We start from the raw sequence: 143778 nt of genomic DNA, 5'->3' as shown, positions 1-143778 counted from the left end.
AGAATAGAGAACGCACAAATGGGCCCTCAACTCTATGGTCAACTAATATTCGACAAAGCAGGAAAGACTATCCACTGGAAAAAGGACAGTCTTCAATAAATGGTGCTGGGGAAATTGGACAGCCACATGCAGAAGAATGAACTAGACCATTCTCTTATGCCATACACAAAGATAAACTCAAAATGAATGAAAGACAAGAATCCATAAAAATACTAGAGGAGAACACAGGTTAACACCCCTTTTGAACTTGGCCAGAGCAACTTCTTGCAAGATACATCTATGAAGGCAAGGGAAACAAAAGCAAAAATGAACTATTGGGACTTAATCAAGATAAAAAGCTTCTGCATAGCAAAAGATACAGTCAACAAAACTAAAAGACAACCTACAGAATGGGAAAAGATATTTGCAAATGACGTATCAGATAAAGGGCTAGTATCCAAGATCTATAAAGAACTTATTAAACTCAACAGCAAAGAAACAAACAATCCAATCATGAAATGGGCAAAAGACATGATGAGAAATCTCACAGAGGAAGACATGGACATGGCCAACAAGCACATGAGAAAATGCTCTGCATCGCTGGCCATCAGGGAAATACAAATCAAAACCACAATGAGACACCACCTCACACCAGTGAGAATGGGGAAAATGAACAAGACAGGAAACCACAAATGTTGGAGAGGATGTGGAGAAAGGGGAACCCTCTTGCACTGTTGGTGGGAATGTGAACTGGTGCAGCCACTCAGGAAAACTGTGTGGAGGTTCCTCAAAGAGTTAAAAATAGACCTGCCCTAGGACCCAGCAATTGCACTGCTGGGGATTTACCCCAAAGATTCAGATGCAGTGAAAGACCGAGTCACCTGCACCCCAATATTTATAGCAGCAATGTCCATAATAGCCAAACTGTGGGAGGAGCCTCAGTGTCTATCAACAGATGAATGGATAAAGGAGATGTGGTCTATGTATACAATGGAATATTCCTCAGCCATTAGAAACGACAAATACCCACCATTTGCTTTGACGTGGATGGAACTGGAGGGTATTATGCTGAGTGAAGTAAGTCAATCGGAGAAGGACAAACATTATATGGTCTCATTCATTTGGGGAATATAAAAAATAGTGAAAGGGAATAAAGGGGAAAGGAGAGAAAATGAGTGGGAAATATCAGTGAGGGTGACAGAACATGAGAGACTCCTAACTCTGGGAAATGAACAAGGGGTAGTGGAAGGGGAGGCAGGCTGGGGGATGGGGTGACTGGGTGACGGGCCCTGAGAGGGGCGCTTGATGGGATGAGCACTGAGTGTTATAGTATATGTTGGCAAATCGAACTCCAATAAAAAAATATACAAAAAATTTATTATAGCCATTCTTTTAAGTATGAAGTGATATCTCATTGTAATTTTAATTTGTATTTCCTAATGACTGATGATGTTGAGTCTTTTTTCATGTACTTATTGGCCATTTGTATATCTTCTTTAGAGAAATGTCTATTTAGGTCCTTTGCCCATTTTTTAAAAATTGGTTTGTTTGTTGTTGTTGAGTGGAGGAGTTCTTTGTATATGATTAAACTTATATCAGATATGCAATTTGCAAATATTTTCTCCCATTCTGCAGGTTGTCTTTTGTCTTTTGATGGATAAAATCTTTTCATTTTAATCAATCTCAGTTTTTCTTTGTTTTCTTTAATGGCTTGTGCTTTGGTGTCATAACAAGAATCCAATGCCAAATCCAAGGTCAGGAAGATTTGGCCCTATGTTTTCTTCCAAGAACTTTATGGTTTTAGCTCTTATACTTAGGTCACTGATTCATCTTGAATTAATTTTGTGTATGGTGTCAGGTAAGGATCCAACTTTATTCCTTTGCATGTGGAATCCAGTTGTCCCAGCACCATCTGTTAAGGACACTGTTCTATTTCCATTGAATGATCTTGGAGCCTTTGTCAGAAATCAATTGCTCATATATATTTTTTCTGGACTCTTATTTCTATTACATTGATCCCTATGTCTCTCCATATGCCAGTCCTACACTGTTGGATTATTTTTGCCTTGTAGTTTAAGTTTTGGAATTGGGAAATCTGAGTCCTCTTTGTTCCTTTTTGAGATTCCTTGACTATTCAGAGCCCCTAGTAATTGTATATAAATTTGAGGATTGTTTTTTTCCACGTTTTTAAAAAAAAGTTGTTGGAATAGTGGTGGGAGTATGTTGAATTTGTACATCACTGTGGGTCTAGCTCTTGCTTTTTTCCTGGACTATTAAGACCATCAAGAAGTCTTCTCACCTCATTCCGGAGGGACTGACCTTGAAACTTCTTAGGCAGGAGGCTTAGCAACTGCCCAGCGCTCTGTCCATGGGGAGTTTGAAGCAGTTAGCCAGTTGGAACATTCAGTGCCTATCTTTTCTCCCAGTACTGGCTGAGTGCATCATTCAAAACACCAACATATCTCTCTCTCACATTTGTTCCAGTCTAGAGATTACACTTTAGAACCCACTGTCTTAGTGGGTTGATGAATCACCACCCAATTGAGGAACTGAAATTGAACCAGCTGGATGTTTTGAGGCTAATTGGGAAGCACTGAACTAACTCTTAGCTTTCCAGTAACTCTTCCCCTTTTGTGAATGTATTTTAGTACTTTTGTAGTTAAATATATTTTTCAATTCATATATGTATTGGCTAGGAATGCATTCAGTTGCATGTAACAGAAGAGGTAGTTTTCTCATTTAATAAGAAGTCCGAAGGTAGGTGTTTCCTGGCATTAGTTCAGACACTCAAAGATTTCAGGGCTGGCATCTTTGCAGTTCTTTTTGCCTTTCACTTATGATCTTAAGATGGCTTCACCACTCCAAATATCATGCCCACATTCATAGCAGGAAAGGGCGGGAGGGGCATCCCAGAACTTATAGTAAGACAGAAGCTTTCCTAGAAGCTCACAGAACTCTTCCCATTATTAGTTAGAATTGTTTCCCATGGCTACCTGTAGTTGCAAAGGAGCTGGGAATTTAGGGAACAGGATTGTTATGATTGTCAACCAATCCTGATTCATTGCTTGGAGCTGGGCCCATTACTTCCTAAACAAAATTGGGATTCTATGGGATTCTATGGAATAAGAAGAAATAGGATATTAGTGTATACTAGTAGATACATATACATATTATCTTTTTTTTTCCATACACATATTATCTTATGTTTCCTTGACATTTTCTACCTCTTGTGGGCTTGCTCTCATTCCTGATATTCTAAGACTACCAGAAGTCATCTTGTCCTCTTTACTTCCCTATTGGGCCTATATAGTAGTTTGGACACACAGTGAGTACTCAATAAATATGGGGTGATTTCATCAACAGACAAGCCAAAAAGTTGACTTCTTCAGGATAGTATGTGCAGGAGCGTGCTAGAAGGTGGTGCTGCTCTTCTATTGATAGAGTCTGATTAGGTGAGCATAGAGACAGTGGGATATGGCCATCCCATCGGGCCATAGCAACTTTGAGCAGGGTTACAGACTCTGTCTTTAAAGCTTTAGTTCATACTACCCACCGTGTGCTTCCTAACTGTATTCTTTAAATGTTAAAACACTCTCTTTTCTTGCCCTTTAGGAAAAAATGCCATGTTTCAAAAAGCATCTCATCAATGATTCAATCAAAGAAATGTCTTAATGAGAACATAAATAGAAAAAAATTCCCCAACATTGTATTTGGGTAGCTTTCAATAGCTAATTTATATTTCAAAATATGAATATAAATCAAAAGGCTAAATACTGGGAAGTAAAAATATTCCATATTTGACATTAAAGTCGGGGAATTGATCACATTTGCTGAGGGTAGCTTATAAAAAGTGCTAATTTATGGCTAAGTAATTAAACAGGGAGACAGATGGAGAATCAAATGAGTTTTCTCCACATCCAAATTTGCATACTGTTTCTGACGGTGCATACTCTCTTTGCTCTATACGGTGGGCTCCAGTATTGGAAGAACATGAAGAGCTATTTATGTCAGTTTTGTTCAAGCAACCCCAAAGAAAGAAAGGGGAATTATACAGAATCACAGACAGAGATAAAATCGAGAGCTCGGTTAGATATCCTCTCCTGTTCCTTACTCATTCAATCCTTTTGCTTCCATTTCATGATGAAAAGAACAGGCAACTGTGGAATAATGCAATGTTCTGCATTTTCCATTGTGTACTGGAAAATGCACTGGTCCAGGCATTGGAAGATTATTTAATTTCAGTTTTGTCAGTAACCAGCCATGTGACATTGAGCAATTCTCTTGTCTCTGGTTCTTGGTAGCCTCAGTAGACATTGAGTTTAGCGTTGGCTACACTATCTCTCGGCAGTATTGTGAGGTGGAGAAAGCAGGGGCTCTTTTGATCTTGGATCAACCACATAGTAGCTGAGGAATCTTTAACAAATTACTTTAACCACCACTCTGGTCTCTTATCTGACTAGATTATCTCTAAGCAGCCTAGAATGTTGGAGAGAGCAAGGGTTCCTTTGATCTTGGATTAACCACATACTACTTGAGGGATCTTCAACAAATTACTTTAACCACCACTGTGTGCTTCAGTTTGTTATCAGCAAAATGGGATTGTTGGGTGATTTCACGCAAAATCCTTTGAGAGTGCCTGACACGTAATAAGTACCCCTCAAATATTAGGTATTTGGTGTCTCAAAGACTGTCTCCCGCACTAAGATTCTGCAAGCCTATGTCTGTCTGCAGCCTATGTCTGTCTGTTCTCTGAGTCTGTGAAGGAAGGTAACTGCATGATAGCCAAGCCAACCTGCGCCCACCTGTATCAGACTGGCAGTTTCTGGAAATCACTCACAGGGCTAATTTCACTGTCTGAATTTTATTTCCACTGCCCTTGATGGCACAGCACCACCAGAGATAAAGATTGCATTTCCCCCCAGACCCAGGCCAGTGTTCCTACCCACCAGAGCACACCATTCATTCACTAGTACTGTCTCAGACTTGTACTCACAGTGGCCAGGAGAACCTGCCAGAAGGAAACCTTAACTCTCTTCTCCACCTTCCATACCTCTTGCCCAACACCCGGCAGGATCGGATGTCTATGTTCCTGAGATGGCGTGAAGTGCAACTCTCTGATCTAGACGTGGGCTGTCAGACACCTCCCCTCAACTAATACAAACTCCAGCACAGAGGGTGCCAAGGAGTGAAGCAATTAATTCCTTCATCACTGTTTGCAGACAGTGATGATCAGAGTGATCAGGTGCCAGTTGGTTTTCCAATCCATTTCATTTTCATTTTTGTGCTGTAGTCAGTTGTTAGGGATGACAAAAGTCCTGATGTCTTTAAAACAGAGTTCTAAAAGATGTCCTTGGTGGATTTCACTCTCTGGCAACCGGTGTACCTTTACTTTCTTAAAATTATCTTCACTTACCTCTTGATGTCTTACTGAGACAGTCAATCAAGATGCTCTGCCCAAGGGGTGAGAGCCAGATCCCATCCAGGCAACTGGGTTCTCCTCTGACTTTAAATCCTGTGCAAAATGACATAAGAATGGGCACTGGGCATTCTTCATTCGTCTCTCCAGTACTACTCTCCAGCCATCTATCCTGCTCAGCATCTCAGAAAGTTGATCTTCATAGCCTACATCAGTGGACTTCCTTAAGCTCTGGGTTCCATTTGGATTTGGCCAGTGGAAAGCACTGGCAGGAGGTCAGTGGGGAGAAGAGTGAACTTGGTTTTCTTTTTTACCTTCTTCCCTCCTTGCCAGGCACCGTGGTTTGGCTCTTTCTCTCTATAAAGCCCACACCTCCCTGTGGCAGCCCCCCAAAACTAGTCATTTCTTTCCAGTTTAGCACCACCACTGACCCAAAATAAGAATCAGTCCTGATGACCCTTTTAAAAATCAGTATCAAGGTGAGTTGAAAACTGTCTGGAAGCTCTGCAATTATTGTTGCTTTGTTTTTTAAACATCAGAATGAATTTATAACCTCTTACTTTTCTTTATTTTGTAATCAAAGCATTATTGTATTTAAGGTTGTCTATTTCCCCATTTATACCTTAATGTCTTCTAAAAAATTGAGATATAGTTAACATCACAAAATTCACCCTTTTAAAGTATACAGTTCAGTGGATTTGGGCATATTTCCAGAATTGTACAACAATCTCCATGATCTCATTTCAGAACATTTTGTCATCCCAACAAAGAAACCTCATACCATTAAGCAGTTTTTTCCCATTCCTTCCTTCCTCCCAGCCACTGGCAACCATGAATCACTTTCTGTTTCTATCAATTGGCCTATTTTGGACATCTCATGTAAATGGGATCATACAATGCGTGATATTTTGTGACTGGCTTCATTGACGTGGCACAATATTTCTGGTGTTCATCTATGTTGGTAACACATATCAGTATGTCTTTCCTTTTGATGGCCAAATAATATTCCATTGTATGGATATACAGAATTTTGTTTATCCACTCTTTGGTTTATGGATACTTTGCTTGTTTCCACTTTTTGGTTATTATGAATAAATGGTACTACAGGTATTGTGCACTAATTTTTGTCTGAATATCTGTTTTCAGTTCTTTTGGGTCCATACCTAGGAATGGAATGACTAGATCACATGTTAATTCTGTGCTTGGCTTTTTGAGGACTCATTAAACTGTTTTCCAAAATAGTTGCACCATTTTACATTCCCACCAGCAATATATAAGGGTTCCTGTTTCTCCACATCCTCATCAAGCCTTGTTATTGTCTATCTTCTGATTATAGTCATCCCAGTAGGTGTATCTCTGTGGTTTTGATTCGCATTTTTCTAATGACTAATGGCAGTTGAACATCTTTTCGTGTGCTTATTAGTCATCTTTATGTCTATATGTTTCTGTTTTTATTTGGAGAAACATCTATTCAAATCATTTGCCCATATTTTAACTGAGTTTGGGCTTTTTTTATTGTTGAATTGTAAGACCTTTTTATTTTATTTATTTATTTATTTATTTTATTTTTAAAAAGATTTTATTTATTCATTCATGAGAGACAGAGAGAGAGGGGCAGAGACAAGGCAGAGGGAGAAGCAGGCTCCATGCAGGGAGCCCGACGTGGGACTCGAATCCGGGTCTCCAGGATCACGCCCTGGGCCGAAGGCAGGCACCAAACCGCTGAGCCACCCAGGGATCCCAAGAGCCTTTTATATTGTAGGGGCAAACCCCTTATTAGGTATGTGAATTGCAAACATTTTTTTCCCATTCTGTGGATTGTCTTTTCACTTTCTTGGTGATGTTCTTTAAGCACAAAAGCTTTTAATTTTGATGAATTCCAATTTATCTATTTTTTTCCTTGGGTTGCGTGTGCCTTTATTGTCATATCTAAGATACTAAGATACTAAGATCTTCTTATCCACTTTATATTCTAATATTTCCACTCTCTCATGAAATTCTGAGGACCTACATTAGATATTCTGACTTTATCCTCCAAATCTCTTAGCCACCCTTCTATTTGTTTTTCTTTCTGTATTACATTCTGAGCAATTCCTTCATATCTATCTTCTATTTCCTCAAGTCATTTTTCAGCAGTGTATAATCTACTGCTTTTCTATTGAGATTTAATGCCATTGAATATATTTTACATTTTTAGAATTTCTACTTGGTTTCTTTTCAAATCTACTTGTTTTCTTTTATAGCTATGTGTTTGCTTCTTAGGGTTTCATATCTCCTATTTCATTCTTAACCTGTTTTTAGCATATTGTATTGTATTATTTTACAGATTGTTGATTTTTTAAATCTTAAATTTTGGGGGTCTCTAATCATCTTGTTTCTTTTGTCTTATACCTGCGGATTGTATATGTATATGTGTGTGTGTAGAATATATATGTGTAAGTTCATCTTCAGTAAGGCTTCTGTTTTGTGGAAGTCTACAGAGGTTTCCTTGCAGAGAATCTGAGAGAGCATGTTGCATTTTCCTCTGCTGTGTTTTCTTTTTCTAGCCCAGAACCAATTTTTACATTAAATTTCTAGCATTGATGTTTCATGGCCTCTACAATTAGCATAAATTAAAATCTTGGCTACATGAGGCAATGGCTTAAGGTTTTTATTTCTTTTTATTTTTTTACCCAGAGACCAAGAAGAAAACAGATGAGCTTTCTCTCTTAACTACTGACTGTACTGATGAATGAAGTTTTTTCTGGTCCACCCTTTGGCTAAGATTACAGCTATTTGACAATCCAGCTCCACACAGGGCGTTTGGCTCCTCACTCTTCATCTACCCCAGTAGAACACTAAAATCCAAGTCTCTTGGTCATTTGGACCAACAACTACCTTCCATCCTACTACAGTGTCAGTTCCCAGGACAGTTTTCAGCTCTGTCTTCTATGTGGTCCCCTGGGATTTCTACTTCCTCGTGAGCACAACAATAAATTTTTAAAAGACTTTAAAAACCTATGTTTTGAAAAGGCAGTGTATCTAGGATTTTATTGAGGGAGGTTTGTGTTATCTTAGCTTACCATCTTGCCCCTCTCATCATTGTTTTTAAAAACTTTTTGCTAACAGATCACTGTTACTAGAATAATATGAATATTCAGCTCACTATCTATAGCAGGCTGCACTTAATGGAATAGAGACGACAGAGGGAGAGAGAGTAAGGAGAATTTTTATTACATTGAAGGCATAATTTGAGCTGGTTCACTAGGTCTTATTGGCTTTTCAGTTTTCCCAAACATATAGTCTGAACATGGGGGGTTGAATTATTGTTTTAGGACTAATTACTTGATGGGTGAATTATTAGATCTTTTGCCTTCATTCCTCTTCTCTATTTATTAATGTCTCTACTGTTGGCTGGACTATGGAAAAAAATGTCACAGGAAATACTTAACAAAACTATTTAATAACAATTATTTACGTTAAAAAATATTTTATTTTAATTCCAGTGTAGTTGACCTAAAGCATTGTATTACTTTCAGGTCAATCATTAAGATCCCTTTTTAAAAAAGATTTATCTATTTATTTGAGAGTGAGAGAGTTCATGAGCAGGGGGAGGAGCAGAGGGAGATGGAGAAATTCTCAAGCAAGCTTCAACTCTCCGATGAGGGCTTGATCTCATCACCCTGAGATCATGACCTGAGCCGAAATCACAGGTATGCAATCATTAATATCTTGGATGGAAATGTAATTGGAAAGATGGGCTAAAATAGGATCTGAATCTTCACCATCTCTACTCTTATTCTCTCTATATATGAATTTGATAACTGAACCTGAAACCTCCTACAGGACTATATACTATTATTATGGGAATTTTAAACCCTGTTCTATAGAAGTATAGAGTTCTCCAGAGAGTCCTTAAAGAATCCTGCAGGAAATAATCTATCTGTTTATTTATTCAGCAAATATTCACTGAGTGCTGGCCAGATGTCTGGCACTGGATTGAGCATGGTCTTTGGGGAGATAGAACTGCCAAGTTTCTGGCCCTTACTCTTTCAATCAGAGCAGCCCTGATGGTATCTCTTTTATAGTTGGCGTCCTGGGTATGGGACTTCTGCTGTTTAAAGAAAGTTCGAAATCTTCTGTGACGTAGTACACTTATTTAAAAGAAGTTTCTAGGGCACCTGGGTGGCTCAACAGTTGATCCTCTGCCTTCAGCTCAGGGCGTGGTCCCGGGGTCCTGGGATTGAGTTCCGCATTGGGCTCCCTGTGAGGAGCTTGCTTCTCCCTCTGCCTATGTCTCTGCCTCTCTCTTTCTGTCTCTCATGAATAAATAAATACAATATTAAAAAAATAAAATAAGTTTCTATTAAGCAAAATTATTTTGGGACCATGGCCTAATTGTTATAGGTATAAATAAATTGTATATCCAGCACAATGATGAACACGTAGTGGGGGTGTGTGTTATTCAGGATGGCTATCTTCAGCTGCTATAAAAAAGTGATCCCCAACACAAAAGGTTTATTTCTTGTTGATATTATATGTCTATTGCTTGTCTGTGGCTCTGCTTCGCATGTCATCCTATTTTTGGGACTCAAGCTGACAAAGCAGGCTCTATCTGGATCTTTGCTGGCCCATGACAGGGGTGAAAGAACATGGTGGAACTTACATTGGTTTTACAACTTCTACCTGGAAACCACAGATGCCCCTACTATGGGCTTTTCATTGGTTAAAGCAAGTTATGTGGCTTTGCCTGATGTCACTGGCACAAGAAAATATAATCTTCTCATAGGGAGGAGCAGCAAATATTTGAGAGTGATAATGCAAAGCGCCATAGTGCTCAGTAAATATTTAGTGATTAAACAACTCTGTGCAAGAAATAATCATGTACCAATGCATTCCCAAATCCCAGGCATACTAGTCTGTTTCTCTGAGAAGTCCACGGTTGTGTGCTTTTGTGAACTGTGAAAAGAGCTGAAGTTAGGTTAAAACCATCTCAAGATTTTTACGACCACAACACAGTAACAACTACTCTTCAACACTGGGTACCAAAACCATAACATCCATTCCCCCAACCCCACATCCCTTCTGCCTTTTCAAAATGCGTTCTAAATATTAGCAGGAAGAAGGTCTGGAACTTCTGAGGATTAAGAAGAAATTTGCATCAGCAGAAAGTCAGCCTGTAAGCCCCAAGGAGTTGAAAAGCTTAGTTCGAGAGCCAGATTGTATAAAACGGGGCTTAAAAAGTAATCTGGAGCCATCCTATGTAAAACAAATTGTCCGCCAAGAGGAAGCCTCAAAGGGTTGCAAAGTATGAAGGAATGAAATGATTTCCAGACTACCAGGAGGATTTTCTTGATTGAACCAAGACCAATTGATGAAATCATGTTCTCCGTGACTCTATGTCATTTTCCCCTTTTGTGCAAAAGCATGAAGGAGAGTATACTGAAAATTTTGATGTAGCTGGACTACACAGAGGAGACCTGCTTCTCTGTGCAAAGAGATAAAATGAGGAAAAGCTATGGTTGGACTCAGTAGTGCAAGCTGTCTTGAGCAAAAGGAACTTACTACTAGTTCTCAAAGCTGAGAAGTGCAGAGGTGGATTTGGCCTTAGGTGCACAATGATGTGTACTCTTTGTCTCTGTCTCCCCATCTTCCTTGTTTTTGTTTGGCTTTATTCTGCAGGCTGGGTTGCATCCATCCTGGTTTCCCTCACCTGGGCCTTGCTCTTTGCAGAATGCACCTGCCTTGGCTGAGCATTCCAGCATCTCTGGAGCTACGTGCAACAGAATTAGGTCGTAGCCTGCTGGGCAGTGTCTGTCCTTCCTTTGCAGCTGATACGGGCCTCTTTGTGAGCTCCCACCAAAACTCTCTGGCTCTGGCCATTTGCCATTTGCTGTTGGTGGCCAGCTCTCCATTACCTATTTTCCTCCTGTGGGGTGCCAGCATGACTTAGTATCACTCAGCCAACACTGCTCTCTCTGGAGGCATTGTCCTCAGAGGTTTTTGGTAAATGTTTTATTTACTTATTTATTCAGGGAGTGGGGAGAGGGGCAGAGAGAGAGAGAGAGAATGAATCTTAAGCAGACTCCACTCTCAGTGCGAAGCCCAACACAGGGCTCGATCTCACCACCCTGAGATCATGACTTGAGCCAAAACCAGGAGTCAGATGCTTAACCGACTAAGCCATCCAGTGCCCCTGTCCCCCAGATTTTTAATATGCCCACATCATGGCACCTGCCACAGTGTTCCCTTCCACTGGGACATTTTCCCAGGCCATTAACTGGTGAAATCTAACAATTGAGCTGCTACCTCGTGACAGGGCTGTCCTTCTCCCACTTACCAATAGGGATGGCATCCTCTCTGCCCACCAGGTAGCAAGTGAGGGAGTCACAGATTCCCACTTTCCATCTGTATTGTCTGATTCTCTGGGCACCACTGAGGCTAGCCTCAGTCTTCCAAGATGCAGACATTGAAATGGGCTTAAGCATACAAGGATTTTATTAGGGCAAATGCCCAGGAAAAAAATGGAGAGGGAGATCAGGGAAAATTTGAGAGGGCTTATAGACCTTGAGAGAATGGAGAAAAGGTTGGGGCAGAGTGTCCCTGACTGATTTTCAGTTTAAGGAATATTTTGCAAGGATGTCAGGTTGTCCTCGAGCTCATTTGGGAGTCATCTGTCTTCCAGGCAGGAACAGCTATGTGATTTGTGGAGCCTAGTGTGAAATGAATACACAGGACCGGTTGTTAAAGGTTGTTAACAGTGGGACACTAAACCAAGCACTGGACCCTTCTAAGTGTGGGGTTCCAGGGAATGGCATGGATCTGGTGCCCATGAGCCAGCACTGCCCCCCAGGAATTGGCTGCCTTAGTGTCCCCACTGTGCTCAGGCACTGCCTGGGAGCAGCCCTTGGGAAGGATGGTGTTAGCTCCATGTGTGATGGATTTTCAGAGCCCAGCAAGTGTGGCCCTGGGCCAGTCAGGCTCCCCGTAATTGGAAGTCTATGAGGCACATTCTCACAGCTTCTACAAATGTGACCAACTCAATCTTTTTTTTTTTTTTTTGGTGGCTTTTGCTCTTTGCTCTTTGTCTCTAAAGAGTGCTGAGGATGAACATATTATCCTCCATTTCCAGCTAATACTTTAAAAATAGGGCTTTAATCCTGACACAATTTATTTGTATTAGTGGTGTGAAGTGGGGATTTAATTTTTTCCCTTAGGTGATAACCATGTGTCCCATTACCATTTCTTGAATGGCTGGTCTTTCTCTTTCTGATTGAAATACTCGTTGTGTCCAATATTGAATTCCCATTTATACATGGGTGGCAGGAAGTGATAATAGAGTTATTTCGTCTTATTTTAGCTGGGTCCTCAAGAGAGCAGAGCCGCATCTCCCAAACCATGTGGGAATGCCTTGAAGAGTTGGCAGAAGGGTGACTCAAGATAAATTGTGACCCTTAACCTTTCAACAATATAGGGTGTGTAAAGAAGTCAGCTCGCAGCTAGAGGAGGGTTTTCCTAGAGAAGGTTCATGAATTTGGAGTCTCCCTACCCTACAAGGATGATGGGGTGCTTGGCCCTCTAGCTAAGAATAGGGAAAGGGGCTCCCATGGAACCACTCAACTTCCTCTGTATACCCCACAGCTGGAGGGACCCAGCGGGCTGCTGTTTGACTCACGTCAGGACAGCCTCGTGTTCCAGAGTGCTGAGAATGGCTGGCTGCTCTCTGAGGCAAGGGGAGGTGGCTGCCCTGTGTGGTTCTCTCTGCTTCCCCTCCAGGGCTGCCCTTGGCATTCTCCACCCTCCTTGAGGCTTCTCAGAGGGCTCTGACTGGCTCCTTGCCCTCTGAATTCCCACTGGGTTTGGGCATCAGAAGACCCAGCCAGAGTTGAGAGTGGCCAGAGAGAGAAGAGAGGAGCATTTGGCCCTCAACTGCCTCGCTGGTGGGTGCTGGCCTCCGCCTGTGGCCAGGGTGGGATGCACACCCTCCCTCTTCTTGTTCTTTCAAGCCCTGGTGCCAAGAGCTCCCCTGCTTTCCAGAGCCTGGTGGGCTTCCTTCCTTGCTGCTTTGCCTCAACCCTGCCCATACATTTTTAAAAATATTTTATTTATTTATTTGAGAGAGAGAGAGAGAGAGAGAGAGAGAGAGAGAGAGAGAGAAAGCTCAAGCAGGAGGGAAGAGCAGAGGCAGAGGCAGATGAGGAAGCAGACTCTCCACTGAGCAGGGAGCCTGATGTAGGGGCTCGTTCCCAGGATCCCGGGATCATGACCTGAACTGAAGGCAGATGCTTAGCTGACTGAGCCACCCAGTCTTCCCCCTGCCCATGCTTTCATTGACGGTCCTCCCTTTGTGGACTCATCTTCCATCTTCCCCTCCCAGGGTGCCAACTGTTCCTAACAGGAAGCCACCTCGGTGTGATGCACTTGTATATTTTGAAGATGATATTTATTCCCCCCCACACCCAATTCAAATTGTAATTTATGCTTAGTGCATAAAACTTGGAAATAGGAGACCCAGTGCAGAAAAGCAGGAGAGCTTGGCCTGGCTGTTCTTCTTTTCTGTGTTCCACCTTCAGTTCTTGGGTGATCCCATCTTGGCCTGGAGCTGCAAATGCATCTGTGGGCTGACTCCCCCCACCCCCAATTTGCATCCTCTTCCAGTTCTTCCTTTCTGAACTCCGGGTTTGCATGTCCAAAAGCCTATTTGTGTCCTCCCTAATTGAATCTATCAGGAAGTCCCATCAGCCCACCTTCCAGAGTCGATGTTAGATCTGTCCCCCTCTCCCCACTCAGTGGCCATGACACTCAGCTAGAGGGCCTTTATCACTCATCTGCATTGAAATCTTTTTAGGGTCTTCCTGCTTCTGTACTTTTCCAAAAGAGTCAGACTCGCATTTTTTTTAAAATATTTAATTTACTTTATGAGAGACACACAGAGAGAGGCAGAGAAATAGGCAGAGGGTGAAGCAGGCTCCCTGCAAAAAGCCTGATGTGGGATCATGCCCTGAGTCAAAGCAGACGCTCAACCACTGAGCCACTCAGGGGTCCCCCAGGTTTTTTTTAAATCAAAAATCGTCTCTCTCATGGATCCTAGAACAAAGTCGAAACTCCCTACAGTGAGTGGTAAACAGAGCCACAGGTAGAGTTGGCTGGTATGCGTCCTGCTTGCCATGCATGGCCAACGTGGACTAGGGGCTGACATCCAGCCCGATCTCAGTTCTGTGTCCTGCCACAGGGAGACCCTCTGTTCTGGGGACAGGATGTCTTTCTCCAACTTATGCTAGGTGCCCTGGCTGCAATGCCTTAGTGGGCCGGCTTCTGCTCTTTCTCTCTGGCTCGTCTCCCATTGCTCTGCCCCTAGTCTCGGGTGCTCCAGCCACAGGGAGCTCTTCCCTTCTGTGTTTGTGCTCATTCTCACCTCCACGCTGGGGCAATCGTGGGTCTCTTTGCATTAAACGCTCTTTGCATGACTTGCTCGTTCTCAGTCTTCGGGTCTTGGTCCAGATATAACCCCCCTAAAGGTGTGACTGCCCTGGTCAATTCACACCCTTACTTCGTGATTCCACAGATGTTTAATGAATGCCCACTGTGTGCCAGGCACGTGCTGTGTGTGCTGAAACAGTGAATCCAACAAGCAGGAATTGCTGCCCACATGGATGTTACTTGCTTGTGATCAGAGTCAAACAACAGATGTGACAGTTAATTTTGTGTCAACTTGGTTAGGCTGTGGTGCCCAGATTTTTGATCAAACGCCAGTGTAGATGCTGCTGGGATAGTATTTTTCAGATGTGATTGACATCTGTATTTGTAGGCTTTGAGTAACGCAGTAAATTCAGTTGAGTCAGAATTGTGGCAGAACCTTTGTTAATCTTGCAAGAGACTCATTCCACTTTCATTTTCTGGATGGGGAAACTGAGGGCAGGGATGCCTGGGTGGCTCAGTGGTTGAGTATCTGCCTGGTGGGCCTCATCCAATCAGTTGAAGGCCCAAAGGGAAAAGACTGACCTCTGCCATGGGAGAAGGATTTCTGCCTCCAGCCTGACTTAAGACTTGAGACTGGAACACCAAGCCTTCCCTGGGTCTCCAGCCCACGGCAGATACTGGACTTGCCTTTCCACAATCATGTGAGCCAACTCCTTTTTTTTTTTTTTTTAAGATTTATTTATTTATTTGAGAGATAGAGAGAGAGAGAGAGAGAGAGAGAGAGAGAGAACACGAGCAGGGGGCGGGGGTGGAGGAAGAGGGACAGCGAATCCCCAAGCAGACTGAGCACAGAGCCCCACACGGGCTCCATCCGAGGACCTTGAGATCAGGCCTGAGCCAAAATCTGGTGTTGGATGCCCAACCAACTAAGCCACCCAGGTGCCTCTTGTGAGCCAATTCTTTAAAACAAATCTCTCTCTTTCTCATTTTGCACACTCACGTGCATGCACACACCCCCTGTTTGTTTTGTTTCTCTGGAGAATCCTGATGAATATAATAGGCAAGATAAACAAGTAAAATAAATGATAGAGGACACAGATAGTGATAAATGCAAGGGAGGAAATCCATAACCTTCTTTGTTTCCTTCACCCCAAGCATCTGTAACTGGCCCGTGGATCTTTTCTGTCGTCTACCTTGTCGACCAGGGTATCATTCACGGCTACATGCTGTTCTGGTTATCTTTGCTGTGTAACAAAGTAGATTAAACAGCAATCATTTTATTGTGCTCATGCATTCTGTGGGTGAGGAATTTGGAAAGAAACAACGTGGGAATGAGGGTTCTCCCCTCCATCATGTGTTGGCCTCAGCTGACAAGACTCAAGGTGGGAGGCTGAGAGGGCTAGGGCTGCAGGCACCACTTCTCAAGTGACTTCTTCACTCATCTGCCTGGCACCTGGCTGGGCTGGCTGAAGAACGGGTCCAGCTGAGCCTTTGCCAGCAGCACCTACACATGGCCTCTTATGTGACTTGAGGGTCTCCTAGCACGGTAACTGGGAGGGAATGGTTTCTGCTTTTCTTTTCTTTTTTTTAAAAAAGATTTTATCTATTTATTTGAGTGAGAGAACATGAGTGGACGGAGGGGCCAAGGGAGAGGATGAGAAGCAGACTCCCCACTGAGCAGGGAGCCTGATGTGGGGCTTCATCTCAGGATGCTGGGATCACGACCCGAGTGGAAGGCAGATGCTTAACCCACTGAGTCACCCAGGTGCCCCAAGAGGGAACTTTCAAGGGCGGTCTTTGGACAGGGAGCATTCAGAGAGAGCCAGGTGGAAGTGGCTTGGCCTTTTATGACCTAGTTTCAAAATCCACAGCGCATCATCTCTGCTGTACCCCAGCGGTGGAAGCAGCCTTCAGCCCAGATTCAAGACAAGGGGACCCAGATCTCTCAATCAGAAAAGATTTCAAAAATGGATTAAAGAATGTGGGATATACACAGTAGACTTATTCAGCCATAAAAAAGAAATCCTGCCATCTGGGGACAACATGGATGGGATCTTAGCACGATGCTAAGTGAACTAAGTAAGACAAAGAAAGAAAATACCGTATCTCACTTATTATGGAATCAGAAAAAAAAAAAATCCAAACTCACAAAACAGAGAGTAGATTGGTGGTTGCCAGGGGCTTAGGGCTGGGAAAAATGGGTGGTGATGGTCAAAGCGCACAAACTTCCAGTTCTACAAGAATGAATTCTGGGAACCTAACGTGCAGGATGATGACTGGAGTTAACAATACTCTGTACTTGAAAGTTGCTGAAAGAATCCATCTTTTTTTTTTTTTTTTTTTAGAGAGAGATTTTATTTATTTATCCATGAGAGACACAGAGAGAGAGAGAGAGAGAGAGAGAGAGTGAGAGAGGCAGAGACAGAAGCAGGCTCCCTGCTGGGAGCCCAATGTGGGACTTGATCCGACGAACCCCTGGATCATACCCTGAGCCAAAGGCAGAGGCTCAACTGCTGAGCCACCCAGGCGTCCCTAAAGAATCCATCTTAAGTGTTCTCACCACACACACACACACACACACACACACACACACACACACACGGTAACTATGTGAGATGATGGAGGTGTTAACGAACCTTATTGTGGTAATTATTTCACTATTATACATATATCAGGTCATCACATTGTATGCTTCAAATTTGCACAGTGTTATGTGTCCAGTCTATCAACAAAGCTGGAAAAAAGTTTCAGGTGATGTTTTCAGACTGTCTCACGTGCTCCGCACCTAACCTGGCTCCTAGCACATAGAAGATACTCAACAAATGTTTGTTGATTGCACGCACAAAAAAGCCCAAGCCAAACAAGACAAATGTTACTTATTCTACTCCCTAGAGATAATCACTATCAAAATATGATTCCATTATTTTTTCAACACATGGTCTGTACATGCATATATTCTTTTTGCTCGATTGCCCTATAAATACCATTGCTCTATAAATACCATTAACAGTATAATATTTTCCACTTAATGTTATGACTTTCCCACGTCCACAAATTTTCTTCTACACCACAATAGGGCTGTCTAGTTAGTTGCACATTTTTGAAAGTACTGTATTTTATTTATTTGATCTGCTGGCATGAGGCAATTGGATTTTTCCCAGGATTTCGCAATAAGTAAATACTGCAATGAACATATTTGTGTGTATGGCTTTGAACGCTTTTCTAGGAATTCTTTTAGGGATAAATTCCTAGAAGTAAAATTACTAGGTCAAAAGGGATGTATGTTTCCAAGATCTCTGACACATATTCATACAATATGATTTTCTCATTTTTGAGGAATCAGAAGTGAAGATTCAACAAAAGTCATGTTGCATGTTTTGAAATAGATTTATTTTCTTTGAAACAATAAAGCATAAATACATTTTCATCTATTCTAAATGTTTATCTTTATGGCTTTTGGTTTGTTTATAGTTGATATTGCAATAGAATCAGAAGTGCTTCTGAAAAGAAATATCAGGAGGCTTTCTAAAAATATCTCGTCTTTGCAAAAATGTTCAGATTTAAAACAGAGTGTGTCCCGAGCAATTGAATCCCACTGCAGACCAATTCATCTCAGTTCTAAGGAGCAAATAAAATTGCACAGTGAGAGGCGTGACTGTAGCACATTACCCATAACTTGCAAACTTGTTTGAACAAGACTCCAGAGTCTAGATGTACACGAAGAGAAAAATCAAGTTTTTAGTTTCATGACGGTGATATGACACTTCATCCCCTAGAACATGATAGTAGTCCATGAGTTTTAATCTGGTCAGGGATTATCCAGTTTCTTTCATCTGTGCACACTTTTAGTTATATTAATGATGGGTGTTATATTGATTGAGTTTATATATATATATATAAATTATATATAATTTAATTTTTCCAGTCTCTTGGAGAGTAAAGAAGCATGCTATTACATATTATATCATACATCAAATATCATATGACACAGCTGAACTTGCATTTACAACTTATAATCTATGTGTAACCAAGCTCTCCTTAAACTTGTATTTGAAATTCCACATGCTTAAAGTTGGCACATTCTAGGAATCGGTTGGTTTCACGGTATGTAATTTTTAGCTTAGCCAGCATGATGTCTAACTTCTTTAATGTGTCAGGAAGATGGCCTCTAAAACATACATCTATCTTTTTCTATGTCTATCTATCTTCCTTAGAGCAAGTGATGTTAGTGGAAAAAAATACTAAAGGCTCCAAGTTTTTATATCAAAAATAAAATGATTTATAGCAACTTTCTTTTCTCCAAGTTCTAGTGAAACGTAATTGACATATATAACATTGTATTGGTTTAAGGTGTACAACGTAATGATTTGACATATGTATATACTGTGAAATGGCTACTACAATTAGTTTAGTTACTATCTACCGCTTCATATACATATAGTGACTTTTTTTTTTTTTTTGCTAGTGATGTGAATTTTTAAGACCTGCTGTCTTAGTATCTTTCAAATATATGATACAGTACCGTTAACTATAGTGGATGTGGTGTGTTACATCCCCAGGACTAATTTTTCTTCTAGTACTAACTAGAAGTTTGTACTTTTGATCACTTTCAGCCATTTCCTGCCAGCACTCCCTCCCCTGCCTCTAGAAATACCAATCTCTTCTCTGTTTCTATGAGTTTTTTTTTTTTTTTTAGATTTCACATAAGTGAACTCATACAGTATTTTTCTTTCTCTGACTTATTTCACTTAGCATAATGCCCTCAAGTTCCATCTATATTGTCCCAAATGGCAGGATTTCTGTCTTCTTTTTATACTAAATAATATTATATATCATTGTATAATGCATTATATAATACATAATCTCATGTTTTATTCATTCATCTGTTGATGGATACTTGGGTTGTTTCCATGTCTTAGATATTATAAATAAAGCTGCAATGAACATGAGAGTACAGATATCTCTTAAGATAGGGAGGCAAACCATAAGGGACACTGAACTCTATGAAACAAACTGAGGGTTGCTGGAGGGGAGGTTTGTGGGGAGATGGGGTAACTGGGTGATGGGAATTTAGGAGGGCACTTGATGGAATGAGCACTGGGTGTTACATGCAACTGACGAATCACTAAATTCTACTCCTGAAACTAATAATAAATAAATAAATTATTAAAAAAATGGAAGATTCCAAAGAGCTTTTGTTCATATGCATAGTATTGACCAGTATTTACTTATTTGAAATTTAAATTAAGAAATTGGAATTTGTGTTTAACTTACTTAAAAATAATGAATGCAATGGAATTAAAAAAAAAAAAGATAGTCATTTCATTTCCTTCAGATAGAGAGCCACAAGTGGAATTGCTGGATCGTAAGGTAGTTCTAGTTTTGATTTTTCGAGGAGCTTCCATACTGTTGTCCAGAGTGGCTGCACCAGTTTGCACTCCCACCAACAGCACGCAAAATTCCGTTTTCTTCACATCTTTGCCAACATTTGTTATCTCTTATCTTTTTGATGATGACCATTTCTAATAGGTGTGAGGTGATATCTCATTATGGTTTTGATTTGCGTTTCCTGATGAGTGATGCTGAGTATCTTCTCATGTACCTGTTGGCCATCAGTATGTCTTTGGAAAAATGTCCAGTTCCTTTGCCCATTTTCAAGTCAGTCATGTTTTTTTGTTTTATTTTGTTTTGTTTTGTTATTCACTTGTCTGAGTTCTTTACGTATTCTTTTTTAAATAAGATTTTATTTTTTATTCATGAGAGACAGACAGAGAGAGAGAGAGAGAGAGAGAGAGAGAGGCAGAAACATAGGCAAAGCTCCAGAGAAGCAGGCTCCATGCAGGGAGCCTGATGTGGGACTCGATCCCGGGACTCCAGGATCACACTCTGAACTGAAGGCAGACGCTCAACCACTGAGCTACCCAGGCATCCCAAGTTCTTTACATATTCTACATATTAGCCCCCTATCAATTATATTGTTTGCAAATATTCTCTCCCATTCTTTAGGTTGCCTTTTCATTTTGTTAATGGTTTCCTTTGCTGTACAAAAGCTTTGAGGTAGTCCTAATTTATCTATTTTTGCCTTTGTTGCCTTTGCTTTTGATATCAAATCCAAAAAAATCATTGCCAAGACTGTTGTCAAGGAGCTTACTGCCTATCTTTTCTTCCAGGATTTTTGTGGTTTCTTATCTTCAAATCTTTAATCCATTTTGGATTGATATTTGGGTATGGTGTAAGACAATGGTCCAATTGTATTCTTCGTGTGTGGTTATATAGATAACCCAACACCATTTATTGAAGAGACCATCCTTTCCCCATTGGATATTCTTGCCTCCTTTGTCATAAATTAATTGATCATACATATATATGTGGGTTTATGTCTGGGCTCAGTTTTGGTCCACTGATCTAGGAATCTTTTTTCTATACCAATACCATTCTGTTTTGGTTACTATAGCTTTGCAATATACTTTGAAATCAGAGGGTGTGATTCTTCTTGCTTTGTTCTTCCTTGTCAAGATTACCTTAGCTATTAAGGGTCTTTTTGTGGTTCCATGCAAATTTTAGAATTGTTTTTTCTGTTTCTGTGAAAATTACCCTTGGAATTTTGAAAGGGCTTGTATTGAATCTGTAGATTGTGTTGGGTATATGGACATTTTAACAATATTAATTCTTCTAATTCATGAGCATGGAATATCTATTTATTTGTGTCTTCTTAAATTTAAGGTCTTTCATCAATACCTTAAAGTTTTCTAGTGTACACATTTTTTACCTCTGATTAAATTTATTCCTAGGTATTTTTAAATGCAATTGTAAATGGTATTGTTTTCTTTATTTCTCTTTCTGAGAGTTTGTTGTATAAAAAGACGACTGATTTTTATACATTAATTTTGCATCCTAAAACTTTATTGGCTTTTTTATTAGTTCTAAGAGGTTTTGATGGAACCTGTAGGGTTTTCTATATATAATATATCTTCTATACATAGTCATCTGCAAGTAAAAACAGTTTTACTTCTTACTTTCTGGTTTGGATGCTTTTTATTTCTTTTCTTTTCTTTTCTTTCTTTTCTTTTTTTCTTTTCTTTTGGCTTATTGCTCTGTCTAGTACTATGGTGAGTGGAGATTTTTGTCTTGTTTCTGATCTTAAAAGAAAAGCTTTCAGTTTTTCATTGTTGAGTATGATGTCAGCTGTGGGCTTGTCATACATGGTCTTTATTATGTAGAGGTAAGTTTCCTTTATATCCACTTTGTTGGAAGCTTTTATAATGAATGGATGTTGAATTGTGTCAAATGCTTTTTCTGCACTCATAGAGATGATCTATAGTCATTTTCTTTGGCAGGATTATAGCAGCAGCTGATGACTATTCTATATAGCTGGGTTCATTTTCAATGATATTGTCACTATTCCTGACGCCAGCCTCTAATGAACAGTATTGAGATCTTTGTTCGGTAGGAGTTTCCTGCTATGTCTTTCTATGTTCTTGCCCTTTTAATGTGTCCTCTTTCTGTGCTGGTTATGTGATTTTTGGCATCATGAGGAATCCTTTGACATAGTGTGAATGTTGGTTCAGCTACAGCTTTCCATGATTGAGTTTGTGACTATGGGCTCAAATCTTGCTTTCTCATTTTCTTCACCAGTACATTTGGGAAATTGGCACTTTCTCTGTTATTTCTCTGGGCTCTGGGAAGAAGGTGAAAATTAGTGCATGAAGGAGGTATAAATTGAGTTTTAAAAGGTAGAATAACTAATGATTGAAGATCTTTTTTAAAAAAAGATTTTATTTATTCATTTGAGAGAGACTTCAAGGGAGCGAAAGGTGGGGGGAAGGGCAAAGAGAGAGGGAGAAGCAGATGTCTGGCTGAGCAGCAACCCCACCCCTCATCATGACCTGAGTCAAATGGCAGATGCTTATCTGACTGAGCCATTCAGGTGCCCCTGCTTGATCTATTTAAAAAAACAAAAACAAAAACCTCTTTTCAGGTTAGTTCAAATTAGTTTGTGTAAGTTCATACAACAGATTCAGGCAACATTTTTTATTAAGTCAGACCAAGCAAATTTCTGTTATATCAAGTCAAGGTATTTGTACTTTGTATCAGCTAGGACTATGGGAATAGAATAATTCAAAGAGTATGCATTGAAAACAAGTTGTCCTAGCTAGGTGAGATCAACAGGGTTTCTGGGGTGTTTGGGTTCTGAAGGATAACCATGGACACTTAGGAATGTCTGTATTATTTCTTGTCATTTTTATAAAATCCAGAGGTCCCTTGGCAAAGAAATTTCCCCAAGTAACAGTAATGGCTAATATCCATAACTCATGATGCCATGAAGCACCGCAACTGAGTCTCTCTCCCAATGCCTGTGAAGAGTTCCACACGTTTCCAGGGGCCCCACACGTTTCAGATCCACATCATAGTTGTCTGATCCTATTTAGAATTTGCAAAAATTATGAAAAATGCTTCCAGAATATCTTTATTCTTAATTAAAATTCCAGGAAGCCCAGAAACTCATGGATGGCATAAGTAAATTAAAATAGAAATACTTCACTGTCTCAACTCATGAACGATGGCTCCTTCTCACATTTCTTTTTCCTGAGGATTAAGTGGGGGAAAATTGCCCAGTGTTTCCTCTCAGCATATTTCCATCGAGTTTTTGCTTTTACCTTGGTGCCTGGGTTTTTCTTCCTTGATAATCTTCAGCATTCTCTTAGAGGCAAATGCATACCATTGGTCAATTACCAAAGCTTTATGTTATGCCTATTTTCTTTTGTACTGTCCTGCATCACCGAAAAGCTATAATTTTGACTTTAAGCAAGGTAGACTTCATTGAAATCTTTAATACAGTTTTTGGTTACAAGTCTGGACTCTGAACTGGCTATTGTGCACTTAAATTTATATGTATAAGCATCAATGTGCCTATTTTTATTGCTTCTCTTTTGAAATTGGTTGTTACTTTGAATGTTATGCTTTTGATCTAAAAACAGCATTTCGTTTTTACATTTCTTTTAGTTTTCATGTCCATCTTGGAGCTGGAGAACTCATTTGTCTTTACTATTGTAGTCTCATCTCCCTGTTAAGGGCTAGTACCTTCCTCTTTCTTGAGGATGATGCAGAGCCTTGGTCCAATCTCCTCTCTTGGCCAAGAGGCCAATAGCTAGAGTTAGGTCACAGCATGACACAGCCGGTGAAGTGCTGGTCTGAATAAGGGAGCAATGTGACCATATGTTGAAGGAGCTGTAAGACCCAGCCAACATATGCTGGTAGAAGCCAAAAAAAAAAAAAAAAAAAAAAAAAGAACTGGATTTGCAGATGCTGAATCAAGGGGAGTGGAACATAAAGTTGGATAAGGAAGAGCTCATCAATTTGGGAACACTCTCCTAGGATATTGGGTCTAACAAGCTGGGTGATGATTTTTTTTTTTGAACTGACGTCAAAGGCATAGACAATAAAAGCAAAAATAGGCAAATGGGACTGCATCAAAGTAAAAAGCTTCTGCACAGCAAAAGAAACAGTCAACAAAATGAAAAGGCAACCTATGGAATGGGAGAAAATATGTTTTATATGTCTAATAAGAGGTTAATCTTCAAAATATAAGGAGCTCATGTAACCCAATAACAAAGAAACAGATAACCTGATTTTAAAATAGCAAAGGAAGAAGTGCCTTAATGGCTCAGGCACTCCTTGAGCATTTGACTCTTAGTTTTGGCTCAGGTCATGATCTCAGGGTGCTGAGATTAAGCCCTGTATTGGGCTCCGTGCTCAGTGCAGAGTCTGTTTAAGGTTCTCTCTCCCTCTCTCTCTGTTTCTCTCCTCGCTTGCATGCAAACTCTCTCTTTCAAATAAATAAGGAAATCTTAAAAAAAAAAAACAAGCAAAGGACCTAAAAAGACATTTCTCAAAAGAAGATATACAAATAGCCAATAGGTACATGAAAAAGTGCTCGGTTTCACTCATCATCAGAGAATTGCAACTTGAAATCATAGTGAGATACCATCCCACACCTGTTAGAATGGCTATTTTCAGATAGACAAAGGATAACAAATGTTGGCGAGGATGTGGGGAAAAGGGAAATTTGTGCAGTGTTGGTGGGAAGGTAAACTGGTGCAGCCATTGAAAACAGTATGGGGGGGCTCCTCAAAAAAATTAAAAATATATAGAACTACCTTATGATTCAGCAAATTCAATTCTAGTTATATATCTGAAGGAAATGAATGATTATCTTGAAGAGATATATGCACTTCCATGTTCATTTCAACAATACTCACAATAGCCAAGATATGGAAATAACCTATACATCCATGGATGAATAAACAAAGAGTACATATGCAATGGAATGTTATTCAGCCACAAACAAAAAGGAAATCCTGCCATTTGCAACGACAATGATGAACCTGGAAGACATGCTGAGTAAAGTAAGCTAGATGCAGAAAGACAAATATTGCATGTTGTCATTTATATGTGGAATCTAAAATTGCCAATCTCATAGAAACAAAGAGCAGAATGGTAGTTACCAGGGGCTAGGGGAGGGGAATATGGGGAGAGGTTGGCCAAGGGGTACAAGATTTCGGTTATGCAAGATAAATAAGTTCTGGAGATCTAATGGGCCACGATGTGACTGTAGTAAACAATGTTGTGTTGTAGACTTGAAATTTGCTAAAAGGGATGATCAGAGCCACATACACACAAAATGTAAGTATGTGTGATGACAGATGTGTTCATTAACTTGATTGTGGTGAACATTTCAGTGTTTAATACACAAAACCATCAAGTGGTATTTCTTAAATAGATGCAATTTTTAAATTGTCAACTAAAACAATAAAATAGGGGAAAAAAGATATTGAGGCTTCCATCTGGCCCTTTCTTAAATATCATTGCATTTGGGGAAAGCCAACTGCTTGTCAGGAGGATAGTTGAACTACCCTTTGGAGAGGTCCTACATGACCAGAACTGAAGCCTCCTGCCCTGCAGTCAGCATGCACTTCCCAGCGGTGCATCTTGAAATTGGATCTTCCAGCCCCAGTCAAGCCTTCAGCAGACCACAGCCCCTGCCCACATCTTGATTGCCACCTAATGAGAAACCCTAAGCCAGAACCTCCCAGGTAAGTCACTCCCAAATTCCTTATCCACAGAAACCTGTAAGATAGGCAATATTTATTACTGTTTTAAGCCATAAATTTTGGGGCAGTTTGTTACATAGTAATAGATAATTAATAGGGAATTGCCCAAATATTTCCATGACTCTTTAGGCCTGAATTAATTTCCAGACACCTAGAACCTCATTATAGGTCCTCTGTTAAAGTAGGGGTGTTGGGGGGATGCCTGAGTGGCTCAGCAGTTGAGCATCTGCCTTTGGCTCAGGGTATGATTCCCAAAGTCCTGGGATCAAGTCCCACATCGGGCTCCTTTCATGGAGTCTGTTTCTCCCTCTGCCTGTGTCTCTGCCTCTCTCTCACTCTGTGTCTTTCATGAATAAATAAATAAAATCTTTTAAAAAATCTTTAAAAAAAAGTAGAGGTATACGGGAGTAAGATAATAAATGGAATCTTGGTGCAGGTCCAGCTCACAGTGGGTCCATCATATCCAGAGACTCATGGAGTGATGTTTCCAGTTTACAATTGAGGGGCGCCAACTGGCTCAGTTGGAAGAGCAGGCCACTCTGGATCTCCAGGTCATGAGTCTGAGCCCCACGTTGGGTGTAGAGCTTACTGAAATAAATAAAACCAAATGTCCAATTGGAATGGGCATATGTAACTGCCACAACCACTGCATTGATTATTTGGCCTATGGGGGCAAGAGACATTGTAGTGGGGAAGGCCAAGACAATTGTGCAAGCTAAGAAGAATATGAGAGATTAGTTCCAATCTTATAGGATTATAGGATTTATAGGATGCATTTATGATGGCCCCAACATCTCTCCATTTAATTCACTAGTCTGGCCCGGCAAGAACCACTGGATCCTGGACCTCAACAGTAAATCAGTGCAGACCCAGACAGAGGTAGCACAAATTGGTGTGTTACTATGTCTGGGATTGTATTTTTTACTAAAGCAGATGAGCATAATCTTTATGTATGGTCTGTGGCCCTTAATCTGGTGAATGTATTCTTTTCTATCACTATAGGAAAGGAGAAAAAAATACTTTTTATTTATTTAGAACGGATAATAGTTTTCCTTTGGGCTGTGTTAACTATCCCACTCTCTGTCGTATGTAGTCTGAACAGGACTCCCCGAAGAGGACTGTATCAATGCCTCATGCCAATCAAATAGATGAGCAAGAAGCAGCGAGTGTAGTGGGAGCATCGATTAGTCACATGGACTCCAGATCATGGAAGATAGACTCCACATTTCAGAGGACTGCTACATCACTGTAGGAATCTAGTGGTCTGAGGACTGCTGGAGTGTGCCCTGCATGAATAAGGACACATGATTGCATCTCACAACTCCCACCACAAAGAAGGCACCACAATGCTTGTAGGTCCTATAATTCCAGAGGTGGCCTTTCCCATGCCTGGGAATATTCCTCTTTTTCTCTTTCTCCTCCTCCTCCTCCGTCTTCTTCTTCTTCTTCTTCTTCAATTTTATTTATTTATTCACAAGAGACACGCAGAGAGAAGCAGAGACATAGGCAGAGGGAGAAGCAGGCTCCCTGTGGGGAGCCTGATGTGGGACTCCATCCCAGGACCCTGGGATCACGCCCTGAGCCAAAAGCAGACACTCAGCCACTGAGCCACCCAGGTGTCCCTGGGAATATTCTTCTGATACACAGGCTGGGTCACACAGAAGGCTGCCAGCTGCTGGGCCAGGCAGAGGGAAGGCTCTGGAGGAGATCCAGAATGTAGTACAAGTGCTCCTGCTTGCTTAGGCCATACGAGCCAGCAGACCCTAGGTTACTAGAGACATCAGTGGTGGGAAAAGACCACCACGAGCAGTTGAGAGTAAGTCTGAATGGGAGAATCATAACAGAGCCCTAGGGTTCTGGAATGAGGCCATCCCATTGCAGTGGGGGAATTTCACATTCTTTAGAAAAGTGCTCCTGGTGCATTGCTACTGGACCCAATGGAGAGGGAGCATCTTGATGTGGGACACCAAGGGGCCTACCTTCAGAACTGCTCATCACAGGCTGGATTCTGTAGAGTCATCAGGTTCCAAGACCACCTGTGCTCAGCAGCCTCCACAGCAAGATCGAGGTGCTGCCTCCAGAAGTCAACATGAGTGGGGTGAGCACCCACGCAGGCAGCTTAGACTTTCATAACCTACCCCATTGTCTGTCCCACCAGCTCTCCACCCGCTCACACCTGCGGCTCCACTGGGAAGGGAGATCCCCTCATGACACACCAATGGAGGAGGAAAAAGCATGAGCTTGTTCTCGGATGGTATGTGTGGGTACCCGCCAAAAATAGACAGTGACTGTGCTCTGGATGCCCACGGATTGGCCTTAAAGATGACAGTGAAAGGGAATTCCTTCTAAGAGGTGGGGCTTCTGTGGTGCCCCTGGTTATCCACTTGGTCCAGATGAAGAATATCTACCATCCATCCATCGCTCTACACGCACAGACCCACTGGCAGTAACAAATTGACTTGGCCGGTCGATCAGATGCCTGGAAGTTGAAAAGCTGGAAGATTGGGGTTGAGCTGGCCTGAAGAAGGGGCTTGTGGATGGACTTAAGGCCGCGGGCACAAAACATAGATACTTAAAGCCATGCCAAGGATTGTCGGCAAACTATCCCCTCGAAAGGAAGAGGTGCTAAACAACCCTTTTGATTCAACTGTTTGCATCTATTTATTTATTTTTAAATCCACTGTTTTCTAATCTATGTGGCAGACACTTTCCGTGTTGACCTCAGACAACAATAACCAAGAGTCTCTCTTTTTGCGGTGCATTCACTTGTTTTTGCTTTATTTTATCCCTGCACCTGTCCTGTGAGACAGGAATGACAGAGAGGAGCTATTCCCTTTACAGCTGGAGAAAAACTGATGATCCCAGGTGGCAAGTGTCCTGCTCAGGGTCACGGAGCCAGCTGGTGAGGGAGGTTTTGGCTTCCCCACTAGTGTTCTGTCTGCATTTCCTTTGGGCCTCCTTTCCTGCAGGGGAGGGAAAGAAGAGCTGACTCAACTAGCAGGGGGCGCCTGCCTCTTCTGGGCCGCAGGAGGTCCCCTGACCCCCCAGAGCCAGAAGGTTCCCAGGCTCTTGCTGGGGACTCCACTCAGTTCCAGAGTGTCCTTCTCTCACCGCCTCCCCATCTGCGTGTCCCAGTTCAGAGTTGCCCCCATGTGTGTGCTCCCCCTCCAGGTCCTGCTGCAGGCCTGGTGATGCTGCCCTGGTTCCACTCCGTCCCCAGCAAGAAATGGCCAGGCGGTAGCACCCATAAACAGAGGCCATAAATTTCAAGCCTTTAGGGCTAATAATAGCCTTTCCCTTCCTGCCATAATACAAATGTGGAGCTTGTATGGAGGTTTATCTTTGTGGCATGAATATTGATTTTTTTTTTCAAATATGTCTTGATGACGCATGCTTTCTCCAACAGAACTCAGTTTGGTTTTGTGTGTGTGTGTGTGTCTGTGTGTGTGTTTTACCCACTTTTTCATGTATTATGGTCTCCTCTCCTGCAGCGTGAGACCCTGTGAATTACAAATTCATTCAACCACAACAAATCTGTATTGAGTTCTTCCTAAGTGCATAGAGCACTTAACAAAAGCCCAGGCCTCATGGAGCCTCCAACCTAGGGAGGAAGACAGCTAGCAAACAAAATAAATAAGGGAGACTTAGGTTTTGTCATGTGGTGTTAAGGGCCACGGAGAAAAATCAAGCAGAGAAGGGAAAATAGGGAGTCAGAGGAAATGTGCATCATACATGAAGAGGGCAGACACGTTTGCAGAATGGGTGACACTTGAGCAAAGATGGTGAGGGAGCCATCTCTCCAGGTATTTAGGAGAATGATATTCCAGGGGACCGAGAGAGTAAAGGGCCCAGTATGGTAGCAGGTTGGTATGTGTGGCGAGCAGGGAACAGGCCAATGTGGTCAGGCAGTGTAAACAGAGCAAGTGAGGCCAGAGACATGAAGAGACAAGGGAAGGAGCATGGGTCCCTCTTGGACAGGATGCTTCATAGGTCATGGTGCTGTTGACTTGACATAAGGCAAGAAGCCCCTTCCAAATGAGAAATTCATGCAAGGAGGAATGGGTCAGAGGATTATGTGTGAGGGCCTCTTCCTTTTTTTTCTTTAATTTTTATTTATTTATGATAGTCACACAGAGAGAGAGAGAGGCAGAGAGACACAGGCAGAGGGAAAAGCAGGCTCCATGCACCGGGAGCCTGACGTGGGATTCGATCCCGGACCTCCAGGATCGCGCCCTGGGCCAAAGGCAGGCGCTAAACCGCTGTGCCACCCAGGGATCCTGAGGGCCTCTTCCTATAGAATATTTTAACTTCCATTCCTTCTCCATAGACTCTATCTGAAATTTAGAGGATGAAGGCAAACCTCAAAATGTGGAGTCTGAAGCCCTAGGGCTCCCCTATGGCTGGGAGGTGGGGGATCCTTCTTCTTATGGAAATAGCCCTTGACATTTGGCTCTGAAGGACTGATGGAAAACAATCATGGCAACAGCCAGGCTCTCACAGGGGCTGCCATCAGCATTTTTTTCAAGCAATGGACTTTTCCTGTCCCGATCATCAGGCCAGAGCTGCTGGGATGCTGTCCTGGGAGGGCGGGCTTGGTGCCACCATCCACGACGCTCCATCACACTCCAGGTGCCATGCTGCCCGAAGTCCAGGGGCTCTCTCCTTTCTTGTAGGGCAGATCAGGAGTTCCATGAGGTTCCACAGGTGTTGCTGAGCACCCACGACATGCTAGGCATGCATGGGGCTTGGGATACAGAAAAGTCCTTGCTCCGTGAACCTTAAATGCTAGAGGGAGTAGGAGACAGTGAACAAGCTAATGCACGCTCTTCTGTCGGCTGCTGAGGAGCGGCACGAGAAGTACTGAGCAGGGTGTGGGGGTAAGGATGGCTCTCTGATCACCACAGCAGAGCCCTGAATGAAGTGAGGGACAGTCCACTCAAAGTTCTAGAAGAAATGCATTGCTGGTGCAGGGGGTGGTAAGAGCAAAGGCTCTGCCATGGAAAAGGGCTTGGTGCCTTCAAGGAAGAGTGAGAGGGAGGTAGAGCTGGTCTCAGGAGGGCAGGCAGGGGCCCCACCAGATTGAGTCACTTGGGGTATCTTCTCGTGGTGGTGGCCCATTAAAGAAAGGGTTTGGGGTGGGGAAGCGATGTGATCTGATTCCCATTTTTAAGAGATGGTTTTGGCTTGGGCGTGGAGGCAGGGGATACCAGTTAGGAGATGAGAGAGAATGGGCTTGGAGAGGGTGCCAGGGGGGCGGGGAGGGCGGGAGTGAGAAGTGGTCACACGTGGGTGTATCATGAAGGCAGAGCACGTAGGATTTGCTGAGGGTCAGAAGGGAGAAGAAGCAAAGAGCAGGATGTGTGTGTGTGTGTGTGTGTGTGTGTGTGTGTGTGTGTGTAGCCCAGGTTCAGTCCGAGATCCCAGCAGACAGCCTGGTGGAGATGAAGGGGGTTGGCTACACGACTCTGGATTCAGGGAAGAGATCCAGCCTGGAGGAAATGCTTTGAGTTCCTCAGTAACAGGGACAAGTGTGTCGGGGGAATTCTGGGTCCTTCTCCGATGACTTCCCTCCGTGTTGCGATGGGGGTGGCGTTACGTATCGAGAGAAGTGTTGCCAAAGGTCACCCTATGCTTCTAAGTGCCGGGCACCTTGCGGGCATCATCTCATTTAATCTTCGTCCTTCCTTCACATGCCAGCTTTACAGATGAAGGAGACCCAGGCACAGGGGGGTGGTGAGTCATGATTCATCATCAGAGAACTTCATTGCGGGGTGCTGCCCGCGGCCTGCTCCCCAGCACCACACCAGGCTGCTTCCACCACGCCTTTCCTTCTGGGGGATCCTCCCTTCCTCAGCCTTGCACTATGCACATGCAACAGCTGGATGTCGGGGAAGAATAGCAGCGGGCCTGAACTCTGGGGATGTGGGTGCAAGTCCTGCCCGGAGTATTTATTGGAAGCTTTGTTTTGGGGGAGAATTAAGGAGCAGAGTTCACAAAATGTCATCAGGCAGCATTTATTCGTGCCTGCTGTCCTTGCTTTGCTAGCTCAGCCCGGGCTCCAAGTCACCCGCCAGCCTAACCCCCTCTAGCCAACTTTCATTTCCTGCCGTGCCAGCCTGATGGCTTCTAATTGTCTCTGACTGCTTCCAGCTGGGCCTCCTCGCTGCCTTCGAGGGAGCACAGAGACAGTCGCAGGCCATCTGGAGGGAGGAGATGGGGAAGGAGATGGGAAGGAAGGAAGGGGCTGGGACAAGTCAAAGGGCAAAAGTGGCTTTCCAGCCTGTTGTCATTGATCATTTTTTTAAAGATTTTGTTTATTTATTTATGAGAGACAGAGAGAGAGAGACAGAGAGAGAGAGAGGCAGAGACACAGGCAGAGGGAGAAGCAGGCTCCACACAGGGAGCCAGATGTGGGACTAGATCCCAGGACTCCAGGGTCATGCCCTGAGCCAAACAGAGACACTCAACCGCTGAGCCACCCAGGCGTCCTTGATCACGGTTTTTAAAGGGTTAACTCACCCAAGTTAGTGGCTCATCTCTGGCAAGACAAACCGAACCGTTTGATCCATTGACAACACCACCCCCCCCTCCAGACAGCCAACAATAGAACTTCAAAAGGTTTTATTTATTTTTTTAAAGATTTACTTATTTATGATAGACACAGAGAGACAGAGAGAGGCAGAGACACAGGCAGAGGGAGAAGCAGGCTCCGTGCCGGGAGCCTGACGCAGGACTCGATCCTGGGACTCCAGGTCGCGCCCTGGGCCAAAGGCAGGCGCCAAACCGCTGAGCCACCCAGGGATCCCCTGCAAATGGTTTTAGATGCTTATTAGAAATATTCTTCCCCAGGACAGATGGAGTCTTGCAGTCGGGAGCCATGAAACTCCACTCACTGGAGAATCCGGGGATGATTACTTTCATTCATTTATTCAACAAATATTCATTGGACGATGACTATGTCGTGGACACTGTATTAGGCGCCTTGGGGCAGACAGAAAGTAAGACCCAGGTCCTGTTTTCAGTGAGTCGAACAGAGAAGAAAGACACTCATGGAAAGCAATGCGGGACCTAAGAAAAATGTGAAAAGCATGACATACAGTAAGAGAGAGTGGGGCAGATGAGCCTCTTGCAGCCTCCTGACCAGGGAGGGCATCATGGGAAAGGGGACATCTGTACTGGGTAGAGATGGGTGGGAGGCAGCAGACTGGGGGTGTGGCATGAGCAAAGGTGCACAGGTGAGGAAGCCGGATCCTGGATGGAGACAACTGAAATGCAGTGCCCAGGGAGATCCCACAGGAGGATGAGATATCTAGTGTAAGATAATTCATAGCGAATCTAGAATGCTGGACTACTGCTTTTCAACCAGATGTTTTCTGCATATCTATTATGAGGGCAATAGCCTGTTTGGGGTGCTAATTCATCTTACATAAAGGAAATTCTGGGGGTTATTCCTTCTTAAACAAGACCATTTCGGAGAACAGGACCTGTAGCTCAAACACCAGTTCCTAAGCCCAGGCAAACGTAGGATTTGGACTTCTCCTTGGCATCCATCCCAGATGATGGAATTAGCAGTGAACTTGAATCAAACCCAGACATCAGGCTCGAAAAAAGATTTAATGGGTCTGGATTTTCTCTCTTCTTCACCCATTTTCTGACCTCTACCCTGAGAGGATAATTAAAAGGAAAGAAAAAAAAATCTCTGTTTTATTGTAAACATCTTCCACCATTTTTGTGCCTGAAGCTGACTTTATTTATTTATTTTTTTAGGCTATGAAGAGACTTTGATGAACCGACTCTGAAATTAGCCTTACACCATAAAAAAGGAGCTTCCAAATTTTCATATAGAGCCAGTGTCTTAAAATTAAAAAAAAAAAAATCAGACTCTATGAAGACAACATTGGGGAAACTCCAAAATCTTTTCTGAATGGTTATGACCCCAAAGTGAATTCCATATTCTCCCTTCACTGGACATTTGTTGATCATTTTACTTTGCAGGCACCAGCACCGATCATACAGCTCTCTCCTTCCCCTTCACCCCACGTCCCTGTCCTCAACCCTGATTGTTGAATCAGACACATTAAAGCGATTGACCTGGGCTTACAGAAATTGTGGGGTTGGGGTGTCGGCACAGCAAGAAAAACATGTAATGTTGGGGGCCTTGGAGGGGGACACAGTGTTGGTTAACATGTTCCACTCCTAGTGGAATGATCTCAGGTGTGATCTGGGGGTGCGGGGGTGGGGGGGTGTGTTGGGATGGAGCCCCTGGTCAGCTCAGCGCTCAGCCTGGGGCCTGCTTTAAGACTCTCCCTCTTCCCCTCCCCTCTGTGCTCTCGCTCTCTCTCTAAATTTATTTTTTAAAAATTATTTATTTATTTATTTATTTATTTATTTATTTATTTATTTATTTATAAGAGACAGGGAGAGAGGCAGAGGGAGAAGCAGGCTCCATGCAGGGAGCCTGCTGCGGGACTTGATCCCAGGACTCTAGGGTCACGCCCTGGGCCTAAAGGCAGACGCTTAACTGCTGAGCCACCCCCCGGGCGCCCCTCTAAAAATAAATCTTAAAAATCTTTTTAAAAGGATGTAATATTGGAAAACAGGGTGTCCGGAACCCACAAGCTCAGTCCTAACGAGGCTGCTGCCTCCTAACTTGTGAGTAGTTCATCAGAGAGCACATGTGACGTCAGATCTATTTGGAAGAGGCGTTTCTCGGGGGTCGCTTTTCAGATGGGCCCCAAAGCCCCCCACTGGGCTCAGGACAGCCCGGTCCACCCCGTGTAAACCCCCGTCCCCTCCCCATCTCCGAGCACTGACGCGGGTCAGGCCACCCGGAGCAGTCGAAAAAGCAAGGAACTTGGGTGAGGACCGAATCCTCTCCAACTCTGATGCAATCCCGGGCTGCACGGGCGCCTCTGCCCCGGCGGCTCAACAGGTAGGATTTTGTAAGCGCTTCCCCCTGCCGCTCCCCCCTCGCCCCCACCCCAAGCTCCGGCCTCCCGGGAGTCCCCCTTTCAGGGAAGACGTTGCGGGCTGGGGTGGGGGTGGGGGTGGGGGTGGGGGTGGGGGTGGGGTGCGATCCCGGAGAAAACCCGAGCCCTCCGGGCAGCCGCGCCTGCGGGCGGGGGATGCGCACGGTCGGGCGCGCACAGAACAAAAGCCAGGAGGGGCTGCGGGCGCCGAGCCCCGGCCCCCGCCCCCGCCCCCGCCCCCGCCCGCCGCGCCTCCGGGGGAGCAGAGCCGAGGTGTGAACGGCGAGCGCGGCAGCAGCGCCCCGGGCCCTCCCCGCCCCCCCCCCCCCGCGCGGCCGCCACTATTGTTGCAGCGGGGACCCGGGCTGCGCGCGAGCCCGGACGGACCCCCCGCCGCCTCCGCATCCTTCCTCCCCGCCCGGGCCGCGGGGCCCTACTGTGTGCCGGGCCCCGGGCTGCGCACCCAGCCCCTGAGCCCCGTCCGCCGGCCTCGGGCGCCCTCCCCCCGCTGCCCCCGGCGGGCGCGGCCGCGGGTGCATCGCGTCGCCGAAAGGTCCAGAAAGCCCGAGCCCGGGGCCGGGCGGGAGGCGCCGCGGGAGGCAGCCCGGGCGCGCGCATCCCCGAGGCCGCGCGGGGTCCCCCGTCTGGCGCTCAGGTGACTCCGCCGCGCGCCCCGCCGCCCCCTCGCGGGCCCTCCCCTCGCCGGCGGGGGTCGAGCGCGGCCGCTGCGCGCGGCGAGGGAGGGGCTACGAGGGATTCGAAAGTGCTGGGGCTGCCGAGAGCCGCTCGCCTCGGTTCCCGCCGCCCGCGCCCGCGCCCGGATTGAATTTCTGCAAATCCGAACTGAATGGGGCTTTCTTCTGCTGCCTTCCAGGGGGCGCCTGCAGCCCGCCGCGCGCTGCCCCCGGCGCGCCGCTAGGACGCGCGAGCCGGCCCCGAGCTCCGGGACCCCCGGGGGCCCCCGGCGACCCCGGCGACCCCGGTGACCCGCGCCCGCGAGCCGGCCGAGTGCCAGCAGCCGCCGGACGGGACCCGTGGGGGGCCCCGGGCGACCCTCCGAGGAAGAACTTCTTGGGGGCGGGTCCCCGGAGCCCGGCCGCCCGCTATTGTCTGCGCGCGGCGCTCGGCGCGGGGGCGCGGGGGCGCGGGGGGCGCGGGCCGGGCCGGGCGGGCTGCGGGCTGCGGCGAGCGCGATGCCGGCGGCGGCGGGGGACGGGCTGCTGGGCGAGCCGGCGGCGCCGGGCGGCGGCGGCGGCGGCGGCGGCGGCGGCGCGGAGGACGCGGCCAGGCCGGCGGCGGCCTGCGAGGGAAGTTTCCTGCCGGCCTGGGTGAGCGGCGTGCCCCGCGAGCGGCTGCGCGACTTCCAGCACCACAAGCGGGTGGGCAACTACCTCATCGGCAGCAGGAAGCTGGGCGAGGGCTCCTTCGCCAAGGTGCGCGAGGGGCTGCACGTGCTGACCGGAGAGAAGGTGAGGCGCCGGGGCGCGCGAGCACTGCGCGGGGAGTCCAGTCCGCCCGAGCTCGCGGCTGCAGAGAGGGGCCGAGCCCCCCTTCCCCGGGGGCGGCTGGGGGACCCGCGGAGCCACCCGCAGCCTCCTGCTCCCCCGAGGGCGCCGCCTGGTGGACACCAGCGCGGGGGAGGGGGACGATGGATGATGGATGATGGAGAGGCCGGGTTCCTGCGCCCCGCCCCAGGGGCCCCCAGATCCGTGGAGGAGCTGGAGCCAGGCCCTTGCATGGAGGGTCCAGCCCTTGGGGAGCCTTAGGCTCCCCTCCTGGGCTCCGAGACCCCGGGGACCTCTTCCACCTGTAGGCTGGGGCAGCTAGCGCAGCCTTCGGTGCTCAGATGAGGCCCCCTCCCGCCCCTGCTTTCTGATCTCACCCACCCCTCCCTCCCCAACCACTTCCATCCCCGTCCCTCCATCCCTCCATCCCTCCATCCCTCCTCCATTCTCTTCAAGCCCCTGGGGTAGGAGCTGCTGTAAGGACCCTCTTCGTGGAGGTGGGGGGGCTACAGAACGACACACTGATATCCCCAGGCTTAGGGGGGCCTGGAGGTGCCTTCCGATCTTTCCGGGAGAGCCCCCAGAGCCCCCAGAGGGGCACCCTCCCGCAACTTGTGAGAAGTTAGATGGTTGTAACCCTTGCCAGGGTTTGCTGAGGTACATCTGAGTTGTAGCTTGGATCTGTGAGAAGAAAGCCAAGAGGTGGTGACTGATTTTGGAGGTGAGTGGCCCAGACGCTGGGTCACCCCAAGTGGTGAGGCTGCCCAAGCTTGCCACAAGCTCATGGTCATCTCAGACTCAAGGCTCTCCCTCCTCCCCAGCGCCCTCCTCTCCCCTGCTCCCCCTGCAAGGCTTGGAGTCTCTCAGCCCTGGCCAGAGGGCATCCCCCTTCTGCTGGCTCACTGATCAGGGAAGCATCCACATATGGGGGCAGGAGGCTGTAGGTTCCTACTTCCCCTTCTGCCCACTGACCTGGGATCCTCTGCCCAGCCTGGGATGCCTGGCGATGCCATACTGTGGACCTTTGAAGCCAGGGTGAACTGCCCTGCACCCGTGTCCCCAGCCTCACCTAACTTTGGTTCCCCCCTCCTGTGTCCTGAAGCTCCTTGCATTTCACCCTTCTCATTTGTCCTCTGTTCCTACCGCTGCTCCGGGGGTGGGGGGGAGGGGTACCTTGGTGGGGTAGCTGCGGTTAGAGTGAGTAGTTTAAAAAGTGCCCTTTTCTTGAATTTCCACGTAAAAAGGGAGTGTGCAGAATGCACTCCTCGAAATCGGGTACTTCTTCAAGGAAAAACACTCCTAACCTCCTCCTAGTCCAAAGGGAGCACAGCATAATTTCCTCCTTTGGTTTGCAGTCGGGCTGGCCCAGGGACACAGGCGGCCAGGGTGCGTGGCCGGCCCAGGCCCCCCTGGCTAACCACAGCGCGCTCACGTCCCCGTCCCCGGGGGCATTCCTCTTGGCACGGGTGGGAGAACTTTGTTTTCCTTTGAAACATATAGGACTTAGTCTGGTTGTGTGTGTTCCTGCTTGAAACTTAGCAAAAAGAGACGAGACTTTAAACTGACAGCATATGGCCAACATTAGGAGCACGTTCATCTCGCCTGGCCCTGCCGCTCTGCCTCCCCCGGCTTCTCTCCACTTTCCCATGCTGTGTTCTGCCTCCGGCTCCTCACCGGTGCATTTTTGCTCCATAACATAAGGCTGTTGGACTTGGCTGAACTGGGCGAGGATGCACTGAGAGCTCCTGACTTATCTTTTTTTTAATATTTTATTTATTTTAGAGGGAGAGAGAGTGCATGTGAGCTGGGAGGGGAGGAGGAGAAGGAGAAGGAGGGTGAGAATCTCAGGCAGACTCCCCGCTGAGTGGAGCTGACCTGGGACTCGAACCCCGGACCCTGAGATCATGACCTGAGCCGAAAGCAAGAGTCAGACACTCAACCAGCTGAGCCACCCAGGCGCCCCTTGTCTTATCTGCCTTTCCTTTTTATGTTTTTAAACAGCTGTGGTATCAGTATTCAACTCGAAAGACATATTAGTGGAACAGAATATTCATTTATTAATTATTTGAGAAAGAGAGAGAGAGAGAGAGAGAGAAAACGTGTGCACTCGACAGAGCACAAGCCAGGGGAGCTGCAGAAGGAGAGGGAGAAGCAGACTCCCTGCCGGCAGGGAGCTGACTTGGGGCTCCATCCCAGGACCCTGAGATCACGACCTGTGCCAAAATCAAGAGTCCGACGCTCAACCAACCGAGCCGCCCAGGCACCCCCGTCTTATCTTTCTTAAATGATGAGTCTCACCTCCTCGCAGCAAGTGGGGAAGAGACCATTAATTGGAAGTGAAATTGTCATTCTCGACTAATTGATTGGCTCTAGTTACTGAGGGCGGTTCCTGGGGTTGGGGAGGAGGTGGGGAGATTTTTCTGACTGTTCTCCAGCTATGAGAATCAGTGCTTCAGGGAGTACAAGCATCACCAGAAATCTGGATTTTAGTTCCCTTAATTGCCAGCTTTAAGGAAACAATGGGCGTCATCCGTGGCTTTTATCTCCCAAATCTGACACCTTTAAAGCTTAACTAATAGATTAAGGTTTTGGCAGATCGTGGAGATTAAAATGTGCGTGTGCGCGCCTGCATGTGCATGCACACGCATGCATGACTTGGGGAAGGATTACTGAGTTCCTGAGTCCCCATCCACACTGGAGTTCTGGATATTGTCTTACTAAAGCCAAACAAAGGTGAAGTGAACCTCCTGCTATGTTCAGACTTGCCCTCTTTTTACAAGGGGACCTAGTAAGAGGGTTTTCAGGCTGGCGAAGGGGTACTTATGTGAACCTAGCAAGGGGAAACCTCGAGGTGACAGTACCCTAGGGGGAGGGAAATGAGTTGACCCTCCCAGTGGGTGATGAAAATGGCCCTGTTAAGCCTCTCACCCCAATACTGCCCTCGTTTTGGGGGCGCATACTTTGGTTAGAGCACTTCACTTTTATCATTCCCTTTATTTTTAAAAGGAGATAGATCACACTGGGAGAGACATTAAGTCATGAACACTGTAGTAACTGGATGCATGGCCCCATGCCATCCCCCGCGGCAGGAGCCGGGGCAGCTTGTGATGGTGAATCAGTTCTTGAAAAAGCTCAAAGGTGGGATGGAGAAAGGGAAGAAGAAGGGGAACCTACGTTTGGCCAACTTCACTGTTACAGTTTCAAACTATAACTGTGTTTTGGGTGTTTTGTGCCAAACTCTAGAGTACTTCTGGTTTAGGACACTTAGGGTGTGTGTGTGTGTGTGTGTGTGTGTGTGTGTGTGTGGCGTTTCGACTCGGTGCACATTTCCAAAAAGATTTGGGCAATATCCTCCGTGGCTTGCTGGGAATTACTGTCTGAGATGATAGAAAACCACTTTCTCCTGACTTTGATTTCAGGCTTCAATCCTATCTCATCAAGTAGCTTCCTTTGGCCACCGCAGTCTGCTGGGCAGGGCAGTATTTCGCCTGCCTTTCCGGTGAAGTTGTTGGTTTGAAAGTTATTTGCATCTAGATGGCCCTGTTACTGCTTGAGAAGAAAGAATGGGTTTGGGTGACACCTACTTTTGCCCTCCTTTAGCTTTGAGTGAGCGTCATCTCTGTTAATATGGCTTTAAAAATAAATAATTCTCTTGGTCATGTGAGACTCTTAACTGGTACGTTCTTAGGGCAGAGTGTCTGTGACTACAGGAGGCTGATAATTGGAGGAGGAAAAGTGACCACAAAATCAGATTTTGTGTAGTATTCTCTGTGGCTTTGAGACCAAGCCCCCCCGCCCCATGGGTGGGGGGTGGGAGTGGTAATTGAGTGATGCCTTTGGTTTTTTTTTTTTTTTTTAAAGATTTTCTTTATTTGTTCATGAGAGACACAGAGAGAGGCAGAGACATAGGCAGAGGGAGAAGCAGGCTCTCTGCAGGGAGCCCGATATGGGACTTGATCCCAGGACCCTGGGGTCACGACCTGAGCCGAAGGCAGCTGCTCAACCACTGAGCCACCCAGGCGTCCCCAAGTGATGACTTTGAAAGACCTAAGAGATTGTGTCTGCTGCCCCTGAAATTCATCCTGATACCTATGAAACGCCTCATTTTGACATGCAATAGGTTATTATTGTATTTTTTTAAAATAAACTTGATAAAATAAAGTTGGAAAAGCTTATGGAGAAAAGCAGGGTATATATCTGTCTCAGGTAGGGAGCTGGTTTCATAGGCAAAGCTGCAAAAAGGGGACCCTGGCTGATGCCACAAAGTACCTCCTTTTGTGATTAAACCTTTCTAAGATACAAAGTTGGGTACATGAATGATTAGTTAAAATGTTTAAATATCTTGTTCTAACCCTTGCTTAAAAAAAATAATAAGCCTGTTTATCACTTTTGTTGGAGCTATTCTGCAGCTAAAAATAAGGGTTGCCTGCTTAGTAAGTTGCCAATAATTATGCCGGGAGCATGACGGTGCCAGATACCTGGAGTGAAGGAGTTACTAAAAATACAATTTACTATGTTTTGCGGAACAGGAAATATGACTAATTTTAGAGATGGCCTTTTGGCAGATCTGTTTTTAGCAAGTATTTCTGAAACAAACAGGTGCTAAATCCTGTATTTTTTTATTATTATTTTTTATTTTCTGAAGTGCTAGAAATGTAGGGGTAATAGCTCCGAGGAACAAGCAATGCTTAGAGAACTGGAAACTCCTATTAATCCGCAGCAGGGATTTCTTGGCAAGGAGGAGGCGTTGGGCAAAGGCACCTGCTCAGCGTGGCGCGCGTGGCGAGGCAGCGCCTATAATTTCCGAGATTGCCTGCCGCCGTTGCGGGCACATTTCTTTTTGAACTTGCTGCCCCATCTCATCTTTTTGAAGTCCGTGTGAATGATGGAAATTGGCACGCGGGGCTTAGTTCTTAGGGTTCATTGATGCGCGGGGCCGTGGACTTCAAAGGGAGCTTGGAATGGGCCTAACAGCGCTGGAGCCCTACAGCCCTACATTTTCTCTGTAGGGGTGGAGTCCCCATATGGGGGGGTGGATGATGACGGTGGTCTGGAGCGAAGCCTGGCAGTCAGCCATCCCCACCGTTACCTTCCAGAAGGTGGGGCCAGTGGCAGCTGCATCTGCCCGGAATGACAAGCAGCCCGGGTGTCGTCCTCTGTGACAAGGTGACTTGGCCACAGTCTCATTTGCCCTGGGACGCACACCCTCTCTGAGCATCCGTGGTAACCCAGTGACCGGCTCTCTTGGCTCATTGAAACCCATAGATAAATCCATGAGCCCTATTTTTAGCAAACTGACCAGAGCTCTTCCTCTGCTCACCGGGGGACCCCCGGCCACTTCTGAGTGCCCACCTGAATTGAATTCCAGGCGCTCGCTCGGATGGGGTGCGGCTGGCTGGTGAGATGACCAGGGGGAGGGAGGTGAACCCCCCGGGGGGCTGAATGGGACCAGAGGAAGCTGATCACCTGTACAAAGACAGGGAGGGGTGCTACCTCTCATTTATCACAAGTGCTAGCTCTTGCAGGTGTAGTGTGTTTTGTGGGTTTTTTGGGGGGCCCTCTCTGCATTTTCTCACTTCGTGCTAGCAATGCCCCTGGGCAGGTGAGAACCAACTCGCTGGGGTCCTTACCTGTATTGATGAAGTAGAGGGAGCGCCCTGAGTAGGTTTTCCCTGCAACCTTCACTTCTCTACTATTAGGGCAGCGTAACAAATAACCCTGAAGCTGGTGGCTTACATTTATTCTCTCACAGTTCTGAAGGCCAGGAGTCCCAAATCCAGGTGTCAGCAGGGCCGTGCTCCCTCTGGAGGCTCTAGGGGAGGACCCGTCCTTGCTGCTTCTAGTTTCTGCCACTTACTAGCAATCCTTGCCATTCCTTGGCTGGTGGCTCTGCCACTCCGGTCTCTGCCTCCGTCTTCACGTGGCCTTCCTCCTCCGAATCTGCCTCTCCGTATAAGAACACTGGTCACTGGATTTAGAGGGTTGACCCTAATCCAGTAGTCTTGATTACATATGCAAAGATGCCATTTCCAAGAGGGTGCCATTCACAAGTACCAGGGGGTAGGACTCAAACGTGTCTCTTGGTGGGACGCAGCTCAGCTCACAGCGCCCCCAAAGACTGTTAGGATTGTGTTGCAGGTGATTCCCTGGGAAGCAGGTGTTGAGCAGAAGGATGTGGTCTCAGGGTTATCTTCATACCAGTACTTGGGAGGGGAGGGGTGAGGAGGGGCATGGCAGGAAGGGCAGGGGGAGATGTTGGGCTCCAATGCAGTCTCAGCGAAGCCCCTGCCCATGCCGTGGAGCCAAGATGGTCCTACATGGGGGTCCCAAGTTGGAATGAGGGGACTGGGCCTTACTAGCCTCTGCATGGACCCATCATTGGATGGGGGCTGCCCTGGGAAGGGGGCATGACCTTGGGCACTTGCTGAGGGCAGTTCCTGGGGGGCTCACAGCTGAGAGCCAGCAACACCAGGGAGGAAGCTCCTTAGCCCTAAATGGGAAGCTGGGCAGCAGCCCAGTGTCCGCAGCTTACTGGCTTACTGGGTGGGGTGGGGGTGGGGCATGGGGCCAGGGCCCGACTGGGAGGGAGTTGTAGTCTGAGTCCATAAAGGAAGTGGGCAGCTTCCCGCCCCACCTTGCTGACCCAGCTGTCATCATCCCTCTCAGCCTGGCACGAGGGAGCATCGGCGAGGTCTACACTCCAAACACTCAGTGTCCTGGGAAATATTCTTGCCTCGTGTTTCTCTTCGGTTGGAATCCTTGGGCGCTCTTGTTGACCAGCATGCCCAGATCAGAGACAGTGGGAGGGACCCTCCCTCCCCGATCCCCTCCTGGGTTGTGAGAAGAGTTGTCGAAGCAGCTGTGGGAAACTGGATTATAGCCGATGAGAGTTCATGATTCCGGCCATACCAGCGGACAGAAGACTACCTGGGTCAGAGCCGTTTCTTAACATCTTACCACCTCACCGTGCTGGCTCTGCCCTCCTTAGCTCTCTGCCCTTCCTAATTACTGGGTTCTTTTTGTTTTTTGTTTTTTTTAAATTTAATTTTATTTATTTATGATAGGCACACAGTGAGAGAGAGAGAAAGGCAGAGACATAGGCAGAGGGAGAAGCAGGCTCCATGCACGGGGAGCCTGACGTGGGATTCGATCCCGAGTCTCCAGGATCGCGCCCTGGGCCAAAGGCAGGCGCCAAACCGCTGCACCACCCAGGGATCCCTCTTTTTGGTTTTTAATCATTTTTGTGTGTTTTAAGATTCATCTGGTTCAGTTTTGGCGTAGTTCATACAGACACATGTTCTTCAGTTCGAAAGTTTCAAGAGGGTAGGTAGTGAGAGGTCATTCTGCCTCTTACCTGTGTGCCTTTCTGTCCCCAGAGGCAACCCTGATTCCAGATTCCTGTGTGTCCCTCCAGGGATGCTCTCTGTGCATTCAGGTGTTCATATACATTTGTAAATGTAGAGGTGTGGCAAAGTATGCTTTTACACCTACGTGCTGTTGGTGTCTTGATTTTTCTCACTTAGTAATGATATGTGTTGCACATCCTTCCTGCAAACTACTATAGGATTGCCTCATTATTTTTTAAAAGATTTTATTTATTTATTTGAGAAAGAGAGAAAAAAGGGGAGAAAGAGAAAATACACGAAGGGGGGGGGATGGCAGAGAGAAAGGGAGAAGCAGACTGCTTGCTGTGCAGGGAGCCTGACAAGGGTGAGGTGGGGGGCGGGAGAGGGCTTGATCCCAGGACCCCGACATCATGACCTGAGCCGAAGGCAGATGCTTAACTGACTGAGCCACCCAGGCGCCCCAGCTCATTATTTTTAATTACTGCATTTTATTCATCGGATAGAGCTAACATATTTGCTGTATCATTCCTTGTTGGTTAAGTCAAAGGACATTATTTAAAGAATTAAGGACGATGAAAGAGGGGACATTTAGGTTGTATGGAATTTTTTGTCCTTCTCAAAAGCTGTGGCAGTAAACACCTGTGCCCGTTGGTTATTTTGTAAATGTTTCGAGTATATCTGAGGGATTGGTTGCTAGTCTTAGGTGAAAGGATATGACCGTTTCAACCATCGAAAAATATTGCCAAATTGCCTTCCATAGAGGTTATCCCCATTTCTGCACACAGTAACCTGCTGTGGGAGTATCTTTCTATATCTTTGTTCAATACAAACCCTCTTTAAATGTTTTGATCTTTACCAGTCTTGTAGATTAAACATGGTATCTGGTTTTATTCATAGTTCCTCCAATTAACAAGTGAGGATATTTTCATGTTTAACAACAATTTGCATGTCATTTCTGTTCATTGTTCCTGTCTGTTCACCATTCTCCCTTGGGTTTGGGGTCTTTTTCTTATTGATTTCTAGGTGCATTTTATATATTAAGGAAATCAGTCCTCTTTCAGTGATATATTTGGCAGCCTTTCACATCTTCTCTTGCTCCATGTTTATTCTTTGTCTTTGTTTCTTGGTGATTCTTGCCATTGCAGAGATTATTTCCCTGGATCCCACTAACTAGAGAGGGACTATAGATAGATGAACTCTGTATGTCCACAAGCCCCTGTAAATTGTATGTGGATAATTAAATATTTCTGAGGAGAGTGTCCATTCCATGACTTTCTTTCTAAAAAGAGTTCTTTCCGTCTAGAATGTTAAGAGCTACTGCTTTGTTGCCCAGCCCTGTCTGCTCTGTGTTGTTGGGATAAGGGTTTGGGTCACCTTGGTGTGCTAGCATCTGTGCTGATTGGGCAAAAATTGCAGATTACACTTGGATTGGGCTGGCTGACTCTACAACCATTACCTCAGACTGAGCATGGTATTCTGACCCCCTGTTGTGCTTGGACCACGGGCATGGGGCATGAAGGTGTATGGATGGATCTTTGGAAAACCTTGACACTTGCTGGGACAACTCCAAATCCATATCCTGTAATCTCTTCATGGGAAAGGCAATAGATAAAATTTGTCTTCCCCCCTCACCATCTCTGTTAGTTAGCCGGCGGCATTGTAACGAAGCATCACCAACTGGGTGGCTTAAACAGAAACGTATTGTCACACTGCTCTAGAGGCTAGAAGTCCAAAATCAAGGTGTCGGTGGGCTTGGTTCTTTCTGAGGGCTGTGAGGGAGAATCTGCTCCAGGCCTCTCTCCTTGGCTTACAGATGGCTGTCTTCTCCCTGTGACTCTTACGTCACCTTCCTTGTATGTATATCTGTCTCTGTGTCCACATTTCCTCTTTCTGTAAGGACTCCAGCCATATTAGAGCAGGGCCCATCCTCATGACCTTACATGAACTTGATTACTTCTGTAAAGACTGTATGTCCAAATAAAGTCACATTTTGAGGTAGTGGGGGTTAGCACTTGTTGTAGTGAGAATGCTTGTACCCGCCCCTCGAATTCATATGTAGATGCCTGAGCCCCAGTGTGATAGTATTTGGGGGTGAGGCCTTTAGGAGGTGATAGGACATGAGGGCAGGGCCCCTATGAAGAAGACTAGCAGTCTTATAAAAGAGACCCCAGAAAGCTCCCTTGACTCTTGCAAGAACACAGCAAGAAAATACAGCCCCAGACCCCAAATCTTCCAGTGCCTTGATCTTAGACTTCCAACTTCCAATCTGTGAGAAATAAATTTTTGCTATTTATAAGCCACTCAGTCTGTGGTATTTTGTTATAGCAGCTTGGATAGATTTGGAGAAGACCTAAACATAAGAATTTTGGGGGAGATGAAATTCAACCCATAATGTCACCTGACCCTATGGTGTATATTTGTGTGTTGATACATTTGTTGTCTCCTCATTGGACTATAAGCCCCATGAGGAAGGGATCACCACTCTCTTACTGGTGTCTAGACCAGTACCTGGAACAGAGAAGGTGCTCAGCAAATATTTTTTGGGTGCATCAAAAAATGCTTTGAGGTTTCCAGGACATGAGGGCAGCCTGTGGATGACAGTGTCCAAGTTGCCAGGGACTGGTTCTGCACACACTGTGACTCCACTCCTCATGGCTCATAGGTATGCCTGCGTGTGCGGTGTGTTAGATGGACTTGGTTGTCGAGGTGGCGTTCCTTGGGAAAAATCCTAGCCCCGGAACAGCTGTGCCTTCTGCAGGGATTTGTTACGGATGGCACCTAGGTATCAGAGTGACAGGTGACCAGCTAGAAGCAGAAGACTATTTTGCAATGTCATGGGACTTGCTAATGGACCCTCAGCTCTTTCCTGAGAAAATGTACTAACACTGCAACAGATGGCAAAGTTGCTATTTGCAAACATACATTTTTTTGGATGTTTCCCATGGAGATATATGGAGGTTTGGATCTGTCTCTTTGACTATAATTTTTTAATAAGTTTATCAGTCTCCTAAGCCAAATTGCTGCCAAAACATTTGGCAATCCTGCTTGCTTCTCTTGCCTGTTCTCTGAGCCATTTGATTCTTTTTCATCTCCCTGCCACTTTTATCGCGTACTGAGTCCTTGTAGTCTTGCATCCCATCCCATGGCTTTTTGCTAAGGTGTCTGGCTTCCTTTCTGCCTCTGCTTAGGTCCTCTTGTTCGATGAAGCTCCACTCTTGGTCACTTCCTGCCCTTTGCCGGGGATCTGTGAATAGAACACGGGAGAGTGGACAGCAGTGATGGGTACCCACTGGGCACAGAGCGGGCTGGTGAGGGACAAAGGAGGCAGGCGCTGTAGCATCTGCCCTCAGGGAGTCTTGCTATTTCTGTGTAGGGATGGTAGGATGAAATTAGACTCCCAGCGAACCCTTTGTCTACTAGAGCAACATAGGGATTTCATGAGGTCCCGAATCACCAAAAACCTACAGGAAAGAAATGAATGCTTGCTCTTTGCTTCCACCACCAGAGGTAACACTGAAAACAATAATCATCATGCACATTTATAGACCTCATACCACCTGCTAGGCTGTGTCCTAGGGCCCAGGTCCTAGCTTGCTGCATAAAATAATTTCTTCCTTACAGTGGCCTTTTGTGGTAGGCACTGTTGTGCTCATTTTGCCGAGTCACCAGCCATGCTGTTGTGCCCAGGACTCTCTCAAGTTAAGCAGTGAAAAATCCCACATTTTGGGAAACCCCTCAGAGAATGGCAAAACCAGATTCACCCTAGAAAACATTTCGTCAGAGTGTCTCGAATCCTTCTGAGGGCTTTCAAATAAAAGTTCTAGTGAGCAGCTAATCAGGTCATGAGTCAGCAATGCATAAACCAAAGCCCGAAGTCCTAGGCATACCTGGGGAGCTTGTTGTGGGTGACAACCTCCACGTGCGCCCGCGGGTAGTGAAGGGTGCTTTCCCCACCCTTTTGCTCCACTGTGCCAGGTTCGCAGTGCACTCTGAGTCTTGAAAGTGTGGACAGCAGGTGTGGTCAGCCACGTCTTACGAGTTCACTATGGGATGAGGAGCTTGAGATTTGCGCATGTGCTCGTGTGCACATACCACACACACATAAATGTCTACATGTATATGCATATACATGTAAATAATAATATATGTTTAATATATAATAATATATATTTAATTATATATACACATAAACACAAATATGTGTATCTTTATCAAATAGAAATCTCATAATAGATAAATAATAATATATATTTAATATATAATTAATATATATTTAATTATATATATATGCGCAAATGTGTGTATCTCTATCAAATAGAAATCTTATAATACTATGCTAAATGTAAATATCAATGCATAACTTTTTGGCAGCAGATTTTCTTAATGAAGGAGTGGTGGGGACTGGTAGGCACGTTGAGTAGCTCTGGTTAGCAATTGTCTTACTTTTGGTACCTTCTTTTGCGCTGGAGGGAGACACATCTCTAAGGGAGGAGAGATGTATTTGACTCAAATGTTGGAGCTGCAGGTAAGGCCATGTGTTTAGGGAGCCGCCCGCACAGTCCCTTAGAGTCCTGTTCAACCATCCTCCTACGAGAACGAACACAGATTATTTATTAAAAACTCAACAAAACACTCAGTGCTTTCACCTTACTTATGATGCAGACTGTCTGGAGCTTGGCCAGCTCTTCCAAGCTCCCCTTGGGCTGGCTGAGACGGAGCGTCAGAGACAAAGGGAATGAGAAAGTGCCCAGGTGAAGAAGAGGCATCAGGGAAGAAAGCTGGCTGTGGAGTGTGGGCTCAGAATATTCTGGCATTTTATCTGAACCTTACTTTGGTGAAACCAAGTGGATAAAGATAAGTGTTTATCACTTATGTAATCTGGTTTTCAGTTGGAATTACTGCTGCTCTGATTAGAAGTCTAGCTTTCTAAGTGCATTCTTTATTCCAGGGTAAAAATTTAATTAGAGAAAGTAGTCTCTGACTCAGTTCTCGGTTGAACATTTATATTTAGCAATACTAATAAAAAAAACTTGTTTTGAAAACACTTCTCCAGGTTTGTAAAGTGTCATTCCCACAGGATGACATTTTATTCTATTAAAAACTAACATTTGTGAGCAGTAGTTGCAATTTCAAGCCCAATTTGAGGTAATGAAACTTGCATTTCCCTCTGGAGGGAATGGCTATATGACTGTTGTACTCTCACCTAATTCATTATTCTGAGATGCTCTTTTCCTAGATCAAGAATGAGCTTGCTTTTTTTTTTTTTTTTAAATCATAGAAGGCCATTAAATGAAAGTGCCTGAGAGTGTGTGGAGAAACAAATCGTTTCTTTCCAATAATCAGACTTAGAATAATGTCTTCCAGATTTCAAAGGGGCATATTTATTTAAAAACAAATACAAATCATTTAATATAAATGAGTTTTTTCATATGACCAACTATAAATATTTTTAAAATAATTTTTAAAAGGATTTTCAGAGGTGCCTGGATGGCACAGTTGGTTAGGCATCTGACTCTCGGTTTCTGCTTAGGTTATGATATCAGGGTTGTGAGATCGAGTCCCGAGGTGAGCTTTTGCACTCAGTGCGGAGTCTGCTTGGGATTCTTTCTCTCTCCCTCTGTCCCTCCCCAGCTCACACACACACATTCACATGTGCTATCTCTCTCCTCAATACATAAATAAATAAAATCTTTAAAACAAGTAAATGAAAGCATTTTTGACCAGGCATTTAAGTGTTTTAAAATTCTTTGAACCAGGCCAGTTACAGGTGTGTTCCAGAATATTTGAGGTTATTATTCAATTGGGAATAATTGTTCCAGGCTAATAATTGTTCATTGTCATACCTTTTTTCTTGCATAGCTACTTACGTACACTCTCTTCATCATTAACTTTGCCACTTGCCACCACACTTCATACTTCATAATCACACTTCATTGTCTACTCCCCTTTTGTTTTAGGTTCCTTAAAATAGTTGTCCTTTTTTTTCTTTTTGAATAATTAAACATGAATTTTTTTTCTGTGGTTCCTTGCGAAAAATAAACAGAAGCATGAAGAGGAAAAATCACCTGCTGTCACACAAACTGACAATAATCACTATGAACATTTTTAGGTGTTTGAGCTCAGTACATGTAATACAAAGACATATACACATACACAAATACAGATACATATGCACACAGTTGATTTTTTCCCCTTTGAATTCATATGTTATGAAGTTGAGATTCCAATGTTCTTACTACTTTTTCCCCCACTTCAATATATAGAGAGCATTTTCCCATAATGTTAAATATTCTTTTAAAATTTGATTTGTGAAAAAAAATAAAATAAAATTTGATTTGTGGTGATAAATAGCATTCCATTATTTAGAATTACTGTAATTTTACAAACTAGTTCCCAACTCTTGGCCATTGAGCTTATTTTTAACATGTCCCTACATAAATGATATTGCTCTTACTATCCTTATATGTATACACATTGGGGAAGCCATTCTTTATGATAAATGCTTAGAAGGCTTTTGACATATTGCCAAATTGCACTTTGAAAAGATTATGCCAAGAGCTACAACGTATGGAAGTGACTTTTTAAAAAGATTTTTATTTATTTATTCATGAGACGCACACACACACACACACACACACACAGATTGAGAGAGAGAGAGAGAGGCAGAGACACAGGGAGAGGGACAAGCAGGCTCCAATGGAGGGAGCCTGCCATGGGACTTGATCCTGGGTCTCCAGGATCAGGCCCTGGGCTGAAGTCAGCACTAAACCGCTGAGCCACCCGGGCTGCCTGGAAGTGACTTTTAAAAAGTGCATTTTGGTAGTTACTAGGGGTAAGGATCATTTGTGTACTTGATTGAAAAAATGTTTCTTCTATTAACTATTGTTAATGATATTTCTCCTGTTTGTCTTATTGATTTGTACAAACTTTTTACATGTTAAGGATATTAGCACAGGCATTAGGGGCTGACAGTCTTGGGTTCCTATCACCTTTGTGCTACTTAGTAGCTATGTTATCTTGGATAAAGTATTCAAGCCCTCCAAACTTTAGTTTCTGTGTCTGTAAAATGATACCCTCATGGGTATTCAATGGGGATTTGATATTTTATATATATACACACACACATATAGATAATGGACATACATACACATGTATGTGATGTACAGGTAGATAATGTATGTATATATAATTTACATATTTTATATATGTATATCTGCGTGAAGCACACATTTATCCTGAAAATATATTCAGTACTGTGTCAGTGTACAAATGTCAGGTGGTTATTCTCTTCTGTTAGACTTTCACGTTTATACTTAACCATTAAAGGTATGTGTGAATGATGATTTTTCAGATTGAGAAATAGATACTGAGTTTATCATGGGTCTTGGAGTTTTATTTTAGGCATAAAGGAAAGTGAGGAAGAAGATTAGGGCTGCACCTCTCAGCCCCACAGTCAACACCTCCCTGAGGACCTGCATTCCCAGAATCCCACTTTCCTCCTCTCTGCCTCTGCCTGGAGCTTCCAGCAGCTTCCGTGGCTCACAGGGAATATTCCTTTGTCCACTCTCTTCTCTGCCTCATAGCTTCATACTGTCGGTGGCTTCTTTGCTGACTGGTTTTTACTTTGAGCTCTTTCTTTCTTTTTTTTTTTTTTAATTTTTTTTTATTTATTTATGATAGTCACGGAGGGAGAGAGAGAGAGGCAGAGACATAGGCAGAGGGAGAAGCAGGCTCCATGCACCGGGAGCCCGACGTGGGATTCGATCCCGGGTCTCCAGGATCGCGCCCTGGGCCAAAGGCAGGCGCTAAACCGCTGTGCCACCCAGGGATCCCCCTTTGAGCTCTTTCTAAGTACTAATGGTTTACTTACATTTCTTGGATTGGTGACAAAGTGCTAGGAAGGTATGATCATTGAATCCTTATTGGCCTTACCTTCTGGTCACCTTCTTGGCACAGAGCATCCTTAAACAGTAGAAAGTTATTGTAATGGTGAAGAAAGAGGAAATCTAGAGATAATTCCCCACCGAGTTACCAGATCGGTATAGTGGGAAAAAATTTATTGGACAACTTAATTCCCCGTGTTTTGGTTCGGTAGCCAACTTTTTATTCAACACTCAGCAAAACATTTTACTATCTATAGGGGTTATGAGGTCCTCTACATTTGTGGTTTTGGAAGTATGATGCTGTTTTTGTTGACTGGCCCTCTGCTAGAAGTCCCTCTTGCCACTGTGATCTAAGACCTCTTTAGATTCCAGGATTGGGTTGGGAATTTTGTCTTGGACTATTATCGCCAAAATTTCTGTGTTTCCGGCTCCTACAGTGTCCCCCAAAACCCCCTTCCACCCAAAGGTTGCTTTATTCATGTACCTTTTCAGCTACATTTGGCTGCTAGTTTTGTTCAGGACGTGAGAGTACACTACTGATTGTTTTCTGCTGCCTTTGGGACAGGAATACTTCTTGAATTAGGGCTAATTTTGGAGTTTATGTATTAAATGTCAAATTTTGAAGAAAGCATGTCTAAGATCTCTTTGTTGCTTTGTTGTGGAAGAGAAGGTCATGTAAGGCTTAGGGGAAGGGAAGAGGGAAAACACAAAAAAACTGATGACTTCTTGCCTTTTAAAATCATTCCCTCTACACCCATGGAAAACCCTTCTCATTTTCAGAACATCTTTTTTTAAAAAATATTGATTTCCTAATCTAAAGTCATTTGCTAGGCGTACTGTGAGGTCAGAATGGTTACTGCTAGTGACATTTCCCAGTTGTAAACAGTTTTTAAAAAAAGTTATCTTGGGGTGTCTGGGGGGCCGTTAGTTAAGTGTTCAATTCATGGTATTGACTCAGGTTATGATCTCAAGGTCCTAGGATGAAGCCCCCCATCAGGCTCCATGCTCAGAGTGGAGTCTGCTTGAGATGCTCTCTCTCTCTCTGTCCCTCCCCCATGCCCTCTTTCTCTCTCTCTTACAAATAAATAAATCTTTAAAAAAATAAATAAATCGTTATCTTGGGGCACCTGGGTGGCTCAGTCGGGTGTCTGTTTCTTGATTTTGACTCAGGTCATGATCTCAGGGTCATGAGATCGAGCCCTGCATGGACCTCTGTGCTGGGCATGGAGGCTGTTTCAGATTCTCTCTCTCCTTCCCCTTCTGCACCCACCCCCACTCTTGCTGTCTCTAAAATAAATAAGTAAATAAATAAAATCCTTTTAAAAAAGCGTTATCTTTACTTGGCCATTGGAAATTATCACGTGTCTTTTCAAACATTTATCGATCACCTTTATGCAGAGCTGCTGGTAACCTGTATGGGCTTTTGTACGAATCAGAAAAAGGTATCACTAGGCAGACCATTTAGAAAAAGGCATCCCCTCTGGGTAGACCAGTTGGAAAAAAGGGGCTCCCTCTGAGTGGCTGCAGCTCTGTGGTGTGTCATTTGGTGAGTATTTGGGGGGAAAATATACCCTTTCCTGCAGAGCACCTAGGATGGCAACCCAAGTGAGGCCTGGGTTTCTGTCCCAAAGGGCCCCCTGCAATGGATGATTTTGTGTAAGGCACTGAAGGCACAAGAATCCGATCTGCCCTCAAAGAAAGTGGGTCCCAGAGTCAGAATTAAGCTGTGAACCACAAATAGAACTTGTGGCATTACGGTGAAAATTTCTTCTTAAAGAGTGACAGAGCGGATACCTGGGTGGCTCAGCAGTTCAGCGCCTGCCTTTGGCCCAGGGCGTGATCCTGGAGTCCTGGGATCGAGTCCTGCATCAGGCTTCCGGCATGGAGCCTGCTTCTCCCTCTGCCTGTGTCTCTGCCTCTCTCCTTCTCTCTCTCTCTAAGTCTATCATGAATAAATAAATAAATAACTTTTTTTTTTTTTTTTGAAAAAAAAGAGCGACAGATTCTGTGTCCTAGGGTTTTAGGGGATCTCAAGTAAGACTCTGCAGACTTAGTCTTAGTCCTGGTTCTTGTCTGGAAAAGCCCCTTTGTTGCTTTGCTGTCGAAGAGAAAGATATGCAAGATGAGAAATAAATTCAGGTCTGTTTGTGTCACTCACTGCCCAGGAGACACAAGACATCCTCCAGCATATGTAACAATTAGGATCTTGGGGGAAATGCCGTTTTCTGGAGCCTCAAGACCTATGACCCCTCTGTCTCCTGAGTCATCATTCACCCTGATGGAGGGGCCCGAGGCTGAGACTTCCTGTGCGTTGTTGAGAGCTGCAACAGCTGTTTGACTCTGTGAGCTCAAAGAGAGAAATCCCCCCAATATGTGGATCACACATCAATCCCCTCTTCCCAGTTCCTTCCTTGGATGGGTAAATAGTGTGACAGTTTAATAAGGGGTCAGTGACCATTACTTGCAAGTGGAGAGAATCAAAAGCAAGGGTTAGAAAAGAGGTGTGTTTTTTCTTTTTTCTTCTTTTTTTATTCCCTGGGAAAGGACTGTGATGGTTTTGGGTTTCTCTGTGTGTAATCTGAGAGACTCATCCATCTCAACGTGACAGAGGAAAATTTCGGCATTAGGAAAGTAACTTCTGATTTATCACCAACAGCTGGGTGGGCCATGCCTCATTGGTGCACAGGCATAAGCGACCTTTTAAATATTGTTGCTCAGCGTGGCTCCTGCCTCCGAAAGGGCTCGTGAGCTGGTGCCTGGTGTTTTGCAGTGCTTGTCAAGCCACTGTTGTCCTGAGCTTCTTCACGTGGTGGTAGCTCATGTCTTGCGTCTGTATAGGTGTTGGATTAGGTTGAATCGAGTCCCCCCACATGCCTATGTTGGAGTCCTAACCCCCAGGCACTCAGAATGTGACTGTATTTGGAGATGAGGCCTTAGAAGAGGTGATTATGGTAAAATGAGGTCAGGTGGGTGGGCCTAATCCCATCCGACTGGTGTCCGAATAAGAAGAGATTAGGACACAGACCCAGAGGGAAGACTCTGTGAGGACATGGAGAAGCCAAGATGGCTTGGCCATCCACGAGCCAAGGATAGAGGTCTCAGAAGAAACCAACCCTGCCGACACCTCGATCTTAGACTTCCAGCCTCTGCAACTTTCAGAACCTAAATTCTGTTGTTTAAGATCCTGGTCTGTGGCATTTTGTCATGGTGGCTCCAGCAAACACACAGTGTTTATATAATCCATATTTGCTAGGTGTCCTGAGAGCTAGGGCCAACCTCCGGAATCATGCTAGGCAACTTCACCGTAGTGAATTGCGTTGTATCCAGGTAGTATAATACCTGGAAATGACCCCCTCTCTCAGTAAGGAAATTAATATTGCTGATTGAACTCCTGATCTGTTTTTGGTGAGTGATGCTGCGTGCTGTCTGATTCCATGTAGGAATAGTTCAATCCATCCATCCATCAATCAGCCAACCAGCCAACCAACCCTCTGAAAATACTCAATGCCAATAGTAGTTCTATATTTCTGGTATATTTATTTCTATAGCACTCAGAAGAATAAAGTGTTTTAAATTTCTGCTAGAATTTTTTTTTTTTGAGAGAGAGAGAGTGTGTGTGTGTGTGCTCACACGTGTGTGAGTGCAGCAAAGAGGGCAGAGGGAGAAGGCAAGAGAGAGAATCCCAAGTAGGCTCCATGCTTAGCTCGGAGCCTCACACGGGGCTTGATCTCACAACCCCAAGATCATGACCTGAGCTGAAATCAGGAGTCAGGTGCTTAGCTGACTGAATCACCCAGGTGCCCCTCTACTAGAATATCTTAAGGGATACACTTAGGTATATGAAATTATGAAGACATCCCACAGAGATATTTAAACTTTGTTTATGAGATATTGACACATGGGCTTATAGATAATTTGCATATGATTTGTGTGAACCCAAAAGACAGTTCTGTATATCTCTTAAAATGTTTACATTGAAAATATTGTTATTGCTGATAGCATTTGGTCATGTGTATTAGTTTTCCAAGGGCTGCCATAACAAAATACCACAGCCTGGGTGGATTAGACAACAGAAATTGACTGTCTCAAACCAACCAAACTTACTTGGTTCTGGAGACTGGAAGTCTAAAATGAAGATGCAGTAGGTTTGATTACCTCTGAGGGCTGCGAGGGAGCGTCTGTTCTAGGTCTTTCTCGTAGCCTCTGGTAGTCTCAGGTATCCTTTGGCTTGCAAATGGTATTTTCCCAGCATCTTCTGTGTGTGTGTGTGTGTGTGTGTGTGTGTGTGTGTGTGTACACCCGTCTCTGTGGCCAAATATCCCCTTTTTATAAGAACACAGTCCTACTGGATCAGGGCCCACCCTAATGACCTTAAATTTATCATCTGCAAAGACCCTATTTATTTCCAAATAAGGCCACATCCGTAGGTCCTCAGGGGTTAGAACTTCAACATCTTTTGGGGAGATACAATTCAATCCATTACATCATGCTAGGATTTTTTTTTCTCCTTAACCTGTCTCATTCATTCACTAACCCCGAATCGCCTTTGGATCCTCAAAGCAAAAAGCAAGAGACAGGCACAGTCAAGGGGACAGTGAAGGAGGTGGAGCGGTCAGGACCAAAAGATACATTAAACGGACAATGGGGGTCCTTGGGGTTTGGGTGGAGAGCACTGTCTGCTTCCGTGGTGCTCCATCACCCCTGCTCCCTGTATTCTAACTTCCCAGGACACTGATCTGGCTCCATTTCCTCCTGGGATGCTGGTCACTGTTGGGAGTGCTTTGGGCTCATCCTGGAGTGACAGTTAACTTGGGGAGAGAAACGTGGGAGACAGCGTGGAACAGAGAGGTAATGTAGAAATGCAGGTGGTTATGCTAATGTGCTGTCAGGGAGACACCAGACCCTGGATGAAGCCTTGAGCCCTGAGCCCTCCAGGTGGGCCGGCTTCCATGGGAAGGCAAAGAGGTGAGCAACACAGAGCTGTATTTCTCAGCCTTATTGTCTACCTGCCTGGCCTGGTGACTCCCCACCTGGCACACTCACTTTATGGTTTGTGGTTATCAGGACAAGCTTTACATGTCATGGTGTTATTAGGGCAAAGGTAGGTGTGTTGAATATAGGTTTTGTGAGCTCTCTCTCCTTCTGGACTCTGGAGGCCTGTCTTGGTCACCCCCACGGAGAAGTCCAGCGTTGAACTCCTGGGGGGTGAGACAGAGGCTTCCGGAGGTGTGAAAGGAGGCTGATTGTCAGAAGAGCTTTGTGTGAAGCAATGAATTTGGGAGGTCTGAGAGCAAGGGGAGCGTCTGCCCATCCTGAAAGCGAAGCCCTTGATGTCCACGAAGCATCCAATTGGCATGCCTCGTTAGCTCGTCAGGAGCCTCGTGGGGAATACCATTAGTGAACTTACTGTCTTTGATGGCTTAATGTTACGCACATTTATAATGTATGTTATAGCAGAGACGGTTTTAATGATTGGAAATTGCTCTAAAGTTACCACCGCCTTCCACTGCTCTCTGTAGGTTGGTGAGTAGAAGGGGAGACGCTTTCCCCGCACTCGATGCTGCGGGGAAGTGATTTTAAGGCTGGCAGCAGTTTCCCTGGTGAACTAACCTTACTGAGATCTTCTGTTTTCACACCCTGGGTTACTTTCTTGGGCTTCCTGCAACAAAATGCCCCACCCCGGGTGGCTCAGAGCAATAGAAGCTCGTGGTCGCACAGCTCAGGAGGCCAGGAGTCCGAACAGGCCCCGCTTCCACCGAAACCGGTGGGGGGATCTCCCGGGCCCTGGTGGTGTGCCAGCAATCTGGGGTGTTCCTTGGCTTGAAATGGCCTCACTCAGCCTCCCTCCCATCTTCCCAAAGCCTTCTCCTTCTCTCTCTCTCTCTCTCTCCTTTTTTTTTTTTTTTTAAGATTTTATTTGAGAGAGAGAGAGCGCACAAGCAAGGGGAGGGGCAGAGGGAGAGGGAGAAACAGGCACCTGCTGAGTGTGGAGCCTCCGTGTCTCTTCTAATTAGGATCCTGGCCATATTGGACTAGGGACCCCCATTCCTACTCCTGTCTCACCTCACCTTGCTGTAACCAGTTACACTCGCAATGAGCCAGTTTCCAAGTCAGGTCTGGTTGGGAGGTACGGAGAGTTAAGATCTTTTTGAAGGGACATAATTCATCCCCTAATACATTGCAAACGCAGTCCATTGTCTGCTGCCACTGACCACAGTGCTTCCTTTTTTTTTTTTTTTTTAATGTTTTAAAGATTTAATTTATTTACTCATGAGAGACACAGAGAGAGGCAGAGACACAGGCAGAGGGAGAAGCAGGCTCCCTGCGGGGAGACCAATGTGGGACTCGATCCCAGGACCCCAGGATTATCACCTGAGCCGAAGGCAGACGCTCAACCACTGAGCCACCCAGGCTCCCCTCTATGTTGCTTTCTGATTTTACCTCCTACTGACCCATCCCTTGGCCACATGCAGGTTTAGGCTTCTTAATCCTCTGCATCTCCAGTTGCTCATGGCCATAATCCATCTTAACCATGTAGAAATGAACTCTAATCATGCAACGGCCCTGCTTCAAAAAAAAAAAAAAAAAAAAAAAAGCAAAAAAGCTCTAGACTGGTTGGTTCCCTCCTTCCCTGCAGAGTGAATTTCGGCTTCCAGCCCCTGTGTTCAGGGCTCTCTGCTCAGTCCCTGGGCTCTGTTCTCGTTTCTGTCCCATCACCCCTCGTGTTGATCCAGGCAAGGTGGGTTCTCTGTCCTCTGAGTGTCCTTCTTGGGCCCCCCCCGCTGGGGTGCCTCTGCTCCCCACCTGCCACCCCCTGCCCTGAGAGGTCCACCAAAATGCTCCCCATTGTTCCGTGGGGTCTTCCCTGCTCCGCCCAGCCTGAATGAAGCATTTTCTCCCACCCTCTGTCTCACCTGCTGCATGTCCTTCCCTCGCATGACGTTCCCAGTGACATTTTGGACATTTTTGAGTGTGTGTTTGTATGGTTCTTTAGATAGAACCAGGTTTTAAGCATGGAAAAAGAAAAATTCTCATCTGTTTCCATCCTGATGTTTCACAAACAGTGGTCCTTGGGCAGCTCAGTAGAACAGGAGTCTTCTGGGGCACCTGGGTGGCTCAGTGGTTGAGCATCTGCCTTCGGCTCAGGTCGTGATCCTGGGGTCCCGGGATTGAGTCCCCCATCGGGGTCCCCGCAGGGAGCCTGCTTCTTCCTCTGCCTGTGTCTTTGCCTCTCTGTGCCTTTCATAAATAAGTAAAAAATAAAATCTTAAAAAAAAAAAAAAAGGAACAGAGGTCTTCCTGTGGAAGCTCTGGCTGCCCTGTTAAGGCTTTGTCACGGTCCAAAGGTTCTCTCTGGACAACATCCCTCTGTAGAGCCCTGTGTGAAACCTAAGTTAATCAGTACTCTGGAAATAAGCCTTTATCCCAAGTCAGCTGCCGAGTTTACTATGGTTTATATTTAACTTCCTGATGGATTGGACGCAGAATGGCTGCAAAGAATTTCCCAGGTGTCAGAACGGATGGGATCCAGGTAACCTCAGAGGACTGCGTGTGTTTCCTGGGGCTGGTGTGACAAAGGACCACAGCCCGGGTGGCTTAGAACAACAGAAATGTATTCTGGTGCAGTCCTGGAGGCCAGAAGTCTGAGAGCAAGGTGTTGATTGGGCTCTCTCTCTGAAAGCTCTAGAACAGATCTGTCCCAGGCTTCTCTCCTAGCTTTCAGTAGCTCCTTGGCTTGTGGCAGCATCACTGTGACCGTCGTCTTCAGTGTGTGTCTTCAGTGTGTGTCTTCAGTGTGTGTCTTCAGTGTGTGTCTCTGTGTCTAAATTTGTCCCCTTTAAGGACACCAGTCATATTAGATTGGGCCATCCCCTCCACTGACCTCATCTTACCTGATTGTATTTGCGACAACTCTATTTCCTTTTTAAAAAAGGATTTAATTTATTTATTCATGAGGGACACAGAGAGAGGCAGAGATGTAGGCAGAGGGAGAAGCAGGCTCCCTGCAAGGGGCCTGATACAGGACTCTATCCCAGAACCCCAGGATCATGTCCTGGGCCAAAGGCAGCTGCCCAAACACTGAGCCACCCAGGTGCCCAGCAACTCTTGTTCCAAAGAAGGTCACATTTTGAGGTACTGGGGGGTTAGGACTTCAACGTGAAATTTTACACGGTTGGACCCATACCAAGTAGTGAGTGCCAGCGTGTCCAACTTGGGTAAGTCACTGAAGCCCCCTGCCAGGTCAGGGGGATAGATCTTCAGAGAAGATGGAGGTGGAAAGAAGGGGATGACTGTTCTGTCCACACTGTTTCCCTCCTGTCCCTGGGGACACAATCCTGGGTCTGCTGTTGATGTTGATGCTGTGCCAGCTGCTCCTCTCCGTGGAGGCTTCAGGCTGCTGGCAAGAGTGACCCTCTGGCCCTGGGGGATGGGCAGTGGTCAATCCTGCTCCTCTGGTCGGGAGAGATTGTTAGGCCCTCTTGGTAGGAGCTTTTGAGATCTCAGAGATAAGGACCTAACATCAGTCACATCTGTGTTTAACTAATGTTTAAACTTGTAGCTCACTTTTCTGTTTACACTCCACTTGCGCTATTGCTTCCTCTGTTAACCGAGTTCTAATCATCGACGTGATTGAACTACTTCCGTGACGCCAAGCACGTCTCATGAGGCAGTGAAATGATGTAGAGATTTGGGAATTATGCTTTTCTAGTGATCAATGTGGAGAGTAAGATAAGTTTTTGTTTCTCTTGGTTACATAGAATTTCCTGATTGAGCTGTTTACCTTAATCAACCGCCCCCTGGGTGGCCCAGCTCAGGCCCCAAACCAGATTACATGGCCCCTCTACAAGGCAAAAGCAGCTTTGCTGTGGGTTGGGAGTCAAATCCAGGCTGTACGATGACCCAGCTGGGCGACTTATGTGCAGATTTCTTAATCTGTGCAAACCAAGAGTTTTCCCTCCTGTATGAAGGAAAAACAATAGGATCCTCTTCATAGGGTTGTGGGAGTTTCAAGGGACAGTGTACGTAATATGTCTTGCAGTCTTGCTTGTCACGTGCTTACTAAATGGGACTAGTCCCAAGCTGAGATTTATATGGCTTAGGGACTGTGGTCCATACGTGTGCCTTCTTACTTGTTTTCACACTATGCAGTTGACAGAGAAACGGCAATTGTCCAAAAAGCTCATTAATTTTATGCTTATAGATAACTAAACTATGTAGTTTAGATCACTAAATGGATCTCCAGTGGGCTTGATTATTTATTTAGCTTAAGTTATTCAGACAGTTGTCTACCTTGATTGATTGATTGATCTGGACCTTGGAGACCCAGACCTAATTACAACATGGATTTTTAATATTATTCCTACTGTTAGTTAATCTTTTCTTTATATAATGAGAAAAATGTGTTCAGTATAATGAGATTATCACTATTGATCTATTTTAGAAAGCAATGGTAATGATCAAAGTGTCTAGCTTTTTGTTTGTTTTGTTTTTGATGGAGGAGGAGAGGTGAGCTTTGCAACCAGTATATCTTGTCTCCTATAAAAGGCACTATTAAAACCTTTCCAGCCTGATTTTGACATAACAAAGCTTGATTAATTTTGATGGAAGAAGTAGATAACTGGCACTTGACCCACATTTGCAGCAGGGACCCAGAAGCACAGGAAATCACAAACAGAATAATATCCCCCAATCACAGGAACCCGACTGTGAAAAATAAGAAAAGATATCTCAGAATTTAAAATGTATTTTCAGAGTTAGCGATCACATACTTCTAAGTGGGAAATATCCTTTTGAAGTTGGTAGTAGTCTGCTCTCTTGAAATGATTCTTTTATTGGATTTGACTGTATAAATATTCATGTTGCTGTGTGTATTATATTTTATATTGTTTCATTAGTTACTTTTTTTTTGCCATCGGAATAGAAAAAATGTTTGGGAGGTACTGGAAATAATGTTAAATTGAAAATAATTTTGATTCTTCTCCAAATAGATTTATTCTTAACCCCCTCCCTAAATAACATTTATAGCAGGCAGTTGACTTAATGATGAATAACGTGTGTATATTTTACAAGAATTCTGAGCATTGGGGCACCTGGGTGGCTCAGTGGTTGAGCATCTGCCTTCAGCTCAGGTCATGATCCCAGGGTCCTGGGATCAAGTCCCAATTAGGCTCTCTGTGGGGAGCCTGCTTCTCCCTCTGCCTGTCTCTGCCTCTCTGTGTGTGTCTTTCATGAATAAATAAATAAAATCTTAAAAATAAAAGAAAAGGAATTCTGAGCATTGGTGTCCTGGATAAAATCAGAATGATTGTCCCAGTCCGGGAATTGCTAACACTGTGTCACCCTGGGCAAGTCCCAACACCTCTATTAAATACAGTTAACCCCGTCTTATTAATGGAAACAAAACGTAACCCCCAATCCTTTCTTAAATGGTGACATTTTCAGTGGGATTGACTAAGAAAAATGGCGATTCACAAATGAAAGGGGTTTTAGAGAAAATAAGAGAAAGGTTTTAAGTAAACTCTTTCTAAAACACACTTGAATTGTTCTAATGGGATGAATGCAATTAAGTCATGACACCATTTAAGGAAACTCAATAGCAGCAGAAAGTACAGCCCCTTTGGGGCTGGGTGTGACTTTCTCAGTTGATACTTGGAGTTACTACAAGAGGCTTGAAGCCCTCTTTAAGGAGGATGGAGCCAAAAACCAGTTCTGTTTTTGCCTAGCACCATCTCAGGTCCCCTCATTCCTATAAGCTAAGCAATTAATCACAGCCCTCTAGTCAAGTATTCAAGTCATGACTATTCAGTACAAAGGATTTTTTTTTTTTTTTTTAATGGTCAAAGATTGAAATTCTGGCAGATTTTTGACATGGATCTGCTTCAGGAAATCTTTTTGGTTCTACTTTTGCTGTTCCTTTCTGTCTCTGATTGCTTTTGCTTTGTTTTTGGCTAAACCTTAAATGGACAAATGTTGAAGAGTAGAAAGCATTTTTTTTTTTTTGAGTAGAAAGCATATTTATCTGATGTTTCCCAAACTTCACATTATCACTAAAAGCAGCCAAAAAAGAAAAGCAAAGAAAAGGAGGAAAAAAAAAAAAAAACACCGTTGCAAATGCAAATAAAAAAAAGCTAATGAATGGCGGCCCCCTTTTCCAGAGATAAGCAGCAAGGGGATGTTCAAAGTTAAGATGTAAAATATACGCTTATTTGCAGAAAAGTTAATGACTCAGAGTAGTGTATTGAAACTCATCAGGAGGGAAGACAGGTGACAGAGATAAAAGGAAATCGAAGCACTGTGATTATTGGAACTGAGTTGACTCAAATCACATTGCCTCTCACTTGGGAGCATTGGTGAGTATCTTCTAGATTCATTGTTTCCTTTCCTTCTTTTTTTTGATAGACACACAGAGAGAGAGGCAGAGACACAGGCAGGCTCCATGCAGGGAGGCTGATGTGGGACTCGATCCCTGGTCTCCAGGATCGAGCCCTAGGCCAAAGGCAGGCGCTAAACGGCTGCACTACCCAGGGATCCCATTGTTTCCTTTATTTTTTTTTCTTTATTTTTTTTTATGGTCTTATTTTTTATTTTATTTTATTTTTTTTAAGATTTATTCACCTATTTTAGAGAAAGAGCAAACAAGCATGAGCAGGAGGGGCAAAGGGAGAGGGAGAATCTCAAGCAGTTTCTGTGCCGAGCATGGAACCTGACTCGGGGCTCAGTCCCACAACCCTGAGATCATGACCTGAGCTTAAACCAAAAAAAAACTAAAATTTGTGAGAAGTTTTGGTGGATGTTCTGGGCTCAGTTGTCTCCTCCCCAAATTTCATCTGTTGAAGTCCTCACCCCCCCAGGAGCTCAGAATGTGGCTCTATTTGGTGTAGGATCTTTAAAGAGGTAATTACTTTTAAATGAGGTCATTAGGATGGGCCCTCCCCCAGTCTGCCTGGTGTCCTCCTAAGAGGAAACTAGGACACACACGGGGGCAGAGGGAAGACCATGTCATGCGCAGGTACAAGACAGCCACGTAGAAGCCGAGGAGCAAGGCCTCAGAGGAGACCGACCCTGGTGACCCTTGAATCTCAGACTTCCAGCCTCCAGCACTGTGAGAAAATAAATTCCTGTTGTTTAAGTGGTTGTTTCGACAGCCTTTTTGCAAACGAACACACGGGGAGATACTTATTAAAAATGATGGAAAGAACAGTCTGTATTTAAAGAAAGAAAGAAAAAAAAAGGAATCAGGACCTCGAGAGCTCTGCTGGCGGGCCTTCTCCCTGCAGCCCCCAGCCTGTGCACACGTGCGTGCAAGCACGCACACACCTCCCACCGAGTCCCCTTGTTATCTGCTTGTGAATTCCTTGCCCTTCCTAAGGGCTGTTATCTGCTGTCAGTGGAAGCAGAGCATTCAGTATTCCCAGGGAGCGGAAGGGAGGCCGGGAGGATTTATGGGGTCGTTGCAGGAACACAAATTCTGCTTTCATACAGACTTGACATCATCAATGTACACGTATAAATCAGAGCAGGGCCGAAAAAAAGACCTAACTTTCTCTTTCTGATGAGCACAGGCTCTGGGGCCGGCCCTGACATTTAGTGGGTGATTTAAGCGGAGGGGTGGGCAGCCTGGCGCGCTGGTGGCCCGGGGAGGCCATCTGCGGACGTTTATTGAGGACCTCATGTGAGAAAGGGTCACCAGCAGTCCCGGGGGCAGGAGAGGGAGGCCCGATAAGGATTTCTGTGCTCAGTTAATGCACAGCTAGTGTTTCCACTCCCCTTTCCTGGAGCCGCCTCTCCCCCCCCAGCCCCACCCCAGGTCTTTGCCCTCCCCCATGCTCTTCCACCTGGAACAGCCCACCCCTCCAGGGTTCCGGGCCATAGCCCCCTCTCCCCCCTCCGCACTGCCTTTCCTTTTTGCCCCCATTAGCACTATCTGCAGAGATCAATCATACCCTCTCCCGCTGTGTTGTCACTGTGTTTGTTCAGTTGTAACTACAGCTAATGAATGGTTACTGTGTACCGAGCACTTTACGTAATGTCCCCTGGCCTCGTGATTACCCCCCTCAAGATGAACAATCTGAGGGTTACTGGGTTTGGCTTTTTTCTGGTCCAGGATTTCTCAGTTCTGGGACTCCTACGTTGCGTTTATTCTAGAAGGTGTGAAGTAATAGGGAGACAAACCAGGAGAGACTCTTAACTCTGGGAACCAAACTGAGGGTCGCTGGAGGGGAGCTGGGTGAGGGGATGGGGTAACTGGGTGACGGGCACTGAAGGAGGGTATGTGATGGGATGAGCACTGGGTGTTCTACGCGACTGATGAATTATTGAACTCTACATCTGAAACTAATGATACACTCTGTTGGCTAATTGAATTGAAACTAAACAAATTTAAAAAGGTGTGGTTTCATCCTCACTACAAATTTGTGTGATGAGTAATCTCCTATGCAGTTTGTAGATGAGACAATGGGGCATTTCTTCACACATTCATTCATTCATTCATTCATTCATTCATTCATTCATTCAGACTTTTTCGTATCCGGGACTCAGAGGGTAAGTGACTTGGTCAGACCCATGGAGCCAGGACAGTGCTGTCCAACACACCGGCCCTCGCCCCGTGTGGCTACTGAACCCTGCAAACGTACCTGGTCCAAATTGAGATGTGCTCTAAGTGTGAAATACATGTCAGACTTCAGAAAGTATGAAAAAAAAATGTAAAATATCTCATTAACAATCACAATAATTCCCAAGATCACTTTGTTCTCTACAGTGAAGAGTCTGTTTTTTGGTTTGTCTCTTTTTTCCTCTTGGTTCGTTTGTTTGGTTTCTTAAATTCCATATGAGTGAGATCATATGGTATTTGTCTTTCTCTGACTGACTTATTCCACTTAACATTACACCCCCAAATTCATCCAGGTCTTTGCAAATGGCAAGATATCATTTTTTTTATGGCTGAATAACATCCACATATGTAATAACATCACATCTAATTTATCCATTCATCTATCAAGAGACATTTGGGCTGCTTCCCATAATTTGGCTACTGTAAATAACACTGCAATAAACATAGGGTGCATACATCTTTTTGAATTAGTGTTTTCGTGGAATTGCTGGATCATGTGGCAGCTCTGTTTTTAACATTCTGAGGACCCTCCATACTTTTTTCCATAGTGGCTGCTACCAGTTTGCATTCCCACCAACACTGTACATAGGTTCCTTTTTCTCCACATCCTCACCAACACTTGTTGTTTCTTGCTTTTTTGATTTTAGCCATTCTGACAGGTGTGTGTTGCTATCTCATTGTGGTTTTGATTTGCGTTGCCCTGATGATGAGTAATGTTGAGCATCTTCTCATGTATCTGCTGGTCATCCAGATGTTTTCTTTGGAGAAATGTCTGTTCATGTCTTCTGCCCATATTCTAATTGGATTATTTGTTTGTTTGTTTTTTCTGGCATTGAGTTGCATCAGTTCTTTCTGTACTTGGGATACTAACCCTTTATCGGGTATGTCGTTTGCAAATATCTTCTCCCATTCAGTAGGGAGAAGTCTTTCAGTTTTGCTGGTTATTTCCTTGCTGTGCAGAAGATTGTATTTTGATATAGTCCTAATAGTTTATTTTTGCTTTGGTTTCCTTTGCCGCAGGAGACCTATCTAGAAAAATGTTGCTATGGCTGAGGTCAGAGAAATTACTGCCTGTGCTCTCTTCTAGGACTCTTACGGTTTTTAGGTCTCACATTTAGGTCCTTAGTCCATTTTGAGTTTATTTTTGTGTACAGTGTAGGAAAGTGGTCCAGTTTCATTCTTTGGCATGTAGCTGTCCAGTCTTCTCAGCACCATTTGTTGAAGAGACTGACAGAGCTTCAGTTTTGCAAGATGAAAAGTGTTCTGGGGACGCCTGGGTGGCTCAGTGGTTGAGTGTCTGCCTTTGGCTCAGGTCATGATTCCGAGGTCCTGGGATCGAGTTCCACATCAGACTCCCCGCAGGGAGCCCGCTTCTCCCTCTGCCTGTGTCTCTGCCTCTCTCTCTGTGTCTCTCATGAATAAATAAATAAAATCTTTAAAAAAAAGAGTGTTCTGGAAATGGAGGGTGGTGATGGCCACACAACAAATATGAACATACTTAATAATGGTTTATTTGATGGTAAGTGTCTTATCAAAAGACATCATAAAAAAGAACAACTAAGACCCTAAGGACCATATGTCTCACTGTGACTATTATGTGAAAATATCTGACCAAAAGCATCTGGGAGCTGGGTCATTGAAAGTTGGTACGCTGGAAGCTAGTCAGAATAAAATATCCCCCACCAAAAAAAAAAAAAAAAAAAAGCAGAGGAGGAGGTAAGGGGGGCTGGTTGCCAGATCAAGGAGGATTTTTAAATTTCTCATTAAAGAATCAAGTTTATTTTATTAATTTTTTTAAAGATTTATTTATTCATTCATGAGAGACACAGAGAGAGAGGCAGAGACATAGGCAGAGGGAGAAGCAGGATCCTGGCATGGACCCTGATACAGGACTCAATCCCAGATCCCAGGGTCATGCCCTGAGCCAAAAGCAGCTGCCCAACTGCTGACCCACCCAGGTGTCCCAGAATCGAGTTTATTTTAAAGGATGATCATAACCATCCTTAGAAGGAAAATGTCTAATGCCTCAATGTGAAGACAGGAGAAGTGGGGGAAGACCTGAAGGAGTGCGGGGAATCCCTAAGAAGGCTGGCCAGGACAATAGACACGGCAAGGAAGGAACCTTCTGGAGGTGACCGGTTGCCAGGAGGGGGTGGGGAAGAGTCAGCTGCGCAGGCACCAGGTGGGGATGATGATGGCCTCCATGGCAAGAGCACAGAGAATGGTGACACTTATGATTCTGTGAGGCTGGCCAGGGAGGGTTGGGGTTTCGGCTGTCCACGTGGCCAGTGGGGAAGCTGCTCTCCTCAGCAGTTTGACAGTCATGGATGGCCAGGGGAAGTCATGCCTAACCAATGCATTTTGTTTTGGATTCATCAATTTATTTGCTTTCAGGTGATGTAATTTGAGGCTTCCTGTCCCTTGTCACCAAGTGATACTCTGGGTAATGAGAAACGGGGCCAAAGTGAAAGAGAAATGGAGCAAGAAGGGATTGCTGAGGGATCAGAGTTGAGGGGTATTTGAGACAACTGGACACCGAGCTTTTTAACCTACGTATTTATGGATTCAATATATTTGGCGCTTCAGGAGCCAAGCATGGTGGGGAATAACATGCCTAATTCTACGCGGTGTAAAAACAACAACAAAAACTTGTCATCTGTGGCCAAGCTGGGCCTTTGGCTCTTTTCCAGAACCAAAGAGAAATGATTTTGGCACTCCCTGTTTTAATTCATACTTCACCTCCCCTTAAGATTCCCGAATTGTGGAGAAGTCTGCGCACTGGAATTTGGGATTACTTTTATCCTGCAGATAATAAATAGCATTTTGATGACAACAGGCGTGCATATTCTAAGGAGACAGGCTTCGATAAAGGATTCCAGTTGCATTGCTGTTGCCTTTTTGTGCAGCCCCACCGGTGCACCTTGCCATCTGCAAATTCTCCAGTTTGCATTTTTCCTTCCTTGCCAGAACCACTTTCTGGTTTCCCACCAGCAGGACGTTTCTAGGGTGTCAGGACGTTGATTTGCTTTCTGAACCGGAGCCGGAGTCTGGGCACAGAGAATCCCAGTGACAGTGGTTCCAGATCTCCAGGGGAGAGGCGTGCCTCTCGAGCCGACTTTTTTTCCCTTCAACCAGAGTTGAGCTCTTTGCCTTTCCCCAGCGCTGGGTTCTGCTATCGTTGCCAAATCAGCCCTAATGAGCTCTGTTGTTTAAATTGGGGAAGGAAACTTTTTTCCCCTCATTTACAAGAACACAGATTTTAGCGTGCAGCAGCGGGAGGGTGGCCGGCAGGGAGCCAGGGGTCAGAAGCTGTCGCGCTCCGCTGCAGAAATAGCAGCAATTAATGGACCCCTATAAAAGACAGCGATGTGTGTTTGCTGTCTAGCATCGTCTCTCTGTGAGTTGGAGCAACCTTGAAATTAATTATAAAGCCAGCACAGGATATTTTCTGCTTTCTGTTAAATAAGTATCCGGCACACAGGCGCACGTTCCACTCGGATGCATCTACACATATCGTTTCTTGGGAAGAAGGCGTGAAACCAGTTTATTTTCAGAATTCCCCACTGGGTCATGCTAATCACCACCGTTTCCAGCCCTTTTGCATCAACTCAGGCTCAGGCTGGAGCCTGGAGCCTCAGAGCCCCTGGGCTCTTGTCATTTTCTTCACGGCTGTAGGGACGGTCCCTCCAGCTCCCCCCTGCCCCATTCATTTCGTCCCGCATGGTCACCCAGACCTTACTGTTAGAATGAGATTTAGTGTTCTAGGCTACTATTACTAAACACTTTTAAAAAGGTTCTGCATTAGTCTGCTAGAGCCACCACGACAAAGTGCCACAGCCAGTTGCCTTAAGCCACAGACATTTATCTTCTTATAGCTTTGGAGGCTGGAGTTCCAAGATCAAGGTGTCGGCAGGTGTGGGTTCTCCTGAGGCCTCTCTGCTTGGCTTGCAGATGGCTGCTGCTTTTTCTCTGTGCTCGTGAACCCCTGGTGTCTCTTCCTCTCCTTATAAGGATACCTGTCCTATTGGATGAGGGGACACCCCTGTTTTCTGGTTTATGTGTAATTACCTCTTTAAAGGCCCGGTCTCCATATAGTCACATGAAGAGTTAGGTCTCCAACATGTGAATTGGACAGGGAGACACAATTGAGCCTATAAGAGATTCTGATACAGTTAATAGAATCTTTTTCTTCCAACCATACTGCTATTCATTCATTCATTCATTCATTCATTCATTCATCATTCATTCATCATTCGAGAAATCCTAGAGTGCTGTGTATGTGCCAGAGACTGTTCTGGATGCTGAGAGCACATCAGTGAAGGAGACAGAGGACTGTGCCTTCCCTTCCAGAGCATCCGAGGGTCAGGCAGGTTGCACCCTCACTCAGTGAGCTGTGTAGGCTTTAAGAAGTGACTGGCACTAAGTGGGGAGAACAGGCTGGAGTAAGGGGGTTGTATTAAGTGCCAGGCAGCTGTGGCTGTAAACAGGTGGATCCGGGAAGCCCCTCTGAGAAGTGACATTTCAGCAAAGTCTCGGAGGTGAGGGAGTAAGCCTGTGGCTCCTGCCCCCAGGTGGGAATATACCTGTCACATCTGAGGAACAGTAAGGAGGCACTGGGTGGTGACCTGAAGGAATGAGAGGGAGACCAGAGCGAGATGGAGTCAGGGGGCGAGCTGGCTGCATGATGGGGACCTGCGGGCATCATGAGCACTTTGACTCTTCCTCTGGGAGAAATGGGGGTTGGTTCTTGTTTTTGGAGAGATTTGTGACCCCCCCCAACCCCTGTCAGTTCTCAAGAAGATGACAGATGGGATCAGACAAGTTTGGGAGGAAGAAAGGCTACCCAGCAGATGGACAGTCCAGAGTCAGGTGTCATGGTGACAGGGACTTAGGGTGGCACAAGGGAGTGGCTGCGGAAGAGTGACAGTTCTTCTGTGCTGGAATGTCAGGGTCCCAGACACATGCTTTAGCACCAGTCATGGTGCTTCTCCAGGGCTCTTCACCCTGGTGACTTCTCCCATACTCAGCCAGATGCTTAGGAAGCAAGAGATGGCTTTATGCAGGAGGATGGCGGATGGTTCCAGTCCACGTGTGATGAGCAGGGGACATCAGCCCACTGCCTTTAGCTTGGCAGCGATCCCAAATTTCTTTCTCTCTCTGACTCACCCAGAGAGGGCCACCAGAGGTACACTTTGTTCAGGGTCCTCTGATCTGCTTTAGTCAGCATTTAGCCTAGGTTGTATGGCTTCTGTCCAGGCTGAAGTGGCATTCCCAGGGCATATAGGTGATGGCTGTAGCCATCCGTCCTACCCCTTCCCTCCTCCTTTCCTTAACTGGCACATGTATCGGCTATGTCATGGCTCTGGTACAGGTTTATTGAGCATCTCTTTCTCTGAGGCTGTGCCAGGCACTGGGCACGCAAGGGCAAGCCACCATTTAAAGTGACAGTGGGGCTAGGGCCATGAAGGGGGTTCTAGAAGAGGGTTCTGGAGAAAGGTGAGTGGGTCCCAGCTGGGCCGATCCCGGAGTCTGCGAAGGGGGTCTGGAGGTGGGAGAATGTTGTGCTGGGAGGGAAGGACAGCAAAACACATGGCGGAGGGACACCTGGGTGGCTCAGTGGTTGAGCGTCTGCCTTCTGCTCAGGGTGTGATCCCAGGGTCTTGGGATCAAGTCACACATCAGGCTTCCCACAGGGAGCCTGCTTTTCCCTCTGCCTATGTCTCTGCCTCTCTCTGTGTGTCTCTCATAAAAAAAAAAATCTTAAAAAAAAACACAGGATGGCATAAGGGATTGGGAGTGGCATGGTGGGGGCAGAGGACATGGGAGCAGGTGGAATTAGGCGGGTCTGGGAAGCCTCTCACAGAAGGTGACATTTCTCCAAGAGGGAGAGTCTGTGTCTCTGCATCATAATCACACACGAGCTGAAACACGTCAAGGCATGTGTGAACCACAACTTAGTGGGAAACTAAAAAATGGGAAGCATCCCATTTTGCAACTGTAATGGTCCAAGGGAAGGATTTTGGTCTGCCTGTCTTGTAGCTGAGGATGGGGAGGGCTTGAGTGGTTAGACCTACCCAAGGCAGGAGCAGAGGTGACCAAGAAGCCACCATACTGCTGCCTTCTCGGAGGTTTCAAGTGAAGGTGTCCCAGACTGATGTGTGTGTGGCGGGTGTGACAGCTGGGGGAGTGTGGGTGACCTGAGGCAGCCTGGGTGGAGAAGTAAGCTGTCCTCTGAGGTCAGAAGGAGTGGGACCTGGCCAGGGAAGAGAGCTCTGTGGGAGGGAATTCCAGGCAGAGGTGGGGTGGGGGGAGCGGGCAGTGCAGAGGGGATGGTGGAGACATCCACAGGCAGTCAGAGCTCAGAAAAGAGGCATGAGCGGACGGGTCGCAGAAGTGAAGGAGCTGGAAGGAGAGGTCAGTGGGTGGCATGGTGGCCCATCGTCATGTAAGGAGGGAAGAGGCCTGGGGCAGAAGCTTGAGGAGGCTGAGCTGTGGGGAGAAGCACAGTCTGCTCTGACCCCTTGGCTGGGTGGTCCGAGGGCCCCAGACCTGCCCGTGAGGACGACAGGGAGCAGTGGGCACGGAAGCCTGAGAGCCAGGCTTCCTGGCTCGTGCCTACTCATTCCTCTCGCACAAAACATGCAGCTCCTGACAGCGAACCCTTCCTGAGGGCTTCCACGAATGCTCCTGGTGCTGAACACCCTCATGGGTGGCCTCGTGCATTTCTCCAACGTCCCTAGGAGGTAGGCACTATTATCCCTCCTTGCTTTTTAAATTTTTTTTGAAAGTAAGGAAACTAAGGCTAAGAGAGGCCACCAAGTGGCAGGGACAGGCTCTGGAGTCAAGGCTCTGGGGCTTGGAGCCTGCAGGCCCAGGTGCCAGAGTGTGGAAAACAGGTGATAACAGGAAAGAAACTGAGGTCTGGCCCCAGCCCTGGGTGAAGGGACACGAGCCCTTGGCTCTTATATTTTCATTCTTCTGCAGGATGAGGGAATCCATAGAATTGTATGATGCTTGGATGATCTAGTGGTCTGCTTGGGTGACCATAACCACAGACCACAGACTGGGGGCTTCAGCAACAGACACTTATTTTCTAACAGCTCTGGAGGCTGGATGTCCTAAGATCAGGGGCCAGGAGAGATGATTTCCAGTGAGGCCTCTTTTCTTGTTTGTAGGTGGCCATCCTCTTGCTGTGTCCTCATGTGGTCTTTCCTCTCTGCATGCACAGAGGCAGAGGGGGCCAAGCGGGGGAGGAGGGAGGAACAGAGAGAGAGAGAAAGAGAGAAATCTGTGTATCTCTCTCTCTCTCTTTTTTAATATGAATTACCTCTGGAGATAGCCACTTTGGCTCTTTTTTCTTTTATTTTTAAAAAATATTTATTTATTTATTCACGAGAGACAGAGAGAAAGAGGCAGAGACACAGGCAGAGGGAGAAGCAGGCTCCATGCCAGAAGCCTGATGTGGGACTCGATCCCAGGACTCCGAGATCATGCCCTGAGCCAAAGGCAGATGCTCAACCGCTGAGCCACCTAGGCGTCCCTCTTTTTTCTTTTTTAGAGATTTTATTTATTTATTTATTTATTTATTTATTTATTTATTTATTTATTTATTTATTTATTTATTTATTTATTTATGAGAGACCCAGAGAGAGTCAGAGACATAGGCAGAGGGAGAGCCAGGCTCCCTGTGGGGAACCTGATGCAGAACTTGATTCTAGGACCCCGGATCACGACCTGAGCCAAAGGCAGATACTCAATCACTGAGCCACCCAGGTGCCCCTCTTCCTCCTCATATGTGGACACCAGTCCTATCAGATTAGGGCCCCACCCTTATCTCATTTAATCTTAATCACCTCCTAAAGGCCCTTTTCTCCAAATACAGTCACTTTGGGGGGTTGGCTTCAATATACAATTTTGCAGCAGGAGGACACAGGTCAGTCCATAACAGATGGTAATCTGGAACCACTACAGAGGACCTGGGTTATCCCCCTGAGAGAGCCTGAAGATCCATTTCTCTTCCCTTGTGTGCACTCGGGGCATGTGGAAGAGTTGTCAGGTGTATTTTAGGTGCTTAATAAATGTTTGCTGAAGAAGATAAGAGTCACTTGAGTTTAATATACATTATTCATTTAGAAACCAAAGCATTCTGGGGGCACCTGGGGTGCTCAGTCTGTTTAAGAGGTCCAACTCTTGATTTCGGCTCAGGTCATGATCTCAAGATCCTGGGATCGATCCCCATGTCAGGCTCTGTGCATGCTCAACAAGGAGTCTACTTGAGGGTTCTCTCCCTCTCTTCTCTCTATCCCTGCCCCACTCCTGTGTGCACACACTTTCTTTCTCAAATAAATAAATAAATCTTAAAAAAAGAAACCAAAGCATTCTGGAAGAAAGCTCCTTTTTTGGCTAATTTCCACATAATAAGAAAATTCAGTTGGTCATGGCCTTTTGCACCATGTTTTCTGATTTTAAAGTATGGTATACAAACTCTTTAAAGAAAGCCTGAGGGCAGCCCAGGTGGCTCAGCGGTTTAAGTGCCGCCTTCGGCCCAGGGTGTGATCCCGGAGACCCGGGATTGAGTCCCTCATCGGGCTCCCTGCATGGAGCCTGCTTCTCCCTCTGCCTCTCTGCCTCTCTCTCTGTGTCTCTCATGAATAAATAAAATCTTAAAAAAAAAAAGAAAAGAAAGCCTGAACTTTCTAAAACACAGCCCACATTGTAGAATGGGCAAACATGCATGTGTGTTTTTGTGGTATTAAGAGTAGGTCTTTGGGCAGCATTCTTTTTCTTAGTCATGTGGAAGATCCATTTTACATCTGTCTTTTCATTTTAGAGATTGGACACATCTACAATTCTTGATGTGTTGGAGAGTAATGAATTTTAAAGGCAGTGGAGGGTGATCGAGGATGAAGGGATGCATTTTTAGATCCTGTTAACTCTGATCTTATGTAGACAGTCTCAACTAAGTTAATATTTAAAGATGAGAGACTAGACTGATATTAAACCACTGCCTTGGGATTTAAAAGCAACTCCATCCCAGAGAGTTTGGGATGCCGAAATGTGGTCCCGGCTTCTTTTTTCATCTGCAAGGGAAGGAAATGCACATTTTTTTTCCTTGGCTGAACTAAGCTGGAGTGCTTTTTCACCCTCTCCATAGGTTGCTTCAGTGAAAGTAACATGGTAATGATACTAAGAGCATCAATTTGAGGAGCACTTACTATCTGCCAGACGTCGTACTAAGTGCCTTAGACACATTACCTTAGGTACCAGTACGTGCCACTACGGGGTCAGATGCTTTTGTGCATCTCTCCTTCTGAGTATGATTCAATGTTGGAATTTTTTTTCTCCTAATGCAGGGCATTAAGCATGAATTCCTTTCTGCAACTCATCTTTCTCCTAATGAACTGGGATCCACATGCTTGAGCTCCTCCCCCTTTCCTATGTTGGAGGGAGTGGTGCTCCCCCTTCATGCAGAGCGGACTCCTCCACCTGTTCGTCTTCTTCCTCAGGGTCTTCTTGCCTGCAATCGCCCCTTCTCTCTTGCATTTTTATTTTCCTGAAAAATTATTTATTTAATTTAGAGAGAGAGAAAGTGCAAGAGCAGAGGGGGAGAGAGAGAGAGAATCTCAAGCATTGGACTCCATGCTGAGCTCGGAGCTGGACGTGGGGCTCAGTCTTGTGACCCTGAGATCATGACCTGAGCCGAAACCAAGAGTCAGACACTTGCTTGACTGGCTGCACCACCCAGGTGCCCCTCTGTCGTCTCTTTTATTTCCCCACCCCATAGGGGCCACCCAGTCATCTTAGATATGTTCATTATTTTGGCTTTGGAGGATTTCCTTTCCTTTCTTAGGAGTTTAGCTATTTGCATTTGCTGATCTTACCCATCATTGGTAGACATTTCTTTTTCTTTTTTCTTTATCTTTCTTTCTTTCTTTCCTTCTTTCTTTTTTTTTTTTTTTTTTGGTGGTGTAGGGTGAGGTGGGGAGGATGGCAGGACTTGCCAGGTTGTGAGAAATGCAATTTTTTTTTTTGAGAAATGCAATTTTTTAATTAATGAGAGAAGTTGGTGAATAATGTGTTTCAACTGTGGTACCCTGGAGCCAGGTTGTTCTTTCTCTCTCATCTAATTTTCGACCACCACTGTGAGACTCGGCGACTCCTCTTGGAAACGTGAAGGGCAGTCTTTGAAAACGGATTCCTTTGTAAGATTTCGGGAGATTTTGCAACTTGAATCCGTTGAAGAGCTGGAGTTGTCTGATTCACCTTTCACGAAAAATTGCTCCTCTTGATGTGCTCAGGATGACATCCAGGCTTCCTTACTCCCTTGACATCCCCGTCCTCACCCTCCCCAAACACACTCATCCAGTTGGGTCCTTAGATTTGGTCCTCAGCGCGTCTGCACACGTTTAATTTTTACCTTTTAAAACTCTCCTGACTCGAGCACTTTCTCTTTTCTGCTAGAGACCCATCATCATGCCGAGCTTCAACTGGATAGAATCAGCGTTAGATCTTACTCTGCCTGCAAATCTCTGATTACTGTCAAATTAAATTAGGTGCCTCCCTTTGCTGATCATTGACTGCTTTTTCCTTAATTTCCCTGCTCAGTGTTTCCCATTTCGGTTGTTACAGATGAAGCTGCTGTAATCAAGAACGGCATTCCATTTTCAGTATTATCAAGGCAGAGTTGATAAGTGTAGGGGGTGAATTAAAAAGCCTGGGAACGAGGTGGCGTGTGGAAATGGGAGAGGGGGGATGGTGAGGTTACTTGGGGGCTCCGGGTCTTCACCGGGGGGCTCTCAGAACCAGGAGGACTTGGGATCCAAGATCCCCAGTGACCGGGGGGCACATCTGGTGGACTAGTTTCCCGGGGCTGCTGTAACAGAGCACCACACACTCAGTGGCTTATGGCAACAGAAATGGATCCTTTTGCAGTTCCTAAAAATTTTTTGGACTCCGGAGGCCCGGAGTCCAAAATCAATGTCATTGGACCAACATCAGGGCGTAGATAGGGCCGTGCTGCCTCTGATGGCTCTGGTGGCTGCAGTGTGCCCTGGCTCGTGGGCCATCGCGGTCATCTCTCCTCCTTCCCACAGCCTGCTCCTCTGAATATTTGTGCAAGATCTTCCCCCCCGTCGGCCTCTATTTTATAAAGACACTTGTGCTGACATTTGGAGCCCACTCAGATGCTCCCGGTTCATCTCATCTCAAAATCCTTCACTTTTTTTTTTTTCCCCGAATAAGGCCACATTCACATGTTCCAGGGAGTAGGATTATTGAAAGTCTTTGGGTGGCCGTTATTATATAACCTACTACAGGCAGTTGAAGAGCTAAATAAATGATCCTAATAATTGTTGTGTGCTCCGTTGCAAAAGGCAGATTGTATTACTGCCGGGCTTTCAAACTATTGTTTGTTCATAGGACTTTTAAGAATTTCATTGCCAAAGGGTGTAATTTTTAAAACATTGCAACACAGACTCAAACAAAGACAGAATCTAATTGTACTTTTCAGCATCTCTCCTCCCCACCCCCGCAAGACAATGGATATATCCATACACGTGTGTGCACGCACATGCCTGCCTATATGTGTGTAAACGTGGGTGTGGATGTCTGTATGTCTATGGGTGTGTATGTGTGTGTGTGTGTGTGTACGTGTGTGTATGTATATATATATATTTCTTTTTTTTGGGTCATGAATGAGTACAGTTTTTAAAACTTGTTGAGGCCAAACTATAGCCAGAATCTCACTTTAACTTTTGTGGGGAGACAGCATTAGCCTCAGGTTGATTGGGGCTACATACCAGCCCCCAGCTTGTCTGGTCTATTGGCTGATTATCTCCTCCTAGTCATGTCTGTGGATTAATGATCTGAAAATCCCCCACTATAATGGGTGAAGGAGGGGTGCCTGGGGCTCAGTAGTTGAGCATCTGCCTTGGGCTCAGGGTATGATCCCGGAGTCCTGGGATTGAGTCCCGCATCGGGCTCCCCGCAATGGGACTGCTTCTCCCTCTGCTTATGTCTCTGCCTCTCTCTGTGTCTCTCATGAATAAATAAATAAAATCTTAAAAAAAAAAAAAAAAAGAAGGAATCGACATGATGTCGGTGGCTGGTCATTTAGTAAGAGGAGAGAAGCCGTAGACGGGCAATAACAGTGGTGTGTTTTAGGGCCTGGTGAGCAGAGAGGTGAATGCCACCGAAGGGAAGGGGTGCAGTTTTGGCTGGAAAGGACAATCTTCGCCCCCCCCCACCTTCCCTATCTTTATACAAAGCTGGAGGGTCTGTGCATGTGACATGTTGATTGTAGGGGCAGTGACCCAGGAGGGGTGTCCTGTGGATAGTTAAATTATAACCTAGAGCAGCAACCTCCTGGATCCTGATTTAGGGCCAAGAGCTAACCTACACCATAACTCAGCAAGGGAAGGAGAACACTGCGGGCCACAGAGCCTGGTGCAGGGCAGAGAAAAGGTGGAAGGAGAGGGCATTGCATCCCCCAGGTCCCCAACCATGCCCTTGAATTGAAGATGGGAGCAGATTTAGCTCTTTCAGAAGTGGAGTCCCCTGGGGAACCCAGCCCCTGGATGGATAATGGCTTGGCCTGAGAGGGAGCTCTTGGCTGGAGTGGAACTTGGCATTTCAGGCTGTGGAAAACCAAGTTGGACACGGACTCTTCACTGAGCCTTCCTGATGACCATTCAAGTCTGCCTAATTTCACTCTCTGACTTAATAATTGGATGTGGTTCCTGATGTTACATTTTTTCCCTCTTTTTCCCCCTTGCTGCTATTTTATTTTATTTTTTTATTTTTTTATTTTTTTCCTTGCTGCTATTTTAGGTAAGGTTTTTTTTTTTATTATTTTTTTCTCCTGGGACAGAGAAGTAGCTACGCATTTTCCTAGAGTTCTTGGGATTCGTTAGGGAATACCCTATGCTTGCAGTGCTTGACAACAGCCGTGTTCTTGGTGTCTTCTCAGGTGGCCATAAAAGTCATTGACAAGAAGAGAGCCAAAAAGGACACCTATGTCACCAAGAACCTTCGGCGAGAGGGGCAGATTCAGCAAATGATCCGCCACCCCAACATTACCCAGCTCCTTGATATCTTGGAGACGGAAAATAGCTATTACCTGGTCATGGAGCTGTGTCCTGGGGGCAACCTGATGCATAAGATCTATGAGAAGAAGCGGCTGGAGGAATCCGAAGCCCGCAGATACATCAGGCAGCTCATCTCTGCAGTGGAGCACCTGCACCGGGCTGGGGTGGTCCACAGGTAAGGGCCATGCCGTGCCGATGACCCTGTGCTGACTATCCCGATGGCACAGCGCTTCAGTGTGCTCTGAGCAAGGCTCAGGTGTTGCAGCGTGCTTTACGATTCCTCTGCGTGCTTATTTTTGTGAACTGACATAGCACCATTGTGGGTGACGGAAGCCAGAGTGCCCAGGTTTGCCTCCTGGCTCTCCCCTTTCCTAGTTGTGTGACCCTGGGCAAGTTAGTTAACCACTCTGAACCTCAGTCTCTTCTTCTGTAAAATGGGAATGATGATGATACTTCCCTCATGGTTGGTGTAAGGGTTAATTTGGAGAATGCTATCAGTTAATATATGAAAAGTGCTTGGAACATTGCTTAGTATACGTAATAAGGGTCATGTTACTGGTTGGCTCCTGTTCTTATTTGCAAAGTGTAATGAGACCAGGGGCTCAGGAGCCTGAAAGAAGACTCAATGTTAAGATGGCATGAGATGTTTTTGCAGCGAGTGCTAAGGGATGGTGCTTCCGTTGTATTTGCTTTATATGCGGTAGTTGCTCAGTAGCTGTTTTATTCAACTGAATTGAATCCCCATTTAAACTGTGAACTTGTTCCTGCAAGGCAGGGGTGTTTCCCCCAAGCCAGATGCCAATCCTTATGAAAATCAAACTTTTTCTTGAACAGGCTGTTCCTTCCTGAGGAGGAGCTCCACAAGAAAAGGGAGTGGAAATAGCATCCTTAGTGATGGTTGCCATTGGTGGTGATACCTATTTTTAGTATTAAAATAAAATGAAATGAAATGTATTAAAATGAAAAGAAAAAGAAAAAATATTTTAAAAGTGGCCCTCTTTTCCTCCCAAGGAAATGTGGATTTCACCAATAAATGCATAGTCCTTCCTGCTTGAAATTATGATCAATAATTACTCTGGGTTGTTGAGAAAAGTTAGGGGTCATGGTTTATAGATTGTCATTTTAAAAAAGCAAGATCAAGGGCACCGGAGTGGCTCAGTAGTTGAGCATCTGCCTTCGGCTCAGGTCAAGATCCTTGGGTCCTGGGATCAAGTCTTGCATTGGGCTCCCTGCAGGGAGCCTGCTTCTCCCTCCACCTGTGTCTATGCCTCTCTCTCTCTCTCTCTCTCTCTCAATCTCTCTCTCTCTCTGGTCACTCATGAATAAATAAGTAAAATCTTAAAAAAAAAAAGCAAGATCAAGTCATGAAATGTGTTGTGTGCATGTGTGTGTGTATACACCTATATATACACACACATGCATGCGTATGTTTAACATTTTTTGTGTTGAGGTGCAATTCACATCCCTTGAAAGTCACCACCATAAAGCGTACAGTTCAGGCCCTTTTAACTTATTGACAGAGCTGTGCAACCACAACCACTGTCTGATTTTAGAATATTTTCATCCCTCCAAAGAAGAAGCCCTGTACCCATCAGCAGTCACTCTCTCTTCCCCCTTCCTCCCAGCCCCTGGCAACCACTAACTCTATTCTCTGTCCATGGATTTGCCTGTTCTGGACATTTTCCATCAAAGGAAAAGAACAGTATGTGGTCTTTTATGGTAGGCTTCTTTTACCTAGCATCATGTTTTCAAGACCCTTCCCTGGCATGCCATCTATCAGTACTTCTCCTTTTTATGGCTGAAGCCTAGTCCATGGTAGGGAGACCACATTTTGTCTTTCCATTCATCAGTTGATAGACATTCGGGCCATTTGCACGTTTTTGGCCACTATGAACAATGCAGCTGTGAACCTTCACATACAAGTTACAGTGTGAACGTGTGTCCTCTCTTTGTTTGCAGGATTCTACTTTCAGGAGTGGAACTGCCAGGTCATATGGCAGCTCGATGTTCGACCTTTAGAGTAGACGTAATATCAGCTTCCCGTGTTTGAAAGCCATTCGTATTCTGACCGATGAAGAAAGCAGCTCTAGGCCTTTCATTAACAGGATTTATGGGCTTTCGAGGTGAAGAGGGTCTTCCCCTGCTGATGGGATTGGATGCTCTTCCTCTTGGTGCTGGAGCCTAGGGGACCCCATGGGGGGAGGCCCCCTGGCTTGGGGCTGCTCCGGGGTCAGCCTTGGCGGGGCACTTTGCAGGTGGATCGTTTCCTCACCAAGGTGAGAGAGTCTCTTCGTGGACATATTTTTAGTTACACACGTCATCATGAAATCACGGTTCATTGGAACTCTTTGAGTTTAGATCAGCAAGGAAGGGAACATTCAGAAATTTTAAGTGAATAACACTATTTTTGGCTCTTTCCAACAATACCCTTCTGAAGCCTGCCGTGTCACGGTTCTGCCATTATTAGGAAAACGACGGTCGTGAGTGAGCCTGGTTCTATCTTGGTTTATTACGATGACAAAGGCAGAAACCTCACGAATGAATCAGCCAGGATAACGGACTCCGCTGGTCACAGCAGAGGCTAGAAGCGGGGGCAGGGCTTTCTGTGGGGCTCGCTGGGGTGGGGGTGGGGTGTCACACGGGGTGTTATGTGACAAGGGTTTCGTGCTGTCAGAAACCAGATGAGTGCCCAGCGTCGCAGGCCTCCGAGGACAAGAAAGGGGAAACCAGTGAGGGCTGTGCATGGCTTGCTGGTCTCTCCCGCAGGAAACTCTCAACAACCCTTTTAAAGTAATTTTAACAAATTCCAATCCCTCTCAGTGCAATTACTGTCAGAATGTCAAAGGAAGGAATTTAATAATGTTTTGATAGCAAAGACGGTGTGCTTTTCTCCCTCTGATCCCCGGCTTTCTACTTCCCCCTCTGTCCTTGGAAAGATATTCATAAGCCCCAAATGGCAGAGGCTCAGATCTTTTAAAGTTAGGGGAGACTGGAGACATAGGTGCTGTTTAGGAGGAGTTCTTCGTTTTTCTCTCTAGAACTCGTGTTAATGGGCGCCAGTGCACACAGACAGGAGGTGCTTTAGGTGGTGGAGACATCACATGAAAATGTTTGCTCGGAAGAGACTCGTGGGTGACTTGAGCTGGATGTCTTGACTCTCCCAGATGCTATTAACACCAATTTTTAGCGTACGTGACGCAGCTCATAGCTGGTATACTCTACTGTAGACCCTCTCCATGATGGAGATTTCTCTTCTATGCTGTGAAGATGGAATGAATTTCATGATTATCTTGCTGTTAGATTTTTCAAATGAGTAAGAGAGTACAGTATCTCGGAGGTGGCCCGGAGTCGCTGGTGGGAAGATTTCTGAGCAAATAGATTGGATCATCCAAAAGGACTTAGGATGAATTCGGGTGGCTGTGCATAGACAATGACTTAAAGCGCTTTCGGTTATGTGTGTCAGAGGATGCTCTAAATGCGCAGTTGCTGATTAGGCCGATACTATATCCTCATGTTCTCATCAACTTAATGTTGGCAAAGCCCTCATTTCCCGTGACACGAAATCTAAATATTTAATTATCTACTCAGAACTACTGAAATATCATTTAAGGGCAGCAAATCTCGAAAAATCATGTAAATACTGTGAGTGGAAAAAGAATAAAGGAACCCAAAGCTCTATATAGTAGACTCCCTTAGCTGGCAGAGAAGCTCATTTTAAACTGGACCTGCCAGGGCCTTCGTCGTGTCTTTTGCTGTAACCGGGCTGGGGCTAACTTTTACAAAAGGAGAGTATGGTCTCGTTTCTTCATTACCCCATGTTAAGATTGCCTGAGATGCTCCACATTTAAGATATAGCAAGTTCTTTTTTTTTTTTTTTTCTTCTTTCTTTCTCTCAAACGTGCTCACCCAGCACGATACCAAAACCTGATGATTTGCCCATTGTATATGGAGCGTTGACTCTTGACATCAATCAACGAAAAGTGTGATTATACCAAGAGGCTAATTTGAGATTCATCTTGTTCATTCAAAATAACAAAGTCCAATCAAACTGTACAGACAAAACATAACAGGGTAACACAATACCGCTGTCCCTAAGCAGGAAGAGACAACCCATGGGGCCCGCGGGACCAGGACAGAGAGACACATGATCAAAGGGAGTGCGAGCCTGTGTTTGGATGTACGTCAACATTGCCGCTCCCAAGGCCATGACCTTACTCATTCATCAATATTGGGAAAGGGCCCTCTCTGCTCAAGAGGAATGCAGTTGGAAGAGAAGGGATGTTTCTTTGTTCTCTTGGGCCTGACAAGAAGCACTTGTAGGTTATTAAGTTCTTTTAACTTTTAGGTTTTCTTGGAGTGGCGGGGGGAGGCAGATGAGAAGAGGGTAACCTCTGCTCACAGTCGGGAACTAGTTGGGATCCCAGGGCCTTCTGCTAAGAGAGAGCACGTATCGAAGGTGCTGGTTATATCTATCAAAGGTGTTGTGTTTAAGTTGGGTTTAACAAATATGATTGGAAATAGGAGATTTCACCAAGCTCGAACGCAGCAGCTTTGTGGAGCGCAATGTCCAGTGGTCAGCGGTGTTGATTCTGCAGCCAGACCACCTGCACCCAGACGCTGGCTCTACCACTTAAAAGCTGCACTGGGCAAATCCCTCCGGCTCTTGTTCCTCCCTACACAGTAAGGATAATGGATTATCCACTTCACGTGCTTGTGAGGATTGAAGGAGCCAATTCACGTAAAGTGTCAAAACTGAGAGAGTACCGAGTACGTGTTTGCTATCATTAGTACTGATTCCACCTCATTCATTCTGTACGTGGGAAACAGGCTCAGCGTTCTGCGTGCTCGAGGCCTCACAGATGTCCTGGGCTTGTATTCATCTTGCTCATCCTTCAGGTCCTCGCTCTAAACTAGGCTTTGCTTTCCAAACCCTTTTCGAACGATAACTTACTTTGCTTGTTATCTATTTTCTGCACAGGCCATCAGCTAGCTCAGCCTCGAGCCCAGGAGGCACACAGCAAGACTTTGTTGAATGAAAGAAAGGAAGTTGAATGAATACAGCTAGTGTCAGAGTTAGCACCGGGTTGGAAGCTTCCTGGTGGCCAGTTCCCTGTTCATTCTGGAATATTCCACGTTGTCCCTGGAATTTCAAGGGAGTTCCTGCATTGACTTAGTACCAATTTGTTTACTTTTCAGGTCACAATCGGTAGAGTGGCATCTTTCTAGTGACTGAGCAGCTCTCTCATTTTATAAATGGTTCGTTTCTGGAGCGCTGGAGGATCTCAATAAAAGGTTTCGTTTTGAATAAATAAATCAGGTGCTTGCTTAACAAATTGTTCTTGTGTTTTATCAAAATGCCCATATTGTAAGTAAATCAGCGATTAAAAAAAATCATTTGCTTTTAATACAGTGCTTTTGAAGATAAACTTAACCCAAAAAAACCCCTCTCATTTTCCTGCAAAATGCTGATGGCCTTGGGGAGTTATGTGCTTTTCTTGGATGCTTTATTCTTAGCTTATTGCTAAAATCCATCTCCACCAGCACAAACTTCTCCTCCAGACCTAATCCTGTATGAGTTTGCTCTGGCCACCCCCTGGGCTCCTTCTCTCTGACCTCTCATTTGAGGGCTAATGGCCCCCGATGCTGTTTGCTTATCACCCAATTAATCACCCTTTCAAGTCTTCCCTGGGCTCTCCAATGCACTTGGTCTTAGCACCTCTATTACCCCAGCTCCAGCCTCTCACCTCTTCTCTGCTAGCGGTGAGGTAGCCTTCTGGATAGCCTCCCAGTGGCCACCAAACACTTGAGCACATTTTCCTACTTCCTCCTGCTTAGGGCCCTAGCCAGGTGGCCACTCTTTGAAATGCAGTTTTTCAGACCAGAATCAGGCACTCGATGTTTAAGTGAGTTGTTCTAGGCCATGGGCTTGTCATTCAATGAGCTTGTCTGTCTTTGTCACCGGTCTCCAGGTCTTGCCCTGAACTGTGCTCAGCACCTCTGCCCCAGGTTCTCCCCACTCCTTCATGGGTCACACCATCCGCTCTCCGCTGCCGTCAACCCTGGCGGCACCTTGCGCTCAGTTCCTCCTTCCATCTTCCGTCACCACTCAAGTGGCACCCACTCCAGGGGCCCTTTGTCTAGGCCTGAGGTTTGTTAGGGGTCTGACCTTTTGACCTTCCCTACGGGACTGGGCCAGGCCTGGGGAGGCCAAGGAGAACCTCTTCCTTTACTCCCATCCTAGTGTTCTGGGTGTGTGTGCACGTGCGTTCATGTGTGCACATGCTTGCCTGTATGCACACATACATGGCGCACCCACACGCACATATGCACACACATACACGTGCATGCACGCAAACATGCCCCCTTATATACACACATGCACACACGTACACATGTACCCACACATGCTCACCCCCCACATATACACATACATGCCATGCCTGCCCACATACACACATGCATCCATGCATACACACACTCAGGAACACATGCACATACACACGCACTCAGGAACACATGCCCACTCACTCACACACACACGCCTGCCTGTATACACACATGTACGTATGCACACAGGCATCCATACGTGTCCCCCCCACATATGCACACACATGCCACACCCTCCCACATTCACACATGCATGCACACACTTTTGCACCCATGCATGCACCTGTGCATACACACACACATGCACAAACATATGGCCACACACACACTTCAGCTCCGCACCTCCCCACTACTACTGGCTGCCTGTGCTCGGAAGAGGCCCAGCTGCTGCTTCTCCTCCCCTCCCCCACTGAGCACCAGGGCCCGGTTGTTTGTTATGGCAACGGGGTCCTCCCTGACACACACCCCTCTGTCTGGGAGGGCTGTGACTGGAGTTCTTGGTGGCTAGCCTCCAAACCTTAGAGATTATCATCATTCAAGAAATACGAGGAGAGTTTGGGTGAGTGGGTGGGTGCAGGCGGAGTGTGAGGGGTGTGCTTGAGAGCCTGTGGGTGAACCTTTAATGGTTAAGTCCTGTTGGAGCTTGTTCTTTTGAAATAAACTAGAACAAAGGGCTGGTAATTAGGGCTCTCCCCTTGGGCCCTCTCAGTCGCTGGAGAAACATCCACCAACCTCTCCCAGTCTCCTTCTTCCCGAAGCACAGTGCACCTGGAGACCCAAGGTCAGATCTGCAGTGTGTTGTGATGAGAGACCCTTGGGCGTTTCTCCCAGAACTGCCCAGTTTCCAGAGAAAGGTCTGTGCCTGCACCTCGGGAGGCCTCTTCTGGGCTTGGCTCCCTCTTTTGTTCCCAAGACACATGGTAATTTCCTTTAGTAAGTTCCCAAGACACATGCACCCCACCCCAGGGCTGTCCAGGTAACCCCATCCTCTGATGCCCCCTTATATTAGGGCATGCCAGTTCCCTCTCTTGCTTGTCCTGTCTCCTCTTTGAAGCTCCTTTGGCCAAGGGGAAAAAGCTGCCTTTTTCTTTCCTTTTTTTTCCCCTCTGAGTTATAAGTTTACTCTGAACTTCCAGTTTGCCTGCCACAAGGAGAAGCTCCTCACACTGCAGGACTGTGGGAAGAGCCCCCTACTTCTCTCTCCCCTCCACAAAGTGATTAATCCGATCAGAGAACATTACTGTGAAATTGAGCATTGCCTCCATCATCAAGTGCAAACCAGTCAGCTGTCCAGAACCTTCCTTCCTAGGTGGCCAATCTGACACTTAACAGAGCCAAATATTTTGTTCTCCGGGATGGAGCTAGTACCGTGCTTTTCACATGGACCGCAGGGAGGTGTTCTGGATAACAGAGTATTTTCTTTTAAAGATAAGCTGTAATATGCTAACGCTAAAACCTTATGAATAGATTCATCCCTCTTTTATTATCCAGAAAGATGTCTCCCAATTTTGTGGCCTCTTGAGAATATTTGTGGCCTCTTTGACCATTGTCGAACAGCTGGGCTGGGTCTGAGTGGCCCATGGTGCTGAATGGGACTCATCCTTAATTTCAGGTGGTAAGGATGCTCCCTCGGGGGGGAAACATCCGGGATGAGGCACTTGATTGTAGCTGTAACATTCCTAGGACCCACCTCCCAGGAATGGGAAAATATCCAAAAGCTACTTTTAAATAATTAATAGGCTTTATTTTTTAGTGCAGTTTTAGGGTTACAGAAAAATGTGCTGAAACTGTAAGCTTCCCCACATGGGATGCCTTCCCATCCCCCTTCCATACTGTTTTTCCCTATTAATACCTTGTGATCGTGCAGTACATTTGTTATAATTGATGGGCCAATACTGATTATTGGCCCTATTGGCACTATTATTAACTAAGGTCCATAGTTTACATGAGGGTTCGCCCTGTGGTGTGCAGTTCTGTGGATTTTGACAAATGCATGATGTCAGTATCATAAAAAATAATTTCACCACCCATAAAAAATATGCCCCACCTATTCATCCTCCTCCTCCTTGAGGCAACTAGGGATCTTTTTATTGTCTCCATAGTTTAGCGTTTTCCAGAGGATATATGGTTGTTGCAATCACACAGTATGTGGCCTCTTCAGACTGGCTTCTTTCACTCAGAAACACACATAGGGGTTCCTTGTTGGCTTTTCACAACTTGATAGGTCATTTCTTCTTGTTGCTGAATAACATTCCGTTGTCTGGGTGGACCACAGTTTATCTGTTCACCTACTGATGGATGGGTGGGTCGCTTCCAAGTTCTGGAAATTATGAATAAAGCTGCTGTGAACATTTATGTCTACAAGTTCTTGACTCTTTTGAGTAAATACCTAGGTGAAAAGTACTTTTAAAAATAGGATCTTAAAGGCCCTTTTCCTGAAGAGTCAGAAGGAAAAACCTCTCCCCCTCCTTCTAGAACTATTTCAAAAGACAAGGCAAGAGGTAGAAATAGATGAAGCCAAAAGCAGTTGAATGTTCCTTTGTTTTGGGTGCATTAGGTGGTCTCATCTCCTGGACAGAGACAAATGGAGCTCACCTTTAACGAGTCATGGAATCTCTAGGTAGTGACATGGGTTATTGCTGAAATCTTTTAGAAACATTGACGAAAGGGTAATACATGGCCAAACAACGGGTTAACAGGTTTGTTCTGAGTATTCACCCTGGGGGCTGGAGTAGGGTTACTATGGGATGCGGTGGGTGAAAATGAAAACCCATTTTATTTTTCTCATTTTGCCTAATTATTACCTTTTATTCATTCCACCCCTGGTTTTATGACATTTTCCCGCTTTCAAAAGTGGGCATTTTTTTTTTTTGTCTTTTGCATTTTTTTCTTATTTTTAGTCTTCCATTTATATCATTCTTCTAATCATTATGGTTCTCTTAGGCTTTTGTCATCCCAGAAATATCCAGCTTGGCTTTATAATTCTTGGCAATTGCTTTCTGATCCTTCACCTCTTTAAAGTGTTTTTCTCCGTAGTGTATGTTCTGAACCAAATTTCGCCTTCAATACCTTAGTGTGGCTTCCATTCTTTCCAGGGAAGGAGGTTTAATTTCGCAAGAAACAAACTGTGGCCTTCCTTTAGATTTAAATAGCACTGCTGCTTTATAATCAGTTTTCACAGGATCACAGTTTGGGCTAATGCTGGCCCACTGTTTTGTGTGTGCTTTGCAGTATTTTTTTATTTTTTTTTTGGATTTACCGTATATGTTCGAATATAAGGTCAGATCAGATCATATCCTAGCTCTCCTCCAAAAAGAGAATGTGTCTCATTTCCAACAACAAAGTACTAGCTGGAAAAGACACATTCACCTGGACTCACTTATGACTTTGGAAGCTCTAGAAATCTCCTGAGGAAATGGACAGAAAGGGGAGGCCAGGACATTTTACATAGCTTTTTTTTTTTTTTTTACACGATTTTATTTATTTACTCATGAGAGACACAGAAAGAGAGACAGAGACATAGGCAGGGGGAGAAGCAGGCTCTCTACAGGGACCCCGATGTGGGACTCGATCCCGGGACCCGAGATCACAACCTGAGCCAAAGCAGATGCTCAACCACTGAGCCACCCAGGCGTCCCTTTACGCAGCTTTAATAATAACTTCTAGCTATGACCTCACCATTGTGAAGGTTTGGGAGACAACTCTTAAAAACAATCCACTGAGTGGTTAATCTACAGAGATTTTAAATGGGTGCTTGTTATTTCAATAGCGTGTGATAAGATTACCAGCCAGTGATTCAAAAAGTGCTTTTTGACAAACATCCAGTCAACTTTAAGATTGTGCTGCCCTGGTGACACCACACATAGACGTCATCCTGCTCACATCCTGGCTGTGACGGATTTCAATGAAATTGTTTCACGAAATGTGAAGGTGTGGGGTTAATATTTCTAAAGTTGACATTATACGGCATATGCTCTTAAAGGTGATGGTGCAGCTTCCTAGATAGACATTTGATAATTCCGTTGCATTTTTGAAAATTATGTATTTGTGTTTTCCAAAAACCCTTTGCTGAAGGGGAAATGAGAGTCCTCCCATTGGAAAAATGAGGGGGAGATTACCTTATGTTTGGGATCACCCTGCATTTGGACATAGATGATACCTTTTAAAGGCTGACATAGTTTTTATATCATCTGTGTGTTGTTTCAACTGGATCCAGGTGAAAGGATCCAGTTCTTCCCCCCATTGGTGGGGGGCATGTGCGTTGGGGAATATTCATATTCTCTAGCTGCAAGTTTCAGTTCAGACCTCCCTTCTCATCCAAGTGCCCATCCCTAAGGCTCCCAGCCACCTTCCAATTTTGAAAGACATTGGACACTTCCGAGAGCTCACTTTTTTCTACACTTGACTTCTTTCCATCCTGAAATGCTTCTTTTCCATGTTCCCGTGACAACAGTGTCCCTGACTCCCCTCTCCCCTCCCATCTTCTCCCTGAGCAATCTCCTGTCTTTTTTTTTTTTTTTGTAGGTGATGTCTATTTTTTTTTTTTGTATATTTTTTTGGTATTTTTTTAAATTGGAGTTCGATTTGCCAGCATATAGTAGTATAACACCCAGTGCTCATCTCCTGTCCTTTTAAGACTCAGCAACCGTGCCCCCCTCCCAGTACTGAGGTTGAAAATTGGTGGTTTGCAGGCCACGTCTTGCCTGCGAGGTTGGCCCATGCGGTGTGGTTGTTACTGTTTTAAATTGTGAATGTGTTGCCAGCATTTAAAACTTGGGATAAAATCCAGATTTCTAGCTTCTCTTGGAGAAGAGGAGGAGCTGGCGGTGCCGTGACCGAGCTGGGAGCAACTGTCCCCGTTAAATGGGACACTGCTGTCCCGTTTACCAAAAGTCCTAGCAACTGCTCCCTTTTGTCTCACGACTTGGAAGTACTGCTGTCCATTGCCATTTTTGCTTATGATCACACGATTATGTTCCTTTCAGTAGGGCTAGGAGGAAAAAAGATTTCTTGTGACTGTGCCTCTCTGTTCAAAATGGGAAAAATAAAAAACTGGACCAAGAATGCTGTGTGTTTCAGAACCATGGAATAAAACTTGGTGTGTTTGTAAGAGAAGAATGTTCTTACATATCCAATCCTCAAGGTGTATCTGAGTTGACAGGCTACGGCTTAAAGATGCTTATACTGTATTCATCGACTTTGATGGTTTTGATGACCAAATGTATACTTCTTTTTTATTTTTTAAGATTTTATTTATTTATTCATGAGGGACACAGAGAAAGGCAGAGACATAGGCAGAGGGAGAAGCAGGCTCCCTGCAGGGAGCCAGATGCGGGACTTGATCCCAGGACTCCGGGATCACCACCTGAACCGAAGGCAGATGCTCGACCACTGAGCCACCCAAGCATCCCCCAAATGTGTATTTCTGCCCATGTGGTTTTTTTTTTCTTCTGAAATCCAAAACCATCTCTCTGGTAATGTAGATTCATGTGTGTTTACTGAGTACCTGGGATGTGCAAAGGTCCTGAGGGTACAGTGGTAAGCAAGGCCAACATATTTCCTGCCCGCTTACAGTCTGTGAGCACAGATGCCACAGTCACCTCCCATCCAGCATGAGCCTGTGCGTTTTTTCCTTCTGCTCTTCAAGTCACCTCTGTGTCAATGATCAGAGTCCCCCACAGACTAACGATCTTCATTCCATCCGCACACTGAATTCCTTTTGGGGATGTAACATTAATATTTACTCGGGTGTAATACCAGGCATTAGGACCTGACCTCTTTGGAGGTGGTTTTCTGCCCACCGTGGTACCTGCTTGCTTAAGTAGATTGTCACCTGCCAACTTGTGGATGACACTTGGGCTCCATGCATGGAGTTTGAAGGACTGACAAATTATGTCACCTCTCACTTTTTTTTTTAGGTGTTTCCTCGAATCTGTTCCTCACGCTGGTTGGTGGCTCACCAGCTCACAAATGTGTGGCCACATTTATATTTCCCCACCTGTTCAGGCAGCGCCTGTTTCGAATAATTCTTTCACCCTCTCCCAACCCCGTTTATTTAAACTCCAAGTCTCAGCTTTGATCCCACGCCTTCCGGAAACTTCTCACGATGTGTTTTGCCCTCAGTGCTCTCTGCTTTTCTGAAATGCTTTGGCTTTTTCAGTCTGCAGCAATTAATGATATCATCTTTATAAATATTTACTTATCGATTGTGTGAGTTTTGGCAGAAAGCTTTTTGGGTTGGTTCAAAGTGGCTCTCAAACAGTTTGATTGCCTTCAGAAGCAAAATGTTGATTCCACGATTTCAAATGCCTCTCTGTAATGTTCTGTGGTTTTGTTTATTTCAGGGACTTGAAGATAGAAAATTTGCTACTAGATGAAGACAATAATATCAAGCTGATTGGTATGACTTTTTTTTTTAAAGCAAGATTATCCTTTAAGTGTTGTGTTATCAATTCTGTTATTTATTGCTGGATTATTGACTTTGAAAATTATTCATGGTCTATTTCTAATCCCAGACAATACTCTAGATTGCCTCCTTTTACAACACTCCAATACTTAATAATGGTTTTGAAAATAAGAATTAATTTTAATAGTAAACATAATAAGGAAGGTAGAAAAACTGTAAAGTGACCATAAAATGAATTCCATAGCTATAAATAAGTATTTGTTGGTTATCGGTTCTTTGGATTATTCAAACTTCAGCTTTGCAAAAATTGCAAAAAAAGATGGACCTAAATTTTTATAGGGGCTATTTTTATTTGGATTAACCATAAAACTTTTTTTAAAAAAAAAGACTTTATTTATTTACCCATGAGAGACACAGAGAGCAGAGACATAGGCAGAGGGAGAAGCAGACTCTCTGTGGGGAGCCTGATGCGAGACTTGATCCCAGGACCCCAGGATCACCACCTGAGCCAAAGGCAGACACTCAACCACTGAGCCACCCAGGTGCCCCTAACCGTAAAATTTTGTAAAAATAGTGGAAAATAGTTCAGTTCAGAAGTAATACTTTAAGCTTAGCCATGGCTTAATTCACTTTTCAATGACTATGGGGCACCCATGTAAAAGGGAACCCAACTAACCTTCCATTTTTTTTTTATTTTTGTTTTTTTAAGATTTTATTTATTCATGAGACACACACACACACACACACACACACACACACAGAGAGAGGCAGAGACACAGGCAGAGGGAGATGCAGGCTCCATGCAGGGAGCCTGTTGTGGGACTTGATCCCAGGTCTCCAGGATCACGCCCCAGGCTGAGGGCAGCGCTAAACCGCTGAGCCACCAGGGCTGCCCCTAATCTTCCGTTTTTATTATAATCTTTATTGAAGCCCCATTGTACAATGGTGGTTGTGCAGAGGGAAGTCCCCACAGAGGGATAATTTAGAAGGAAGGTAATCATAAGGAGGTTCCAGGATAAAGTGAGTCATAACTGGTTCATAATTCAAAGTCCATAAGCGAGTTCACTCCATGACTCACTTTCTAGAAGAATTCCATTTTTGTTTGCCTATACGATTGCTCTTGGCTAAAGTCTCATGGCATCATTTTTACACCTAGATGTTAGCACCATCGTTGCTTCCTTTCTTTTCTTTCTTTTTTTCCCCGCCTCAGGTGCAAGCAATTTCTTCCCTCTCAATGGCTTGAAAAAGGCTTTGTATTAGGAGAAAAGGGAACGATCAATAGAACGTCGTGAATTTAACTCTCGTACCCAAGCAGGAAATTTTGTTTGGCAAATACTAAAAGCCATCTCTAGGTTCTGAAACATATCATTCAAATAACCAATTAGATTCTTTGGCTCCCCAAACCAGACGCCTTGGCTGGCTGATTAAGCACCGTGGACAGGTGTTAATGACTGAACATAGCGATCCTTAGAAAACTAATAAGAGGAAACATGTTTTTATCCACCCCCCAAAGATTTTAAGGATCATATTTCTTTTTTTTTTTGGATCATATTTCTTAAAATGGACAAGTCAAAGAATTTTCTTCCTTCCTTCCTTCCTTCCTTCCTTCCTTCCTTCCTTCCTTCCTTCTTCCTTCCTTCTTTCTTTCTTTTCTTCTTTCTTTCTTTCTTTCTTTCTTTCTTTCTTTCTTCTTTCTTTCTTTCTTTCTTTCTTTCTTTCTTTCTTTCTTTCTTTCTTTCTTTCTTTCTTTCTTTCTTTCTTTTTAAAAATATTTTACTTATTTTTTTCATGAGAGACACAGAGAGAGAAGCAGAGACACAGACAGAGGGAGAAGCAGGCTTCCCAAGGGGAGCCTGATGTGGGACTCAGTCCCAGGACCCCGGGATCACGACCCCAGCTGATGGCAGATACTCAACCACTGAGCCATCCAGGCGTCCCAAGAATTTTCTTTTTTATCATCGCTATTGCATCTCAGTTATGCTGAGAACCAAACACAGAAGCATTTAAACAAGATAGATGTTGAAATGCCTGCAGGATGTCTTTCTGGTCCTGGTTTCTGGGATCCGTGTCATTAAACAAAGGCCCATCATGGTGGGGGGGCGAGGAAAGGAGATTTATTTAGGTTCTCTGGCAGCGCTGACCTGGAACTTGTCTTCAGAAAATGTGGAGGGGTCAGAGACAGAGTTGCCCTAATGGCAGCAGATGATAAGAAAACAGGCCATGTGAAGGCCAAATGTCCGTTATAGTAAAAGTTAAAATAATTCACTTCCATCTTGCACCATCCAGAGGCTGAGGCAGGTCACCAGGGGGAAGTTTCCACGTCCTAACTGGCACTACTCCTATAGCCTCTCTCCTTTCCTCTTCCCTCCCCTCCCCTCTGGGCTTGCTCTCTCTTTCTCCCCCAGTGATAGCCCTAGACAATCATGTATAAAAACTAGAAATGTACTGGGACGCCTGGGTGGCTCAGTGGTTGAGCATCTGCCTTCAGCTCAGGGCATGATCCTGGGGGTCCTGGAATCGAATCCTGCATCAGGCTGGCCACAGGCAGCCGGCTTCTCCCTCTGCCTATGTCTCTGCCTCTCTTTGTTGTCTCTCATGAACAAATAAATAAAATCTGTTTTTTTTTTTTAAAGGACAGCTCTTTTTATTGGTTAGAAATTTGCCATAAGATTCTAGAAGAACCAATTTCTGTGAACAGTGGATGCATTTGTAACTAGCTCACAAATTGGCTGCCCGACAAACCCTCTCAGAGGGGACCCATGCAAATAAGAGGAAGATATGATATATTTCAGTGGGAGCCCACAGTTCCCCTTGAGGAGGGTGGGAGGAGGTTCTTTGGATTCAGAAGCCTCAGACTCATCTCTGCTCAGTCTCTGCTCAGTGTGGCAGTTGCTGGCTTGGCACCCAAGCTGGGACATCGGTGGGTTCTGTCGGAAGCGAGGTGTCAAAGACCACAGATTCTAAGATTGCTGGAGAGGAGGCTCTGATCGTTGGCTTTCCCATTATTTAAACTTCTTATGTGGTTCCCAGTTCCTGTGACCAGCATCAACCAAAAGGCCTATCGTACACCTGTACTCAAAAGAGACATCATAGTACCAGAGCAGACAACTGGGAATCGCCTTGTGTTTACCTGTACCCGCTTTTCCTCATTTTTTTCCCAATGGGTCAGTCACAAAGATAGTGGTGGGCCCTGGATGGAGAGAAGGCCTGGGGTCTTGTGCGTTTTCTTGCCCCTGGATGGGGCCATTTGGATCCCAATGTCTTTTTGCAACCTGAAAGCTCTTCAAACCTTTGCTTCAAAGGAATTACCTAGTTATTTTTCCAAGATGGATTATAGCTATTTCCATTTCTTCTTATAATAGTTTTCCTTCTCTGAAATAATTTGATTTCAAATAAATTGACTTAAGCCATGTCCGCCATGTTTCAAATAAACTAGAGTTAACTGTGAGTAAGATCTGATTTAATCAAGAACTCCCCCCCCCCCCCCTTTAAGAAAAAGCAATCTGACGTCTGATAGTTTAGAAGGTTTTGCAGTTCAGTTTTCCATAGCAGCGTTCCCTTGGGGCGTTTTGCAAGATTCATTTTGCAGCTCTTGGAAAACCTAATGATAGTGGGCTTATGCGTTTACCAACTCTAATTGAGACAGACTTGGGTGACACACGGGCAGGTGGACTTCACTGTAGTTTCAGGGTTCTAATTATAGCCACACGTATAATATTTTAATAATTACCCTTATAAGTGTGGAGAAGACCAGTTGTTTTTCTCCAGTATATTTTAAATGAAACCCTTCTGGCTAGGTCGACATTAAGTCATTTAAAATGCAGATTTTCTCTCCTCCCCTCACCAGATCATCTGCTAATTTATCTTCTTGAAACTGTGCTTAAGATAAGGCAAGGCACTGTGTTCTCAAGCTTGCCTGGGAGCAGAGTGAGGGTTAGGTGGGTGGTGGGAGGGGGGTTGGGGGTGACCCACTTGCTTATCTCGCCCTGCCCTCTTGGTGTCCAGCAGTTTTTTACAGACCCCCGTTAGGGAGTGGAGGGAGTGATCTGAATGAGGCAATGCTTTGCTGTTAATGGAACCCCACTGAGATTAGACACAGAGTCTCTTGATTTAATGTCAGAAATCTAGAGAGAAATTTTACAGAACTCCTAGGGAGATCAGGCCTTTAACATGACTGTTTGTAAAGCTTCCCTTAAAATGTTGCCCCCAACAATGTAATCTTTATTCCATGGTCCTCTTTTTTTTTCTTAAAGATGTTATTTATTTATTCATGAGAGGCACACACACACACACACACACACAGAGAGAGAGAGAGAGAGAGAGAGAGAGAGAGAGAGAGGCAGAGACACAGGCAGAGGGAAAAGCAGGCTCATGCAGGGAGCCCGACGTGGGACTTGATCCCGGGTCTCCAGGATCAGGCCCTGGGCTGAAGGCGGCGCTAAACCACTGACCACCTGGGCTGCCCCCGTGGTCCTCTATGTATTTGTTGTTTTATTAAAATTCCTTTAGGATGATGATTTGCAGACCCAAAGCATTTAAGCAACTGTCCAATTTCAAGCATGCTATGATTTTTCCTCTTAGAAAAATATTCGCCCTTTCCCTTTTTTCCTGTGTCGGTGATACTACAGAGGTCTGAGAGGTCTGAGAACAGGGGTCCTCAAATCCTTGGCACAGAGATCTTGTCCTGAGACGGGAGGTCAAGGGTCCCGTGGCTCCCGTAGGGACTTTCTTGAACAGGTTATATGGGACCTACTGGTATGGACTGGGTGGGGGGCAAGGAATTGGGGGCCGGGTGGAGGTGGGGGTGCAAGAGTAGAGAGCAAAGGGATGTTATGAGAAAAAAACATGGAATCATAAAAGACAAAGGAAGAGTGAAATGTGTCCACATGCAGCCTCCCCGGGTGGTTTGCCAATCCCTGGGGTAGGTTCTGGTTCTTCATCTCTAAGCCCAGAGCCTTGAAGAGTTTTCTGAGCTCTGCTTGGCAGGGTTCTATTTGGGAACACCCCATCACCAGACACAGTCCCCACAGCAACTGTAGAGAGAATTTCTAGTGGTGCATCCTGACCCGTAGTGTGAGTCACTTTATGGACTTATAGTCACTTCACACTCTGTCCCATGTTCCTCTTTTCCTGAGTTTTTTTTTTTTTTTTTTTTATAGCAATCATGTGCTTGCAGATGGAGGCACGTTAGTCAAGGAGAAAACCCAGTAGTGAAATTAGGTCTAAATCCTGCCAGTTGAGAAAGTACAAGGGTTTGGTTCAAGCCAGTCTCTGGCCACTGAGAGCCCTGTGAGCAGAATGTCCTGTTTGGGAGACTAGAACCTAATATTCACATTGAAGTTCAAAGGAGAAGCCACAGTCTTCCTTCTGGAATCAGCAAAGATTGAGGAAAGACGTCAGATGAGGACAGAACACTGACAGCTCTGATTACCCTCCAGTCGCAGCGTCCTTAGGATCAAAGGAGTAAACACGACACAGCAGGTGTACTGCGCCCAGCACAGCTTTGGATGCACTGGGCTCTTCTTTACTTTTCCCATTTGGCTCCATCACCCAAGAGCAAGGCAACGCTAGGAGGTCGCTTAGTCCAGTTCTCATTGCCGTCTTCCTGGCGGTAGCTTTCCAGCAGCGTTCAGCATCGTCTAAATCATTGGGTGTATAGTTTTCCCTCTTCCAATCCCCATATTTCCCCACACGCATCAGGAGCATTTTTAAGAGACTTGCACGAAATGAAAACATTGAGCCAAAAAAGTCAAGTCCAAATGGTGGGATCGCGTGTCACCCCGGGTGACGCCAACCCCGGCCAGAGAAAACGAACCTTCCTTCAGCTTTTCCCCCCACGTGGCCACTTGAAAGCCAGTTTGCTGACTGCAAGGCCTCTGCTCCTTCTCCCTTCCTGCCTTAGTCCTAGAAAGCGAAGCCTCTCTTTTTCCTGGATGACTCATTTCCAAGGTTTGATGAAAATAATGTTTTGGTTCAACATACTTTTAGCTCTAGCTGGATTTTATAGCGAAGCCTGATATAAAATGTTTCCAGGCTTGAGATCCATATCCAGAGGTTATGGTCTGCAGCTGCTGGTGCTCCTCTGGGATGCTAAATGATGTGTTAGCATGAGAGAACGTTTCCTTTCCTGCTGCCCCCTGGTTTTTTTTTTTTTTTTTTTTTTTTTTTCCTTCTTCTTTTTCACAGTTTCCTAATCCAGGGCCGGCTTTGTCTTCCCCCCTCTGCAGACTTTGGTTTGAGCAACTGTGCGAGGATCCTGGGCCACTCCGACCCGTTCAGCACACAGTGTGGCAGCCCGGCCTACGCCGCGCCCGAACTTCTTGCCAGGAAGAAATATGGCCCCAAAATTGATGTCTGGTCCATGTGAGTTATGGAACTTATAAAAGGGAACACTCCCTCCTGTTGTGTCCGCTCTCCCTTTCTGATGAAATAACCTTGGAGTATTTGATGAGGGGGTGTTATATTACAGGCTCTGGGATAGATATTCGATGATTCTTTGGGGGCCCGGCTTTCCACTGCTGTTCCTTCTGGAACAGCTGATCCCTTCTCCCCAGACCACCAGAGAGGCTTGTACCAAAATTCATTCCGTTGCTGGGGAGACAAGAAAACAAAGTCCTGAACTCACAGAACTCATGTTCTAGTTTCATGAGTCATTCCTGTGGTTGTCCTGCTGAAAATTGTCCCATGGCTTTGCATCCTCGTCAGAAGAAAGCAGCCCCTGCCTGGCCCACGCTCCCACCTCTCCGCCATCTACTCCATGTGTTGCTCACAATTCCTCAGGCACGTTGGCCTCTGTTGCATCTTTCCCACCTTTGGGCTTTGCACCTGCTATTTCCGTTGTCTGGGATGGCATTTCCTGGCTCTTCAGGTGGCCTGTCCCTGCCCACATTCCAGCTTGAATGCAATGTCACCACTGCAGAGACCATCTCTGAGTTTCCTGTCACCCTCACACATCCCTCTCTAGCACCCATGGAGGCCTGGCATTTTAGTGTTCGTTAATCCATTTATTGTCCAAGTCCCCAGTTGGGAAGGATGCTGGGTGAGGATGGGACCTTTCAGGTCCGCTTTGCAGTGTCTCGCATAGCACGGGTCTCCAGGGGCAAACTCAGGACACACTGAAGGGATGAGTCATGGGTGGTAAGCAGGGCTGCTGAGTCTGGCTCCCTAAGGTCCCCCTGGTGGGTGGGTCCCTCAGCGTCATGCGTGAATGGTGTGGGGAGGGTCCTGGATTCTGGGGTCGGGACCAAGTTCCTCACCAATGGGAAACGGGCTGTAGAAAGAGATTGGGCTGCTGATTAGGATGGAAGCTGGGGATGAGAGCGGCGAATTTGAACCAAGAGTGTGGTGATCCAGTACATTTCTAGAATTCTCCTATGTCTCTCCCTCCTCGCTACGCTTCCTTTATCCAGTTTGGAGAAAGGCTAACGTTTGCTGCTGCTTGGTGTACAGCAGGCACCACAGGACTTCATTTTCATGGTATCCCAGTGAAACCGTTACACTCCGTATCCCCATTGTATGGAAGAAAAGAGACAAGAGACATTAACAAAATTTCTTAAGGTCACGGGGCTACTGAGTGGTGGAGCTGGGATTTGAATCAGGCCAACTCCAAGGGTCTGAAGAGAAAGGCCTGACTCTTGAACATGGCCCCATCGCCTCATTGGGAGCCATCCTCCCTCTGCTTCTCTCCCCATCTGTTCTCTAGCTAACTCCACGTTTGTGTCTCCTGTCCCTTGCACGCACTGTGCCTTCAGCCGGGGTTCTTGCTCTTGTTCCCATACTCCTTCTCTTTCCTTCTTCTTTTCTGGGATGCCACTTCCCCAGGGCAGCCCTCCCTGCCTCTCGCAAGCTGGCTCTGAGCCTCTCTGTCTCATCTGTTTCCTGCTCCCCTGGTGCTCCCCCTGTGGTCATAGCTCACCTACCGGAAACCCTGCACTGCAGGCTGATGGGGCGGGACACCTGGCATGGAGCCTGGGATAGAGGAAGGAGGGAAGGGGTGGGGAGGGACAGGCATTTCATCCCGGTGAACAGAAGCTACAGGGTCAGGGGCTTTAGTTGACTGAGGAAACGAACAGAGCAATGGGACCTAGGGCCAGCGTCCAGAAGTGAAGGGAGTCCAGAAGGTTCTAGTTGGAAGTGAGGGGAACCTGGAGCCCAGCATGAGATTCAGGGGACAACAGAATTCCCTGGACTTAGACAACAGAATTCCCTGGACTTGGGTGCCGCTGGTCACAAGTTAGTGGGGCGTCAGCTCTTGTTCCTGGGCAGGCCAAGTGCTCAGAGCTAATTGCCCCTTTGATCCTCAGGACAGCCAGTGAAGCTTTCTCGTGTACGGCAGGAGGGAGGCCCGGGGGTAAGTGTGTAAGCAGTGGAGGTACATTTTGCACTCAGGGCTCTTCACATAGAAGCCTGAGCTCCTCATTACTTTCTTGACCTCTCAGGAGGAGGCTGTAAATGGAGAGTGTGTGCTGTGACTCCCTGGGGTAAGGCTTGGGGGCTGCTGGAGTTGGTGGGAGTGGTAGCAGGAAGCCCTAGCAGAGGAAGCCTTCTCCTTCAGGTACCCTGGGTTGTTTGGCCAGCATTGCTGATTCACAAATTCTTTATCCTGTGCCCAGAAGGGCCTCAGAATCCTTCTTAACACAGCCATCAGGAATCGCTGCCCGTGGATCAGAGTCGATACTTGAGGTGAAATCCATTCTTGGTCTCTTTCAATGCTTAAGAACTCTCACACGTGTCGGGCATATGATCTGCCCCTGGTAAATATTGATTAACGGATGAATATGAATGTTTGAGTCTATAATCACCTTCTCTCCAAAACAGTTAGGGAACTCAGTTATGCTAAAGGGAGAGCTATATGAGGAACAATTTTTGCACACACACAAAAATAAAAAGGCTATGGAGAATAGGCGGCCTGAAAGGCCAAGAGGTTCAGGGGCGTGATGTGACTGGTGGAGTGGGAGGCGTAATGACCACAGGGAAGAGAAGCCGGCGGTTGGAGGGCAGGTGACGACTTAATCCTCCGGCCCTGCTTTCCCAGGGACTCTGCTCTCTCAGGGACAGAGTAAGTATCATCACAAGTTGTCATGGTGACGGGGCTCAGCCTATGAAGGGGGGCACCTTTCCACTCCATGACTGGCAAAGCAGGCGGCTCCTTACAGTCTAGAAGTGTGGGTAGAAGGAAGGAGCCTTACAGATCGTCAAAGCTGCAAGAGAGCTTCTGGACCTGTATCACCTGCGTGGAACATCTCGTCCCCTCGTGCTGACTGTGGGATGGGAATAAATCACTTCTCCTGTCTGGGGACATCCAAGGAGGGTAATGAAAAGCACCAGCTGCAAAAGACAGTGTCATCTGTGGGGCAGGTATAAGTTCAGACTTTGCCTGAGTCCCTTGCCTCAGTCCCTTGACTGCCAAATCCCTTGATTTGGGAAAGAAATCCGCATTTAGCGACCACAGGTGCTTGATTGCTCAGTTTCGGGACCCGGAGATAACAGCAGAGGGGCGTGGTCTCCTGACACCTATTGTGTCACCATCCATCAACCAGAAGCAGTGACTCCACTAGGAAGTAATGGTGGCATCAAAGGAGGGAAGGTGGAGGGAAGCTGCAGGAGAGATGAAGGTGACCCCAAAACACTCACTTCCCTCCTCCACCCTGGCTTCTGTCATGGTTGGGCTGTCTGGAGCAGCTGGACATTTCTTTGCTCACCTCTCCACGTAGTTGCCTGTTCCCCACCCCCACCCGCAAGAAGGTGATGTGTAGCTTAAAGCCTTCTGAAAAGCTCTAATCAGGTGTCATTCTTATCCTGGTGCCCTCGAGTAGTATATAGGAAAGTCTTTGATAAATAGTAACACACTATACAGACCGTGGTCTTTCCGTTGATTGCGGTATAGCTCTGGGGGCTGATGGAGGATCTCTGGGTAGACCAGATACTGTAGCCGCACGAGTCCGGGATCCAGTGCCCTGTGGTGTGGAGCTGAGATGGAGATTCTAACTCTCATTAAGCCACGGAGTACCATGTTTTATTCTAAGAAATGAGGTTTCCCTGGAGCAAGTCTGGGTGACCTGACCCTAGAACATTCTTGACGAGATGAGGCCACATGACCCATGCCTGATTCACAGGGATGGCATAAATTAGGCCCCTTTTAGAAGCTGTTGCTAAAGCTTAAAAAGAATAAAAAGAAGCCATGTGAGCAGCATACAGCTTACCAACTGTTCGTTTCTTCGGCAAATATCTGTTGAGCCAGGTGCTGTGCCGAATTATGAGGGTGAGTAAAGTAGCCTTGGTGGGTCCCTGCTCCTACAAAGATAGCTATTCATGCTCACACACCTCTGACTGAGTGACAAGCATTGTTCCAGGGGCTTTGCAAGTATTAAGTCATCTCATCTGCCTCACAGTCCTTCAAGGGAATGCTCTGTTATCCCACTTTATAGACAGGGAAACTGAGGCCCGAAGAGTTCTCAGCCCTTGCCCAAGGTGGCCCTGCTAGTAGCTACACAGCCAGGATTTAACCAAGCTGGCTTGACTCTAGAGTTTGACTTAAATCGTCACTCTCTTCTGCTTCTACTACAATGGTGTGCTTCCTTTTGTGGGGTTTACAGTCTCGTGGGGCAGACAGGCATTTTTATTTAAAAGCTATAAGCTGGGTGTGGGAACCGCTGTGGAGGAAGTGGGTGGGATGCAGTGAATGAGGACGGTGGTGGCCTCCAGAGGAGGAAACCTCAAAGCCAAATCCTTGGGATGAGTAGAACCAAACTCTGGGAAGAGAGAGGTGTCAGGGAGGAAGGCCTGAGACGCAGGGAACAGGATGTGGGAAGGCCAGGGGCGGGTGGGTGGGGAAGTGTGGGAAGGGGTTTGGGTTTCACCCTAAAGGTCGTGAGAAGCCACTGGAAAATTATAAGCAGGAGGGTAACAACATGTCATGGATGGAATTGTGTTCTCCTCCCGAAAGATATGCAGGAGTCCCAGTGTCTCAGAATGTGACATTATTTGGAGAGAAGATCTTGACAGGGTAATCCGGTGAAAACGTCGTAAAATCCAGTATGACAGATGTCTTGATAAAGGAGGGAAGTTTAGACACAGAGAGATGAAGGGAGAACGCCACGTGGGGCTGAAGGCGGCGATCATAGTGCTGCATCTCCGAGCTAAGAAACACCAGATGGCCAGCAACCACCAGAAGCTCTGGGAGCAGCATGGAACAGGTATCTTGCTCACGGCCCTCAGAAAGAACCAACCCCTGCCGACTCTCTTGTCTTGGACTCTGAGCCTCCAGAATGGTGAGAAAGTCAGTTTCTGTTGTTTAAGCTCTGAAATCTGGGGAAAGGTCAAAAGTAAACTGATGAGTAAAAACTCAACTGCTCCAGATCCCAAGAGCTGTCCTCCTTCCCAGTAAGTATGAAATGCTTCCTGCACTGAATCAAGGTCACTAACAGATGAACGAAGTAGACTCACAGAATTCCTGCTCATCCCTTAGCCAGCGGGAGTGTGAGCCTCCATCAGCCACCCAGCAGAAAGCACCCCATGGTTCAATTATAAATCCAAATTCTTAGTCATCGCTGCATGAAAACCACAAGATAGGCCGGATTTCATTCACACGATGGCGGAAGAGTTCCCGGGAGTAAAAGAGGGCAAGCCGTGGTGCGTAAACACTTTCCAAGAAGCATCTGTGTCACATTTGCTAACCTTTCAAAGCAGACTGCATGGCCAACCCGGAATCAAGGAGAGAGAGGTCATCAGATTGCACCCAGTAGTGGGGTGAGTGGGAAAGAATTTGTGGACTTTGGGTTTTTGTTTTGTTTTGTTTATAATCCACCACACTTATCTGCTGCTGTGGACAGAACTGTATTCCCGCCCCCCCCCAAATCCATATATTGAAGCCCTACTTCCCCAGTGTGGTGGAATTGGAAGGTGGAGACTTTGTGAGGTCATGAGGGTGGAGTTACCCATAATGGGATAAGAGTCCTTTTAAGGAGAGACCCCACAGAGTTTGCTTGGTCTCTAACAGTGAGGACAAAGCAAGAAGGTGGCTTTCTGCAAGCCAGGAAGAGAGCTCGCCACAACCTGGCCATGCTGGCACCCTGATCTCAGACTCTGGGTTCCAGAACTCTGAGAAAATAAATGTCTGCTGGTTGAGCCACCCCATCTGTGGTATTTTGTCACGGAGGCCTGAACCGACGAAGACCCCTACTTACCTAACGAGTGTTGCCTGTAAACAATTACAGCCTGTCAGAAGGTACAACACAGAACAAATAGAGCTGCATAGCTGGCTCAGATCAAGAAGGCATCAGAGGAGAATTTAATCTGCTTCTGAGGCATTAAGTGGAATTTGCCAGGTGGGAGCGAGAAGAAGATTTCCAGGCAGAGGGAACAGCATATGCAGAGGCTCGAACCTATGAAAACCTGATTACTCTCCTTCTTGATCCTGGAGAAAATGAAAAACTTCAGAACCTTCTGGAAGAGATTAATTCTCCACTGCTTCGGGGTGTTGTGTCTGAGATACTGGTTAGGTTCCTGTTTGGTGCCCACGACTTCGCTGGCAGAATTGGAAATGGAAAACCCAAAGAGAATTTAATTTAAAAGGCCATTTAAGAGAGTGAAAATGGAACCAATTTTCTTTCTGGGTCAGACACTGTTATTATAAAACATCCCTTTTTATCGTTCTGAAACAACAGAATGAAGAATTCACTTCTCAAATCAAAAGCAAACTTCTGCCTCTGGAGGTTTGGACCTTGACGGATGGCTGGGGCCTTTCTCCAAGACTTCTGGGACTGACGTGGAAAGAAAACCAGCTTGTCACTCAGGGAAACCTCTGGAAGGAGAGCTCTTTCGACAAATGGGGCCCCCGGGACCCTCCTCTTCTAGTGAATCAGGCATTAACAATGTCAGTGGGATGGTGTATGCTGTCTTGGGGCTTTTCCCGCTATTTTCTTCATTTTCATATATGAATATCTTTCAAATCATTCACGTCTTACCTTTAATCGAGATGCCTGGAATATCTTGATCTCCAGTGAACTTTGAGATTTCAGGCACGAAATCAAAAATGTTCATTCCGTGGTAGTGAACTGCGTTTATGGTTAACTGACTTTTCCTCAGAGTGGCATATATGCGAATTAAAAAAAAAAAAAACACCAAAACACTAATGCAGATGTACTTTTTAAATGAAAAGAATACAAATTAACTTTATTTTCAGAGTATTGCAGTGCTCTTTTGAGAACTTTGGTGAATCTCTAAGAGGAAGGAAAATGGGAATCAGGAGATCTATCCCCAAAGCATTGGAAATGCTGTATTGTTTCAACCAAAGCTGCTCTTTGCTCCCCTGGGAGTGCATGGGGTGGGCGAAACATTTATGTGAAGACCTAGTGCCTTGTGGAAGGTCGTGTACAACACACCCAGAACACCACCCCAGTCTCACTGAATCTCTTTTCACTTAGTGGGAAAAATCTCTCCCCTTTGCTGTCCCTTTGGGTAGACAAGTTGGCTGAGGGGACCCAGGGGACCCATCTTGTTTCCAGCCCTGCTCAGGCATTCAAGCCTTAGATTCTGTTTTGTAAAAAGTACTACCAGACACCACCAGCTGCCAGTGGTCAGATGTGAAAGGATAGCATTTTCTCTCCATTTATACCCCCTCAAAATGATAGAAGGAGGTGGAAACTGGAGCCCTGTGGCTTCTTTTGGGTAGCTTAGGGCTTTTGACTTTTAACAGAGAAATTCCTTTAGCTTCTGAGATTTTTCAGTTGTAAAATCTAAGACTTTGTGTGTGTGTGTGTGTGTGTAGTTAGCTTGTGCATTTAAAGTAGAAGAGGGGAAGGAGGAAAGGAAAAGGAAGAAAAAAGGCTGAAAATCCACAAGATAGTAATTTCTCGTGGAACACAGACCATTTTAAGGAGTAGCCGTGAAGTTTGAGATTCTCCAAGTGGACAGATCTCTTCCCAGTCTACTTTCAAGACTTAAAATCAGAAGTTGGACTGAAAGTTGATACTAAAAGTTGGAAAGATGTTGCTTTTAGGCAGAGAGGGTTTTTAAACATTTTTCACAGGCAATTCTTTTCTTTCTTTCTTTTTTTTTAATATATATATATTTTTTATTATTTATTTATGATAGTCACAGAGAGAGAGAGAGAGAGAGGCAGAGACACAGGCAGAAGGAGAAGCAGGCTCCATGCACCGGGAGCCCGATGTGGGATTCGATCCCGGGTCTCCAGGATCGCGCCCTGGGCCAAAGGCAGGCGCCAAACGGCTGCGCCACCCAGGGATCCCAGGCAATTCTTTTCTTGAAGAATCACACAGAAGCCGGGTGTGTCAGCTGAAGGTTCTCACAGCTTCGCTTTGGTGTAACCTGGGCAGTTCCTGAGGATGCTGCCCATTGGCCCTGTGAGAACAGTAGCCAGATGTTCCCAACACGGGCCAGCGCAGCTCTGTCCATTACCTTGTCTCTTGTGTCCTTCTAAAGCTGCTGGCCAACTTCTCCAGGGTGGTCTGACTCCTTGTCTTTCCTCTCTTGGATGATAGGTGACACTCCAGCTTTCCCACCAGGGAGTATTTCATTATCTGATGGGACATGGGGACCACTGTTGGGCTTCCTGACTTAATCCCAAAGATTCCACATTTATATTTCATGCGGCCCCATCCCCTCATCCTTCTGTTTTTCTTCATTGTCACTTTACCTTTTTCTTCTGATGCCAGCATATTCCACACTGGCCAGTTACCTTTGGATTTTCTGTCACCCCGTAATGACTCAGCCTTCTTTCTTTCTGTTTGGAAAAACTCACATATCGTATTTGTTTGAGACTTTCATTCTGGTCTCTCATCCCTTTTTTTCTCAATTTAGGATTTGGGGCACCTGGATGGCTCAGTCGGTTAAGTGTCCGACTCTTGGTTTTGGCCCAGGTCGTGATCACAGGATTGTGAGATCGAGCCCTGAATTGGGCTCCGTGCTCTGTGTGGAGTCTGCTTCAGGTTCTCTCTCCCTTCTCCTCTGCCCCTCCGTGCTTGCTCTCTTCTCTCTCAAATAAATACATTTAAAAATCTTAAACAAAAAAAAGAGATTTGTGATTTTTTGGGAAAGATTTTATTTATTCATGAGTGAGAGAGGCAGAGACATAGGCAGAGGGAGAAGCAGGCTCCTTGGGGGAGGGGGAGCCTGATGTGGGACCCGATCCCAGGGCCCCAGGATCATGACCTGAGCCAAAGGCAGACACTCTACCACTGAGCCACCCAGGTGCCCCACTATTTGTGATTCTTGGGATTCCCATGTCTGCCATGGAGAAGTTAGAAAGCCCCTGCACCATATTTCAAAAGACACATCAGGAAATTCTGTACATGTCTTGGGACTTCTACTAATTCTATGGGATTACAGAGGTTTATAAACTGCATTCCACATTTTTCCCTTGGTATCCTCACATACTTCTGAAATGTCAAAGGGATAAGATTTCTCTTTATCCCGATATTAAACATGTATGAAAAGCCTGGGGGAAAGGAATGAAGATGCTCAGTCTGGTTTCCTTTGTAAAATTTCCTGGGACTGCATGACTCTCCACGTAGATTTCCATCATTATCTGGCAACGGGATACAAATATAATTGTAGCTTTGTATCTGTTGTTTTTAAAAGTTTACCGATGAAGCAGTAGATAGATTCACATCTATCAGGCACTGAATCTGTGCCAGGCCCAGCATCCAGTACTTTCTGTGGCTTGGTTCATTTGACCCTTATCCAACGTACTCTTGTTACCCACGTTTTGTAGAGGAGCGACCCTGGGTGAGACAGTGGGGTCCCCTTTAGGGACTTATGACTGTTTTCAATGATAACTTTGATGATAAACTTCCCCAAGTGAAATGAAATTCTGGAGTCAGTTTGGTAAAATAATCAGTTATAAAAACCACTTGCTTCCCCCTGGTGCAAGTTCACCAGCACAGTCTTTAAAACAGGCATCTATTACCTTTATCTGTGGCCCCAGCCAGATAATGGAGAATGGTACTCAGTGGCCAGAGTATCATCTTTTGAAGTCACTTGGTGGCAAGGAGATGTCTCAATGACACCTCGAAGACAGAGACTTTTCGTAAAGGTTTTAGAGTTGGCCCCCTGGCATCATATTACATGTTACATTCACTGAACTCCTTCATTTGGATTTCCCTCCGTTACTGTCACGTCCTATCTCCTCTAGCATTTGGCACTATTTTATGCAACAACCCTCCCTCCCCACCCCATGACAAGAAGCTCCATGTCCCCTAAAGATAAGGGGAAATATAAAAGGTCATAGGGCAGTATTCTTCAAACTGGAGTGTTGAACACTCTTCTTGTCAAGGAAGAACATTCTTGGTATCCCCTGGTGTTGACTTTAGTTACTTTGATTTAAATTTTGCTTAATGTATATGAATGTAAAATTAAACTCCTTTTATTTATGGCTCTGTACAACTAAAAACCCAAAACTAATGTACAAGTTAAATATAACCGAGACTAAAAGAATCCCCAAATAAGTAGCATTAGTTAGGTGCCATGGCTACTGGTTGGTGAGAGCTGAATTGCTCAAAAGATCTGGGTGTTACTTCTCCTTGCTGGGCACAGGCTCTCTGAGCTGGTTGGCCCATTGCCATGGGCTCAATCAATTCTCTCTCCCCCCCCCCCCCCCCCGTTTTCACCCCTCCAGCGGCTTTCAAATCTGACTTTGCATCCGAAGCACGCGGAGGGCTTGTGTAAACCCAGTTTGCAGAGACCCACCCCTAGAGCTTCTGATTCCTTGAGTCTGGAGTGGGGCCCAAGAATTTGCAAATCCAACATTTCCAGGTGATGCTGTTGCTCTACTGAGCACCACACTTTGGGTGCTGCGCCTTTCTCATTAGCCTGTGACAATAAAAGTGATCTATTTTGGCAAAGGTTGTGTGTTGGTGAGCACCAAAGCAGAAGCAAGCACCAAAATCCAGTGTGTACTTGGTTATGGGGTGACCGTCCAATGTCCCTGGTTGCGGTTTCCAGGATGCTTAAGTATATCACCAAAAGAAAATCAAAACTTGGAATTGCTGAATCCCCGAGGATGTGTCCTATGTATCTCAGTTTGAGAAACAAGTATAGGTTGGGTATTAGACAATATTTACCTGTGTGTGTGTGTGGGGGGGTGATATTATGTAGTTACCAGCCTCTTCAACTTTAGGTATGAATGAATGTTAGACCAAGACAAAGGTGCCCAGAAGTGAGCAGAGAAGAGAGGACAGATCTCATTGTACCACCAAAGAGGAGAAGAGAGAGACTGTGGCTTAGTACTGGGGGGGCCCTCCTTCGTGCCCGGGCTTGTCCTGAATGGAATGAACTGCGCTGGGGAAGTTGGAAACACTTGTCTTGAAAATTGTTCAGGGGCTCCCAACAGTAACTTTCTGGATGTTCTGGGAGGGTTTCCTATTATAAAAGCCACGTGTCCAAGACCCCTTTGAATGAAGAAATTCTATGATTGGGGGATGGAGGGGTTCCTTAGTTTTCTCTCTCATTGGTCTCCAAGAATCCTCCGAGCCAGGATGTTTAGCATTGCATGGTAGGTTTCCAAGCGTGTTACCAGCCCCAGTACCCCATCCTACCGCCCCTCCTGGCTTCCTCAGTTCTATCACTCTTTCACGTTTACAAAGTGACCCATCTCCTTCCCATACCTATTCCTTACTAGCCTTTCTCTCTGTGGCCCGCCATCCCTCCCACTCAGGCTTCAGTGGCAACATGCCAGTATACTGCCCTGAGCTCCTGCTCCCTGTCCTGAGCCCCTTAAATCTACCTGATACCAGATGACTGCTCCCCAAATTGTTTGGCCTTGGAACTTGTATTCAACCAACATCTGTTGTTGTCCTGGGGAGCGTGTTCCATCAAACACACAGGGGAGTGCTCCTGTAGATTCTGTGTATGTCTATGTCTGGCTCATTCTGGTCTCCATATCTTGCCTTCCCGACTTGTCATCCCCATCCCTAAGGTGTGGAAGCTCGGGTGCATATACTCAACCTTCCTGGCAGAGGCCACCTGCCTTCAGGCACTTAGTATAAACTGACTACTTGAAAGGATTGTGCTTAGACGTTACCTGTTGACTGTCCCCCACAATCGAAGATGGCAGGGCTCCATCTGGTTCATCCCTACCCAGCCCCTGCCTGGGGCGGAGAGCCAGCCAGCAAGTGTTTGTGAACTGAATGTTTATGTATCTGTGGCCATAACTGCACTGTGAGTTACAGAGGAGGAACGGGGTCTTAGAGTTATGTCTGCAATTTGAGAATGATTTCTGGCTGCAGCGTGGGGGCTCTGTACCTGTCCTGATCTGGAGCACTGTAAATCAGAGGCGCCTCCGTGGAATTGGGCCCCGGGGGTCTTCATTTCAATCAGTCTCATTGGATTTGTTTTGACTGGAAATCCTATTGCCTGTTTTTAAAACATATTCCCTCGGGCACTTTTGAACACTTGAGACCTCTTGGCAGGCAGGCATTTCATCCCCATCAGGAAATCTCATCAAAATGATATTAGGTTTGCACATTCAGGAAAATAAAAGTCCTCCAAGAAGCTGTTGCCGTCTGCTAGATTGGCTTTGGATGTAAGCAGTTAAGCCCATTCAGAAGGTATTCCGACCACGTCTGGGCCACGGGGCCAGGGCTGGGTGGTGGGATCTTACAATGAACAATGATAGAGAAAATAAGAGTGGGGAGGAGACGCCTCCCCCATTCCCGCCCTGGAGAATTCTATAGTTACAGGCCCAAACAGGATTCAAGGGAAGAGCAACAGGCCCATTTTGGGGGTGAGACTCTTGTTTCAAAGGACTTACAGGTAACCAGAGCTGCTGGCTAGGCTGTGGCTTGCCCTCCCATGCAAGTGCAGGGTCTTGCCCTATATATGTTTTTGGTCTGGCCTCCTCCATGCTCCACCTTGTCAGCCATACTTGGAAAACCACATAATGGCAAGACTACTTTCAAGGCTCCCAGCCTGCTGCTGGTATTCTTCACATAATTTGGTCTGGACTTCCTTCCAGAAGGAAGGACATGGTTTCCCTTCCTTAGGGGGTAGCCCTTGAAGTTCCATAGACTTCTTTGATCTCCACAGTCCATTGTCCAAGTCTTTACAGACAAGCTCTTACTCATGCTTTTCACTTTTGCTCCTCCAGTATGTCACCAAGTTTTCCAGAAAGAAGGCCTCTTGAGGTCAGCATGAAAGCAACAGGGCTAAAGCTGTGCCAAGCCTGTGCCCCATTTGTCTTCCCCTCCCGGGGGCCTCATTTTGGTCTCATACTTTGGTGTCTCTCTTTTCAGAGGCGTGAACATGTATGCTATGTTGACTGGGACCCTGCCTTTCACGGTGGAGCCTTTTAGCCTGAGGGCTTTGTACCAGAAGATGGTGGACAAGGAAATGAACCCCCTCCCCACCCAGCTCTCTACAGGTAATGCACCCTCGCCTCTCTGGATTCCAGGTTCCAGGACTTGTGTGCTTACCAGGTTTGGTCCATCCATGAAGCAGTATTTGCTTTGCAGAAGTGGTGTTAGGCCTTTTTATGGGATTAAACCCTGACTCAGAGGTGGTTGAGTTTCCCATGGCTAAGCAACCCTTCATCTCACCTTGATCTTTTCCTTCTCTGTTATAACTCTGAACCCCTAACTTCCTCCTTCCTCCTTCTGCACAAAACACACGCATTGAAAGGCTCTTGGAGAAATGATTGCAGTCTTGATTGTTTTAATGCTTACACTATTCTAATGTTGACTTTGAAAAAAGCATTTATAATCACAGTTCTGTTGTGCTTTCCTTAGTCAATTCAGTGTAAAGAAATATTACTTTCATTCGAGTTTGGTCTGTAATTTGTTTTGCTCTTTGAGCTTTTGAGCCTGTTCAAAAGCTTTTAAGTATATGTAGTTTCACTTACTTGATTAGACTGAATCATCAGGTGTGTTTGGCAAGTGTTCTCAAACTTCAGGAGGTTCACGTTTCGGTAAACAGGTCACATTAAGATTTGGTTTCAGATCCAGTAAATTAGCACAATTTGTTCTTTTGTTTGGATTACAATTCACTTCAAGTTCCTGGCTTCAAGTTGGCCCTGGTGATCATTTAATTGGCTCCTTAGAATAAACTCAGCTTCCCTGAGATAAGGCATGTGACCAAGAAAAAAAAAAAGTATTCATTTCATTTCAACTTACAATACGTGATTTAAAATGTAGAATTTTTATTTTACTACTGTTACATATTTTTTTTCCCTTTGGAGTTTATAAAGCATCCATGAAGCTGACCTTGAATTTATGCTTGTCAAATGGAATTCAAGCTGAAATGCATTCTCGTACGCAATGTCTAATTTGGTCTGTACTTTCACCTTTGCTAGGGAGGATAGAATCTCCTGCTTGGAGAAGGCAGACAGGGCTCATTTTGAATCCCAGTAGGAACCCGAGGAGCTGGAGAAAGGCTTCTCATTCTTTTAGTTAGGATAGGCCAGGCTATGCCACAATAACAAATAGCCCCCAAATCTCAGCAACTTAAGACAACAAAGACTTATTTCTCATTCATGCCACCTGTGGAGAATTGGATCAAGGGTTGGAGGATTCTGACCATCCTCGTCAGTCAGGGTCCCGGATTGATGGAGGAGACACCATTTCAAACATACCTGGTCCATGTGGATGAAAAGAGAAGTCTAGAACATCTCTCATTAATAATTAAGTCTACCACCAATGTTCTGTTTATAAGTCCTGACTTTCTGAAGCGTGTCACCTGGCTTCACCCAACTAAAGAGGCTGGGGAAACACAACCCTACTGTGTGTCTAAAAGGCAGAAAACCAGAAATATCTGTTGAACAGCATGTATGTGAGCCACCGGCTATGGGAGCAGGCAGTTCGATCTGTGGTAGTCCCTGGGGTGGGTTGCACAGCAGGTCAAGGACAGGTAGATTAGTAGCCCAAGAAGTCAGTCTCATAACTTCAGAACTGATATTGTTTTGGGGTGCCTGGGTGGTGCAGTTGATTAAGCATCCAACTCTTGGTTTTGGCTCAGGTCATAATCTCAGGGTCCTGGAATTGAGCTTCATGTCGGGCTCTGCCCTCAGTGTAGAGTCTGCTTGAGATTCTCTCCCCCTCTCCCTCTGCCCCTCCCGCTTGTGCTATCTCTCTGTCTCTGTCTCTCCCCCTCTAAGATAATAAATAAATCTTGAAAAAGAAAAGAACCAACATTCTTTTAACCCCAGTAAGCAGGCTGGTCTATGACTGTTTTCTGATAGTGAAAATTAAATTTACCTTAAAGAAGTAAAAACTGTACCCCGAAGGTATTTAAAAAAAAATAGTCCAGAAGAAATTCCAAAGAAGATATATTAGAAATGTTCTGAGCGATTTAAGCACCACTGGAGTTGGCTCCTGCTCTGAGCAGACAGCTTTGACTTTGGCCTTAAGCTCTGTGTGTGCTTTTTAAAGATCTTCACATTCCTAAGGGACTTGGTTGTCTTGACTTGTCAAGCATGAACAAGCAAGAATTGCGCTTCTTTCTTCTTCTTTTTTTTTTTTTTAAAGATTTTATTTATTTATTTTAGAGAGAGAGTGTGTGTGCACAAGTGGAGGGGGAGGGACAGAGGGAGAAGGACAAGCAGACTCCCCACTGAGCACGGAGCCCTACTCGGGGCTCCATCTCACAACCCCAAGATGATGACCAGAACCTAAACCAAGTTAGTTGCTCAACCTACCGAGCCACCCAGGTGCTCCAAGAATTGCATTTTAGATTTGGTTTTCCAATTAAGGAATCTGGACTCCTCCCCTAAATTTTTTTTAAAAACTTCTTAAACTATTGGGATGTGTAGGTATTTCTCCTATTTCTCCTCAACTGGAGCTTTGTGCCAGGTATCAAGCGTAGTGTTTGCACAGAATAGACACTCAGGGGATCTAGGTTACTGATTTGAGTGGTCAAAGCGTGCGTGGCTCTGGAAGGCAGACCATGGATCCCCCCAGCTGCTCGGGGACAGGAGCTGAGCCGATGCACTGGGGCCTAGAGCTGCTAGCTGGCTGCTGGAGCAGTGCAGGTCACCTTATCTTGTTTACACAGTGAATGACCTCCGTTTTGGAGATGAGCCCCTGGCCTCCTGGCAGCCCCCTGTTTCTCCAACCCTCTGCCCTTTAAAATGCCCTGCCAGGTTTACCTCTTCTTTCCAACCAGCCTGGCCCACCCTCATTTAGGAGACCGTGTGGTGCTACCTTATTTAGAATCCAGAAATACTCATTCACCAGCAACAGGAGTAGCTGAATGGCGACGTGCAAGTGCTTTTCACATTATCATTTGCTCTCCCCAGAACCCTGCAAGATAAGTACTCTTGGTCCTAATTTATCAGTGAGGATGCTAAGTCTCAATGAGCTTATGTAGCGTCTCTGTTTTTGAATTTCTGTCTGCTTGGCTCCCAAACCTGGATTTTTCTACTATACAGGAATGTCTCTCTCCCTTTTTAAATTTTATTTGGTATGAGGTGCTTCCCCTTCTGCACCCCTGATTTGGGGGAAATTATCTATTGCTTTTATGTTCTGGGTAATGTTAAAATTGAGATGTCCAAATTGAAAATATTCCAGTTTCATTAAGTGTCTCACCAACACATCTTTCACTTAAAGATTCTCTCACTCATATTTGTGACAATCTCTACACATCAGCTGTATAAGAGTACTCTTTTGGGGGTGACTGGTGGTTTAGTGGTTGAGCATCTGCCTTTGGCTCGGGTCGTGATCCTGGGGTCCTGGGATCGAGTCCTGCATCAGGCTCCCACTGGGGAGCCTGGTTTTCCCTCTGCCTATGTCTTTTCCTCCTCTTTGTGTCTCTCATGAGTAAACAGATGAAATCTTAAAAAAAAAAAGAAAAAAAGAGTACTCTTTTTTAGATTAAGTTGGATTTTTGCTGAGTTGAAAAGATAAAAAAAGTCACTGCCCTTGTGACTTCTTTGTGCATGCTTTCGAAGAATTGTCCCTCATCTCTGTCATGTAGTTTGAAAACTTAAGCTTTTGGGGCCTTTCCAATTCTTGTTCGAGACAGTCTCTTTCTGCTTGTTGGCACTTGCATATCACAGAGTTGGAAATGCCTTTCATGGCTTACACATTTTTCCGACAGTTTATCTTTACATCTCTAAATCTCAAGGATGGTACTTCTACTGCCAAACAGTCACTTCTGATCAAGAGCGTTTTGCACCATGAAGTCATGGAAGTGAAGCCGAAGGTTGGGTGTTGGCATTGGCAAGGGTTGAGCCAGCACCAATTAAGATTTCTGAGAAGGTTCAACTGTCAAATAATTGTTGCTGCTTTTGCGTAGGAGGTGATGAGGAAAGAGCCTTCGTTGGGGATGGGACTCCACTTGCATCTATCTGATGGACTGTATTACTGTGAAAAGCCTAATGGCTGTGTCTGTGTCCGGTAGCCCTCTCCCTAGCTAGGCACAGTGTCATGGGGCTCACACAAGCGAGTGCAGATAGTAGAGAGCCCACTCCTCGTGGAGGAAAGTAGGTTTTGCACTACAGAAGTGTGTGCGCATGTGATGTGGAACACAGAGAGGGAGCTGTCAGTGTGGGTCATCCTTTCCTTGTGACCTCAATGAAAGCTACAGCTTAGAAGAGTGGAGAGTTGTAAGTGGCCGTGCCCACCATGGCTTTCCAAGACCTTGGAGAATTTGAATCTCTTGTGCTCATGAAACATAGGGATCTTCAAGACCCTAAGACAAACTTCAGAAAACTCTAACGACATTTTCAAAGTCCTTTTTGGATGGTAATGCAGTGTTTGTGATGTCCAAAGAAATAAAATTCATCAGTAGAGATCAGAACTAAAATTACTTGAGCTCATCAGCAATTTGTGAAGATGCCGAGTGCGTGGTTCTGAAAATAGAACAAAAACGCACATCCAGTCTGTTCTTAGCTCTTCTGGTTAATCATATTCTGAAAAGGCCTGGCAGTAGCCTGGGTTGTACAGGTCCTTTGAGGGTAAGCGACAGAGATGTCTGAGAAACATCGTGAACTCACAGCCTCCACATTTCAATGGATTAAGTTCACATCTTTCTGATTTGACCAATAGGTGGTCCTGATTAGGCATCCAGATGGCTCTTGCAATGTAAGGGAGTTGAGAGAAGGGAGATAGAGTTTCCAGAAAGAGGAACTTCTTTATTTTTTTGGAGATCGGTTTGCTTTTCAGACCATTGAAGAATATTTTAGGGAAGTTTTATTTGGAGACCCAGCTATAAAACTTAGAGTATTAATTAAATATACCTCATGACTGCTCTGGTGTCTGCACATCTATTTTTACCTGCTCCATTCTCAATGAGAAATGACCTTCTGGTGACCACATCAACTGGATCAGAACCCACTAGAGAAGTTACCTGGTGGCATGACCAAGTAGAAGTTGTTTCTTTGGGGTTGATTCTGGCATCACCATCAGCCCCTCTTTTGATGGCTTGATTTCCACCCTGTGGAAAACACCCACCATTCTATCAGAATAGTATTGAATGATAACTAAAGTCTGTGAGAAAGTGACTTTTCTTTGAGAGTCTCTCTTCGAGAGATTATGTTAGAAAACTGAAAGATAGTGGGGGACTGCATTCGTGCTTTCCCCTGAAAAAAAAAAAAGAAAAGAAAAGAAAACTGAAAGATAGCTTTGGAGAGAAGGATAGAAAATTTTGAGAACCAAATAAATTAGGATTATGTTCTAGAGTCTGTTGCTTAGTATATTGGAAATTGGATATCATGGACAAAGCTACATAAAAAGATTTTTTTATAGTGCAAAGATGATAGGACTTTGCTCCATAAGAGAAGGAGCATAGAATAAAAGGAAAATCGTAGTCTCATAACTCAAGCAAGACAGACCATCTTCATTTTTTTTTTTTAGACCATCTTCATTTTGAAGTAATCCCTAGCATTCTTGGTCCATATGTGTTCATGCATATTCTCCTGCTAGCAGTTTTGAGCCTATGTCCTTCCTATGCATTATAAACATGTTTTTCCATGGGATGCAAAGATCTATTTAGAGATGAACCGGCTTCCTATCCTCACTGCCTGGGTGGACAGCAGGCCCTTTGTTAAATATTCATTTAACGAAAGGAAACCCAGGGCATTTGAAAAAATCATTTTTTTGGTCTCAGATGAAAAGGAAAGGGGGCTGTCGGGATTTTCTTGTCAGCTGCTTCTCATATTCTTTCCTTACATACCAGTCTCAGCATAGCTGATGTGACCACTGTGAACTTCGGTGGGCTGCAAAACAAAGACAAACTTGAGTGGCATACATTCAGCGCAAGCAGCCCCTTCATCTTAAGGGAGAGCACAACAGGAAAGGGCCCATCACGTAGACACAGGTTTATAGTGTGGCACTTACTGGAACTTTGTATACAGACTAGGAATTTAAAACTTGGGTGGCTGTTACAGAGTTACAGAGTTTACTGACACTCTCCCTGTACCTGGCTCTCTGATGGGCCTGGCTACATGGGCATGGGCTCCGGCTGGTTGGGGTGCTGTGTTGTCAGTAGCCTGACAGGGCTGGAGACTAAGCAGATGGCCATGCACAATGGCTTTAAAAGAAAGGATCGGGGGTGCCTGGGTGGCTCAGCAAGTTAAGTGTCTGATTCATGTTTCAGCTCAGGTCATGATCTCAGTGTCGAGTGATGGAGCCCTGAGTTGGGCTCCGTAATGGGTGTAGAGTCAGCCTAAGATTCTCTCTCTTCCCTTCCCTCTGCCCCCTCTATCCTCTCCCCTACTCTAAAAAACAAAACAAAACAAAACAAAACAAAATAAAACAAAACTGGAAAGAAAGCAGGGCCTCCCTTGGTCTCTTGAGACTCTGTGTGTCACGTGGTGAGCTGCAAGTTAGAGGGTATAATTCTGAATGCGTTCACCCTCTGGTTCCTTTCTGAGTACTTCCTCAAAAATTCACCTTGAGGACAAGCATTTTCTCCTTACTTTCTTTTATCCTCCAAGCCTGGAGCTAGAACATCTCTTTGGCTCGCATTTAGAGATGCGCTGTAAGCTAAGACCACAGGTTGTACTGGGAAGTGCAGGGCATGGGGAGACCCAAATTGGTTCTTGCTTTACCATGTACCAGTTTCATCCCTTGGACAAATATCTTAAACTCTTTGGACTTGAGGCACCCAGAGATCCAGGGAATAGATCAATGCTGGCAGTGACTCAGGAGAGGTAGTGGACCTGCCTCGAGTCTCGGTGGCATGTGCATTCAGCCTATAACATGAGTATGTTTGCCCGCTGTCTTCACAGGCGCCATCAACTTCCTGCGCTCTCTCCTGGAACCAGATCCTGTGAAGAGGCCCAATATTCAGCAAGCATTGGCGAATCGCTGGCTTAATGAGAATTATACGGGCAAAGTGCCGTGTAATGTCACCTATCCCAACAGGTAATCAAATACACACAGAGGGACCCTGTCTCAGGCCAGATGGGGCTGTCTTATGAGCCCTGAATACTTCTGGACAGGAAGCTGTAGGGATTCAAGGAAAAGCTGTGTGTTTTCTTGGCTGCCCATCCCCCACTCCAAGCCCACACATCCACAGACAAGCCCACCTCGGTGCCCAAGGGGAAGTGTGGGTAGGGCCATCCCAGGTGGTTGTGCAGAGTATGCCCTGCACCCAGGAGAGGATGGATGGAAGGTGAAGTCCATGCCACATTCCCTTATCACACTCACCCCGGGGACTCGCATCTTCACAGTGTGGCACCTCTTTCTAATTCACACAAAGGGACCATTTAGTCTAGTCTAGTCTAGACTAGCTGTGGCCTGAATGAGTGTGTATGTGTGTCTGAGTGTGTCTGTGCCTATAGCTGGTTGTGTTTGAGTGTGTGTGAGATCCATTCCTGAGCTCTCCTGCCAACATCAGGCCGAATCCAGTAGAATGGGCCCGCTCCCCTCTCAGACCACCCCTTGGGCTCCTCTTCTGCTGCTTCTCTGCTCTGATGTTTGGTTCAGCCCCAACTCCCCTGCCCTAGAATGTTGGGGGCACGAAGGAAAGGCAGTAGAAGGAGACAGTTGCTTCAGGCCATGTTTCCCTGTGGGCTTCCGGTGAAGGCTTCACCTCAGGAGCTTCCAAGAGGAGAACGCTTCGAGCAAGCATCGCCACAGCGTGGAAACACTGAGGGGCACCTCCTGGTGGCCCACATGTCTCCATTGCTGCTGTACTGACTGCAGATTGGAAAACAAACATCAGAACACATTTCCTTGTACTCTCTTCCTACCCATTTGACATATTGTTAACCGACCCGAGTGAAGGAATGAGGATCCTCACCAGGTCTGGGACCCATACTCTAGGTCCCAGGCCTGCTCGCTCTAGTCTGAAGCTCAGATGAGAACAGGGACCACTGGTGAAGGGGAAACAGATATTTTCAAAATGTCCAGGAAGGCCTGGAAACATCCACCAAGCCTTATTAGGAAAGCTGTCGCACCGAGTTCTCCAAAGAGGATAGGCAGGCAGGGCTCTATCTTGGGGAGAAAGTTCTAGAAGAACTCCAAAGGCCACAGGTGGAGTCTGCATCCATGCTTCTGAGGCAGATTTACACTCCCCATGGCCATAGGTCAGGTGGTTTCACTCGGTTGCCGTCTAGAATTCTAGCATTTGACTCTTGAGAGGTAATTTAAACAAAGTCCAGGTTACTTAGGTTACCAAGGGAACCTGGAAATAGACTGCGGGTTTCCAACACTGGCTCTGCTTGGCCCGTGTCTGAAACAGACACCAGAAATATTACCTCGACGTGAGATGGAAAGCAAAGACGAGAAGCCATGCCTCATTACCGAAGCTCCTGAAGGCTGGGAGCACACAGGTACACTTTCTGCTAAAGGAGGGGCGACTGGAGGCAGACACACGAGTCATTAAGCTAATGTAATCACTGCCTAAATGAGCATAATCAATCCACTCAACGTGGCAGCCGTTCAAAGGAAGCGGAGCTGGTCTTGGAAGTACACTCTCCCCCTCCTGGTGGGCCGCATCCTCACTCACGAAGAGGCGCCTCGTGCTGTAGCTTTTCCACAGGTGGTAGGCAGGCATTTGTAGATTGAAGCTTAAATTCGGGGAGCCCCTCCTGGTTTGGCCAGGTCGGCAATTTTTGCATTGGGACATGGTCAGAAAGCCGAAAGGCTGCACGTGAACCAGTTGGGTTGTGAAACTGGTTAAGATCCTGTTTATTAAAGAAAACAACCACTTACTGTCTTCTGTTACACAAGGCCCACTGCTCACTTTGTTCCAGAGGCAAATCAACGTTCCGTTGTAAAGTACGGAAGCCGGAGATCTAAACTCTTGCGGGAGCCTTTATTTTGAAAAATGTGTAGGGCAAAAAAAAAAAAAAATTAATTAATAATAATAATAATAATACGTAAATAAAGTGCTTTTGATCGTTATTTTTCTGGCATCACCGGCTCACAGACAAATGGAGTAAGAACATGTAATCAGGGAAAGAATATAGGCTGTATTATAAAGTATATATTATCGCTTCCCAACATACCTAGCCTCAGATTCAGTGATTTTAGATGTTAAAATGTTTTGCTTTTGGGAAAGAGTGAGAATACAGGGCTTATGTTTTATATCGCTCTTCTGTAAAGCCTTCTGTTAAGTCATTTGGGCTTCCAAGTTATCTCCAAAAGGCAAGAGGAAAATATCTTTAAAAGTCAACCTTTTATAATAAAAGTTCAGGCCAGTCAATCAGCAGTTTGCTGTGCACCCGGCTGGCCTCCCTGTGCTGGGAGCAGATATTTTTAGGGAGGCGACCTTGGCTGCCTTCTTCCTTCAGCACCCTGGTGGGGGCTGGACAGTCTCCCACCATCCAGTTAGCTCTGGAGGTGGGTGGGAGGGAAAGAAGGTGATGGGTAACACAGGGTGGGATTAAGCCATAGTAGTGTAACAAGGGATTTAATGTGAATTTACTTAGAATTACACCAAGTATTCTGGAACATTTTCCTAGTGTCTCTATCATCCAAACGTGGGGAGATAGCAAGAACTAAGTAACTGGTATCGCAGAATTCCAAAGGTACAGGTCGCTTATTGCAAATGTTGAATTGTACCCTCAATCAATAGAGTCGACAGTGCCTTTTGGCAGAGCTCTCCTGTTTCTGAAGACAGTGGATATGAAGGGCAGAGATGGGGTGCCTGCCCCTGCTGACCACCCCTGTCTCCCCTCCACCTCCCAGCCCCACCCTGGTGGCACCCCTCTCCTGGATGGCTCTCCCCTCCCCGGGTTGGAGGGCAGGCTGCTGAGGGTGGCCTTGGGTTGACTGACAGGGGGTGGCTCACACAGCCATAATCTGATTGGCCAGGTATGAGGCCGTGAGGCTGTGGTCTGATTGGCCAAGGACGGAGCACAGGGCAGTGGTCTGATTGGCCAGGGGACAGGGCCACGCCTGCACACTTCCTGGGTAGTTTCCAAAATCTAGTCTTCTGCTTTAGTTAAGTGCCTTGCAAACTTCAAGTATTTGTATTCTTTTTTAATAGACGTTATTTTTACCATTAGTCATTCCAACCCCCTTCCCATCCATTATTTAAAATTAGTGATTTTGTGGCAAATGGGGGGGGGGGAGGCAGATTTTGTGGTTCCTTGGGTGTGTTTTCTTTGGATGGCACTTACCCATATCTAGGGAGGGAGTGCTGCCATAGTTTATACCAATGGGTGGTGGAAGAGGGTCTGCAGACCTAGGTCTGCTTTTGCTGCCCTTTCCAACTGGCCCATGACTCTGGCAAGCCAACTTACCCTTTTGTATCATTATGAAGCTATTCTGTGTGGTTTCCCAGGTTGTTATGGTCTGAGGTTCCTAACATTTTTGTCCTTGGACCCTTGGTGCAGTGTTGGCGGGCTACAGAGCTCTAGGGCTAGATGTCCTTGCCTTGCCTTCTGCTCAGAGTGCCCTATTTATATCTCCCTGAAGGGATTTAGAATGTTCTGTTTGGTGATGAAGCCCCTACTACCATCACACACACACACACTATACTCCTCAGCCTGCTTTCTTGTTCTCCATAGCCTTCCTCATGTCTATTTATATGAGAGCTGCTGAGTTTAGTCTAGCATCTAGACTCTGAGTCAGGCTACCAGGGTTTGCATTCGGAGGCTGCTCCTTCCTGCCTATGTTACCTAGGGCAAGTCACTTTAAGCTGTGGGCCTCAGTTTCTTCCATCTGTAACATGGGGATAATAGTAGTTCCTACTCATAAGATTGTCCTGAAGACTAAATGAATTTACTTCCTCTGTTCCCCACTGGAATGTAGTCTCCATGAGACAGGGACTTGTGGAAGGAATGATTAAATGAATGAGTGGATGAGTGGATACATGAATGGCAGGCATGCATTTCTTCCTAAGGAGTTTATCTTCATAATACTCCTGTGAAGAAGCTTTGATCTATCCTCTGAGAGCACCCCACTTTATAGCCAAGCCCCTAATTCCCTCTTTGTGAACGTGGGATTGCACACTGTTTCTTTTAACGCAGTCTGGGTTGGCCCCTAAATGTGCTCCATTCCCAGCCCAACTTAGACCCAACTCAAGTGTAGGTTCTACCCATGTCCAATAAACACATTTTTAGAAAAGAATGCCAGATTGTAAAGAAATTTGAGGGGCATTGGGGGAAATTTGAATATAATCTAGATATTAGAGAATCCTAAGAAATTATTTAAAAATTATTAAATTATTGGGTGTGTGGACAGTATTGGGATTCTGCAGGAGATGTCCTTGGATCTTAAAGGTGCACACTGGGCTGTGTAAGAAAGAAAGGTCACGATGTCTGTGATTTAAAATACTTGAGCACTAAATAAGCTAACAAATAAATAAATAAATGAAGAAAATAGGGCCACTGTGTTAACAGTGGTGGATTCTGGTGTTGGGTGCACAAAGGGTACTTACACTATTCTCACTACTTTTCTGTGTGTGTGAGATCATTCCTAATAGCAAGTCAAGTGAATGAATGAATGGATGGATGGATGGATGGATGGATGGGTGGATGGATGGGTGGATGGATGGACACTTTTTCCATAGAGGCCCTGGTTGGTGGTGGTGGAGAGGGGGTACTTTGTGCCTCTATGTTTGTGAGCATCCCTGAGGGGACCCCAGAGCCTCTCAGTGGAGATGAAGAGGTGACAGGTTCTCACTGTCCTGTGCAGGATTTCTCTGGAGGACCTGAGCCCGAGTGTGGTGCTTCACATGACGGAGAAGCTGGGCTATAAGAACAGTGACGTGATCAACACTGTGCTCTCCAACCGTGCCTGCCACATCCTTGCCATCTACTTCCTCTTAAACAAGAAACTCGAGCGCTATTTGTCAGGGGTGAGTGGGGCCCTAGTGGCAGTTTTGCTCTGCTTGCTGTGGAAAAAGGAGCTCTTACACCTAGAGTATTTCTCACTTGCTGACACTTGATCTGAGCTGTTAATTTAAATTAGTGGGAGGCTGAGTTTCTGAATGTGGGATAAAATAGTAGCCAAACCTGCTTCTCAGGTAGCTAGTGCTTTTTATCTGAGGTGTTTTTCAAATATCCTCCCACAGAGTGAAGCCCTGGGCAGCTCTATGAGAGACTCAAGCCACTTTTCCCTTCAGTTTCTCTGTTGCCTTTTCTGTCTACCTCTTAGCTCCTTGGGTTCCCATGGTAAAGGTGTTGGGGACTTCTGGGGTCATAAATGTTGGGGGGCAGTGCCTCTCAGGTGATATCATCCCTGAAGCCTGATTTATGAGGAGGCCATTATTTATATTTACTTCTCTGGAAAGTAAAAATGAAATGGTGTTTTACTGGCTTGACCCCTGGTGCCTTCAGTCCGGGCATCAGAAGGTACAGGTGTCCTGTGCCACAGATGAGGTACAGCTGGGAGTCCTGCAAGCCGGGGGTGGGTAGTGGTTCCCTCATGCCTGGGTCACCTTTGTCCTCTGCCACAGGCAGTTCATATATACCTGAGGAAGGGATTTCTGTGCTTCGGTATCTAGCTGTGACTAAATCATCTCTTTCCACTTAAAAATAATTCTGTGTAGAAAACTTGATCAAAAGCAGTATAGTTCTCTATAAAACTCCTGTTTCTCCTACTCGGAGTAGTGGAGACTGGCCAGTTCTAACAGGAAGTCCACTGGGTAGAGAAATTCAGAATTGTCAAGGTGCCTGTTGGAGATTTGATTGCAAATCCACTGTCATGAAGGGTGACCCTCACCCTGTGTGTGTATATGGCGCCTTGAGATCTGATAATGTGGGGCTATCACTGTTAGGAAGAAATTCATTTATTTATTTATTCATTTTTAAAAATTTTTGCTTATTTATTCATGAGAGAGAGGCAGAGACACAGGCAGAGGGAGAAGCAGGCTCCCTGTAGGAAGCCTGATGCGGGACTCGATCCCAGGACCCCGGGATCACGGCCTGAGCCAAAGGCAGGGGCGCTCCACCACTGAGCCACCCAGGTGCCCCTAGGAAAACATTTAGAAAACAGAACATGAAGAACTTCTAGAGTTTTGTTCAGTGCTTTTTAACTTTTTTTTCAGTGTAATTTAAAGTCATGTGATAGCCAACGCAGTGTTTCACAAAATTCCACTAAACAATAGGCTTAGAAGCCTTTTGTGAGGCTTCTGTGTTAGAGCTAAAGATGGAAATCCACCTACAATTGGGGAAATGCTTTTCTCCCTGCCGTGGCAGAAATGATCACACAATAACGCCCGAAGACGAGATGGTCCGAGGGCATCTCTTTAGTAAATTGATTTGGGAGATGTGTAGAAAACATTGCTGAATAGAAGAAGAAGCTCATCGGGAGGTTTGTTAAATAGTTGGATGAGAGTGCAGATGTTTCTAAGCTGACTCAGCTTAGGGAATTTGCTGGATTTTGCTCCAACAGTTGAAATTATCCACAGAAGTACTTTTTGGGTGAATCGCCAAAGGAAAGATGTACACCAGGAGAAACATTCTCAACAGTAGAAGGCTTTTAAAAATAAGAACAGTGTGTTTTTTTATGGGATAAAATGTGCCCTGTATAAGCAGATAGGGACAGATATGCAGCTTTGACACTAGATGTTAGAGACGGTGTCACAGTTACAGGAAAGCTACTGCAGGAGAGAAGTTGGGGCCAGAAAGACAGGACCTTTGATGTGTTTTTTTTTTTTTTTAATATTTATTGATTTATTTGAGAAAGAAAGAGTGTGCACGTACATGAGTGCCTCGGGGAAGGGCAGAGGAAGAGAGAGTCAAGTAGATTCCAAGCTGAGTATGCAGCCTGATGCAGGGCTCGACCTTACAATTCTGAAATCAGGACCTAAGCCAAAAACAAGAGTTGGACACTTAACCGACTGTGCCACCCAGATGCCCTAACACATTGTATTTTTTATATCACTTTATTATGTGATAGGAGTCAGAAAATCTCTTGTGCTGTGTCCAGGTTCTCTATTCTCTTGCAACGATGAACTTAAAAGATATTGGGCTCAAAGCTGCTTCCCATTTCCCTTTTTTTTTTTTTTAAAAAAAAGATTTTATTTATTTATTTGAAAGAGAGAGAGTACAGTGGGGAGGGGCAAAGGGAGAGGGAGAAGCAGGTTCCCCACTGAGTGGGGACCCTGACACGGGGCTCCATCCCAGGACCCCAGGAATCATGACCTGAGCCAAAGGCAGATAGATACTCAGCCAACTGAGCCACCCAGGCACCACCCATTTCTTTTTAATAAGAAGACCTCATGCCTCATGTTTCTTTCTTATTGTATCCCTTTAAATTCCTGTTTGATCTATGTTTTATAATGTGTGTCGTATATTAGTACAGTGGTATATGCTTCTAACTATAAATATGCATGTACTGTAGGTGCCTTCCTATACCTTTTTCACTTATATGGCATTCAAGGTCACACCATTTGGGGACCACTGTGGCAGAAGTTAGTAGTGAAGAATATAAATAGCTGTCAAGTAAAAGGGAACAAAAGAGGATCAACATGCTGATTTTTTTTTTCAAATGAAGACTGTTGTTCAAATTAGTTTTAAAATTAGTTTTAAAAAAAGTGTCTCCATGAAGCTAACTATAAAATTCACAATTCCATATTTAAAGGATGAAATTGCTACTTTCCTAAATAAGCTAGCCTATTTCAACATTGTTTTGGCAGAACTTCTTTGGATGCCGATCGATTTATTTTTAAGTAATCTCTACACCCAACACGGGGCTTGAAATCACAACCCTGAGATCAAGAGTTGCATGCTCTACCAACTGAACCAGTGAGGCACCCCAAGGGACTTTATTATTTTTTAAAGGATTCATTTATTTTTAGACAGAGAGAGAGAAAGAGAGAAAACGCAGGGGCACGTGAGCAGAGGGAGGGGCGGAGGGAGAAGGAGAGAGAATCCCAAGCAGACTCCATACTGAGCGTGGAACCCGGCATGGAGCTTGACCTCCTGACCTTGAGATCAAGACCTGAGCCAAAACCAAGAGCCTGATGCTCAACCGACTGAGCCACTCAGGCACCCTGGGACTTTCAGTTTTAAAATATTTTCTTTCCTCTGTCCACCTCCACATCTACAGATACAAACTTCGGTTACTCACACTCTTCCTAAACAATCCCTGATGCTCTTAGGCTGTGTCTTGATTTGTCATTGTTTCTTGCCATCTGCTTGTTCTGCTCTTCCACTCTGCCCAGCATCGGGGTGGCATGCAAGTGTGGCAAAGCTGGGCTTGGCTTTGTTTACTGAGCATGTTCCCTGGAAACTCAGCGAATGTATTTCTCGCTGGAGAAGGTTTTTACGTTATTGTGTCTGTTTTGCACTTAACCCTTCAATCATGGGGCGTACCTGGTCTGAGAACCAATGCCTAGGCGAGGGGCTGCTTTTAACTCGAGTGAATTAATCCCCACAAACAGCTGCAGCTGGTCTGCTCCGTAATTTCCACACGTCGCTAATTTAATTGCACAGTACGCACTGTCCCAACTATTAATCTCATCAACCAATTACCTAACAACCCATGTATAATTTTAAAACCAAAACTAGTGAATGAAAAAGTAAAATACATACCTTAATTATTTGCCATTTCTCCCTTTTGTCTCCCAGTTCTCATTTCTTCTTCCTAAAACCAAGAAGTGTGGATTTTGTGTGGGAGCCTTTAAGGCCACTCCGTGAATATCTGTTGGCTGGTAAATTAATTAGTCATTTAATTTGCCCGTCTCCAGACAGGATCGCACCTTAGTCATGCACCTACATCTCTTAGATAACAGTTTTCCATCATCTTTAAACTGTATTATGAATGTGCTGTGACTCACTGGGTGGACAGGCAGACGAGGGCTGTTTTTCAATAAGCCAATAAGCAAGATCTATATCCTGTTTAGCAGGTCAATAAAATAAGTTATTCTTTCTAGCTCACATAATTGGTTTCTGCTTTCACATCTTAGAGTAGACTTCATTGCACGGATGAAAAAAACTGAGACCAGCAAGGAGTGGCGACGTGCCCAGGGCTAACTGGCCCTGTCCTGCCAGAGCCAGTAGCAGAAGTCAGCTGCCTGCCCCTGGGTCTGGGGCTCTCCCAGAGGCCCACATCCTGCCTGCAGGCCACCCTTGGACGAGGCTTTGCATCACAATTAACTGGCTTGCCAACCACTTTCGGCACTTTCTCAGCCAAGTGCTGGTTTGAAAATTAATGACTGCTTAGTGGATGTTTCTATTTCCTGTGAGTTAAGCCCTGCTTTTTTCCCCTCCTTCTCCTCTGACATCCAGAAATCTGACATCCAGGACAGCGTTTGCTACAAGACCCAGCTCTACCAGATAGAAAAGTGCAGGCCCACCAAGGAGCCCTATGAGGTGAGTGACCCCCAGAGCAAAAGCCAGGTTTGCTTAGGAAGAGTGGATTTCCATTTTGAGAGCAGAATGGAAAGGAAACCAATGATTTTGGGACAAAAGACAAATACTTGCTTAAATGAGTTCCCCCCAAAATGGTTTACAGTCAAGCCACTATCAGTTAGATTATGGTTCTCAGCTGTGGCCATGCATTAGAATCATCGGGGAGCATTTTTTTAAAAGACTTTATTTATTTATTCATGAGAGACACAGAGAGAGAGAGAGAGAGAGAGAGAGAGAGAGAGAGACAGGCAGAGACACAGGCAGAGGGAGAAGCAGGCTCCATGCCGGAGCCCGATGTGGGACTGGATCCTGGGACTCCAGGATCACGCCCTAGGCTGAGGGCAGGTGCTAAACCACTGAGCCACCCAGGGATCACCATCTGGGAGCATTTAAACATCTGAATGCCCAGACTGCACCTCAGACCACTTCCCCTGAATCTCATGTCTCAGGGCAGGGGAGCTGAAGGGCGGGGGGGTGTCAGGATTTTTAAAGCTCCCTGGCTTATTCCATCAAGTGGCCAAGGTTGGAAACCATTGTCAGGGCTTCAAAAGATAAAAGTGAGATGCTCAAAAGTATGCATGAGTGTAACACTTGGCACCAGAAGGAGACAGTAAAATGAAGGACAGGGAAAGGTTTTGGGGGAAAGCAAGCTTTTCCAGGCACCTGTTCCTGGCAACTTGATGCTACATAGTGCATAACTAAGAGAAAATACCAAGATTCTTTGATTTCAGAGTAAAAAGTGGTATCATGTGGCAAGTCGTACCAAATACGTGCTTGTGAAGAGACTGTGCCTGGGAAAGCCGGATCCGGGGTGAGGGGCACAGGATGAGGGTACCCCCCCACCCACCCTTCAAGGACTCCTCACTCGACACTTAGATGCAGCTCCTTTGCCTTCTCCCCAATTTTCCCGGGAATCTGCTTGATTTCCCCTCTGGAGCCTCTGCCACGTGTCCCCGGAATGGTTCCATTTGATCAAAAGGGGAGCCTTCCTCCGTGCCCTGCATGAGGCTTGCCCGCTTCCCTCTTCCCTTTACGGATCAGTTTACATCCTGATCACACGAGCCGGGCCTGACCCCAGGGAAGGCAGTTCTTCCCCGGTTTTTCTTGAGCAAAGGCTGAGTGAGGCCATGGATGGTGACTGAGCATCATGCCAGGATCCTCAACAGCGACGGGGAGCACCGGGGCATGGCCCAGGCCAGTCCAGTGACACAGGTGACAGGAGAGCCGAGCTACCAGGCACCACGTGTAAATGTGACGGGAGCTAGGGGAAGGCCAGGCCTGAGCATCGAGGTAGGGCAGGATGAGTGGCACGGCTGTCGCATCTGGGCACAGCCAAGGGACGGTGAGATTGAAGGCGATGGAGAGGAGGAGCCCCCTGCACCCTGGCCAAGGAAACCAGCAGGGATGACAGGGGCGGCCTGGGAGCATGCAGGAGACGCTGCAGGGAATGGCGGCAGGGAGACCATGGGAAAGGTCATGTCTAAAATGGTCAGTGGTGTCGGCTGAGCAGTTAGCTGTCCTGGGGTTCTAACAGGGACCGGGTTGTGGGAGTGGCAAAAGCAAAAAGAGATCGCATGGGTTTCAGAAGAGGAAGAAGGGAAGTGAAGACTGAGCGTAGACCTCTCTGTTGGTGGCTCTGACAGTGAAGAGCAGGAGAGGCCATGCCATGGCCTCTGCTGGAAGGATGCCGGGGTTGGGGAGGATCGAGGGCAGGGAAATTGGGGGGAACTCCAGAGATGGCTGGGGCTGGGGGTGGGGGCTTAGCCTTGACCCCAGGCTGGAGGCCTCCTTCCTCTGAACCAGGCTGCAGCACCAGCATGATGAGGATGGGGATAAGCTGGTGGGGGGGCGGGGGGGGGCGGGCAGTGGCAGTGCATCAAGGCCAAGCTGCAAGCCCATGCATGGCTTTTAGGCTGAGGGCAGGAGGGTCCCCTGAGCTCCAGAGCCCTCTGGCTAATTACTCACTGCATGAGCGAGGGTCTCTAATCCGGCGTGCCCAGAACCCCCCGACCCCCAGTGTCTGTCTCTAAATGGCATCCCTACCCCTTAGTACAGAGCAGAAACCCAGGGGTTACTCTTCCTCACCCCTGGAGCAGGTTATGCCAGCTTGACTCCTAAACCTCTCAAACCCTGTCCGGCCCCTCCATCCCTATCCATCCCAGCCCTGGATGTCTGCTGCAGCCCTAACTGGTTGCCCCCCCCGCTTCCCCATGAATGCCTGGCTCTCACCTCTCCATATGCCAGCCAGAGCTGAGCCGTCCACACTCAGATGGGATCCCATCGCTTCCCTGCTCCAAACCTTCGAAGGCTTCCTTAACCTGGAAGGCAAAGTTGGTACCATGGCCACCGGATTAGACTGGCATCTGCTTGCCTCTCCAGTCTTGTTCCCCGGACCCCACATGCAGCCCAGCTTCTAGCTGTATGCTCAGTCCCACGGGGCCTCCAGACTTCTGTGCTCTCTTGGCTGCCAGCACTGTGCACACCCTGTCCCCTGTTCCAGAATGTTCCCCTCACCTCTCTTTGCTGAGTGATATCTTCTACCTTCAGATTCCAAGGCAGGGTCAGTTCCTCCTGGATCCCTGCCATTCTCCGTGCTCTGCCTTTGGGTCCCGGCTCTCCACAGGCCATCACGCCCCATTCTGCATCCTACAGCTTGTCCCATTTGCACATTTTGTTTGCATGGGAGTGTTTGACCCACACCTCTCTCCCACTCTGGACCCTGATTTCTAGAAGAGCCTCTGCTCTTCTTGTCCTTGTCCCTTTTGCTCCTCGCGATATCCCTAGAATCTACATGATGCCTGGCACGCGGTAGGTGCTCAGCAAATATTTGCCAAATGAACACATGAAAGAATCAAATGGACCTTGACCTGGGTCTCCAGGTAGAATTGGGACCATAAGGGGAGAAGGTGGAATGATCCAGGTGGGACACCTCGCTTGACTGAAGCCAGGGTGAGGGCACACCTGCAGCCTAGCACCCATGTCCCATCATCGTTACCAGGTGTCCGTGCCCTAAGGCAGGCAGGGACATCTCCTGGTCACTTGCTTGGAGGTTGTCGCCTCAGCTGGGGTACAGATGATATAGGATTCACCATAAGACTCCCTTGCTTCTTGGTCTGCATCTGGCTTTTCTTTTTTTTTTTTTTTTTTTTAAGATTTTATTTATTTATTGGACAGAGAGAGATTGAGCACACAAGCAGGAGGAGCAGGTGAGGGAGAGAGAGAAGCAGACTCCCACTGAGCAGGGAGTTTGATGGTGGGGGGCTCCATCCCAGGACCCTGGGATCGTGACCTGAGCCATAGGTAGACCTGTAACTGACTGAGCCACCCAGGTGCCCCTGCATTTGACTCTTAAGCAACTCAAGTAACAGCACCCACAGATGCACCAAGTGCCCGATGTGTGTGCCCAAGTGGCCTCTGAGCCACTTTGCTGACGCCTGTGTCCGTAGTTGCCTTGTGATTGTTTGAGAGCGTCTGTGATGGGAAAGGGGCCCCCTTTTTTTTTTTTTCACCCAGATCATTTTTCTCGGGTGATTATCTCATTTGGCCTGAAAACACACGGCAAGCGTCTTAAACATTTGTTGAAATATTTAACAGTTAGGGTTTAAACAGGAACACTAATGGGAAAAGAGCTTTTCAATTTTCTATGATCCATTTGTTTTCTCCAAACGGTAGTGGTACTTGGACTAATTAAATTACAGGCCATTACTAGATTATCCAACCCGCCTCTGTTGGAACCCGGGGAATGGAGTGGGGCCAGTTAGAAAAAGTGTTCGGAAGATCTGAAAGGGCCCAGAGTTTCTAGGTAAAAGCCCACTCAGAGCCTTTGTGGGCTTCTTTGCAGTTGCCATCAGCTGGTCCAGGAGAAGACACCAGGAGGTGGATGGGCTTCAGGTCACACACAAGCTGGCCAGGGAGGTGGCTCCATGATGTGTCCCTGCCCCGGGGGGGCGTGTGGCCCCTTCTTTCTTCTCAGTCCCAGTTCTTTTTTCCTCCTAGGAGACAAAGAGCTGAATTAAATTGAAAAAACTTCCCCCTTGGGATCACAGTGCTTCCCTGCTTGTACGACTTCACTAACTTCCTTGAAAAGGTGGCAAATATGTCTGTGAAAGTGGGACACATGTCTCATCTAAGAACATTTCGAGCATGTGCTCCAGGGATTCCTTTTCCTGAAAAAAATAAATAAAAAAATAAAATAAAATAAAATAAAATTAAATTAAATTAAATTAAATTAAAAAATAAAAAATAAAAATAAAAATAAAAATAAAAAAATAAAATAAAATAAGGCCCTGGAGGATGGTGGGGTGGAGGAGGGACAGTCATCATTTTCCCACTGGCTTATTAAATAAAACCCCATAGAACCAGAGGCCGTTTTTGATAAAATCTTTGGGGAAAAAAAAAAAGGTGAATGTCCAGAGCAACGCAAAATCGAGCTCAGAGGGCTTCTCTGTAGAGCAGAGTCACATGGCAGCCTTGGAAGAGTGCCATGCAGGGGGCTGGCAGGGGGATCGGATCAGCCTGCTGGGGCTGCCGTCCCGTCACACAGCGTCACACCGAGGGTGGCTCACCCGGCCGTGATTCACCATTTCTCAGTTCCAGAGGCCAGAAGTCCGAGATCAAGCCTGGTTCCCTTCCAGGGCTGTGAGGGGAGAACCTGTCCTGTGCCACCTGGCTACTAGGGGCTGCAGGGATCTTTGGAGTCCCCCACTTTGGGCTTCTTCAGCTTATAGCACCGCCCTGATCTTCTCTGTGTGTGCATCTCTGCGCCAGTTTCCCCCTTTTTTATGAGAATACCAGTCCCATTGCATTGGGGCTGGACGACCTCTGTAAAGGTGACTGCCCGACAGGCCCCCTCCTCAAGAGCAAAGGACAGTGTGCTTTCCCACGCCCTCCCCCCACCCCCAAGCCTCAAAGTGGACGCTATCGGCCTGTCCTAACCCTGTCTTCCACGAAGGTCACATTGTGAGGTCCTGGGGGTTATGAATTTGGGGGGAATGCAATTCAACCCATCCCAGGGGCAGTAACTTTAAAGGTAAGATATTAAAATGTTCGTTTGGCATCTTGTGTCAAACCTAGGCAACTTGTAAAAATAAAGTTTGGAATCTGATCAGACCATCTGTGCTGTTGGAAATCAGAATGGTAGTTACCTTTGGGGACTGGGAGAGGACAGGGGTGGGGGTGGGAGGGACTTCTAGGTGCTGCCAGTTGGGTTCTGTATCTTGATCTGGGTGCTGCTTTCAGGCATGTTTTTGCTCTTGGAGAAAATGCACTCATTGAACCGCTTCCTCACCAGTAGAGCATTCCCTCGTTATGTGTCTTAGATTTTAATAAAAAACTTACCTAGAAAAGCTATTCAGTGCATGAATTCGAACATCTGCTGCCGACGTGCATGATGGTTTAGGAGTTTGGTTTCTTGCCTCTAAACATTGAAACCAATCATTCTCAATCAGAGCTGCAAGTGATAGGGGATAGAGTTTCGGGGATAAACAGCAGGTACATCTTCTTAAATTGTTGTAAATGTTGCTTTTCATAGGCCTCCCTGGACACCTGGACAAGAGACCTTGAATTCCATGCTGTGCAGGTAAGAGCTTGGGGAGTTATGATGGATTAGTCTGAGTTCTCCAGGGAGAACCAACAAACTGTGTGTGTGCATGTGTCTCATGCTTGGATACCCAGGGGAAGAGTGGATGTACCAGCTCAGTCCCAAGGCCTTCTGGAAGCAGAATTCCTTCTTCCTCAGGACACTTCAGTCTTTTTCTCTTGTGGCCTTCAACTGATTACATGAGGCCCACCCCTATTGTGGAGGGTCATCCTCTTCACTCAAAGCCACATCTTAAAAAAAATACCCTCACAACAACATCTAGATTGCTGTTGGATCAAACACTGGGCACCGTGGCCTAGCCAGGTTGACACTTGAAATTCACATCTCTGCTCAGGGCTCTGGATTCTACAGACCCCCACTCAGTCCTGAATTAGAATGCAGGATCCAAAATGAGTGGGTTTATCAGAATCCCCTCAGATCAGACTGGTGCTTTCTATGTTTAGTTGACCATTTTTTTATTGTCTTGCCTTTCTGCGTTCGTGCATCTACCTGTATGAGAAGTGAGCCTTGCAGCAGTCCAGAGCTTCAGGGGCCTCACTTAGGAACCGAGCCCTCTTTTTCTCAACTCTGTTGTGTTTTTCCTGTGACAGATTCAGTTCTCTGTGACTTTCCCAAAGCCACCAGCAAGCACCTTCCAGGCCCCTGGGCCATCCCAGGTGTTCCCTGTCCACACCCGGCTCTGATGTTCCAAACGATCAGATGAGGTTAGCTCATCCTCACAGGGACACCGGGCCTTCAGAAGAGGCCATGCTGAGCTGGACTCGATAGTTCTACAAAGAAAACAACTCCAGCTCACCTCCAGACCCCAGGCTCTTCTGCTAAGCATTCTGCTCTGTGGTCAGCTTCCACCATGTGAGGGGCAGGGCAACTCTCCAGGGCAACAGTTCTCCCAGCAGCCTGGGGTGGTGAAGAGGTGTGGCTGCACCTGTGCCTTTCAGATCATGAAGCAGATAAGATGTGAGGCTCGTTTTTAATCCTTGAAGAGCATACTTGTGGTTGCAGATCGGAAGACACTTCTCTCAAGGGGAAGTGACTTGCTGAAGGTCACCCTGCTGCACCCGAGGACCAAAACTAGGGAGAAAGGGGGAGGGGTCCCACTCTGGAACCCAGGAGGCTGTAGTTCCAGAGACGAGTCTGAAGGAACCGGCCCTGGGGCTCAGCTCTCAGAGGCTGAGGACCTGCTTTTCCTCCTGTAGACCTCGCCCTCCAGGAGCCCAGTGCACCATTGCTCACTAGCTCTCTTCTGTCACACAGTCCTGACCCTGAAAGAGCTTTGGGTAGACAGTCCAGTCCACATCTTCAAAGTGCCCAGCTTTGTAAATGGCCATGCACACGTGCAGTGGGTGGCAAGTGGTTTAAAGGAAACCGGAAGCTGTTTCATGGGGGGCTTGCTTGTGGGGCCTCATGGGGTCCCCTCTCTGATCTGCCTTGGGGAGTTTGGGGTGGGGGGGCGGTGGGTGTGGAGAGCGTGTGAGAATCAGAAGAAAGTCAAAGAGGCCGTGCAGGCAGCAGCATTGCTGGGAGGAGAGCGTGGGAGTGGGTGTAGGCATGCCGAAGGGGGAGCAGAGTGAGTCCCTCTGCAGATCTGTTTCTGTTACATAAGGCAGTGTAGCATCCTGCTCCCCGGAAGATCTCTTGTGGAGAAAATAGGGTGTGCAAATGGAAAGGTATACTTGGATGGTCGGCTGCATTTGGTCACCTGTGCTCAGGGGGCACTGAGACTGGCCGGGGGTACACACACAGTTTCTCGTGTGGACTGTTGACCCATCCACACGGACTGATCCAGCAGTTCTCCTCAGCCTGGATCTGTTGGGTGGTGAATTCTTGGTATCCCCCTAAGAAACGGGTCACCGTGAAATCACTCATTCTTTTGGGCTGGAGAAGGACGTTCTCCCAACAAAGGGGGCTTTGGGAGAAAACACCAGGGTGCAGGATTCTAGAATTAAGTTCTGCAAGGTGACCCTAGCAGGTGTCCTCATTCCATTCCTCCCATCCTTCTACCGCTACAGCGGCTTTCTGTTTGATGCCAAATATCCCTTTGTCAGTTACCAGGAGAGATTTCTAGAGCCATCCTTGGGCTCTTTCTACAGAAAATTCATGCCTGGCACACCTCTCAGTGCTAATGAACTCTAGTTGGGTGGCAGTACTGACCCCCAGAAACTTTGCATCGGGATCCTTTGGCTTTTGAGAACCTAGAGGATTGAGAAGGAGCCAAGATGAAGCCATGAAGCCAGGCATTCCCCTAAAGAGTAGGGATCACAGAACACCCCAAAGGAAGCAGATCTCATCATTCTGGAAAACAGTCCTGAAAAGGAGGGAACTGCGATTTTGTCTTTTCTTCCAAAGACTGTTTTTTACAGTGTTTCATAGAAGTGCATCCGATTGCCTTTGTGCTGTTTAAAGTATAAACAGTAGAACTCGTGACTTTTCTCATAAAAACGGAGGGAGAAAGAACAGCACGAGAGGAGGAGATTTTTGCCAGACTTTTCAGGACGAGCCTGGCATGTCCCCTCTGATGCTTGGGGCACGGGGAGTGTGAACGCTCACTCCCGTTGGCCTTAGGGGAGCAAAGTTTGGCTGTTGGCGTCTTCAGGGAAATAGGGAGAAGGAAATAGTGGAAGATGGTGGCCTTGACCGAGATGGGCTGGAGCAGACGTCACAGTCGGGTCCCCCTTCGTAGCGTCCTGCATAATGACCTGGAGCGCAAGCCTCCTCTTGGGATCCCCGATGCCGACCTGGAGCCCTGGGGCCACAGCCTGGTCCCTGTCCCCCACCAGCCCCAGTGCGGCTGCCTTGCTCTTGCCCAGCCCTGCCCCAGGCTTCCAGAGGGTGTGCGGAGGCAAGGGTGGAGAACACCCACTTTGTGGGAATCTGAGTTTTCACCCAGCTCCTGGGTGAATTATTTAACCGCTCCTGGCTGTTCCCTGGTCTTGTGAGAGAAGATGCCAGGTCTTGTTTTGTTGTGGGCCGTGCTCTCAGGAGTAACCCCCAGCACCCCAAGTCCCCCACCCCCAATCTCTGAGGACACAGGGGAAGGAGTTTGCAGAGCTGTTTCTCCTTTCTTCCCCCTCAGCCCTCCACTGGGAACAGACTTGCAGCCCTAAGGAGCTGCGGCCCTCACGGTGACCCCCCGCCCCCCACCCCGCCTCGGCCTGGCACCCCCACTTGCAATTCTTCCCTGCCATCTTCTCCCACCCGCCAGCTGGGTGTAATGAACCCCAATCCATTAAAGCTTTGAAAATCCTCATTGGAAAGGGCTGTTAGAGCACCAGCAGAGGCTTCCTTAAGAAGCTTTTCAAGAGCATCAATGAAAAATGGATGAGCTCTCTTGAATTGCAAATGCTCTTAACATTTAAGGCAAACCTGTGAAACTGTCTTTTTTTTCCCCCCTCACTGGTGGTGGGGTCAGGAATTCAGTCACCTCTGTGAAACAGTAAACATCAAACACTCTTTAGGGCTAGAGAAGGAACGTCTGAGCTGAAGCACCCTTCCCAGAAGCTCGAACTTCATTCTCATTCAGTTTGGTTTTCACTGGCTTTTTTTTTTTTTTCTAACATTTCAGTAACTATTTATTAAGCCTTCTCTTTGTGCCTGGCTTTATGCCAGAGGCTGTGGGGTCGAAACTACATAAAACAGTAAAATTCACTCCTGTCAAAGGGATTATAATACAGTTCAGTAAAGGCAAGACTTAGAGCAAAAATGGCCAAGTCGTGCCACTTTTAAGCGTATTGGCGAGGGCTCGCGTGACCAAGGATGCAGAAGGGTCAGAAACACCCAGGATGGCTCAGGGCCCTCTGGGCTTGCTGTCTACCTCCTTGGCTTGACTGAACGCACAGGAGTAGATGTGAAGATGGAAGTGGTTGCATTTCATTTGCAAAGTTGCCTTTGCGAAACCACTGCTGTGGGCAAAATCTTAGGCCTCTGCTTTAAAGATTTTTTTTTTTAATTTATTCATGAGAGACACAGAGAGGCAGAAACATAGGCAGAGGGAGAAGCAGGCTCCCTCTGGGGAGCCCGGTGCTGGACTCCATCCCAGGACTCTGGGATCACGCCCTGAGCCGAAGGCAAACACTCAACTGCTGAGCCACCCAGGCGCCCCAGGTCCCTGCTTTAAATAAGACCACAGATTTCTAGAAGTCCACATGCACTTTGCCTTTGTTCCTTCAGCTTGTTCTGGAACAGTTGGCCTCCTAGGGGTGAGCTCGCCCTTGCTGGAGCACCTGGGAACAGTGCCGTGCAGGGAGCTGGGGATGATGGAAGCCTGCCTGTGGCCCAGGGAGAGGGAGGTGGGTCCCTGGAACATCCGCCGGGCCTTAGCTGTCCTGTTGTTTGACACGCAGTTGAGAACAGAGATTTGAGAGGCTGGGCTTTCTCAGATCTACTTGGACGACTCTTCAAAAGGGAGCCACATTGTGTATTTTTGCGTGTGTCTGAGTACGTGTGTTTACTTTGACTTGAAGGATGAAAAGCCCAAAGAACAAGAGAAAAGAGGAGATTTGCTTCATCGGCCGTTTTCCAAGAAGTTGGACAAGAACCTGCCCTCACACAAACAGCCCTCTCCCTCTCTCATCACACAGATTCAGAACACCAAAGCTCTGCTGAAGGACCGGAAGGCCCCCAAGTCTGGCTTCCCCGACAAAGGTGGGTCAGAAACACCCAGGATGGCTCAGGGCCCTCTGGGCTTGCTGTCTACCTCCTTGGCTTGACTGAACGCACAGGAGTAGACATGAAGATGGAAGTGGTTGCATTTCATTTGCAAAGTTGCCTTGGCTACCATCTAGGCCGCTGGTGTTGGGCTGCTCAGTCACTGTGCGTCCTTCTTGGGTGGCTGTGTGGGCCCCTGGGGCACACACAATCCCTGTGCCCGTGGGAAAGCTGTGAGCATGCCCAAGGGAACCCAAGGACAGTCAGGGTCCGGACCGTGTGCTGTCAGCCAGCTGGGCAAGCGGGGTTTGGGAAAGCAGAGGCAGGGTGCACTATATTGTGGGAGCAGAGACAGGGTATGTGGTATTGTGGGAGCAGAGATTGGGGCACAGATTATTTCAGGGATAGAGATTAGGATGCAGGAGTAGAGACCGGGGTGCATAGTATTATGGAACAAGGGGCAGGTGTTGAGGTTTTTTTTTTTTTTTTTTTAAGATTTTATTTACTTATTCATGAGAGACACAGAGGCAGAGATACAGGTAGAGGGAGAAGTAGGCTCCCCGCAGGGAGCCTGATGCAAGACTCGATCCCAGGACCCTGGGATCACAACCTGAGCCAAAGGCAGATGCTCAACCACTGAGCCACCCAGGCTCCCCTGTCCCTCTTTTATTCAAAGACTCATTGGCAGGGTCCAGAATTTTAAGCAACCAAAGGAGAACAGGTGTTAAGGTGGCGCCATGGGCAGGTTAGAACTTAGGAGGCCTCTTGTCACTGGCCTCAGGGGCTTGCTGTCCCCTCTGTCCTAGAGGGAGCATGTGGTTCCCTGTGGGGGCCTCCGGACGTGGGGTGCTTTGCTTCGTGGTGTCCTCTGGCCTCCCCAGCAAAGGTCCCTCTCGGTCAGGAGGCCACAGTGGCCAGGGGAGGGCCGTTCGCACTGTTTCCGTGGCTTTCACGATTTTCTTTGCTTTTTCGGACACAGATGCCTTCGGCTGCCGCAATATTTTCCGCAAAGCCTCAGATTCCAATTGTGTGGCTTCGTCTTCCATGGAATTCATCCCCGTCCCACCCCCCAGGACCCCCAGGATTGTCAAGAGACCAGAGCCCCCCGTGCAGGGCCCTGGGGGTGCTGGCGTCCCCCCCAAGGAAGACCCCCTGGTGCTGGATATGGTGCGTTCCTTCGAGTCCGTGGATCGCGAGGACCACACTGAACCGCCGTCCCCGTCTCATCACTACAGAATCCTAGGCTCGCCGGGGGGCCTGGCCCGCGGGAATCCTGGGGAGCGGACGCTCTCCCCGGCCCTGCTGCCCGGAAGCCTGTCCCCTCTGCAGACCCCTCTGCATCCCACTCTGGTCTCCTTTGCTCATGAGGAGAAGAACAGCCCCCCAAAGGAGGAGGGCATGTGTCCCCCACCTCCAGCTCCCAACAGCGGCGGCACGCAGCCCCTGGGGAGCCCAAATTGCGTGAAAAGCCGAGGCCGGTTCCCCATGATGGGCATAGGACAGATGTTGCGGAAGCGACAGCAGAGCCTGCAGCCCCCCGCAGACCGGCCCCTGGAGGCCAGCATGCCCCCGCTGCAGCCCATGGCCCCCGTGAGCCTCTCCTTCGATGTGCCCGACGGGGTCAAAGGCCAGTGCTAACCTGGGCCACTGGCAGGATTCTGGGGATTTCGGAAGAAAGCGATGACCAGAGCTCCATGCACGATTTGGGGTGTGAAGATCAGAAGGCCTCTTGGGAGCCTCCTTTGAGGTCTCCTCCCCTCCTGCCGTGCCCTGTCCCGACTGTGAACAGCTGAAACCCGCAGACCCAAAGCCTGCACAACCCGGCCTTGCGCAGGGACCCCGGAGATGCTGCGCTTTACCAGGAGGGCTGGCTACAGGTGCAGTCTCAATCGTTCATGTCCTCCATCCGCCTGCCTCCCCCTGCCCGGGGCCTGCTGCTGGGTGGAAACCGTGCATCGGCCCCTCGGCTCCTCACATCACGGCCTGTTGCGAGATCTTTCCTCACTTTTTGCTCTGTGTGTGCCTCTCAGGACTGTGGCTTCTCAGCAGTCGGCCAGTCACACGGTGGCTCCTCCTGCAGGCCACGCAACCTTTCCTCTCGCAGGGGTGAATCCCTGCAGGCCCGAGGAGCCGGTGACTCAACTGCTAGTGCTCAGGCACCTCAGAGGAGGACAGGCCACAGCCTCCGCCAGCGGCACCAGCCCCTCTGTGCAGGCAGGGGCAGCTGGGCAGACACGGAGCCAGACCACGGGCAGCCCAATGAAAGGAAAAGGCCAAAGGGGACATGCATTTGCCATCTTCTTGTTTTGGTTGAAACTTGCTAAGCGTTGAATTATCTTTTCCAAAGATGATTTTCCCCCCTTTATGTGATGTCAGAGCGAAGTAGCATAATTTAAAAACCCCTGGATGGGGAGATGAGAAGCGATCCTACCAAACTCCTGTTTTTTCGAGAAGATAGGCATGGAGGGCCTCAGCCCCCCCCCCCCCCGCCCCCGTGATGTTTTCAGTGGCTGGCGGCCTGCCGTGGGCCGCAGGAAGGCGCGATCGCCGCTGGCCCCTGCGTTTCTCCCGCCCTATCAAGGCAGCCTCATCCTTCTGGAAGGCATGGGACATGCTTACAGTTGGTTCTTTAGGAAGAGAGAAAATGCTAAGGCTGGATGTGGGTGCATTCGGAAGGCACCGTTCATTACCTCTGCCCAGCGCAGTTTTCACGCTGCCAAGGAAACAAGTGTGGTTTAGAGCTGAACTAGTTTGCTATAAGCTGCGAGCAGCCTCGCCCGGCGGCGAGCACATTCGGATGCGGCACCGCGGCTTCTCGGAGGAAGGCAGCGTCCCTCCAACGTGCTTTGAGTCCACGTTCTGTTTTCACACCTTTTGCCAAGGCTCGAACCAAAGATGCGTCTCCGGTTCTGTGTCTGCGCCATCCTGTGTGCACATTTTGCAGATCCCAGTGTTGTGTGACCGTGGCTAGCAGGGGGCCTGGTGGGGCCGTCTCCACGTGGGGCCTGGGCCCTGGCGCTGGGCGGGGGCTGCTCAGTCAGGAGCAAAATTGGAACAAAAAGAACACAGCAGCATGGGTTAGAGAGCGGTTAGCTCAGGAGACAGGTCACTCAGCGGCTTGGGGTCTTCAGCTCCTTGACGAGTGCAGGCATGAGCAGAACCCACAGCTGTGATCACCCCCAGGCGAGGCCTCTCCGCCCCCTGATTCCGAAACAGGCCGTGGCCCTGGGGAGTGGCAAAGCCTGCCTTCATTTCCACTGGCAGCCCACCCGGGCCAGAGAGCCGTGGGGTGGTTCTTCATCTTGTCTCATTTCGCAATGGTGACCTCCGTCGGCCCCACACGTTTCTGACTGAGCAAGGAAACGGTGGATACTTGGCTGACCCTGGAAGCCACCGAGATGCCCAGTCCTGGCTGACCCTTGACAAGACCCGGAGCTGCTGCTTCCCCCTTATTGGGGTCATCCCGGCTCTGGGGCCTGTTTGGAAGGAGTCAGGCTCCAGGTTGTCGGTGTTCCTCCTTTGTATGGCTCCAGACCGGGTTCCAGAACTTTCCATCGAAAATGGAGCTTGCTAAGCAGAAAGAAGAAACGCCTCTGAAAAAAACCTCTCCAAGTGACGTGAAGCGTGTGCTTTTGGATCAGTGAAGGAACCTTTTTTGAACATGGTTGCTAGCTGCAGGTGTCCCGCTCTGCAGGTTTGCAGGCTGTGTCCTTGTGCCTTGTGAACATCTATCCCTTTATGTCTCTTTCTTGTATTGTACTTTCCTTGAGAACATGAGTGTCTTCCTGTATCGCGGATTAGCTCATCGGGCATGTTTTCTGTTCCTCGATTCCAGCTGTCATAGGACTAACCGTGTCACCATCGGTAACTTGAACTGTGAACTCAGGTTTATTCCAGACCCAGTGAGAGGTGAGGGGGGAGTGAGGAAAGGAGAGGGTCAACTGTAGTTTTTTGTATGTGAGCATCTGACAAATCTATGAAACCGAGTGAAAGAAGAAATGTTAAATTCTTTATTATTTTATTATATTTATATGGGAAACTTGACCGTCCCTTTGGTAAGTACAGAGTATGTTGTCTGTTTGACCCGTGACTGTCTCTCATTAGCCTGTGCCCATGACCTCAGTCAGCCTGTAGTTACGGACGGAAATGACTGACCTGTCACCGTGTAAAGTCCAGGAGGAAAAGTCGACTGTAATTGTGCGATTTGGTCGTAAGTAAGGACTGTATTTATGTCACCATTATTAAATATATGTACTTTTGTAATGACTGTGAAATACACTTTTCCCTCTCTCTGACTGCTTCGTTTATTTGCATCGGATAAATCTTAACCCACTGAGTGCTTTGCAGTAGTTGGGCTGCCCTCTAGGTAAAATCCTTGGCCCCACCGCTGACCGGATACAAGTGGGAATTGGGGCACAGGACATTTGAAGTCATCATCTGGTCCTGTATCACCACTTCATTTTACTTGCAGCAGGTGTACGATCTACAGAATTCTTACCTGACCAACGTACAGCAACCAGTGGTTCAAGACAAATGAGCATTTTTTTCTCTTTTAGCGGTTCAGGATCTCTCTTGGAGGCTCTGAAAATGGCACATGAAGAATGACAATCTATGAACATTGCCTCTAGCTTTTGTCCTTGCATTAAGGACGGGTGAGGGGGTGGAGGAAGAAGGGTGGTGAGGTGGGATGGGAGGGTTGGATTGTTCCAGTTCTGGCTTCATTCATCACAGTTTGCAAAAAGCTTTTCGTATAGACCACCTTGCCTAAAGCCTTGTGTTCCCTGTATGGTGTGGCTCAGAGGATGGCATGGTGGAAGTGCACACGAAGCACCCTGAAGTTTGATGGGGTTGGGGTGCCACAATGAGTACCTGGTTTTGGTGATGCTATCTTCTCATAGGGGTCAGAACATTCTAGAACAGAAAGGGACCTGAGATTATGTGCTTTGACCCCAATCCTCTTGAAGAAGAGAAAACGGGGTCCTGGAAGGTTTAAGAGCTCCCCAGAGTCCCTAAGTGAGCTGGTCCCAGAGCTGGTCTGGGATACCGAGCTCCTCCCTGAGCACACAGAACTCAGAGTGTGACCATCATGAACAGAGTGGAGAGTCAACAGCAGATCAAGCTGTCATTGCAACAGGTATCTCTGAGGTCCTCACATAGACCGGGTCTTTGCAGTCTCAGGTCATTATCAGAATTGCATGGCTTCTTAAGATTCTGTGCATAATGCCCTTTCCACCACCCACCACCGACTCTTGAGGCTGGAGAAAGACTTTCTTTCTCAACAGATCTTCCAAGTGAGGAGCAACCCCTGGCTGGAAGTCTTTGTTATCTGCATTAGCTGTTAAAAGGCCGTTGGGTTTTACTAGATTAAATCAATAAAACATTTTCTAAGTAGCCGTGTCATAAAATGAAGCGAATTCAGAAAGAGCGCAAGACTGATATTTTTAGGGGGGGGGTCCGGAAGCCTCTCGGTTATTATAGTTGTTTTCTATGTAGGACCCTCTATGTGCTACAGGCACAGTGAGAATAATTCAGAGCAGTACTGGGAGCTGGTTCAATTTAATGTCATCACTTCTCAATGAAAGGAGCATATTTCCTGAGTAGTAAATGAGTGCATTATTTGTGGCAGCTTTTTCGTCAAGGGAGCTTTTCAGACATCTGGTTCCAAAGATGAATGGGGTATATATTTGAACTTCTTTTCTGTCGACCTGTTTTTGTGACACACACACTTATCTCCGAGATTGGATGTCTGTGGCACCAAGGGACTGGGGTGGGGCCAGGATGGGGAGTATTTCAACCTTTGCGATCCCCTTCCACGGTATATCTACTTCTGAGCTGGTGTGTGGATGAGGCATTTGGGGCAACCAGCTCCAGCAGCATAGAGGATCTTGGTGTGGAGCAAACCCAGGGGTCAGCTGGAACTTTAATGGTGTAAAAACCAAACAATGTCATGTCTCAAAGAAGACAATGCCAGGAAATGCATTACTCTCAGGTGGAAGGAAGAAATGGGTCCGGCTTCAGGGCCCGAGCTAGTTACACAACATATTCCCTGCTCAGAAGATGACCCATTAGCTATTTTAAAAGGAAAGTCTTTGGCTGGTATTATAAACCCTTAGGAATAACGTCTTCTTTATAGGCCTTGTTACCAGAGCCAGCCGGAAAGGACAGGATGTGAGCCTGGAACAAGGCTTCTTGCCCAAAGTTAGGTGGTGAATTCGTGGCACGTGTGAGAGGAGAATGCCTCTGTGACTCTTTCATCAGTGTTCACTTCTCTGGCAACCCAACCTGTTGGGTTTATTTCTCACACAAATTTTGATGCAGTTTGGCCGACTCCAGAGCAGCCGTCTTCCATGTGGTGACTCAAGGATCCAGGCTGCCTTGCCCTCATGGCTCCATCCACTCAACATAGTTCTGTGGCTGCTGTGGCAGAGGAAGGGTGAGCTGGAGGGCTTTCCCCTGCCCTTGAGTGTTTGAGGGCTAAAATGAGGCGTTCCTGTGAGCAAGAGGCTGAGAAATATGGGGCCATGTAGGGATATTTGGGGTACAGTTCCTGTTTCTGCCCCAGGGAAAGTAAGGATACCTACACTTAATAGGCCCCTGAAACTGGACTGGCCTTCTCCAGAGTTACACAGCTATGGCACCTCTTAGTATGTACGGATTATTGGTTTTAAATAAAGGGATAAGCATTGTTGCTTATTAATGTTTCATTTAATTTAAGGGGGAAGTGTTATGGGCT

At 46.3% G+C, this 143778-nt stretch overlaps 1 protein-coding gene across 3 annotated transcripts; it reads left to right on the top strand.

Moving 5' to 3' along the window:
* Positions 1–36058: 36058 nt before the first annotated feature.
* Positions 36059–141337, top strand: HUNK (hormonally up-regulated Neu-associated kinase). Of its 3 annotated transcripts, none has more exons than XM_041735117.1 (11): positions 36059–36343; positions 78188–78480; positions 91037–91092; positions 97326–97461; positions 110349–110476; positions 117278–117413; positions 122139–122301; positions 126680–126763; positions 132333–132380; positions 136862–137042; positions 138025–141337. In XM_041735117.1, the coding sequence occupies exons 1-11, from the start codon at positions 36068–36070 to the stop codon at positions 138681–138683; spliced, it is 2160 nt and encodes a 719-aa protein (XP_041591051.1). In that variant the 5' UTR covers positions 36059–36067; the 3' UTR covers positions 138684–141337. The 3 variants fall into 3 exon arrangements, with proteins under 3 accessions (XP_041591051.1, XP_041591052.1, XP_041591053.1); XM_041735118.1 differs by lacking the exon at positions 36059–36343 and adding an exon at positions 59059–59139; XM_041735119.1 differs by lacking the exon at positions 36059–36343 and adding an exon at positions 77619–78048.
* Positions 141338–143778: the final 2441 nt, after the last annotated feature.

This window comes from Vulpes lagopus, chromosome 20 (assembly GCF_018345385.1).
Source record: "Vulpes lagopus strain Blue_001 chromosome 20, ASM1834538v1, whole genome shotgun sequence".
Taxonomy (NCBI): Eukaryota; Metazoa; Chordata; class Mammalia; order Carnivora; family Canidae; genus Vulpes; species Vulpes lagopus.
This window is presented reverse-complemented; position numbering and strand designations above follow the sequence as displayed.

Coding starts and splice junctions, on each gene's coding strand:
- HUNK (XM_041735117.1), top strand. CDS start 36,068: ATGCCGGCGGCGGCGGGGGACGGGCTGCTGGGCGAGCCGGCGGCGCCG. Junction 78,481..91,036: donor CGGGCTGGGGTGGTCCACAG/GTAAGGGCCATG, acceptor TGTTTATTTCAG/GGACTTGAAGATAGAAAATT. Junction 137,043..138,024: donor GTCTGGCTTCCCCGACAAAG/GTGGGTCAGAAA, acceptor TTTCGGACACAG/ATGCCTTCGGCTGCCGCAAT.